The sequence below is a fragment of the Tauraco erythrolophus genome, chromosome 9 (genome assembly GCF_009769465.1).
Source record: "Tauraco erythrolophus isolate bTauEry1 chromosome 9, bTauEry1.pri, whole genome shotgun sequence".
NCBI lineage: Eukaryota > Metazoa > Chordata > Aves > Musophagiformes > Musophagidae > Tauraco > Tauraco erythrolophus.
The window spans coordinates 11,981,839-12,124,542 of NC_141473.1; the positions used below are offsets into that span (position 1 = coordinate 11,981,839).

Consider the following 142,704-nt stretch of genomic DNA (forward strand, 5'->3'; position numbering starts at 1 on the left):
ATACAGCCCATTAAGGGCCTGCTTTCTTTGTTTGCGTTCTTTTACTTTGTTTAACCTTTGAGCTCACTCTGAAGTTTTATTGTCAAATTTTTCTCCGCAAGGCCATGGGGGAGCTGCTTCTCAGACAAAAGTGAAAGGATCGAGTCCAGCCCCATGGACCCACAGAAAGGGAGATGGGGTGAACGGGGGTGAGCTGCCAGCACAGCCCCGCTGCCCACGCTGTCAGCACGGCTGCCACTGCCTGGGCACGTCGCCAAAGCATTGCTCACCATGTAGGAGATCCCCAGACCTTTTATCAGCAGCTTGTGGCCGCATGCTGCCCTCGGTACGGCATGGCATGGCAAGGGGAGCGTGGCCCGGGGGTGCAGAGGTTGAGTGTTCGCAGTGCTGCTGCCAAATCCACGCTTGTGGAAGAAGGAAAAATATCCACCCGTCCTTTTGTGATCAGGCCAGGTAAGAGGCAGGATTGCTGGAGTGCTTTTGTTTTGCAGTGCTCCATAACACAGCAAGTGTGGGTTTAGGTGCAAAGCTGCCCGGCGGTGTGGGTCGCCATGAGAAACCCAGGGGTTACAGAGTGAGCATCCTGCTCCGCTCTGCGGTGGGTATCTCGTGCCCATGTTGTGCCCTCGTTGGGCTGAACAGTGAAAAACGCAGCCACCGCTCCGAGCACCAATGGTGGGACCCCTTCGGTGGGTGTGTTTTGACATTGTTCTGGTGGTATCACGCACTCACAGCAGCTATTTCTCCACACTGCAGGTGTTATCTCTTCAGTTTGTTCCAGTGGCAGCACCACTGTAAATCACTCCCTGGACAGACCTGGCAGGGTTTGGAGAGGGTTTGAAAGGGTGGGGGCCAGGACAACCCTATGTTTTGGTCTGCTAAGTCTCCTGGAGGCACCTGCTCTCTCTCCTTTCTGGCTAATCCCATTGTAATCCTTTTATAAAATTTCACCTGCCTTTAAAAAGTCTGCTGCTGCCCTTTTGGAAGGACGAACCTGTTTTCCGAGCGATAATTGCACTGCCCATCTGCCAAGGGCAGGCATTTCTCACTGCACAAGAGTGATAGCAAGATATTAAAAAATTGTTTGGAGGGCTATCGCATTTTTTTTTTTTAGGGACACAGTTGTTGTTGTGGTGTCGGGCTAGAGCTGGTCTGGAGCAGTTCTACACTGGAGGGAGAGCAGATCTCTGATGGATCCAGGGTGACTCCTAAAGGCTCGACTTTACTGTTGAACCTGGGAAGTTTATGAGCTCAGGCTCAAACCAGGAAGCTGCTGACGCTGCTTCTACCAGGATGGTTGTCCCAGCAGCGCTGGTGGGCACCGTTAGCCCTCGCGGTCCCTTTGGGTGCCCATATGGGGATGCCCAGCAGTGCCCCAGTAACTGCTCTGTGTGGGCTGGGGTCTTCCCACACCACCACCTTCCCTAGGACACTGTGGGTTGCAGCAGGGAAGCAGAAAGCCTCTGTCCGTGCTGAGACACATGACTATGAGGATCAGCATTTTGGTTTTCAGCATTTCTTTCCCCAACTCTGATACCAGCCTCTCTGCTTCCAAATACCCAAATGCTCATGTTTTCATTTGCAACCTGGTTTGCAAAAGAAATCAGCCCCTGGACTTGGCACTCAGCGGTGCGTCAGGCCGTAGGGGCTTGCTTTGCAGATGAGCTCCATCCCAGGAGATGTGTTATTAGCATTGCTATTTGTGGTCAGGCCAGTGGTCCCAGCCCGACGATGAGTGCAGGTACAGCCTGGCTCCTCACCCAGGTGCCCAGGTGCGATTTCATCAGGGTTCAGAAATCTGCCAGCACAGAGCGATGCACACAGGTCAGTGACATCCTGTATTTCCTTTTTATTTTGTTGTTTCCCATCTTTGTAAGAGCCAGTTCATGGTTCTGCTAAAGCCAGAGCTGAAAGTCCTCTCCGTCATCAGAGATCCGAAGCATGGCCTCCACTGGGTAGCCAAAACCAGCCCTGGAGTCTGGCTGCCCCAGATGCTGGGGACCTAGCCAGCTCTCAGACACTTCCCAGTGCTCCCTTTTTCCCCTCATTCTGTCGTGGGTTATTTATGGGAAAGAATCCAGCATTATTGATCAAATATTTCCCTTGTTCTAAGAAAAAAAGGAAAAAGCTCATGGCAAGAAAAAAAACTTGAGGAGAGGTTTAAAGAAGACATTCTATATTTCTTCGTGTTCCAACCAGACTTTTTTCCACTTTTTAAAAGCACAGATAAAGCTCACGGGCCATCAAACACCTATCCTCATTTTGAAGAGGAAGGGCAGAAGAGGAGGAATATTGCTATTTTCATTTCGTCTGTGATATTCATCTGATTTGTTTCAAGCTTTTAGATAAAAGTTTCCAATTCAGCCCACGGATTTTGCAAGGAGACAGCCGGGAAGTTTTGTGGGCAATGTTTTAATGGCCTGGGAGTATCTCTGCTCCTGAGCATCCTTCACTAGTCAGTAATTAATAAAGCTGACTCTCCCCAGCACTGGCTACAGGTTCTGCCGTCAGGCCCTTGGCTACCGCCTGCTATTGCCGCCTGTCGTCCCTGATCCCAAGGTGTGACGTGGGATCAGGATTTGCAGCAGGGCCACATGTCCTTCTGTGAAGCCGGCAGATGTTTGCAGCCAAGGATTGTGTCTCTCCTTAGAGATGCTGCCGAAGTCTGAGTCTCACTCAGTCAGACCTGGAGTGGGGGGGATGAGTCCAGCCCCCTGTTACGAAGCCATCATTACAACGACCTTTCACTTCCACATTGCTCCCTAAATTTAAACAGGAGATCAGGATGACTTAAAGGTGCCCCAGGAGAATGGCACCTGTCAGCGTTTCGGGTGCCTGCTCCAGCAGCCCTTACACATGGGGTTGATCCTTAGGCTTGTCAACGGTCCTGACGGCTCTTTGCTGGGGAAGCACCGTGGTTTCGCTGAGTGGATCTCGTCCTGCCTGGCGCTGCTGTGGGCACCGCCGGCAGCGAGGAGGGTGCACCGCCTTTGCGATCTGTCATTTGATGCTCTTTTTTTCGGGTGTGCTAGAAATAACTAAGCTAGAAATGGCATTGATGTTCCCTCTTGCCTGCTCCTGCCTTGCCCAGCTGTACTGTTTATCTCAGATCCAGTTTCATCCTTCTAGTACCTCTAAAGCTTCTAATTCATTTCCTTTGAAATCCCTCCGTGCAAGCTACCTGCGTGGTGCCTCCTGATCTCCTCCGGCATTCATTCAGCAAACCTGAGTTATAATTTGTCCTTTTACAATAAGCATTTTTGTTATTTCCCTCCCAGCCCTCTTCACTCTCCATCTTTGCAAATTCTAAGTTTTTTGTCTCGGAGGCTGTGAGCTGGCATAAGTTTTTCTTGGCTCTTCCTAGTTTTTTGCCGTTCATGCTTGGCCTTTCACAGTACTTGCTACGCAGTACTGATATAAAAATAATAAAGAATTTTTTCTTGCCCACCCTTAAGGGAAAGCACACATATGGTCTAGAATTGTGTTGTGCCAGCAGAAAAAAGCACATCTCTTGGTGGGTGGATTCACTGCTGAATATTCCCAGTGGGTCTGGGTGGTTCTATAAGGGATGGGATCTGCTGAGGGGGGTGGGAGGATGGACGTGGCAAAAGGCCGGAGAGCATGTCCCTGGTGAAATGGGCCAAATGGAGGATCTAGTTCTCCATCTGCTGAACTGAAAACTTTACACCACTCCTAGGAATACACCGATTGATCCTCCAGTCTAGGCTGGCGGATAAAGAGAAGGTCATTTGACATTGCTCCAGGCAGGAAGAACTTGTAATACTCGCAGTGTGCAATTTTGCGTGCTCTGGCTCTGAGTTTTTATGTTCAACTCAATATCTGTGACATCCAACACATCACTGAGATTTGTGCTTTCTGGGCCGGGGCCAAGGGGCCGTTAGGACAAGCTCCCCAGGATGCACTGGAGGATGGAAAGAGGGACCCACGCCTCCCAGTGGATGGTAGTTTGAGCCTCGTCTTGCTTTCGGATACCTTGTGTCCCTCCCCCCACCTGGCCTTTAACTGATTCCATAGCAAGTAACTGCCCAATCCCCCTGTGTGTTGATGTGTTATCTCAGGATGGGCTTCCCCAGGTGCTGACAGCTATGAAACCCAGCATCCCTGGCACCATGCACAAATTTTAACTGCTCAGGTGCCTCATTTTTCCCTTTCACCCTGCTGGGTCTTGTGTCTCAGTGAGCTGGCTGTGGAAAATAAAGCCTAGAGGAAGAGAAAGGCAACAGGTTTACCAGGAGAAACGTCCTGGAGGCTTCCAGCCATTCTGCTGCGAGACGATGGCACATGTGGAAATGATGCACAGGGGTTCGGAGTGATGGGGGCTCGGTTTCGCCGTCCCCAGGGCTGTCCCTTCAGCAATACCATGTTTCTGCTTTGCCAAAGGTTGGACTCATCACACAATCTGTACAAAGAGGAGATCCCAGCTTTTGCACAGACAAATTGGTTCCTTTGGATTTCGTGGGTAAATCGGGCTTTGCAATAGCTGGGGCTGGCACTAAGGTGAAGAAATCCATCAGGGCACAGACAATACTTGACACCAGTAACGGTAGCAACAAAAAAATAGTGAAAAATTCCCTGCTGCCCTTCAAAGGGCTCCCTGGTTATTCTGAATAAAAGGATGGGTAAAGGTTTAATTAAAAAAAAAAAATAATTCAAAGAAATGTCATGTGCAAAAGAGATCATGCCCAGACCTGGTGTTACTGTTCATTTGCAGCCAGGAGAAGGAGTCAGTGCCCAGGGAAGGACTGCAGGAGCTTGATGGGCACAGGCTGCTGGGGTGGATTTGGGGGCCAGGAGGACACAAGGATGCTGCTCTTGGCCCTGCTGCTAGGCCACGGTGGGTAGGGAAAAGCAGCCCCTGCAATGGTGCCAGCAATGACAGAGACCAGCTGGGGAAGGGAGCATGTGGCTAGGAGGTGACCGCTTTTGGGAGGAGCTCTGCTTCGGGAGGAGCCTCGGGAACAGCCAGTGCCACCAGCCACGGGCTCTGCTGGGTTAGTGTGGGAGCAACGCATCGAGAGACAATTTGTGAGTCTCACAGTGTAATTACTGTTGCCTAATCAGTGCCTTTATTTCTCACCAGCATCTCCCTCCAAAACCTCCGTGGCCTGCAGCCCGGCTCGCTCTGCCTCTGTGGGGACTGGCAGGCAAGGTTTGACCCCAGGAGCTGATCCAGGAGGGTTTCCTGGCACATCCCAAGAACCAAAAAAAAAGCACAGCAGCATCTGGGTGCAGTTTTGCTTATCGTTACTTGCTTGACATCATAATCTTCAAACACAAATAGACCGGCCCTGCTGCTACTCAGAGCCCCTGGTGTCGTAAGGGGAGGGCAAAACCAAAGGGGGTCTGCTGGGTCATTTGGTCCAACTCCTGCTATTCTGAGCAGCCACGTCATATAATCCCCATCACAAATTTCCCAGCCTCCTGGCAGCCCCGAGCAGTTAATACCCATTTGTCCGTGTGCCAACGTTATCTGCGGTTTTAAAGCTATTCCCTCTCTCCGGTACTCCCCTGGGGCTTCCCCGTCTCACCGTAACTAAGGAGAAGGATGGGACATCCTCCCAGGCTGATCTCGCCCAGCGTCCCCACCTTCGCCCCAGACATGACTGACCATCGCACCGGCACCGCTGGCAAGTCACGGCGTCTCGGCTCCGGGTTTGCCGCCCACAGCCATGCCCCATGGATGGCTTCAGATTTCTTTCCAATTGACAGAGATCCCCGCATCTTGCGCCCACCGTTATCACAGCAAAACTCACTGCTGCTGGTCCCAAGTCATGGCTCGGCCGAGCAGGGGGTGACATCCCTGGCCCCTCGCTCCCCTTGGCCAGCACCTCATCCACTTTGCAGCCCATTTACTAATCCTCACTTGCTCCGGTTTCACTAATAACTTCTCACAAGGCACTGTCAGATACGTGTCTGAAGAAGAGATTTGATCTATTGCATCATTGCTTGGCCTAGAAAAATCGTGGGCTGTAAAGGCAAAAAGTCAGCATGATCTGTTCATCACACTTTTAACCCTTTCCCCATCCTCTCCAGGCCTCTGACTGTTGTTTCCTCCAGGACCCCAGATGCTGTAGGATCCTCCAAAGAGCAAACTGCTTGTAGAGTAAAACTAAATAAAATGCTTTGCGATGCCCAGGCTGACCCCAAGCCGATGTGCAGGATGGGAGGGAGTGATGGCGGGTCCCTGGCCGGACTGGCCAGGCAGCAATTTCAGCAGGAACATGTTTGTTCCGTGTTATTGACTCCCTGCCCTGTGTTAGGTGTTGCCCTTCCCAGGCACTCCTACGGCCACCCTTCGTTCAGGGCTTGCAAAACACTCTACAAACCTGCAGATGTTGACTCTCAGAAGCAATGGGAAGGAATACAAATTATCTACTCTATGTTTCAGACTGCTGAACTTGGTCCATGCCAGCCAGTTCAAATCCGTGGCTGCAATGAGACTCTGATGCTGATTTTCTCACTGCCTGCTCCAGCTGCCGGACTGCTTTGCTACGAGCAAAGATCTTTGGTGGTGCTCAAAGATGTTGTTTCCAAAGGTACCCCTCTAAATCTGCCCAGAAAGGCTCTCAGCACCTGCAGGAGGCTGATCTCAGAGATCCTGGTTCAAACCTACTTGCATTTATTTGTCTAACACTGAGGAAACACTCTGTCCCACAGCGAAACGGCCCCATTCCTCAGAGCACTCACAGCCTCCAGGGAATGGAAAAATGAGGGTTTATTGGGGTATCTGGGATTAACAACAGGATTCATGGTCTTCAAAACAGTTGGTGCATTCAATGTGGGAGGCTGAGGGAGGGAGACATGAACATGCTGTGGGTTGTGGCTGGCGAAGTGGGATGAGGACAGCAAATCCCTGGGGATGGCGTGGGAGGTTGGCGGTGGGACGACATCGGCACAAGCTCAGTGCCAGGAGCTGGGGCATATGGGTGCTGAAGAAGATGCCATAGGAAACCAGGGTTGGTTTGACAGGCAGCCGAGACGAAGCACTAAATCCTACTGGGGGTGTACAGGACGTGGCCACCAGTGCTGCTGGCAGCAGGAACAGCCCGCGGGGCTGCAGCCACTGGAGGGAGAGCAGCTGGAGAAAGGCAGAGACGGGGGCTGCAGGGAGAATTCAGAGTCCTGTGGCTGCTGGCGAGCTGATGCAGCACCGCACAGGATGGGCATTGCCAGCCATTTGGGCTGAATCCAAACCAGTGAAAACTCACGGGATCCAGGTGTCCTCCCTGCCCGCTGCCCGCCAAGCCCTGCCCTGCGCCGGGTTCACCCGGCCGGGCAGCCAGATGCGGCGCAGGTTACAGCAAAGACATAAATAAAAAGGTTAATGTTTTCCACCCGTCTCTCCCAGCTGCCATGCGGATTGCAGCTGTTTCTCCCCAGTCACGTTGGCCGCAGTACTCGTTGGGTTGGTATTTAATTGCCTCTCCCTAACGACGCGTCAGGCAGGGTGTCGTTTGCCAGCGCTGGTCAAACAATACAGATAAACCCGGGCCGCACACAAAGGCAGCGGAGCGGGGAGACTTCGCCGTCTGATCCTGCTCCCCTTTGGAGCTGGTGGCTCCAGACGTGGGCGGGATGTGAAGCGACAGACGTCTGGGGAGGAGGAAGGAAAATGTCAAATAACAGGAGACACCCTCTTGCGCTGCGGTGAGCTGGGGTGAAGCTGTAAGTGTCCCCCGTGTCACCAGGGCTGGGCTGCCGTGTGCCAGCTCAGGGGCCTGCTACGTGTTGGTACAGCTCAGCACGTCCCTTTTCTTGGGCTTTCTTTTTCCTGAATTTCAGGTGTAAAGCCATTTTGAGATCTTTATCTTAGCTATTTTTTAACCTTAGTGGTATGAGCACATATATGGGAGATGGCAACTTTGCTCTCGCTTGGGAATCACCCAGCTGGAGATTAAAAACCCAAAAGGTCTTTAATTTAGGAGGCAGAAGGGCTGCCATAACACCAACGTGGGCCCTCAGCGTTTCTTGGCGTTTACCTTCAGGAAAAGCAGGTAAAAAAGGAAGAAAAAAGGGAAAGCTTCATCCCACAGCCGTAACTTCTCATCTCGGCTCTGCGGCACCGTTGTGCTCAGAGCGTCTCTGCCCTTCCTGGCTGCCCCCACACCCCAGGCTCCGTAGGGGAGAGAGATTTCACCCTGGTGCTAGAAATTAATGAGAAGGAGAGAGTTAAAAATTAGCCTGGCTCTGCAAGGCGAGCGCTGAAAAAGCAAAACACACCCTTCCTTGTACTGGCCCAGGGCACAGACGTGCGTTTATGACCATGTCTAATAATGCCATGCATTATAAAAAAGATAGAAACGGGCAATCCCCAATATTGATACAGAGAGAAGGGCAGTTACACAGATCGGGGGTGGATTTTAGTCTGCCTTAAATATTTACACAAACTACTCTGTTAGTCAGAATCACTTTTAAAGGACTGCAAATTTCCAGCACGCATGCACTGATCTCTAAAGTGCTCAGAAATGAAGTATTGCCATTAAAATTAATTGAGGAATCACTTGGTTTTGGACATGCTGAGTATTTTTAGGATGGTGGGTGCGTGATCCCACCTGCCCAGCAGGGACTCTGAGTCACCCACTTCATGCATGTGGGTCTGCAGGACCCCGACTGCTCTGCCTCACCCTGTGGAGAGGGAAGACCTGTTTGGGGTGGCACCAGGCTCCTGCATCCCATCCCTGGACCACTCAGCATCCTCCTCCTGTCACCAATACGCCACACGCACCCGATGAAACCGGCTGCTTCGTCACCAAGTTGCACATTAACGCCCACACCTGCAGCGCGGGTTAGTTTATGGGAAACTGTAGATAACCCCGTCCTGGCGCCTGGCATCCTGGCACCCGGCATCCTGGCACCCGGCACCCTGGCACCTGGCATCCCAGCACCTGGGGTGCACCGGGCACGGGGGACACCACTGCCGCCTGTTCGGACCCAAGCTGGGAGGAAGCAAATAAACAGCAACAAAAAAAGGGGCCACTTGTTTGAAGCTCTCTGGAACAGGAGGAAATCAAGGGTGCGTCAAAATGGAAAAGCACAAAGCCAGCAGGGAAACGGGGTTTATTTATAAACTTCTAGAGGTCGGTCACGAACAATGGGCTGGGCGTTTTTTATTCAGAGCAGGCGATGCAGCATCAAACCTTGCTGCTGCTGATCGGGTGTCCGGGAGCTGTTTGTAACTTACTGCATGTCCTCGTTTCCAAAGGCCCAGAGGCCTCTCACCTCTCTGCACATCCCTGGAATATTTTAAAGCAAGCCCAGGAGCCGCAGCCAGCTGCCCCGGGTCGCAGCATGCTGTCCTGTGCAAAGTTGAAGCCTTAATGGATGGTAAATTAGAGAGCGCCCCATCAAGCCTCAGTGAACGAATTTTATGATCATCTCAGTCCTGTCTCATCCTTTCCTCTCTAGTCAGAAGGAACATCAATATCTTTCTCAATCAAAACATTTTCGGAAAAGCACCCTTCCTAACTATTCAAGCTGGGGTTGTCCCTCCCCATCCCCCTCGCTGCCGCTCAGCCCTCGGACAGGAGCCAAAGCAGGCGCCAAACCGGAGCCCTCTGCCCATGGGTGGGCGGTGCTGGGTCTGGTCCTGATCAAGCGTTCAAGTGGTCCCTGAGGGGTGGCAGACTGGGCTGTGGGCATCAGATGGGCACGGCTGAAACCTGGGTGTTTATGGCCACGTGGGTGAAGCCAAGTGTGCAGGTAAGAGCCCTGCAGAGCGAGGCCCAAACAAAGAAAGTTTGTGACCGCAGCTCCCTCCTGCCCTGGGCGATTTTATACACGTATGAAAATTAAATCTATGTAACGGAAAATCTTCTACAGACTCTTCTTGCTTTAAAAATGTTCTTTCATTATTTTAAATGACATCTGCACATGTTTTACCCCAGCAGAGATGGCTGAGGAAGGCAGAAATCCTGGAAAAGGTTAAATGAATAATGGAAGCAAAGATGTTTTTGCTGAGAACTTTAGATGCTTCAACGCATACATACAGGTCTCTGCATATACGTGTATTCACCTACCCCCATAACCCTACATTCCCATTTTTCCTATCCACATTAAATGCACTCTCTGATGACGCAGCTGCCTGTAGTTAAGGAGACCGGCAAGGTAACTCTCTGAGACAGAAAATAGAGACAGTGCCAAGGGTAGAGCCATGGAATGAAAGGAGCCATCAGGAACTCAACATTAGTCCTGCCACCCAACAAGCACAGCACTTGGCATTGCAGCACCCCAGCTCTGGATCCCGGCTCTCCACGAGGCAGCTGGCCAGCGAGGAGGAGCATCCTTCCCACATCCTTCCCGGCCGCTGGAGCTGGAGTCCAGGAGTGACCGTCCCAGCCCCTGGCTGCAGCCCTGGCAGCACTTTAGCTAACACAGGAGCTGAGAGGTGCTGACGTTCCTTTAGGACCAGGAGAGTTACAACGTCTAATCCTCAAATCAATTTGTAATCACATCTATCAAATTAGAAGCAGCTGTCAAAAATGGCACATATGTGTGCGCATTCCTCAAAGAGCCCGGCTGGCTTCGCACAGCAAAAGCTATTTAATCCATGTGCTGGGCACAGGCTGATACGGGGGAACGCTCCCTGCATGCCAGACCTTCTCCTTATGGGAATATGCCTCATTTAATCTGAATTTTCCAGATACTAAACCATTTGTGGGCTACAGCAACTTGGGCATCAGGGCAGGCAGAGCAGCCTTTGTGGTTCATCTGGTGGGTGAAAAGGTTGTTGCTGACCCACAGATCTGGAGAATTTGCCCTTTTAAAACCCATCTAAAAATGGGTCAGTTCTGGCTGCCTCCCCCTGCCCCTGCCCTGGAGCAGCTTGGAACGGAGGGCAACATGCCCAGCGCTCCTCCCGCAGTGGCTAAACTTTGGCTTCGGAGTCCATACCAGCCAAGAGATGACGATGATGGGACCTGGGCACAAGCATCTCCTGCTCTAATGCTTTTCTAGCCTCTTCAGCCGTCCCACTGCAGCCCCAGAGAGACCAGGACCGTGCCACGCTCATGCGGTGCCCAGGCAGTGATCGAAGGTGTATGAGGCTCAGCTGTCCCTGACAGCTCTAGTGCACATCTTGGACTTCTGTTCAAAGTTATTTAATTACGATAAGAACCACTTCTCCTCTCTCAAAGCTTGCTGGAGCTGGGATCATCATGCAGGGATAATTTGCAGCCTCTCCTTCAAGCACCTGCTTGGGCACGGAGAGGCTCCTGGGGAGCAGCACCAGTTCCCTGCACAGCCGAGCAGGAGGAGGGCTCGGAGCCGCCTCTCGCAGCATCCCCTCCTTTCATTAGGAACGAAACTCGAAGCACTAAAGATGCTCAAGATCACAAGTTCGTGTTAAAACATAACATTTGTGGCATTTCATGATCTTGTGACTGCCAAGAGCCACGGAATTGACTGTCCCACGGAGGCGGGATTGTGTGAGTGTGTCCTCCGCAGGCTTGGCTGCCTTTGCGTTGCGTACACGGGATGCATTTCTCTACCAGCCTCCGCTGAGGTCTAGGTCTAGCAGGTGCTGCTTTCCGTGGGGTGCAGGTGGTGTTTTTACGGATGCTGAGGGAGTGTAGCACCGCGCTCCCATCCGCCCAGACGCCACTTTGGTTCCTTCTTGTAATATCGATTTCTTTGAGTAAATGGTTTTTCTGAGTGTGCGGTAAGTCAGCAGTATTGGCAGCCTTGATTAGATCTAAATGAGAGCAGGGACTGTATTTTGGGGTCATCCTGCTTCGGGCAGCAGGGACGCTGTTATTTCTTGAAGTGTTTGTAAAAGGCTCAGCAGCCCCCAAGGGTGGCTGGTACCCCCGGTAGCCCTGCCAGACCAGCAGGCATGAGGGTGCTGGCAGGGTGGTCCAGTGAACACTGACGCGGCACCTTCATCCTCATCCTGAGAAGGCATTTGGGGCATCTCTAGTGCCATAAAGCAACTGAAGAGGCAGAAATTAAGCTGAATGGAGTAAGTGATTCCATAACATCTGGTTATAAGAAAAATCACTCCAATACCCAAATATTCTCCCGTTACGCAGACCATGGCAGAGCAAAGTCTGCCCAACGTGCCTCTTCCAGGTCATTTGTGAAGTTGGTCCCATTAAATAAATCCAGGAAGGACCAGCTGCTCCAGCTGAAGGTGAATGATCGCATTTGGGTGACATGCCAGCAAGGAGATCAATGCTTACATGGATGCGATTACTTAGCGGAGGTAAACACTGTTGAATAAATCTAAATAAACTCTAATTATTTATACAGTGCATTCCTAAGGCTGGTTGAATGTTGACTCTTATCAACTTTAAAAAAGAACTGAAGCCAGGAGGGTAAATGAATTAATGCCTCTGTAGATATAATTATCATGTGTAGTACGTATATACAAATAGAAATAATATATGTAATTATAAGTATTGGCGTTTGAGAAAGTTGTCTAGCCAATGGAAAGAGTGAGTACTGACAACACTTTGCTACTTCCCGCTAGAGAGGGAAGGATGTTTAAAGCCACTGGAATAAGAAACTGGTGGTTGATGTTTGAGGAAGGGAGTTATTGCTCACGTTCCCTTTCTGCTGAGTGGATCTGATAGCCAACTTCTCTGTCTTGTCCATCCACCTAAAGAAGAATCGGGGCTGAACAGGACTGACATCCAAGGACAAAGCACCATGTATAAGCCACAGCAGCTGCAATGTATTCACACCATCTTCTGTACGTCATTTTTGGCACCCAGCAAAGACGTAACTCAGAAGATGATGAGGCTTTGGTCCTCTGGAGCATCTCCAAGGCCCCAGAGCGGCACCTGCCTGACTACACGTCCGCACCCCCTACCCAGGTGATAAAGCAGAGTCTGGGCTCCGTTCATCCTCCCAGCTCTGCTGGGATCCTGCTTGGCCCACACATCCCTCTGCATGGGTTGCTGGTACTGCCTGCTCTTCTCCATCCCAAACAGCTGGCAGGTGGCACACAAGGAGAGGCAAGGTAAACGTCCCCTGTTTCATGTCCCGTCTGGGCTTCAGGCCATAGTGTGGGCAAGGCAGGAATTAGTCCTTGTGCCTGGTCTTGCTGACGGGGAGATAACACACCGTTGCTTGTGTGGCTGATGCACGTGCAACTGCGCGTATCAAATGCATTTATTTTCCAGTTTTCTCAAGGCACTGGCTGTAATTTCTCGTTCCTCAAGTTTGATGTTTGAGCTTTGGTGTCCAAGGGAGCAGGGTTTCATGCCCAAGAATTCGGCCGGCAGACGGCACCTCAGCAGGCGGAGGGGCACGGTGATGGCACTGGCACGCAGGCACCGGTGCAGCAGCGAGGCAAGTCTGTCCCACCACCTCAGGTTAAAGCTAAATTTCTTTATAAAAAGTATTTTAAAAGCAAGCTACTTTCACAGGCCAGCACAGCTTGGGACTGAGTTTATACAAGTTTAATGAAGTTTTTAAAGTTTGCAGAACCTCTGTTATTCAGCTGTTACGACAGAGGGAACAGGAACAAGGTGATGTCCCACCAGCTGCTTTACCGCACCGCATGGCCATCGGTGCCAGGACTCGAAGCGTCCCCAAACCTCAGTGCCGTTGTGCCAAGCGCCAGCTTGTGAGACATGCTCTGTCATTAATGCTTGGAGATCCTTAACGTGAAGGCATGTTCATTAAGGGTCAATTAGCTGCTCTTGGCACTTTGGATACAGAAAACCAGCCATCTGCAGCATCCTCCCCTTCCCCATCCCCACAGGGGCACAGAGGAGAAGGAAAGGGCTGGGCTACCAGGACCTTCATGGCAAATTTCATCCTCACGAGGTCCTCAAGCATGACAGTGGGTTGCCATGCTGCTGGGTTTTGGGGGCTGCGTTCCCCTTCCAGCTCAGGGGTTATTTGGCTCTTGATGCGTCAAGCCGAGGGCTGAACAAGCACCTTCCTCTTCTGTGGCTCTCCCGGCATCAGCGAACATGCTCAGCCCTTTGAGAAAACTCAGGCTGCTAATTCAAGCACCTCATCTGAGGCAATGTTCGAACTTTCTGTACCTCTGGGAGGAGGGGGATGAGTGCCCTGGGAAGGGCCTTCGGTGGCCCCTGGCTCCTCTGGCTGGGGGAGGCGAGGGGCCGGGCAGCTCCGGCACAGCTGGGGTGAAAACTTTCAAATAAATCACTCCCTGCATCCCTCTGGCATCCCGCCTGGGATGGACATGAAACACTCCCTCCAGATGCGGGGAGACAAGGACACAAAGCCGGGAGGGGACGTCTCCTTCCCTGCGCCGCACAGGAAATATTTCCAGGCGAGGCGCCTCGCTCGTCCCCGGCACGCACAGCCGACCCAGACACGTCCACCTTCCCCACTCCCGAAGCCCTCCGAAACCAAACCTCCCCCAGGAGTTTGGCAGAACATCGCTCAGTGCAGACCACGGCCATTTCCACAGTGAAATTTAAACGCGAGAGTAGGTTGGAGCTCCTGAAAAATGAGACCAAAGAAAGAGCTTCACGGGGCAGCGAAGCCCAAGCTTCGGCCAGGCTCCGGTGGGCTGGGGGAGGATGTTCGGGATCTGGCCCTGAGTGCTGGCCCTTGACTGCAACGCCGGTGTTTGAATCACAACCCCCTCCCGCAGAAACTCCGGCAGCATCTTAGTGATGAAAAAACGCAGCAGAATCGTTGTGAAGAGACACCTGGGGGGAAGCGCCGACCCCGCGCAGCTGCGGTGGGAAGCTTTGGTGTAGGTGCCAGGAGCCAATCCAGCCCCTCGCTGAATTTTTTCCCCCTTTCACATTGCTGATCTTCAGCCATTCCATGAAGGATGAGGCACTTTTCGTTTAACTTCTTCGATCAGAGAAGACAAGAGGGATCAAAATAAAAATCAAACAGTGGAGAGCAGCCCCGCAGCTCCAGTGCTGGGAGGGCCCTGCGGCCAGGCGGGTGCCCCCCAGCCCTGGGAGCAGGATTTGGCCCGAGTTTCCATCGCTCTGAACCACAGGGATGCCATCGGAGCTGACACGCATCTCCCGGAGCCCGGGCAGCCCAGCACGGCTGGCGGAGCAGGGTGGGCAGCAGGCAGCAGGGTGGGCAGTGAACCTCTGCCCCATGTTTGCTGGCTGCCAGACTTTATTCTTTCCCATTTCATTTAATATATCCAATCTTAAAATAAAGCACCAGCCAGGAGCTGCCAGCAGCAAAGGGATATGTGTGGTGAGGAGTGACGTTGGCTTCAGAGCTGAGCAGTGGCCACCGAGGCCCCTTTGGGCACACGCGGGGCTCAGCAGCCCCTGGGGTGGCCAAACAGATGCAACACCAAGAGGGGCACAGCCTCCATGCACCTGGGCTGGAGCCCCGGAGCAGCGTTCCCTTGCACCGGCCAGAGCTTCGGCAGGAGGGAGAGGAGCAGAACCACACATGAGGGGAAACAGATATCCTGTTTGCCACAAAGACGAAGGGAAGACCTCGGAGAAAAGCATAAAAACAGGGTGAGCATGCAGCGATGCTTCCCAAGACCTTGTGCTCAGCCTCCAACAATGCACAGTTCAGAGACTGAGACCAAGAGCGAGGTGCCAAGTGTGCCCTTGGCAGAATTTATCTGCTGGAGAGCAGACAGACACAAATGGGTTGGCAGCAGCAAAGCACATCCCTCCCTTTTAGAGAGTTATGAAAATCCAGTACAACTCTCCAAACTGGTGGTGTTGAACTTCCAAAGCAGCAGGTTTTTCTAATACTTTTAAATGTTTCTCTTCATTGTAGACCTTCCCACAGACACGGTGGCCACGACTTCTGGTTCTCTCACATGCCCGCAGCTCACCCAAGATCAGCAAGGTTCTGCCCTGACCCCAAAACATCCGAATCTCTGCAGGTTCTCAGCCCTGTCCCCCCTACACACCTTCCACCGGTGTCAGGGGTCTCCTGTCACTTCTGCCCCAATCATCCAGAAACGATGAGAGCCCTCTGGCAGGTGGATAAGGTTGCCAGAAAGAAAATATTGAACATAAGGATATTTTTCTGCTCAGTGAAGTCAGTTTACAAGTGCAAAAAAGGGGGGAAAAAAAAAGAAATCATCTTAGCTAGTTGCGAAAGCGTGAGAGGATGGAGGGGAGCAGAGGAGTCGCGTCTCCCGGACAAAGCCTGCTCCATCGCTGGATTTTGAAATGAATCAATAACGAAAATGAGTCCGACAGCCAGATGTCTGCTTTCATCTTGCTGCGCTGCAACTGGAAGAAAGCCCACAAAACCTCCACCAGAATACTTTCTTTGAAAGCTCTTTGTGAATGGCTTTCCTATTGCAGGGAAGGAAGCCAGCAAACGTGAAAGTCTGATGCCATCTAAAGGCCGCTGGAATTTTCTCCTTTCAAAGGCTGAGTTTGACTTGGGGACTCTCAACTATGATTTCAGACGGTGAACCCTTGAATTTACACTGCTCCCTGCAGATGCAGAAAGAAAGGTGCAACCAGTTGTAAAGGGACTTTGAGAATGCATCCAAGGACATATTTTCTCCCCCCGGCTCAGCACAATTTCCCTGTGTAACTCCTACTGCTGTAGAAGTAGTAGCATGTTAAAAGGATTAAATATCTACCTGGGTAATACCAGAGCTGGGCTGCACAAACGGAGCTGGAAGCATAAGCTGCAACCAGCTTTGCCCTCCAGCTCTCACCGTCAGGCTTTGTTTTGTTGGCTCACAAGTTGGTCACACTTGACTGAAACTCCCCATGCTGCGTGCTGGTCCAAGAGAAAACTGCTCGGGTGTGTTTGTGTCACTGCTGGCACGCATAAAACATAAAGCTACTGTCAGCGAACGCTTCTGAAGAACAAGGCTGTAGAAAAAGACAAGTTTCTCCACATTAGCTTCTGGCAATCTTTCCTCTTAGAAACCTAAACTGCTGCTGGCCTCGCAGCTGAGATTAAAAGTTATGGCAAAGGGCTGAGCCTTTAGGGATGGGCCCATTAGGGATGGGCTTTCTGCTCTCCTCCTAAGTGTCTGTGCAAGTTTGGCCAATCTGCAAGTCTCTAAAAACAGGAGTTTATACAGGCTCCGGGACAGCAAAAAGGCCAGAAGCGCCCATCTCCATCACACACTCTCCCAGCCTTCCCCCCCGGCTGCTCGCGCTGTTTGGGGGATGCCCACAGACAGGCTGCCTGCGCGCGCACCGCCAGGCGGTACCTAATCAGTGCTTTTCAGTGAGTCCTCCACCTCGTTTAATATACTGGATCACCAATAGCTTCCGAAAGAGTAAAGGCCAATCCATGCAACAACCCCGCGGGTGAGGGGATGTGTTTCCCCACCAGTTTGCACGAAGGGAGGGGAAGAACATCAGTGCTCACATCAGAAGTTTCCATCAGACCTGTGTGCCCAGTCTGGGACATGGTGGCCCTTTCTACTAGGTAGGCCCTTGGCTACTTAGTGGTGCGTTGTATTTGAGAAGTTTCCATAGGCTGAAACAGTGAAAACTCAACAGTTTTGCAAACTGGGCATCCAGAAAACAGAAAATTCCCAACTACTGAGCATCAGGGAAAGCAGCAATTTATGCTACATGCTTAGGAGTGTACAACTTGACTGGGAAGGCAGGAAAACATTGGTCCAAAACACCTGTTACAGCCTTCACCATGACATCATCCTGTCTCCTTGCAGCGCCTAAAGCCAGATCTGAAGTACACATCGTTCCGCAATTTTTGCAAATCAAGTGAAATCTGTTTTGCCATGTACCACTCGTGCCCAGAATGGGTGAGAGTCGGTCAACAGAAGCTGGTGAACGATCACCCGGATCACAGTGCAGATTTCAGTATGGCCATATGTAGACAAAAGCGCAGTAGAGAGATGCACAACTTCAAAAATTCTGTTTTCTTTTGTAAGGTTCTTAGGTAGTACCTTGGATGTAATTCCTCACAGCACACTCTGCTGCTTCTCTTTATCACTCTTTCTTGGGTTAAGCAACCTAATGGTAATAATTATTTCCTGTTGTGCCAGTGATCCGTTTTGAAGCTTGTCTTACCAAGGGCTCCTCCTGTTACCTGCCTGTTATGAATATCTACTTTATTTCCACACTTTGGCTTGTAGAATCTCAGATCCTTCTTGTAACACTGTGAAAGAGTAAGATCTAAATGAAAACAAAGGCTCTGCTGTGGATTGTAGACTCTGGGCAATAAAGAGAGTTCAAAGAAGAAAACTATAGGTGCATGCAGGCCTGCAGCACAGGCTTCTCCATGCTGGTACAGTGCCTACTTCCACGTTAGTGCAGCACTACGCAGACTGTAGATGCTCCTGGAGACGAGCAACAGTAAGAAAAGTACGTGAATCTTGGTTAAGATTTACTTAAAATGCTGAACCAAAATTATCCTCCCACACAGGGACTGAGTTCATGAAACTGTCACTGGACTTGGAGGGCCTGGATTTTGACCTTCTTGTAAACAGGAACAAAAGGCTGATTTGTGGAAAGAAAATAAACATTTGCTGAAGCCCTTAAAGACATCTCACAGAGCCGATACAGTTATAAAAACATAACGCTGCAACTTCTGCAGGCTCAGAGACTCTGAGGCACTCCATATGCTGGCAGGGCATGACACAGATGGCTTCAAACATCTTTGCATTAAAAGCCTTCCCTACAAAAACTTGTTTTCATTAATAATATGATAAAATCCAGTAATTTCCACAAGCTATTTCCCTGCTCTGTACTCACACAGCACTTAAACTACCCGAGTCCTACATCTCAGGCTGTCATATGTAAACTCATGCTGCAGAGCAGAAGATGCAGACCAAGGAGATGGAGAAGCACGTCCCAGGAGAGGAACCCCTGCAGCACAAACTCGACCGGACTCAAACCTGACAAAGCTGCATGTTTTACCACAGGCCCGTCCCCTTTCATCTCCAGGATCTGTGACAGAGAAAACAACTGCTCTTCAACAAGATCAGACCATTCTCTTGCACAGCTTTCAGAATAAGCACAAGCAAGAAGCCATCTTCAGAATAAATTCTTGAGAAGTAACGTGCGTAATTGAAGCATCTTTTCTACAAGCAAGAGACGCAAGAGCGCTGTATAAACAAAAAGCTGCTATACAAAAGTCATCTATTTAAAATACTGTTTATTTGTGATTTAACATTAATTAGCATTACATCTATGAGCAATTTCAGATAACATTTATATATTTTCCACAGGACACAAGAGTTGGCTGGCTCATTCTTTATGCCAAAGCAAGTAAATAGAGGCATTAGCAAAAGGTGCAAATAGTTCACGGTTGCATTTTAAAAAATATTTATGCACATTGCATTCATTTAGATATATTTTTAAAAAAGTTATGAAAAGCGTAGTTCACAGGTTACTGTTTCTACATATGTTGTAATACAACACAAATAATGTAGAACATAAAAACCAAAGTAAGCAACTGAAAGTTTCCACTATGATTAAAACCACTGATTCCAGTATTTAGTGATAGCTAGAAAATTGTTTCCAGGATCCATTCCAACATTGCATTATCACACTTACACGGTCAAAGCTAACCAGCCCCCAAACATGCTATAATCAACATTTTTGCATGCCAAACCACTCTCCAGCCATATTTAACAATTATATATTGTATAATATTTCAACCGGCAATTTGGGAATCACATGGATCTTTAAAATGTACTTCCTACTGCGATGACTGATTTACAGACAATTTGACACAGCGAAGAAAACCCTATGTTAATTTCTATGTTTAGTTTGTATTTACAATACAGTAAAAGTACTAAAATGACAATACCAGTAAAAATGAGTAAGCGGCAGTAACCACCCTTACCCATGGCACTAGGCTCTGATTTGCTCTGGGTTCATCCAAAGGACAACACAGATTCACGAGACCCTTTTACAACTCAAATGAAAGTGAAGAAAAACCCAAAGTGTTGCACTCTGTATGAATCCATACAAATTATTTAAAACATCTAATATGGAAATGCCACTTTGCTGATTTAATAAAAATATTCCACAATCCATATCATATATTTAAAAAAAATAATCACCGAACTTTTACTTTCTTTGTCTCCTCCTATTTTCTTACTATTTCACTTTCCCTTTTAACAGTTTTGTTTCCTTCATTTGGTTATGTTAAGAGATTATTTTTCTTCATTCGTTAGCAATACCATGAGAGAGAGAAAAAAAAACAACCCACAAGTAATTTTTAAACATGAATCCAGTTCAATTTTATATGCTTTTACTCTTTGATTTCTAAGTCCCTGGATTCCTGAATTATATTTAAGTATACTCTAAACCAAGCATTCTTAAATACACTCTACTAATAAATGCTCGGTTCACATGCTTATAATACCTTTATACTGAATGGTATACAAACATTTGAACATATAAAATCTTCTTTTTGTTTTGCCAGTTAAACTAAATTATCAATGTTAAGTGTATAAAATCCCCCTTCTTGAAAAATAAGGGTTCTCCCCTCCCCCAACTGATAGAATAAAAAAGAAGTCTTCAAAAATTATATTTCACTAAAATGAAATATTTGGCAAAAAAGTTATTGAAGAATGGAATTCTTTAGACATTTCGTATAATTCCAAATAAACTTTCTCTTACACAGTTTTTCCCCTAATATTATGTGCCAGTGTATAATATTTCTATATGATCTAATCTTAAAAAAGATTTAAAGGTGTGCTGTTAATATGCACCCACTCAAACAGGGGTACAGAAAAATAAAATATGTGGTCAAAATCACAATACAAAAATGTATGATCTGGTTACCAAATGAGACAGCAGTTTTAAAAACTTGTATGATCACTCTAATAAAGACTTTAACTGTACTGAAAAATTTAAGGTCTGCAAAATACTCCAAGCAGAACTTGCTGCTGCATACTGTGATGGTATTCGACCTTGCTATGACGGTAACTGAGCACCTGCCAGTGTAGTTCTACATGAAACTAACGAACGTTTCCAACCCTCATAGCAATTTTGGACACAGTCAAGTGAGAGATGAATTAATTTTCAATTAACGTGAAAGTTTTTTTTGTTGTTTGTTTGGTTGGTTGGTTTTTTAAAGCAAAATCTCTTCCAGTTCCTTTTTGTTTAGGTTAAAAGTCCAGTTACTGCACACCCCTACCACTACGCTGCTAATGGTCAACTTAAATGTTTAAAATGTGCAATGTCTCCTCACAACAGAACTGCACTTATGCTTCTACTTTCTCCTTCTTTTTACTCTTCTTCAGGAAAGATGGGGTGCGGAATTTCTTCTTCTTCTTTGATGGTGATTTGGAAGGTGACCCTTCAGGGGACAGGGTCTCTTCTATCTTTTCAGAGCTTTTAATCGTAATCTCTACGCTCTCCACAGTACTAGTGGTTAACTGACTGACCCTCTTGGTGAGATCTTCTTCCACATCATGTGCGTCTTCCTTGCCGTTCACCACCACAACCGGCAACTCCACAGATATCAGGTTTGCATTCTGGGTATAGAGATCTTCGTGATTTTCTGAAAGAACAGACAATTTTGCCATTATTTATGCACGATATCATGCAAAAACCCAGTATCAAAACAAAGTCTGTGAGTCTGGACCGTGGATCCAAAGAATGAAACCCCAAGCACTTAGAGGTGGGTTTTTTTTCCCTTTATCTACTTCTTACTTGTTGTAACCAGACAATACTGTGAAAATGTCACTAAAGGAAAATGGGCTGAGGTATCCATACAGCTCAAGCTGTGTTCAGTATATACGAATACAATCTACACAGCATATATGTATGCAGTCTTAAGCACACTTAGAATTACGCTTTACTGCAAGAGACACTGTTTATTGTCTACTTATTATTATTTATTATTTATTTATTAGTGTTTATTTATGAAACCGTGTCCATTTCATACAGAAGTCTCTGGAGAACTAGCCTTTCAAAATGCCTTCTTAGACTTTGCTGGAAAAGTCTTAGGCAAAAGCCCTAATCTTAACACTTTCAGTAAAATAAAGATATAATATTTATTTTCTCCACTTTACTAATACCTAAGTTTCTGTATGCCCTACATTATTTTCTGTTTGTGAGAATTATGTATTAGAAAAAATTGGGAAAAACTTTTCTGGACAGAATCACACCCAGACTTGGTACAAAAGGGCTCTTTTTGGCTCAGTCGACTTCACGCAAGTGTAAGAACGCAGCAGCAGGGTGGAGGACTCGCGTTATCAGAGCCATTGGCGCTGTACAGAAATTGCATGGAATACCTTCTAACTTTCCTGGGACATTTTGCGGGGATTGAGTTTGTGACTGAATTTGTGACACAGATGAACCGTCATCTGAGAATAATTCCTGTTCAGCATCTGCAGGACAAGATTTGAATTAGTAGCCATGCAAAGGTAAAAACCAAGCGAGAACGTCGGCGCTAGTGTTACAAGATTTACAGCTCTGCTAGCATCGCGTTGCTCATGCTGACAACACCAAGAAGTTACAATACACAGTTCAAACTCTACAGAATTATGCATTTACACATTTTATCTGCTAACAATCATTATGTATTAGTTACAGAAAGCATGAAAAAGGGCGGCACGGTTGCATTCCAAGTAGCATATCCCATGGTTTTATCTAGCCATAAGTCACACAGTTTGCTGTTACAGTAAGCTATTATGCTATGCCCTGAAAGCAATACTAGAAAAATAGTTTTATTACACAATATTAGTGAAGATGAATGCATAGTAAATGTTATTGTTAAAAAAAAAAATTAAAAAAAAATATATATAAACTCTGAATTAGTAATTCCCTATGGAGTAGTAGCATTGGAAGAAGATGTAAAAAGTGAAAGTAGATGAGTCTTGCACATTGGGAGAATAAAAGAAAAATTACAGAAGCCAAGACCAAACTTCTCAGTAAACTTTTGCTCAGCTGGTCACAGACCTGAGCAACTTGACCTAACTTTGAGGAGTAGGTTGGACTAAGGCAACCTTCACGGGCTCTTCCAACCTAAGTTATTCTATGATTCTGACAAAAAAGCCATTATGTTAAAGTGTGTTTACATTTCTGTGTAAACATTTAATTGCTTTAATTTTAGCACTAGCCAAAGTGAAAAAAAACACAAACACCCCCCTCCTCCCCCCTAAAATTCCACCATCTCAAGGAATTGTAAGTTCTAAAGTAGTTGCCAACAGTATATGCTAATAAATAACATGAATGCATTTTTTACAGTAGATATTTTGAAACCGAAAATGAACTCACTATTAAAATGCAAACCCTAACATTCAAAAACACACCACTGACCTTCCAACCCTTGCTGCTTGCGCTCAATTGTCTTCTTGTACTCTTCCAGTTCCTTTTCTGTGAGATGGCTGAAGGGGTTGGGTGGTGCCGGTGGTGCGTGCTCATCATCTTCAAATTGCATTGGCTGGAAAAGAGAAAACCACAAAATTTAACACTTAAAAAGAGAGAAATAAGCAAGCAAGCTGTACATGGTTAATGTCTCTTTTTTTGTTCAAAGTTTGGTGACACCAGATTGACAAGGAATACAGAAGAAAAACACAGATGCATCCTTACAAAAATTACCCCATTTAATAGGCATTCACATAGTAACAAATACTGACTACTGAGCTGTAAATCACCATCCTTTTGCAGCAGCACAATCATTATTTGAGTTTTTTTTTTTTTGTATTAAGGGAGATAGCTTCAGAATAGAAACTTGCCTCAACAGCTTACACTTCAGGGACTAACATAATCTTCGGAGAAGTGAAAGTCCTTTAACAACAAGGATTCAAAAATAAGGTTTCCCATATTTTCTGCAAATGCCCCAAGTTCTAAGAACATTTTTGTAGGAAAGCGACTGTGCTCTAAACAGTTTAGGAATCTAACTGGAAAAGCTCTTCTGAGATGAATCTTACAATGACAAAATTAAAATTATTCTCATGTTGAAAGAAAACTCATTTGGAAAATATTCTTTTTTGCCTGAAATAAATATGCAAACTAGGGTTATCTCAAAAGAATATCTGAAACCAAAATGAAGAAATAGATGTACTAACCCATGGCTGGTTGGAAACTCTCAGAACTATAGAATTCCAATTACAATTTATCACAGTTTGTTAGGTAACCTTATTAGGGATATCTGTACTTCTGTACTGTTTGGAAGTAAGTATATTCTATTCAAGAAAAGATTAGTGTGGACAGGTAACAAACTGGAAACCCTCCCTCCCTCTCTCCCAATAGTTTCTAATGAAAGCTGCCTTCTACATAGTCCCATCCTACCTTTTAAACTCAGTTATTTCTGAGCCTCAATCATTTCCTTTAGCAGCAGTTCCACAGACTAATGAAAAGATTATTTTTGGCACCATGCATTGCAAAGTTCATCACTCTTTAGCTTAAATGGTTTTAGATAGGGGTCCTACTTCATTAAAATTAATGGTGGGCAAACTTACCATGCCTATCTCCATTCAAAACTAACATTCTAAACCTCTGAAATGAAATGTGAATAAAATGTATCACACATCCAAAATTTGCATATATAAGCAAAGCATTTAGAAAGAAAATGGCACAAACTGATGTTTGAAAGACAGGCAGCCAAACAATCCAAATATTTGTAAATCAATCAATTATGTCCTACTCACTGGACTTGGCTTTTTATCCACAACAATCCCAGCAAGCAGCTGAGACTGTGGTCCCGCTGTCTTTAGGTCATACCGGTTTTGCTCCCTTATCTACATAGAGAAAATACACCAGGTTAGAAACAGATATTTCTCTTTAACAAATCCTATGCCCATCAGCTCTGCAAAGCCAGTAACACAGGCTGCAGGGAATGGCAGCAGGGAATGGCTGGAGGATCAAGCTATATGCTGCTGCACCTAAAAATTAAGAACTCTCCTTCCGCCTCTGAAAGCGCTGCATATCTTGTGTAGCCCTTCGAGTACCCCTGGGATTCGAGTACTCCCAGCTTCTGCTCTTCATGCAAGCCAGTATTCAGAAATGAGCTCCAACGTCTCTGAATGTGTCCTCTCCATCCCATAAATGACCCCTATTAAGCTGCTGGAGAGAGCTCTGCAGTCACAAAGGTTGGTAAAGTTTTTCTTCTGTGAATAGTTCACTGTTTTCCCCAAACCAACAGCCCTAGCTTCACATTTTCAGTGCTTAAGAGACTGACAGATCAGATATAAACACAAATACAGATCATATAAAAAAAATTATACTGTAGAAAAATAGGAATAAACTATCTAATGAGACAGTGACATGCATGACTTTAAAAACCAATGTCTAGGGCTTGAATGATTAATCTCTAGATGATTAGAGGGTGCCGTTCCATTCTGAGGAAGGGAGTTGCTCCTTCTAACTCCAGTTCAGTCCCCATGGATACTGATATGGTACTTTCCAAGAAAGAAAGAAAAAAAATGTCATCAAATGGAAAGCATCCTGAATATCTGCTAATGCAGTTTTGCCTAGGGTGGAGTACTTGCTCAGCCTGACAGTCAGCGTCTTACGTGCTGGAAGGGAAAGGCAGCGAGATACTTGTGTTTACAGAGAGGTCGAACAATAATCTCTCATTTTCTTTTTTTACTGCCATTAGGAAGCGGCCTGGACCGTACAAACTTCAGTTTAAAAAATGCTAAGCAAATGAATACAGAACAGAGTGGGATTACAGTCTGAGATTGAATCATGCTGTAGATGACACACAAATTCGGTTCATGTTGACACCTAATTATCCACTAAATATAATGCTAAATAACAGGGATTACCATTTCCAGTCTATCATTTCCAGAGGTAATACTCATCCTTCATCAAACTATTGCATTCAAAATTTATATATATATTTCATATGTATCTACAGACTTCATAGGTATCATACATTTAAATACATGCTGTTTAGCACCAAAAATTACATATGATGTAAGAAACTTCTTAGTAAAATCAGAACATTTGAAAATGTTATTCTACTGCTGTGTTGAATCATTACTTGAACATATAATTTTATTTGGAAATGTTACGATTTTCATTTCATTACACTTCTTTTACCTTATTTCTCTTTTCCAACACTTCACTTGGGTTTGTGTTTAGAGGAACAAATTGGTTTGGATCTTCAATTTTGATTGGTGTTCCTCCACTAGTCTTGGAGGAGTCATCAGCTTTCATCCACTTCAAGAAAAAAAAAAAAAAAGCAAGCTAGAAAATCCAGCATGATGGAGAGAAACAATTCTTAGTGTTGTCTTACTGTTAAAGTAGAGATATAAAGAAAGGGCTTTCTGACTTTATTCTCAATGCTGCGTGACACCCACAAAATAATCCCAACTCCTTACAGGTTTGTGTGTTTGCCCAAGAGGATTTAAGTTGCCTTGAACATGTATCATCAAGATTACTTTCTGTAAACACTGAACTACACTCCTGAAAAATGCAGTACTGCGTACTAATGACACCATATTTAGAAATTATCACGCTTCCTAGTAACTGGCACATAGATCCACCAGCTCCAGAGCCCTTGTTCACGTAATTGACTTCCACCACTGCTAATCACACATTTTGACTGTAGTTTCTTCCTTTGTAAGCAGGGATTTAAATCAGTTGCTGAGGGTGTTTCTCCCGAACTTGAGAAACCTCGCTAGCCTGCCAGCAGGAGGAGCTGATGCTTTTATAGTTGTACTGTGCAACTGGGAGTAGCCTGAAAGCAATAAACACTCTTCGTAGACCCAGGAGAACCACCTCTCTCCAGGCTGGAAACACAGTGGAAGCATCTTGGTGAGCTGAAGGAAGAGGAAAAAACTCGATCATCATTAAGAGTAGCAGCGTGAACAGACTCTTCAAAGTCTGTTTTCACTAGGCTCATGAACAGGAAAGGGGCAATTAGAGATTAATCACAGCTTGTGTTTCCCTTGTGTAGAGAAGAGAGCAATACATGGGTGATCTAAAACTTTACTATGTTTGGTGGATAATTAATAGCACAAAAAGATATGGTAGAAAAACTGTTTTCTACTTCAGGAATCAGAAGAGCTAGTAACAAATGGGAAATAATCGTTAAATTTTATCATAAACTGTTATTCTTCCAAACAGTTAAACCCCTCTTCCCCAAACAGAGGTGGCCCTTAGTACTGATGTCATTAAGTCTCCTCCTGTCAAAAATTTCTTCATATAAACTGTGGGTAATTTACTTTCAAGTAGCACAAAAACCAAGCGACTGTCTAAAATATCTTCCTACCGTGATCTTAGTCCTGGGACTGGTTTCCCCATTCCAGGACTCCTCAGGCACGTTAACTTTCAAGTATGTGTTCGGAGAGTTCAGCCATCTTGTCTTTTCTCTCTGTTGCCTCTGCGCCAGGAATTTCAGGGGGGAAAGTGGTACTGTATCATCTTCAAAGGAAAAGGCAGTCACAGTGGCTGGGATCTCGACGTCACTCTTATGTCTGGGTTTTTCTCTGACCAATGGTTGCCTATAGGCATAGCCAGTTCTGTATCCCTATGGAAGAGGAAAAAAAAAAAAATTCAAAATAAAAAAATTAAATAAATTCAGAAAAAGGTATCCGCAGAAGTCATGGAAGTTTTATGCTGCCCTACATGCATTAAACAGGTCTACTGGGCTATTCATAGAAGGGGCTCGTGATGTCATCCCTCAATCATTCACACTACTAACATTCGAGAGACCCATTTAAAATAGAGTACCGTAGCAGCTGGACAGGACTCCACTCACACTTCACCTCCCTCCCACCTTTGTGGACGTTGAAGGCCGCTCTGGTTTTGATTGGGACAGAGTTTTTCTTTTTGGCAGCTAGAAGAGCTCTGTGTTTTGGATTTGTGCTGGAACCAGTGTTGATAACACAGAGGTGCTTTCCTTATTGCTGAGCAGTGCTTACACAGAGTCCAGGCCTTTTCTGCTCCTCACTTCACCCCACCAGCGAGCAGGCTGGAATTGCACAAGAAGCTGTGAGGTGACACAGCTGGGACAGTTGATCCCAACTGATGGAAGGGATATTCCGCATCATATGACGTCATGCTCAGCATATGAAGCAGGAGGAAGAAGAAAGAAGGGGATGATGTTCTGAGCGATGGCATTTTTCTTCCCAAGTGAGTGTTACACGTCATGGATCCCTGCTTTCCTGAAGATGACTTAACACCTGACTGCCAATGGGAAGCAGTGACTGAATTCCTTATTTTGCTTCCCTTGTGTGTGCTGCTTTTGCTTTATCTATTAAACTGTCTTTATCTCAGCTCATGAGTTTTCTCACTTTTACCCTTCTGAGTCTCTCCCCCATCTCACTGAGGGCGAGTGGGCTCAGTTGTCGGCTGGGGTTAAACCATGACAATGACACTCCCCCATTCCTCGCCCTATTTATATTAAAAGCTATTCCAGAATTTATAGTGCAGTGAAACGGGCATTTCAAATACATAATAAATTATCATCTTATTCTTATTTCCTGACAGCATAGAGAGAAACTGCTATATCTATTTACTACATGGCACTTAAAATATATTTTACTACTAAGCTACTACAAAGATCAAACATGTTTGTGAGATGGGCTGGACAAAATTTAAGCTCAAAACATTATAAATTCTTATCAAGACAGAATACTACTCTCAGATACAGTGACATCATAAAAACTAAACCAAGGAGAAGAGATTCCATATACAATAAAAGTTACTCCATCTTTATTTTCAAACTCACAAAGAAACCAGAAGAAATCGTTTGCTTTACAGAAGCTAATCCTACACGTAAAAGATTACAGAAACTCGATGGACAATGCCACCAACGTGCTCTCACCAGGTTGTCCAGCATCCGCATGAGCGCTTCAAATTCTTGCTCCCCAACTTTCCATTTTTGTTGCGAAGCCATATTAACTCCACCTCCTCCAGTTGCTGCCACACCGTGTGTGGAAGGCTTGAACTTCTGCAGGTCCAGTAGTAGGAGATTGTCTATCCCACCTGCTCCAGCTAATGCATGAACCTAGAGACATCAACGAGTGTATTTCGTTTGTGGAAAAGCTTTTGGATTCTCTGCTTTTCTGAATTCACAGGAGAAACATACTTAAACACATGCTGCAGTTATTTCTCAGGCTAGTTTTCTGCTGTGCAAAAATATATTAAAATATATAGCAAGTGATTCTTATAGAAAGGATAATAATATCTCCTAATAATTGCATTTTAAAAGAAGCAGCCAAACACTAGCTTTCAGAGTACTTTAAAAAGGTCCTTCTGCATCACAAGACTAAAAATTTTTCATTTTTATATCCGTTTCAAAACGAATGAGTGATTGAACTCAAAATGAATGACAGGGCAAGGGAGGAAAGGCAAGGAGTGGGTGACTGCCATTTGCACCCCCAAACACCTACTTGGGAGGACAGGATCACAGGAGAAGTAAGAGCAAAATGATGAAGTTTCTGGGGACGGGCTTAAGATTTATGGAAGGTGAGGACACTTTCAGTGGTCCCTCTCCACAGGTTATAGATATTATCTAGATACCAAACTAGGTATTTAAAGTTAGACAAAACAGAAACAACCAATTTTGGGACTCAAGTTATTTTTAAACACGCTAGTGTCTACCATTGCTCCAAAGACCTTTTGTTTATTTGGTTTTACAAATCTTTGTGATCATAGGGAGAAGTTTCTTTTCTTGTCACAACATTCAACTTTGATAAAGGAGCTAGATGTCGAGAGAGCTTAAGTCGCACTTCCACATGCAGCGAGTACCACTGAATCTAATATCCAACAGATTCTCTGCATGAAGCTCACTCTCCACAGCATGGAACAAAACCTGTACCCTTCAGAGTGTAACAACACTGATATTCATTTTAGGAAGAGTGATACAGTATTTGTGCTGTCCCTTCTATGTTCTCCTGATTATTCCAATATCTCTGACTATGACCTGGCATATGATTACCAGATTCCACAACCCCAAATATTTTGTAATATTAGAGATCTTCCCATTTGGGATGTAATTTATAACTCAGCTGCATAAGTGTTTGAAAGGAAATACAGATAACTTGTCTCTCACCTGTGTTTCGCAGGCCAGTTGCACATTGAAAATATAGTGGAATGCTTCTTCCAGTGTCTCTCCTAGTGCTACCACACCATGGTTTCTCAAGACTAACACCTAGTAAATGAAGACACTAATGTTTAATGGTAGAAACTGGCGCAGTACATGAAAATTGTTTATGAAGAGCCTGAATGAGGTTGAATACCTTGCAACTGGGTCCAAGAACTTTCTGAAGCTGAATTCTCTCTTCCTGCTCATCAAGAGATCCCTGGTAGTTGTAATAAGCAACATCTCCCAGAATCAAAGCCTCTTGTGATATGGGAAGGATGCCACACTTCATAGATGAAACCTGTTTCAAGAAAGTGAAGTACTGATAATTGGGAAAAAAAGGAAACTCTTAAAACCCGCATCTCAACTGCCCAAGCCTTGGCAGGATGTACTTTGTATCTTTGCTAGAACAGAGACAAACTCTCCATAGTGAAAGCTTAGAAACAATACCTTCCCCCCTCCTCCCCCAGTCTAATTTGCAATAGGGTGACAGAGTTGCTGCTACCCAACCTAGGGACAGATTCATTACAGGAAAAGACAAACTATCCCAACTAAGTTCATTTTTGTGAATTATATCCACGTTTAACTCTCAGCATAAGCTTACTTAATGTTTCTTCCTTCTTTCCAACATTTATAACTTCAAAAAGCTAGTACAAAAGAAATTATCCATTCCTTTTTTGTCTCTAGTCAAGGAATGCACATATATGCATTTATATATATAACAATATGAATTTATCTATTTATCTGAAATCAATTCTTTCAAGTCTCCTTACACTTTAATCGGCGTTGTACAGACCATTTTTAACTTATACGTTAACTGCGATTTTTTAGTAGTGAGGTAAATCCAAACTGAACATAACTACTAATTAAGCCACTTAAAAACAGAGTTGAATAATGCAAATGATGATGTATACAGCACATTATATGGTCTAAGATGCTATAAATGAAGCCTGTGTACACTATATATTTTACAGACTCCTCAACCTGAGTACCATCATATTTGAACATCACTTTATTCCTACCCATTTCACTGCAGTGGCCCAGTCCTCTTTGTCTGTATTGGTATTTAATAACCTCACACCTTTCCTTACCAGTGTAGAGTCAATGTTAAGAACAAAACTAAAACCGCCACAAGCAGTGATTCAGATTCAGAAATGTGCTCTAAGTTCATAAGGCAAATTTGTTTTCTTTTACACTTTATGCTAGAAGGAAGACTTACAGCTGCTGTTGCAGGAGTGTGTATGTGTATTACACATCTGACATCAGGGCGCATGGAGTAGATGGCCACGTGTGGACTGAATCCTGCATTGTCAATACTTAGAGTTGTACTTCCCTGGTCAACTACATCTCCTAGAATGTTTACTTTAACCTGGAAAAGTCAAACAAAGGAAAAATATTCAAAAAGTTTGTGACAACTGCCATTATCTACAAACTACCATCCCTTTCTTACTTGGTGCCAAATTTCCCCCTGCACATTTAGGGTTCGGAGTACGAAAAAGAGTAGGAAAGCAGCCATGAAGCTGTGTGTCAGTAAACCATCTTGCTGTCCAAGCCCTTGACACTTGTTGAAAGTTCAGCCATGGAAGAAGTAGAGATAAGACTGATACAACATACATTCTTCTTTGGTCTAGCTGAGCTTTCCTTGTTTCTGACTTTCAAAACTCAGTTTCGTTATCATTTCCTACATTTTAAATATGAAGAAAATTCAGTCTCTAAGAAATTTCCAAGAATAAAGTTAAATGCACAGGGAATTTTCAATTTCATGTGAATATTAAAATAATAATTCCGGGACCAACAAAAAACAACAGTGAGGTGGTATCAGGTCTTGTTCTCATGTTCGTATTTTGGTTCTGTGTTTGCTGGTGTAATGCTACCAATCTCAATTTGCTCCCCCTTTCAACTGGAGGTAGTTTCTTTACAGATACATACTGGCATGAAGAACAGACGGCAGGTTCTGCACCAAAAGATGCGTGATATAGCAGCTACCATTGCCGAAATGCCAATCTGTAACTTCACCCAGTTCCTTTGTTGGGCCTGCAGAAGATGATTCAACTTCATTTCCCTACTTATAAAGATAAGAGCTGATTCTACTAACACTACTCCTACAGAGTCATTTCATATGTATTACCATATTGTCAGGTTATAAAAGGTTGCTGTTACACTGAGGCTATTTGATGAGCTTCATCAGACAGGGAAACAAAACTTTTCTGCTCCACATTGAAGCTGAAGACAAAGCAACAGAAAGCAAAGCTAAACCCAAAAAGAATTGCTGAGAAAAAAGGATGTTAGTATCTAAATAGTTAACCAGCTTTTCATCTGGTGGGTAAACATTAAAAAACAAATAACAGCATGATTATAGTTTAGAAGTCCATTTTAACAGCCACAGAAGTATTTTAGAAAACAGGTTGGGCCTTGCTGGTTATTACAGCAGGTGAATCACGTACCAAATTAGAAGCTGAAGCTTCAGAAAAGGACAGACCTCTTGGAATGATTAGAATATGGTCATGTTCTTTGCTTACTCTTACCTGCAAAGGAGGAAGAAAACAGATTAGTGATCTATTTTTGAATTTATACTATTCAGCAGGAAAACTAATTTGAATGAATAGGTAAGATTCCAAATAAAAAATTTTATTCTGTAAAATACTTACTGTGATATAGGCGTTTGGCAAATGTGCCCACCCAAACAAGTCAGCCAATCTATATAAACTGGCTAACTTGCAACGAGTAAGTTTTTCTCCCTTAACAAACGAGGAGGTATCGATCCCAGGTAGATCATTGATGGGTGTAATCATTCCATGGCCTGAAAAACAGATAAAAAAAGATGATGGTCAGTCAGACAAATAAATAACTTCTGGCTATGTCATGATCTTCCAGAAGCAGCGTGTTTAAATTGTTAGCATAGCAGTACCAGCAATTATTAAACTGGAACTGCACTGCTGGGATTTCTAAGGTCTTTACTGAAACCTCTGTTACTTTAAGACAGTAGGAGCCACACCCCAAATTTACGTCTTCATCTCCCTTTCAAACACGAGAGAGGTGAAATAAAGGTTTCCTTTGAGGTACCACTTGAATTCAATCCTGACTCAAGATATTATATAGGACTAGAACTGTGCTCTAAGACATTTGCCACTAATGAAGTATTTTCACATGTTACTTTGAAAATTACAGGAGAACACATTCCTGCTGGACTTCTGACACCAGTATAACTAATTTGAAGAGATGTCTCAGTCTTAGCACTTTAATTTAGTCCTAATGAAGAAATTATGATTACTGCAAGAGTTCTCAAACCCTTAGACAGAAGAGATCACCTCTTAACAGAGAAATCACAAAGATCAATTTATCTCTTTGACTTGCGACTACACCAACATACCCTTCTCTCCTTCACAAATGTGTGATACCCCTTTGAGAGATACAGCCTCTGCTTACAGGGAAAGTCACAACCAGAAGAGGTAAAAATCGTTTTGGTTTTCAACAAAAAGAGTATGCACTTGAGATTAGTTGCCCTGTCCGAGTCCCTGTGCAAACGCAGCAGAGACAAGTCAGACCCACAGTCTCACTAACCAACCAGAGACTCGGAGATGAGATTATTTGAGCTCTCTGTTGTTCTCTTCCACTTATTTTATTAAATGAACTCTGAAGTGCCATTTTGGGACCAATTCTCAAAGATGCTGAATGCTGACAGCTGTCACGGTACTTCAGGCTTGTAAGCTCCCATATGATGTCCACCCACAGCATTTAAATAGACTTTAACGTTTCAGTGCTTCATGACTTGGAAGGAAGAACTTGGGTGTTAAATGAAAGATCACAGCCACATCTTTATAACTAGAGTGCATACTACAAGCTGTTTTTAACCGTGGGAGCTGTTTCTGCAATGATTCAGTTTGCCAGGCTATTCTCTCCCCTCTTTTTTTTTAATAACAATTTATATGCAAGAGCAGAAAAATAAACAATCTAAATGGCTAAGTATTTCACATTTCAGCTTATGCTCGAGTTAAACTGCTAATAGTAACAGTGTATAGCATTTTGTTCCCTACCTCAGTTACACTTTTATTAGCAAATTCTAGAATAACTGAGTGTGAGGACTCCAAACATTTTGGATATCATTATACAAATCAAAGAATTTGAGAGAAAGAAGTTTAAAAAGGAAAGTTAAGGCCACCATCTGTACTACTACACAGCTGAAGCAAGCTCTGACAGAACTTTTATTCAAAGAAAGAGGAGACCTCAGCATTGCTGAGCCCTAGTGATAATAAAAACCAGGTTGCTCAGAGAAGTTGTAGATGCCCCATCCCTGGAAGTGTTCAAGGCCAGGTTGGATGAGGCTTTGGGCAACCTGGTGTAGTGGAGGGTTTCCCTGCCCATGACAGGGGAGTTGGAACTAGATGATGGTTGAGCTCCCTTCCAACCCTAACCATTCTATGATTCTATAAAAAAAGAGAGAGAAAAAGTGCAATTATATGTAAAATTCACTTACTGAGTGAAGATGAGGAAAAACCTGCGAAAGAGCTTGCTGTAATGTATTCAGCAATCTGCTGTAACGCAAGCAGTCCAGTGGGGTTATTGCCCTTCTTCATCTGTTCCTGAATAAGGCATTCCAGATCTTCTCTAAAAGCCTGTAGAAACATTTGAGAATCATCAAGGAAATCTGGCTTTGATAGAAATAAGATTATTATAGGTGTGGCTGGTAGCTTTGCCTGTTATTAATGCTACATGAAACTTCCCCTTAGACCTTGTTTTTAGCTGCTTGTAACTTTCCTAAACTTTAACCATCTGACCTAAACTTTGTATGCTAAGTATTGGCAATCTGGGGGGCAGGAGGAAGCAGTTTGGTCACAGAGGGTTAACTACTTCCCAGAACAAGACAAGATAAAATGTATTTTTGTAAATGATAACAAAACCTCCATTTTTATCAATAATAAAGAGTTCTCCATATTTTGGAAGAGGTACTTGAAATTTGATCAGCATGTGTTGCTTTTAATTCTGTAATCCCTACGAAAATCCATCCAAATTTGATAAAGTTATAAACAACTGGAAAACTGGAGCACATCCATGCTCAAGTAGTATCACAGACATGCAAAAGCTAGAAGGAACGTCAGGATGTCATCTCCTCTCTATTTCTTTCCTTCTCCCGAAGGAAAAAAACCCTTCCCTCTTCTCCTGCATAAAATGTTCGCAACCCTAAGAAATAAACTCTTGCAGAACATAGCATGAAAACGGTTTTCACAGTATCAGATTTAATATACTACGCACCGTGGACAAAGCCTGTTCCTTCTGGATGATAGGCAGATTAACCACTATCCACACCAAATGCCTGCCCTAGGGCTCCTTCAGTCCTGACATTTCTAGACTAAGTAAATTCTGTTCCTTCGAACTTTCCTCATAGGTTGTATTTTCTAACTCGCTCATTATTTCTTGGCAGCATCTTCCAGCTTTTGTCTGAACCAGCAGTATGCAAAGCTGCACACAACATGAGCTGAGGTGTATTGCAAATGCTCTTGCTGGTTCATTCCAGAAAGACATTTGGTGTCTTTACCATGCAGCTGACTCCTATTATAACTCCAGGCTATTCCCTGCATGTAATTGCTCCTTTCAATTTGCCTTCGTTAGTGGAGTACTTGCTCTAAATTAAAAAAGAAAGTAATTCTGTATGGGAAATGTAATTTTGTCACTGAATTTTAATGCAGTTCTCCAAAACACCCACTTTGTTAGGTAAAATCCACCAATCTCATGACATAGTCTGTTCATCGACAGGTTTTGACTCTAAAAGAGTGCTACCAGACCCTCAAAAAACATCCTCAAGACTCTACTTGATATGGCCTCTCAAGTTGAACAGCTGAGCATCCATAACCACACTTTAATTTCCAAGTTTTCAGACACCCATGCTCTTCTTTAGAGTAATTTTGTCAGGATCGTGTGTACCTGAGACTCATCAGATTTCCACAAGTAAAGCCTTTAAAAATTCACGTGGACTGACTAGCCAGCGATCTGTTACACAGATCTCTTTCTGTAGACCAGACTACACACGCAGCATCCCCCAAACAGCTGAGCAACCTCTTGCTAGCCTGAAGATACACAGGCAGCCAGATTTTTCTCTTTAGTGGCTGCTGTAGGCAAGATCTATGCAGCAGGGGAAGGGAGTACATGGGGGAAAGGAAAGAATAAACAGGGAATCGAGTGAGGAAAGGAACCTAACTGGGACTGGGAGAAAAGAAGTAAAGGTATGGGAGGTGCATCTGCACTGGGAGCCCATAAGGGAAACTGATAGGAGGTAATTATGGGGAGGTAATTGCCAGAAAGACAAACAAGGATTTGTGGAAAACAGCAACTGGTTGGAGAAAACATCCTGACTTTCATCCTTCATCTATCAGCAGATGATTGTGAAACCCACTCCCTTCAAACTGATTCAGCTCTGAGGATGGCCATCATCATCATGATTCCATGTGTTCCAATGGCAATGTGGGTGCCACCCTTACTGACAAAAGAACGAGTACTGTCCCCAGCCTAGAATCCAAATGTGGCCACAAGCCTGGACTGCTGGGACATGCAGAGGATGATTCTTTGCCCCTCTTGCACATGGATAATAATAATCTTTAAGCATACCACAGTCGTCTTGTCCCCATGCCTCATTTGGCACACAGTGGCTAGCTCTCACTAGAAAGGAAATACAGTATTTTTAGTTCTTCTCATAGTTCAGCACATGGCCATGTGCCTTTTTTGCATGCTACTCATAGGCTGTTGAGATGACAATTATTATTTATCTGACAAGATTTTCTCTAGGCAGATAATTACTGTAAATCCAAATGCTTCACAAGCATTAACTTCCTAATCCCTGAAACATGCCTTTAAGGTGCAGCAGGGCTTGTCATCATTTCCACAGAAGGGCAGCGAGGAGGTCGAGGTCAGATGCTTCCACCAATTTGGGACATTCATTTTGAGAGGCCCAGAGCCCCATCTGCAGAGCACTAGGCAGTAAGGAGCTTCTTGCATACTTAAAGCACAACTCTCAGTGAAAATCCACGCACAGCACTGAGTGTTTAATGCGCTGCTGTACCTCAGGGTAACGAAGGGGATATGCAGAAAAATTACATCTGAAAAACCTGGAAATTTATCATTAAGCATCGCCCATGACAGCCCAGTTTAAATCCTTGAGGTTGGTTAGTACCTGGATCTGAGCATCTCTCACTACAACCCAAGTGGTTCTGAATGAAATTCAGATGCATATTATTTATACAATCCCCTATAGAAGGCATAAGGATTTTTCACATAACTAGAAGAAAGCATTTTGGTGGTCAAACAGCTCACGGTGCTTGGAAAAAGGAGCCAAGATCCAACCTTTATGTTCTACCAAGCTGCTTGAAAGTGCAAAAACCATAAAACAACAACAGAGGTACTTCCTTGGCCCTCTGCACATCATATCCCTCACATTACAGAAGGCTTTTTCTCCCCCTCTAAAAACGTCTCAAACACATAAAACAAACTTTCAAGTACGAGTCATCCCAGTACCAGCTCGCTTTTCTGCTAATGGTTCACCATGAGGCTATGGTTTTATAGCACTTTGTCCTTCTGTTACTGTGATCTATTAAGATTGTGGAGACAACGACTGGCCAATATATTTCATCAACAAGTTATACTAACACTTATTCTCAAATTCTGTCATTCCAAGATATTCTATTACTTCCTGAAAGAGGCCCCCTGTGAGAAGGCTCTGCCATTTCCCACTCTGCAAGGCTGAAATGCTCTTTCACTCTTGTTTACAATCCATATATAAGGAAACTGCACATTTGTAGTCTCTGAGGGACCATGTGGAAGACAGAACTCACGAAATTTATGGAAGTGTTTGCTTGGAAGGAGATGGTGAAAAACAGTTATCTGTATTGTATTAAATCACTCTTACTTCAATTCAACAAGGACTATAAAAAGGATCTGCAAAAACATTCACAATAAACTCTTATTAGTCATATTCAGACTTGTTTTTTTTTAAAACCTGTAAGAGTAATGTTGCTTCCATAGCAGAAAAAAGGTAGCATAATGTATTTTTGGCAATTTTTGACAGACAGATTTTTTTTGTTTGTTTATTTCTTACTGTACTTTTAAATCTTCTGCTTTCTGATCAAGCTATTTTCATTCTTCTGAACTTAGTTTTGCTCTCTGATAATAACAGTAGTATATAATACACTTGCTGAGGCTACTACAAATGAGGATTTAGTGTTATATCAACAATTTTGTTAAACTGAACAAGCAGCTTTCCTTAAAAACAATTTTAGAAGCAACAGAGGATAGGTAAGAGCCAGGACAAGCAGCATATAGGGAGGTTTGGGATGAGCAGTAAAACAGAGGTGAGGATATGGATGAAATGCATAAAATAAAGTACGCAATTTATCCACATCCGGTGCGCAACAATGTTTTCCAGCAGACTGCAGCCTTCTGTGTGTCACACACGACTCACGCACATTCCTCCATGCATATTTATGAATATTTCAATACCTTTCATTTGCTGCTACAGACCTTTAAAACTTGGATCCGTATGTCCTTAGGTAACCATCCCACATGTGCTAACACAATCTTCCTCCATTTCTGATAATTCCCGATGTGCTTATATGAAGGGCATCACCTTCTTCTGGACAACAATTTACCTTAAATATCAGCCATTAAATGAATAATATTTATTGGAGCTTTCACTGCACAGCACTGATTTCTGTAAAACCACTACTGTGCAGGGCTCTAATTTTGGGATTTGACCTACTCAGCGACAGGAATATGCTTCTGAAAACCTAACTGCAGCCTGGAGACCAAGCGGTTTGGTTTTGCTTTAATTCACGAGACTGTAATATTTATGTGGCATTACACTGCAACTGCCCACAAGAGATCAAGTAATAGTCATGCTTGAGAGAGAGATGTTTTCAAAAAGACAACAAACACTCTGGTCTGGCACAAAGCAGATATTTTTCAAGCAGAAAGTCACTAGTAATTTCACATTTAGTATTCGACAAGAAAATGCTGACAAAGGAAAAACTGTAATGCCAGATGAATGAAAAGTTATGTTACTTGGTTGTATGTTCAGCATTGCTCAATAAAGAGAAAGTTTCAGCTCTGGGATTTAAATAGCTCTTTGGGTACACGCAAGGTTTTTTTTTGTGTTGGTTTGTTTTTTGTTTTTGTTCTAAACCACTAAAACTTTAGACATAAGATGATAGAACAGGAACAGTCATGTTTTTACAGTGGGGTACCGAGGCCCAAAGCGAGAAGCAGAGCACCTTGTGGCTGCCCACACTGCCTGTCAACATGTCCCCCCATCAACACCGCTGCACCACCTCTGGGCTCAGCCAACCTGCCTCTGCCTGCACTGGTGCTACAGCAAGGCTGCCGCCTGGACAACCCACCCTGCCGTAGCTGAGAATTGTTTCCTGTTTGCACAAGCATCCTTCCATCTTCAGTGAGCTCACCTGCCCAGCCAAGCACCACTGTTCCCCCTTGTTTGTGCTGTAACAGCACTTCAGGCGTCCTCCTGAAAGTTTGCATAAAAAGCATCCTGAGATATGGAAACTGGTCCCTTGACAGCTATTGGGAAGAAGGTAAAGCAACACTTCAGACAAGATGCACAGCCAGGAGGATGCCGAGTAGAGCTTTTATTCACCTGGCAGCAGACAGCCACCTAAGTGAATAGCTTGACCTTGGTACGCGACACGCTGCGAAGTCCCCTTCCACTACTGCCATCTGAGGCTCTTCTCTTCAAAACTGCAGTGAGCTGAACTACACTAAGCTACGCCAGAGGAAAACCTATGCCATAAACCAAAGCATCCCCTGTACAGTCAAGCCTGTCAGCTGCTGACCTGACTGCCCTCAGCTGGCAGCGCCCAGCTGCTCTGCTTCCATCTCACCCACCTTCTGAATGCCACGCCATTGCCTTGCACTGAGATGTGAATTCCCCTGTGACTGACCAGTAAAAATCCACAGGGCAGCTCAGCCTGTTCCTAAAACTGTTTCTAGAACTCCAGTATCTAAACTTTCTAACTGTTTCTAAAACTCCAGCCAGCTCTTTTACAATCAGCTTAGACAGCCTTACACAGTACTGCAGCCTGTAGAAGAGATACAGCTTGTCTTGATAGAGTCATTCATTAGTTGCAGGACTAAGTCAAGGTCTTTCTAACATCATAAAATTACTTCTCCAGAAACATTCGCAATCATCTTCCAAATACACATCATAAACTCAAGCAGTTTAGATGCAAAACTCTTTCAACTTAGACCTGCAAGGACTCTGAAACTCAAGAATGACATTACACGCCTCGGTTCCGACTCATTTACTTCCATTTTCTTTCAGAAGGACAGTCTAAGTGTGAGCTGACAGTGTAAATTAAGGCTTTTAAGAATGAAAGCAACATTTGCATGTACCAGTTGACAACGTATTTTTCAGTCAACATAGGCAGAAAAACTAGAATAACCAACTTGCTAGAATAACCTATTTTACATGTATATACATCTATATATAGCAGAGAATAATAGTGTTGCTAGAAAATTTTAGTACTAATCTCTTCATCTTGGTAGGCAGCTCTCTGAGGATGTTAAGTATGTAGACTCATAAGTATTTTGACTTCATTTCTATGCTGTTTCTTGTTTGTTGACCATTGATTTCTCCATGTAGTCCTTATCCACTCAACAGAAGTAGAAATAAAATAATAAGAAAAAAAATTTCCCTCTAAATAGAGAAAACAATGGCGTATAGGTCATCTACAAATACTCCACACCATCTCAAACCTTTAAGAGAAAAAAGTGTGCTCACATCAGGACTACTTACAGCAAGGTCCAAACAGTTTGGTACGGCAGTCTACAGGAAAGTAGCTAGAAAAGATACGTGAGGCCCCTACACTGAATAACAGCACTACTGTTAGACCAAAAGCTGCAGAATAATGCAAGAAACCCCATCACCCATTTTCACTTTTGCCCATTTTTTGACTGAAGTTTATATAGCTTAAATCCATTTTTAAAAAGGGTCTAATTCAACTTATCTACATATAAACATGCCCACATGGAGTCTCGAAGCCAAATCGCCACCACTGAAGAAAAGTTTCAAAACTTAACTGGTATTTCGCTCTCAAGAGTGAAGAGACGTTAATTTTAGCTCCTGTGCTGTAAACGCAGCTGCCTGCCGAGAGGAAGACCTTCACCGAAAGGGCCGATACGGCTCTGTCACAGGCTGTTTCAAGACTAGAGTTTAGATTCAAACCACCAGTGCCCTAAGTGGAAAAGGGTGGAGCTGGCCGCGAAAAAACCGCCAGTGAGTTAAGGCTGGCGAGGAGAAGATAAGAGTCACAAAAAGTGTTTGTAAAAGCTACAAGGGAAAAAAAACAAAGGTGGAGGCTTCTGTGTTAAGACAGAATGAAACAGGCTCAGTAATAAATATGGGGAATTAGGGAATTAGGTAAAGTTATAATAACCTCCTCGTTTGCAGTGAAGTGTGTGGGTACCTGGGCTACATCCAGCGACTCAATCGACAGCAAGCTGGTCCCCGTACGGAGCTCAGCCTGCACTGGTTTTTCCGGCTCCTCTAACCTGGTACACACTACCTCTCCTCCGCGAGCTGAAGCAGTGTGTTTACTCCTGCGATAAGCAGCCTAGAGATACCCTATGATTAAAGCAAAACCTGAAGCACTTGAACTCCTTTGCAAAGCCCATCTTCAGCACACCCAGCTCCCAAAGTCCCAGCGCCAGCAATCCCCACGCTCACACAACTGCTGCCATGAATGGGGCGTCTGGGTCCCTCCCTCGTCTTTTCTTGTGGATTAAAGCCACGCTATGCATCTTGCCAGATGGAATATAACCACCAAAATTTAAAATGCTAGAAGAAATCAAATTTCAACTTGTTGGGGAGGTGGGGTGAGGGTGGGTCTTACATGTTTCTGAGGATAATTAACTGTTTTTTCAGTAAGCACAGGAGTAGGCAGAGTAGGAGCATACGTGGTCTTGATACACCAGGACAGATGATGGGCAGAGCTCTCACAGGGTGTTCTAGTTGCAGCCAGGGAGGAAAGTCACCAGTCATGACTTTCCAGGATTCTTCAGGCACTGTTAAGAGCTGGTACTAAACCAAAGGATTATTTAACAGTCAAAAAAAAAAAAAAAAAAAAAAGACGACTTGAAAATGAATACAGCTAAGTCCTTTTAACTGTTACTCAGTGAAAACCCCTCTTCCTGCTCTCACCAGACGAACATGATGCCTTTATTGGACAGAATTTACAAGACCAGTGAATGAAAGGTTTTTGTTCCAATGCATTTTATATCTCCTTATCATTTATCTAGAGAAGTAATTCAGATCAGAGTGTTATGTACAATTAATAACTTCAAATACACAGAAGGCCACAGGAAAGTAGCCAGGCAAAGGAGGATCTGATTGTTTAATGACTTGAATAATGTAAAGAACGTGATACCAAAAGTTCAACAGGATCTGCAGCCACCCTTTAAGACAACGAAAACCCAAACCCAAGCAGTTAATAACCAGCAGGAAGACTAGAAATATGGATGAAAAAAAAATCTGATTTGGAAACTGTTGGTATATATATATATCTAACAAAACCCACAGTTAAAACTAAATGGAAAACAGCAATATGGAAATAAGAGAGGAGTGAAAGGTAACTCAATTTAATGTAAAGAAGCAGGGAAAAACTCACAATTGCAGTTGTGGTGCAGGACATGGGTATGAATCGATCTTGCACCGTCACAGCTACAGAAATGGAATCTGGGCAATGGAATTTCTTGGTTTCTCACACAGATCTAGTGGATGGCCTCAATTTAAAGACAGTATTACTCTGAGCACAAATTCCCTCTCACTTAGAATGCTGAACTTGCCCAGCCCCCTAGTCTGCCCCAGGATCAGTGGGATATTGTCATGGCTCAGAGGGGATCTTTAAGGGACATTTTCTGGCATGTCTTAAATGATATGCCAAGTTGAGCTCATCTCCCCCAGTGAACAAAATGCTGCACTGGTCGTATGATGAAAGCATGCAATTAAATTAGTTTATTGTGATGAGAGAAGAGTCACGACTTCCCAGTAGGAAGTTAGGAAAATGCCAGAGAAGACCGCAGCCTGGGGAGGGAGCTGCAATGCAAGAGGTCTGCCCAGCAAGGAGGTCCCCAGGGGATGCAGAAGATTGTGAGCCCTTCGTGGCCAAAGGGCGACTCTCCTGAAGCATCTGAAAGGCTTTTGAACTTGTGACGAAAGAGCAGTGGAAGCTGAAACATTTGAGGAACTGAAAGGACTTTGATATTTTAAGAAAATAAACTGCCTCAAAAGGGAGTGGTGTTGCAAAAATACTGGATGTTCACTCGATACAAAATAAAGTAAGCTAAACAACTGCAAAAGCTGGGGAAAAAAATAAATCAGACCTTTTTCCTTCATTTCTTTTTTGATGGTTTGAAAATAACACAGCCAGGAAAAAAAATCCAAGTGTGGGTGGGTTTGCTTGTTTTTGAGGAGAAAAATCAGCCTGCATGCTGCATGCTAAGGCAGACCTCTGAATACATGAGTTGCTAAGCTGGACTGTTACCTCCCCAGTTTTTTAGGCAAGACCAGCTGGCGTGGGAGGCAAGGGGGGTGTGTGCACATACAAGGCAGGAAGGAAGAGAAGCATGGGAGAGAAGCACATTTTTATCCTTAACACAGAGCCCCCCGATGTTGCAATCCAGATGGCTAGACCTGAACCTGTGCCCTCATGCAACGGCAGCACCAAGCCAGAACTATCCCAAACACCCTGCAGAGCATGCTGGATTGGTAGGTGCTCTCTACATCCAACATGAATTAAAAGCAAAGCATGATGAGATCCTGCCAGCAAAGTGCTCAACTTAAAACTAAACAAGCTCCAAATAACTACGTTTCATATGCAAAAATAGCAAGTGCACATTCAATGGGTCTCAACAAGACCAACAAAACTTTCACTGGTAAATTCAAAACATAAATCAGGCATTTAAATTCCATTTACTGGGCATTTTTATGTTTACATATTTCAGCTGTTCAATTCATCACTTTATACACAAATTTGACTCCTCCAACTTTTTCTTACATCAGTAAAAATAATGAAATATATCTCACATAACAGTATATCTTATGTATAAGAATGCATCCTCTTCCATTTCCATTCCAACCTGTAGCTTTTCTGCAAACACAGTGACATAAAGCAGATGTAAGGTACTCCTCCATGCAGTTTAAGGAGCAATCCTAACTTCCCATCAGGTTACAGATACAGCCCTGTTAGCCAAAGCCATTAGTTAGCTTTCCTGCTGGCTAGGTAACCGTTCCACATGGTCTCACTTCACCGGAAGCAGCGTGGCATTGCTGCCTGCTTGCAGAAACACCCGACGCCTTCCCCGGCCGCTCTGGGAGGGCTGTGGACAGTCTCTCCCTTCTCTATGTTCATGTAGCTCCTTGATGCTGAACTGGCTGTTTGGTCTTCATGCACCGTAACTGCACAACCATTGATTTTAGGTTTTTTTAAGTGTTTTTGAAGCTTTCAGTTGCCATGGTGAGGGCACTAGAGAAATGCCAGAAGGAAATGAAGGCCAGGAGGACTTGCATATCATAACTGCAATAAGGGGGTTGATGATACAGCAAATAAATGTTTACTCTTTGAAAGAGGTAGTTACTTTATGTAACAAGCAACACGTTTGTTTAGCATATAAAAAGACAAAACTCTCTTTAATTTCAGAGTTAAGTTGGAAAACCTAAAAAACCCCTCACAATCTTTTCAAATTTTGGATATATTATAGGTCAAGTATCTCAGACCCAATGTAAAGCAATAAAATTAGTCCACTGCATAAATGTAGTGCCTTTCCTTTAAAAATAATGACACAGCACCTGAACCTTCTGAACTTGCAGACATTACTGAAATAAACTTAAATGGTTTTATGTTAAAGATTGGCCAGCAGTACCTCTGGATGCTATCAGGCTGCCCAGACCTAGCTCATTTTATCTTCTTTCCACCTTTCTAACAGACACAGAACAACAAATAGGTGGGTCCTATCAGATTTTCCAGGCCATCATGGGTTACATGCAGTATTGAGCAAGCATGTCTCAGAATTCACTGATAATGTCAGGACATTCTTCCTAGGCAGTGGTCATAAAACTCCTATAATTTGTTTAAGACTTATTACGAACAGACTCTAAGACATTAGCAAACATCAGAGGTAATAGCAATAGCTTTTCAGTAGCTTCTAAATTATTTAATTTAGGAAAGGGAAATTGCACATCAGAGAGGAGCAGTCAGATTGCACATCAATATGTGCATCAAACAGAACATCAGAAAGATGCAGCAGTTTGATGTCTGAAGATGTCTGGTCAGGGCTGTAGCTCTTAAAATAACATGCACTGCACAAAATATACCGTGGTTGCTGAAATATATTCTCTAATTTATTTTCTTGCTAAAGGATTTAGATTTTCCTACTTTAAAGAATGAGAAAAGCTTGTTAATAAAGCTGATTAAATCAGTACCTAACTTCCTAGTATATGACAGTGATTAACCCTTTAGTTTTACACCATAATCCTTTGCTCAGAGACAGTGCATGTTCAAACAAGCTCACCTCAAGTCCATACACGCTTGTGTATTTTTAAGAAAGGTATTATCCTTGCTACGTACACTTCATACCTACTAATACTTGCCAGAAGAGGAGTCAACGACTATTTCTCTGATCTAAAAATGCATATATCAAGACTGGGTGAAGATATACCACCGAGTAAGCTCTTCTTTAAAATCTGTCTGATAACCTCTCTTCCTCTTCTTCCAAACACCTTCAAACTATTTTCTCCTTGTCAACTGGAATAAACCAGAGAAGCAACAAAGCTTTATGCAAACTTCTAATGCAAGGTAATTCTGCAGCTATAGAACAAAAATATTATGCACAATACTCATTAATTCAATCCTAAACCTGTGTTATGCAGACTGGTAACAGGAAAAATGCTTTCTGGCTCTTTTGTGACAAATATTATATTCAGGAGGAGAAAAGGTAATTGTTTTCAGTTCTGACTCTCAAGAACACCATGACATATCACAGCTGGAACCTGGAAGAAATAATGCAGTTTCTATGCCCAAATCACTTATGAAATTTGCTTGGTGGACATTAAGTCACAGATACTGTATTAAAAATGCTTTTATTTCTTCATGCAAGAAATCATAGCAGAGTTCCTCTAAATTTTTTATTTCAAAAAAAGAGACAATAAAAAGAGACACTTAAGTGAGGGGAACTGGTAGCTCAGACACCTCCTCTTCGTGCCTGATCACACACTCGGCTCCCACTTTCCTGTTTCTCCCTGGCAGATGCCAGGAGCTGAGCAGGTGGCAGGCCCCTGGCTTATTTGGACAACTGTTCCCTTACACAACAAAAACTTGCAACTTATTGGCAGCTCCAAACAGTCACTTTCCAAAAAGTGCTGGGCTCAGCGTCTCTTGCAGCAGAACACTAACAGCAGCCTGGCAGCTCTTCATCCTCTAACCTTCTATTAAAACAGCTACCTAGACTCAGGGGTTGCTCCTCTTCTTCCCCCCTTCCTAAAATCACAGAGGCTGCAGCAAAGGGACATTTATTATGTTTGGCAGACTTGGCAAAAGGTCCCCCAAAACGTTAAGGAAATAGCTATGCTGATTGGATTCAATACTGCCATCGAAAGGACCAAAAAATAACACGCATACAAACCCAAAGAAGGTCTCTGTAACTTATTTTTATCTGTTAGGCTAAAGATCTAGTCTTTGCTGTGAGTCCTGGCTACTCATAAGGTGAATATTTTCACAGGAAGGAGCAAACTCCTATTGCATTTTACAATCGAGTGTTTAACATAAAATTATCATGATTAAAGCATTACGCAATACCTCCTTAGAGTATTTTCTTTAGAAAAGAGCTTGGCTGCAAAACCAAGCTTGCACAAATTTGACTTGAAAGTAATAAATTCCTTAGTCAACAGGTTCACATTATACTCAGAGCAACACACAGATCCAAGAAGCACTCCAGGACAACACTTTAGCAAACAATCCTGTTATTCATGGATGACTATAATAGGGTGATTACTAACAGCTGTTTGCAATCTCATTACACATGGAAAAGCTTCAAAAAAAATTACAGAAGAAGCACCCCAACTTACAGAGGAACTGAAGAGGGAAGGATCTGTAAAACTGCTTAACCCCTTCCCAGTCCCGTTATCCTCATCACTCACATTACACCCCAACACCCCCAAAGGCTCACCCTCACACAGTCCTTACTCACCCCCTATGGCTTCAAAATACGCAAGGAAATGGTAATACTTTTCAATGTATTGATCAGGCTAAACTCAAAGAATGCGTGTATTAAAATATAAACTAAAACTAATCTGAGGGTGGTTCAATAGATTTACAGTTTTATATGTGGCCTACACAAGTACTGAACTTACACAGCCAGTAGACGAGTGCCAATATGGCCGAGTAGGGGTATAATCACCCCCAAGGACACGAAAACAACACACAGTCTAGCTTTTAAACAAACTTGAGCCAATTCAAAATGTTAATTAAAGCATTCCTGATGCAAACGATAGGTTAATATTCAAACCCAGAAACCAGAACACCATGTAATGCCCTAATTTGTTCCTATTTGACCGGTGACTCCTTCACTCTCTTCCCTGCCCCTAAGTTTTAATTAAGTACCCTGCAGACAGCCAGATCTTTTTGTAATACTGCAATGAAGCATGAGAACATAAAAGCATCAGAAGAAAAAGCAACACAATAAAGGCTGCTTGTTCATAAGGAAACACTATGCAAACAAAAATGCTGGATAATCTGTTTAGTGACTCTTCCTTAGAAGATGGTCCAGAGTTATTCTAGCTAGCTGTGACGTAGATTTCTTTTTATAGGTCTCAAAAAGTTATCAGGAATCTCAGAAAATAACACTCTTTTGTTCTCATCCCCACTTAATTCCACTCACAGGGCTCTGCAGTATCTGCGTGACCCTCTTCCTTTGCTCCATCATATTGAAGTCCTGTCTCAGGTCAGGAGACATGTTTCTCTCCCGAATATACTCTGGGTCATTCTCGTTGATGCGATCGAAGTACCGCTCTTTGTGAGGCATCGTGGCTGAGGGAGGAGTAGTGATCACCACCTGGCTGGCATCAGTACTCATGCTTCAACACTGAGATGGTAGGCTTCACCTGGAACAAATAAAGAGTGAAGAATGATTAACCATTAAAAGGAAGGCGATGAATATAACTACCAAGTCTGGAGACAAAAAATGTTCTTTTTCATCTCTGCAGAAAACATCTAAAATGAAATGAGAACAAGTGAATAATTATCGTAATCAGAAAACTATGGAAAAAATTCTAGTCAAGTGTTTAAAAACCATTAATGACTTCTCTGATAGCGCATAACTATCTCTAGAAAAGTTCAAATAAAAACCCAACAGCATACAATTAAAAATTATGACATTTGAAATGATCATAATATATTTTATGACAAGCTTTTCTGGACCATTTTACATTGCATTCATCACATACACAGCTCCCCTTCCTGACATGTTCAACCAAACACACTCAGAAGACAAGGCCTCTGTTTAACATCCGCTCAGAGTTCATCTCCCAGCTCAAATGAAGACATTCCTCAATTACACCACTTCCGAAGCATCTCACAACCTCAGCTTAAAGACGAGGCGCTGGGCTACTCCAAGACTGCCAAGGGATCTTCACAGAGCACTGGGCTGGTGCCTGCGCTTCCAGGAGACGCTCGGAGACACTGAGGGAACTGCGGAAAGGGTCGTATGCTCAGTTGCACAGGACTGCAGCTGCAGCCATGGCAAATAGCTGAGTTTTAGCTTTTCTCCTCTCATGTGCAATTGTACACAGAGATTCTCAATGAAGCTCATTACATTAGGAAAAAAAACCCCACAAACCAAAAAACTTTCATGTCTTAGTAGAAAGCTAAGCTTAAAACTTCATTTAAAAAAACTGATAAGCATTTGTAAACACAAACAGATCTGGATCAAAAACAGACAGCTGAATTTTCATACAAAAAAACAGGCTCAGAAGCACACTCAGGAACACTGTTCCTCAAAAGGGTACTGGAGAGGGACACTTTCTCAGGTTTGAAGAACAAAGAGAAGCAAGGTTTGTAGGACAAGATAGTGTATTATGAAAATACATTTTAACATGCAAATCTCTACATTCAATAATGTATTTAATATAAAAATATTTGCATGTAAATGTATTTGGTATGTAAATAATTCATCTCTTCGGCGGAAAAAAAGCCAAACATGAAACAATGAAAGTTGTTGAGCAGTATTAAACAGAGTGGTTTGACATCACGGTATCAGTGGTTTACAGTGTTCCTGCTGCATGGCACAGCTCACCCATCCCTCGTTTGGGTCAGTGCAACTACTGTTTGGGATATTCTGTGAACAGTGGACTGACTGGCGTATTTTCCAGATGAAACATTTGGGGAGATGACTGTTGAAGCCAGCTTCAGTAACCCAAGCCCTCCTCCCGCCTGCCATGAACCCTTTCGGTCCTTGTGCTGCACCTCTGTGGCGCAGCCACGCCATGAACTGGCTGGCAGGAGGATGCAAATTGCCTTTCAGCCAGTGTCCCACACCGATGCCCAAGCATCCTCGCTGGCACACTGCAAGGGACAGCGCCACGATGAAATCCTGTGGCACTGCAGCCCTGTTACCAAATATGAAACCCCAGACAGAAAACAAGACAAATGTCACCTACAGAGCTGGGAAAGCATTAGCAGATAAGGTACAAGAAACACCACATTTATGGTTTTCATGTGTATTACAAATCATGATAAAATTTGGGACTGCGATGAAATATAACCAACACTTCTGAAAAACAATCACTACAGATTGTAATTGGGTTTATTCTTTATGCCTTTTTTTTTTTTTTTTTTTTTTTGAGGGAGAAAACATGTTCTGGGATGCAACATTATCCAGCTGCACGCTCAGAGCTTCCAGGAGGTACCTGGCATGCTAGATGAATGCACCACATTCCGGGATGTATAATTCACATCCTGGAGGCAAGCTCCATGAACTCTGATGGCTTCATTCCGGAGGCTGTGGAAGCATACCAGTGAGTTTTGCATTTGCTGCTTGGGTGCAGGCTGAGTTCATTCAGCATTTGCTAACTGACCACAGGGAAGCCTGCTACGTGTGATCAATTTGAGGATGCTGGGGAGAAGACAAGGGGTTGCTTCAAGGAAATGGGGGTTTGGGAAAAATCTAGAAGTATAAAAGGAGTTTAAGTTTTTCTAAAGAATAAGCTAGTGTTTTTTCCAGCTGGGAGCACTGAAGCAGAAGGATAAACCTCTTGGGACAGTGTTTGGGGATATGATCACAGCTCAGCTTCCCTTTATTCAGGTTAGAAGAGATACCCTTATAAATGTAATCACGTACTAGGTCTCCCCTCCCGCTCCTAGGAAAAACGGCAGGCTTTAAGAAGCAAAAGAAAAAAGCATCATGAAAAGACACGAGACCATGAGCTCACTCTCCAAATGCCACAAGGTATGAAGACCTCTCAACCTACACTGTTCTCCATCTGCGTCGGGATGAATACCTCTGTCTGGGTCGGAACAGACACCTTCCAGCACCTGCTGGTAACTAAACACAGTGTAGAAATGCAGATGGCAAGAACCTTCCTTGAACTGGTGACCAGTTGCGACTCCTGCTTTTCAGTTTCTTCTTCCCAGAAGCTGCTTTATCCAACTATTTTTCCTAAAATGCTCCTGAATCCCATTAACCTCGAGTGGCAAACTTGCTCAACTGCCGATCCACTCAGTTGGCTGGACCAACTACACGCATGTCTGAACTTCAAAAAACTTTTATTGTTATTATTATAGGTTTACAGGATATAATTAGTTCAAGTCCGTTACTTTACAATTCATTCTTACAGTGACAGAAAAGCCCATTCATCTGTAAAAAGACACAAATGTGGCTGGCAATACCTAAAATGCACAAAAGAGATTTTTCTAATTGCTTTGGACTTCATTTTTTCCTCTTCCCTTTCAGATTGGTTTGTTACCTCTAGCCATTAAGATTACAACATTAAAGTTCTTGTACTACAAAAAAACCCTCCGTTACTGAACATAATATGAGTACTGGGTCCAGTTATTAGGTCTGGTTCAATGCCCGCTCTGTTGGGCCCAGGCTCACATTCATATAACCCCTACTGTTCGGCTGGAAAATTTTCAAACAAATCAGCCATTCTTTCATTATTTATTTGCATCTTGCACTGATTTTTTTTTTTTTTTTTTTTTAAAAAAAAGACACTTGTTAAAAATGTGCCCAACTGTTGGAGATCTAAAAGTCTGTACCACGTCCTCAGCACAGCACTGGCAATGACATAGAAGTAAGTATTTACAGAAAATCCAGATCTCAAAAACTATGAATTGTGATAGAAGATTCTCTCCCCCTCCCCACTTTTTGGTGAGATTCTTTCGCCTAAAAGAAAAATCAGCTTTGCTGCAAGGCTACTTTTGGCTTCCACTCCTTTCAATGATGTTCATGAGTTACAGAAAGTAAGCAATCATCTTCCTGAGCGGTCCTAGCTAAAGTTTCTTACGCATAAGTGTATACTGCATAAGTGTAAGTGGTTCTACAGACTGAGGCACAGTGGGAATGAGAGGCCATATGCCCCTATAGCAACAAGACACTACCTCTAGACTGGTCAGAAAGGACAAACACACACAGAGAATTCAAACAAACTAGGATGTGATTTTGTCCTGGTGAGAGTCATCACTCTTGCTTAGCTGAGACACACATTTTAGCCCACATTTTGGCCTAATATGCCTATGCTAGGCCTATAAAAAGAGATTCAAACTATACAGAACACCAGTTTTCCCACGTATGGTTCAACTACTCCAATGGGGGGGCAAAAGAAACTTAAGAAAAGCAAGGCAGCATGTGTTAAGTTGTGGGGTTTTTTGTGGTTTTTTTTTTTTTTTTTTTTCTACAGAATCACGATTTCTGCGGAAAATACTTTCAAGGACCTGTGAAACAAAGTAAGTCAAAAGCTCTTGCTACAAGGTAACTTGTTAATCTAACTCTGCTTCCCCCTGTCTCCTTATGCCCTTCTGGTTCATGCTGAACCGAACTCTGATAGTGCTACAAAAGAAAACAGGTCATGTGCTCCCGTGCTTTGATGCCTTATATAGCTCATGAGTTTGGCCTCCATATCTGCTCCACGTTGTATACCTGTAACTGGGCTACAGAGGGAAAGTAGAGCATTCCATCTTTGCCAGGAGGATATGCTTTTCTCTACTTAGAAGTAAGTTTTATTTAACAAAAGCTTCCAATTTATTGCAGGAACTTGGAACTGTTGATTTTAGGCCGCAACATTAAATCCTGAATATCCCCATCTGACACTTTGTAAAGTCTAAGCAACATGCTGTGCTGCTTTTGTCGGAGTAACTGTTTTCAATGTCAAATCACAAAAGCAGCTGAAAATTAATAATGAGGTCAGAGAAAGGAGGAGTACTGAATGAAAAAAAAACGAAGAGCATGAGACCAAATGCAGGAAGAATTTATCTCGCCAAAGAACACCTCAGAAAGCACTGATTTGATGTATTTATATCTTTCATAATGTACATAATGTATATAAAAATAAATACCACCATAAGAGAAAGACACAGCAACAGAAAAGAGCTCAAATCATTAGATCACCTAGCAACGAATCATTAACCTACCTTTTATGCTGATTTTTTACGGCTGGTTTCAGACATTCCCATTTTCTCTATGCAGTGCAATCCATCTGTTTGAGAGCTCCCACCACCGCAAACCAGCGGCGCGCGCACCACGTCGGTAACCAGTACGACTGATTTCAGGCCGGAGCACTTGAGCTAGACTCTACCACATCGGAGCGTTTCTTTTTTAAGGAGCACGCTGCTCCTTAAAAAGGAGTTATTCTGCTCTTGCTATTTCTTGCCTCCTTGTTTTTAAGGAACAGTCTGCTCGCTCTTCCCCCCCACCAGTATCTTGTCTGCCAGGAGACTTGTTGGAAGCAAACTGGGTGTCTCTTGATCTCATTTCCAGCCTCCCTGTGAAACAGGCAGGTTCCAGTCTGAATCAGACTGTCAGCTTTAGCCAACACTGTCAGCTACATAAGTAAGCTGGCAGGAAGAAATAGGGAATGGTTAAGAGGGGCAGGAAAATATGCAGGAGAATATGGACACAGACGAGGGTCACCGTTGCTGTCTTCTGACATTGGAAAGTCATCCATTGGAAAGTCCATCCGCCCTCCTATAAATTTTAATAATGGCTTATGACTGAGTCATTGCATCTGTTCCAAGGCAAAACAATAATTGGGATTAACATCTCAAAATTAAACTATTTTTTTTTTATTCTTCTGATCAGGACATCAAATACCATAAGTATCAGACAACGTGTTGATAGGGTTTTTTTAATTTTTTTTTAACATTACAACAGGTTTGGGTTTCGTTTATCAGTCTCACCTTACACACTGGTAACACGAGTAAGATGTATGTCCAAACAGTAGCATTTTCTAAATGCAATTTTCAGAAGTGAAAATACTTCTCCTACACTAGACAGCGTTTGTTCAAAATTACATTAACTGATTTTACTAAGATTCAGTGATTCTATACACTAGCAAGTCAAACTGTCAAATTGACACAAGGTACTACGTGCCATTAAAAACCAAAGCAGTCACACCTTCTCCCAACCTTCTCAGCCATCCAGTCTTTCTCCCTGTGTCACCTCTTCAGGTTCATGACAGCAGATGTTTATAAGGTCAGATGGTGGAATGGGCAGGAGAAACTACTCTTTGGCTGAGTTTACATTTTTGCTTTGTTTTAAATTCTGGGTTTTAAAAAAGGATTTATTTTCAGCTGTATCAGTTCCCCCAGTCAGTTAACCACACATCTACACAAATGTTTGTTCCGAAACAAAGACGGTAAGGAGACGGTAAGACACATGCAGGAGTGTCTAATACCACTTTTTCCAATGCAGGCATAAACAATTTGTCACACTACAGCCCAAACTGGTTACAAATCAAATATTCTAATCCAGTGCTGCGTATTTAATTTAAGAGTAAGCTAATGAAATAATCATCATCTCCTTTTAGACACTACATTAAAGAGACTATGTGGCGGCAGTATATATTTTTCCTAAGAAATCAGAACTTGAGTGTATTTGAACCTTGTTTTTGTGTCTCTGTGTTAAATCTAAAGCATTATTTTTGCTCAATTATGTAGTGCAATATTAAAGTCAACATAAATATTCAAGCTCTGCAACTCACACTTCACTCAGTGTAAACTGGAACTGAGCCAGCTACTCTTTACTGTCAAAAAGTGCCAGCAGTCACCCAAAATATGAGGGCTACACCTTTACCTTAAACTGAAGATGTGACATTTTTCCTCTGTTAAGGAAGGCTCCTTATAATGCACCAAGCCTGCAGCAGGTGCAGTCTGCAGTTCCACATTTGCAGGCCAGCCTGCCAACATTTTGCAGCACAAGCAGCGTAGGGAAAAAAACCCTAAGCCTATACCGATGGTTTGATATATCCAATATGCTCTACCACATGGTCATAAATGCGATTTGCATGTGTTAAATCTCATAAATGAACTTGTAGGCTTAACCCTGTAGACCCAAACTACTTTAATCATTCACATTTTGGTATTTCTTCACCGCTGTGTGACAGTTTTAAATGATACAGAGAACTTGATGAGCGAGTTATCCAGGTACTATCATCCAGTGACAGGATGACAGAAGACAAAGTCTCAAAAGGATGTCTAGTTCAGATCCAAGGTCCACCTTGCCCAGTATCTGACCTCCTGTGCTGAGGAAAGGCTGTACATAACCGGGCTGTTTCCTGTAAGCAGTCAGCAGCGTAAAAACTTCCTTGCTTCACTCCATAAAATGATGTTTCCTTGTTTTACTAGCAAATTGTTAAGGTTGTGCAGACAATAAGAACATACCGAGATAATACTGTTCTTTACACAAAACATTCAAGTCAGAACAAACCCAGTCACAAAAGCAAACTGGTTCCAGAGAAGTTAACTGAGGAGGAATTGAGTTTGTTGGTGAAATGATGCACACAGGTGCTCCGGCATTGCACCAGGAAAGGGGTGGCTGCACTGTGAGAAGCACCAGAAAGTACTGAGGTGTCAGAACAGGAAAGGGGGGTTCGTGTCAAATGTTGATTATTCACTATAAATCCTTTTTTACTGCTGCACAGTTTGCCGGAAGCAAATGTGAACTATTAGTTTGTAACTTTAAAGAGACACAACAGATTATGTCACTAAAATCTTGCTTCAGAAGGAGGTCAGCCACCCACAGATATCACATTGGTTTGTTTTTCCCTTTTCCCTAATCTTGTTTCTTTGCAGTAGTTGTATTTCCTCCTTTTATTTACTTGTTATTTTTAACAAGTACCCAACTCACTGCAATTTACCAGAAACAGTTTTAAAGCCGAGTTATGTTTTGCCTATATGTAAGTTTTATTTACATATGTAGGTGTATGCGTATATTTTGAAATAACATTAAGCTGCACTTTTCAGTGCCAGTAGTTGTCACCTCTGCTCGGGTACACAGGGTCAGTGGTCCTACGAAATGGCATGGAGCCCGTGGATGGGGACTATTTCCAAGGCAATTTTATAAAATTGAGTAAAAACACCAGAACAACTAACAAATTAAATTATTTGGTAAACTGTAAATAGCTTCTGTACTTATTAGACTTGGAAAGCATGTCAGTCCAACCTCACACCCACTTTTCCTCTGTTTTTCTTTCATCTTCTATGTTATACGGAAGTTCACGAAAAAGCACAGTAAAAATGAGCTCTATGACAAGAACGTAAGTTTCTCTTTGTTTAAGCTGGTTTTCTATAGCAGCATTAAATTAAAATTTCACACACAGGATATGAGATCACTCAAAAAATCTGAACACCAAACTTAAATAACGTGCCTCTATCCAAAGGCAAGACTGCTGTCTGGGAAGAACATCCTCACTGTAGCAGAAGGCTAAGGAGACGTTCAGGGAAAAGAAAACCTCTCCCTATGGCATATACACAAAGCTGCTCTCACACAAAGCTCAGATGCATTAAACAACAACAATGGAAACAAAGTTAATTCCCTCCTTTAAAACTTTTCTGCTCATTCCCACTTTGCTCCAGGGTAAAAATTCGCCTGCCGATTGCAGGAAACCCCCTCCCACCTCCACTGCTTCAAAGGATTTGGTAAGGAGCAGAGTGGCATGAATTGCTGCAGATTTTCAAGCTGCAAGCTTTCTGAAGCTGTGTTCCCATACAGCATTTAGGACTTCTACACAGGAGAAGGGTTTGAATGCAGAAAACCTCCGGCAGAGGAGCCAGCCAGCACAGCGAGGGCAGCGGTGCCACCGCTTTGGTGCAGGATTTGCTGGTCACCACCCTCAGCCCGCTCATGGGCAGCAGGAGCACTCGACCTGCGAGAATTCAATCAAGTCTCCTCTGGAAGTGGTTTCTTTTAGCAAATCCAAACACAAATAAAAGCAGTGGCTCTCTCCCAATGCCACCTCGAAGCTTAGACATTATAGAGAATAAACCATGCATCTAAATTTAATCACTTTTAAAAGTATATTAAGAATATACCTACTAAAATAATCTCTGAACAGCAGTTCTAGATGATGAAAGCACACAAACACGTGCGTAACTCCAGCGTGCCAGCAGGCCACGCCACCACGGGAAGGTCCTGGCACTCCAGAGCAGCTCCCAGCAGCACAGCCCACTTCCCAGAGCCGGCTCGTGGGCCAGCGCAGCCCTAAGGGGCTCTCCTGGACTGGCAGTGCATTCTGTCTCTCACCCTTCTGTTACCCCTCTTTTACAGATGACAGTGTTTACCCACCCATGTCAAACCCCTTTGGATACTTGGAATGAAAGTCATAAATATTATTAGCCAATATTTACATATTTAAAAAAATTCATCAGTGATCTCAGCACTCACTGCGTATTAATGTCCTGTCTTTATCCCTTCCTGATGCTAACTGATACCCTGTAGAGTTAGGATCAATATGGGATACAAGTAAACTATACTTGCAGAGAAAAAAAAATCAGATTATTTGTGTTTGACCTTATCTAAGTCAGGGAACCACTCAAAATAATGTCAGGGAGTTTTAACCCCAAACGCGTATTCCAGTTTTATTTTAAAACCAGAAATGAAGACATAAGATGTAAATACCAGTTTTCAATAGGAGTAACTGCTTTCTAGTTTTAAGGATTCTGATGAAATGCAAAAGCTGCAGCACCAAAGCAGCTTCAACTTTTGGTTTTCACAACCCCGCTGTTATTCATGCTACAAAGAGACAGTAGAACTCAAATGGAGGTGGGGGTGAAGGACAGTATTTTGAATTGACCTAGTGTCAGAGATATCTGGGATGTTGGTAATGAAAAAGTAAGGCAGTATTTTCCAAAGTATTGCAACTTTACGACAATAAAAAGCTTTTCATTTATTTTTTTTTTAAAGACTTATCTCTGCTTATCTACATAATCACTTGTGGCTAAGTTACCTAAAAATATTTCACGAGTCAGTAGACAACAGACAGCTAAATTAAAAGATTACACTCTGTTAGTACTTATCCGCACTAAGCTGTGGCAGTACGCAAACACAACCCCCCCATACACAAGCAATGGCTGAAACATCTCCCTAAATCCTTTGAGAAAGACGAAACCCGGGTTCCTCTATAATGGATACTAAGAACTTACCTGTGAGAAAAACCACGTAACTAGAAAAGCTGATTGCAGCCGAAACCTCTCACATTTTGCAACACTTCCTATCCCTCTCTTGCAATGCGAAGCCTTCAACCTCCTCTGGTGACTTTTCTCATGGGCTTCTTCTAAACTGCACGGATGCATGGGGAAAGAATTTCACTCTTCATACAGATATATGCAGAGTTATGGAGTAGAAGAAGCAAGTTTGTTTTGTAAATAATTGTTTAAAAATCCCATTGATTTACATCAACCTGGAAAACACCATTTGTAGTAACGAGGGCTACTCTCAGCTGTCTGCAAGAGCCCTCCTCGGTCACTGGTACAACATGCAACATCAGATAGCAGGGAAAAGTCTTACTGATCCCAGGTTACATCAAAAGCCTTCTTGATTTATGGCAGTTTGATTATCCTGAGAAACGTCACGGCCAAAGCAGCTGCCTCCTGAGTTTTGACGGAGGGTCAGAGGCTGCGATGGTGGGCAGCCCAGATGATAGACACGAGGCAACTGCTGGATTTTACAAATGTTTACACGAACAACCAATCTCATGTATGGCAGTACACAGCCAAACCTTTTTATAGCCCAAACCCCTGGAGTTCCTCCTCTCCACATCAAATCCTGACCTTTACCACCACTGACAGCTCAGTGTAGACCCCGTTTAAGACCACTGCCACGCACTGACCATACAGAATTGCAGCTCAACGCCCTCCATAACTCGTAAGCGAGGAATGGAAAACCCAGCCAACAGCTAATCTCTGTGGGGACGTTTGTAACTGGAGACTTGAAGAAAAGATGAAATTGCGCCAGGACTTCGATCATAAAGTCTTCAGGACAAATTGTATCTTCGTTTATATTAGACACCACACCCTGCACGATTCCTCCCAGTTCATCTTGGGATCTCTGAATCACTCTACCACAAATTTTAAATAAGGAGTAGTAACACAAGTCACACTATTACACCAGTATCAGCTTGACCATGTCAAAATAAATCAGCTAGCTTCTCAAAAAAGGAATTTTAACATTTTACTGACCTGTACATACGTCCTCACATTAAACCGAAAACAACAGCTTTTCAAAAAAGCTGTTTTATGACAGTTATAGTCAAAAACTAAGAATGTTTTAGATAAAACAGCACAATTGCATAGACTGATTTCACATATGAAGAACAGGTGTCATGGGAAGTTATGGTTGTCTTCAGGTTTTTAACTGTAATTTAAAAATAGTAATTTTAGGGATCAATGAAGATGTGAGACAAATGACGCCAGCCAAGTCCAGGCCTAACTGTGCAGCAGGCACATTGCCACTGACTGGCCATGAGAGGCACGGAAAAAATCTAGGCATCTCGAGAGAAAAGCTACCCGTTCACTCCAGTAAATGCTCCAAAAGAGCAGAGCAAGCTACTACTTGAGGTGTAGAGGGAAGGCTCTGTTGGTAGGACTTTAACAGCTTATAACAGCCATGAAATAGCATGGGGGACAAAAACCTCTAGATCACTGTTCCCACATTCTTCTGACAGCATCTTTTCTCACCTCATTCAGTCTCTAAAGGCTCTTGCTTTTTTTTTTCTCCATTACCAGAATTAGTTTTGCCTTAATATAAGGGACAATTTTCCCCCTATTTGGTCCATTTGCAAACATAAATATTAATGCATGCTAAAATATAACATGAAAAAAAGTTAACAAACATGCAGAATTTGACTGAGGTCATGGTCGCAAGCCTAATATGTTCAAAATGATCATCTTTAGGGGACTTCAGTTAAGCCCACCCTATCCTACAGTTTTTCATGTCTTCCTGGCTGGCTTGAGGCAATCCTGCCTCTCCCGGCTCGAGTGTTTCAGCTCCCCACATCTCAAAATCTCCATCCCCTAGCGGTGCCAGCACACCTCTCCACAAAGCTAGGGTCTGAACTGGATACACAAAGAGATCAGGGTTAAAAACAACTGGGGGAGGAGGGCAGAGGAAAGTATGCAGCAGAGAAGGGCAACATAGAAGTTCAGGGGGCAGTCAGGCCCTCAGGCCCTCCCTCTAGAATGTTTAAAAGGCAGCTACTTAATTAGCTGTGTTCAAAGCATGTTGCTTTAATTATCCTTCCCTGGGAAAGCCCTAGGATTTATGGTGGCACAGCAACACTTTTTCTGTGTTTACCCACATTGCTAACATTGTCTTCAGCTTGCTTCAAAATAATTTCAAAAACCTCAAGCAGCTACTTAACTAGTAAATAAAAAAATTTTCATTTGCAGTGGAAGTTTAACCTATATAAATATGCACATTAATCTCAATTGACTTGGCCTGCATTTGACCTGCTTCTTGTCTCTGTCACCTTTTGCTCATGGTACTAGAAAAGCAAATTGAATTCAGCGAGCCAAAGGTCTCCTACACCTTCAGGAATGGAAAATTACCCCACTGAATTTCAAGCAAGCCAGTCTGAAGTCACAGGGTCATTTTGGACTTACCCACAGCACTACACGGAGAAGCAGATGTGCCCAGAGCAGTAGCCAGGGCATCCCTGAACAAGTGCTGCAGATTTACTAACAAGAGCTTTGGTAGGACACACAGTGAGGAGTATGGCGAGTCAGCATTAAGCACAGTAGAAAGAATAGTATTTTTGAAAGTCCAAAGCAGAATATATAAATATTTCATAATCAGGTTACTATTATTTTCCAGTGCAAGCAAGCGATTACCTACTTTTATCTCATAATGCTCCTTTTCCATCACCACTCATAAGCACTGAAAGTCTGGATAAAATAAAAACCACTCCACATCAGACTACTCCAGCATCACGGAGCATGGATGCATCCTGGCATGCTACAGAAAATCCTGGGGACTTGCGAGCATCTGTGATGGTTGTTTCTAGAATGCAAAACCAGCCTGACATGGAACACTTCTCAAGATTTAAACTGTCCTCTCTTTTGTCCTAAGCAGTTGCACGAAGCATGAATAAAACTGGCAGATTTTCATGTCTAAAGAGGAGCCGGTCCAATATACTGGGGACTGAACTCCCTGGCAGCCAAGGCGGCACAAGGCATTGTCATGCAAGTGAAGAAGAAAAGCTCCTTCGCAGTTTCTCTGGAAGGACAAACAAACCAGTCACTTCAACGAGCTGCAGCACCCTCGACTCAGAAGTCCAACTGCGAAGACTTCGGTTACAGTTTTGAGGGCACGTGCAGCCTTTGATCAGTCACACAGAGATTTTCCCTCCAGTCCTGCCCCAAACAATTCATCCAGTTTTGACTTCTACTGCTTTTTTGTTTGTAATTTCAAGGATATTCCGAAGCCAACAAATATATTAGATGGATCTGTCTCTTAGATAAAAGGATTTCAATATAACGTATTATGACAAAAATTCATGAAATAACATAAAAGTTGTTTTATTTGAATTTCCAAAGCTCATTTGTAAACTTGGCCTGAAAATGGTATTTGTCTGTTTGCAATTAAACCTGCTTATGTTTATTATTGCAAGCAAGTCTCAGACATGTTACCCATGGGCTGCAGTTCAGAGTCTGAGTGCAGAGAGATGTGGGGGTAATTTTTTATCTCAATCATATCATTAGGAATCAAACCCAACCAATAAAAATCAATTAACACTTGCTGTAAAAATGACATTGTGCTCTGAGCTTTGGTGATGCTTACTTTTGAATATTTGGCTAACTCATGGAAATAATCCTAGGTAAACATGGTATTTCAGTTTATACCATAAGAAAATAACAGATGATACAAAAAATATCTGAGGCTATATAGATTACATCTGCTTGAGGAGTAAAAGTAAATCACATCTTTTCTATGGCTTTCAGTTGTCTTGTTCACTCATGTGTTAGTTTTTTTTAAAAACATCTGTAGAAACCTAACACTGTTTAAGGAATTAATGATCTTTGTATTAATGTAATAACATGCCAAAAAATACCACAAAGCTTGATTAATAAAGTGCTGAATAATAGTTGATCAGACTCCTGCCAAAGGCTCATTCGTGACAGCTTCCACAGACGTGCTGGAATGCTGCGGAGGATGACACTGACCCAGGGCGGCCAGAGCTCTGCATTAGCCACAGTGGGGAGGCGGCTGCATCGCATCTCTTTTGGACCCCATTTCCTAATCCAAAAAGGAAAAAAGGAATCTGCAGGACAAATCCGTTCTCAGGAGTCTAGTCTCAAAAGTTGCTGGAGAAGTAGCAGTGGATGCTGTTTTTAGAGCTGGGCAGTATGTAGATTATTTTTTTTAAATTGTTTTCTTAAGATGCATTGTTCTAACTTGCAAATTTATTGCATTATTTTGGGCAGGGAGATAGCTTCCATTTTTTAAATCTTAATTATTGAGTGGTGCTTCCAGCATGCACTGGAACAAGCACTTAAGATGCCATTTGTGAGCTGCTGTGGGTTTGTTGTTTTGTTCTTTTTAATTATCTGGCAAATTGCTATGGGATTTTGATTTCTGCCTGCCTCATCAGTATTATGTTCTCTCTCTGTGATAAATTATCAAAACTGATCAGAGTTTGCACTGCAAAGCAGTCAGGAAGAAGTGATGAAAAGCATGCAAAGCTTTGTGCTATAGGAACAGACTTTTTCCTGAGACTTCTGGCTTCAAATTCAGAAAGTTGGAATTCATAATGAAAAACACTCCTACCTGGTGCGCAGCTCCCATCCCTCACAGAGTGCAATTATCCAACTGTGCCATACGAAACTTGAAGGTAGGTTTTCATTATGTCTATCCTGTGTTCATTTTCACGTTATATTCAAAGTATTGTTTGTAATCGGGTGATATTGGACTAGAAGACCAGTGGTTTCCAGAAGACTAGAATGGACAGAGCTATTCCAACTGGTTTATTTTTTTGAAGGTATTTTTAACTGTCATATTAATGAGGCACTGGATAGAAAGCTTATAATAATTATACATGCAATATATAAATAACAAACCATGAGAGAGAGAAAGATAAATAAGTAAACAAACCAACCCATCCCTGCCTGACCCCTCCTGGCATGGTGCCGCAGGTTACCGGCACGCCAAGCTGCCCAAAAGTAAGTCAACAACTATGCTGAGCTAATGGCACATTTCACCTTTCCATTCTGCATTAGAAACTGTTGCCCACAACATTAAGCACTCCAAGTCAGCTGTTTCATCCTTGTAGGAGACATACACAAAAGGTAATTACCAAGTGATGCTCCGTGTACTGGGGCAGCAACTGTGAATGCTTTCAAAACTATGTTGTTTGGAAATGCAATTAATGCCTCTAGGTTACTTGTCTATATTATATGAGAATATTTTACACACCTAAGAGGTTTTTGTACTTTTTGCAGCAAAGTACAAAACACTTTTAAATTGCGAATTTAAATTGACTCTTGGTTCTGCAAACTTGATCACAGGTTCAATGAATTACGTACACTTACACCGAACTTTTTTTTTTTTTAAAGTCATTGCCCAATGATCAGATGGAATGAGCAACTTGTATGTCTCTTCAACCTCAGCATCAAAATCCCACATCTTTCTCTTCTAACCAGGTAGCAGCTTTTGTAATGTGTGAGTGAATTTTATCTTTGAATAAAGATAAACTTTTAATTTTTATCTGTGAATTTTATCTTTGTTCCGAGTTTCGCTTAAAGTAAGCAACAGATTCACAAGTCCAGAAGTGGACACGTGCACGGTGCGATCAGGTGAGATCTCATTGTCACAGAGCAGCAGGCCAAAGACAAGCAGGTACCTGGACCTCTCGTAGGACCTGGACACGCAGCACGAGTACGGACACAAGTGCACAACCGAGTTCGGTCATTTAAAAGACCCTCCCACTATAAACAAGCCGAACCTATGAACAAGCACAATTTTGCAAGTACAGACAGTCAAACGGGAACTCGCATAACCATATGGTAGAGCGAGTAATTTCCTTTCTTGTAATAATAAGTAACGTTTGTGCCCATGGTGGTAGTACTTCCGAAACATGAACAAACAAAGCAATAGATGTTTGTAAATTTAAATTTGTAGTATAAATTTAAAACCAGCATGAACTCTCAAAGTACATTAAAGGCTAGCCAGTGTTAAAACTGGTACCTATAAATAGCATAGGCTTATACTTTCAAGAGGACACAAGCATTCAAAATTCCTCAACAAGCTTTAGTGAACAATGACCTGAAAGAGTCAGTTTTACCTGAGCAGTAAAAACATTCAACAGAATTGAGAATTGTACTAGTATGGGTAGAACAGCTTGAAATTTTTTCTTTCATGCCCTGTTCTTCCATTTCCAATTGCATCATCACCACTACAAGAAAAGAAAATTCAATTTAAATCACAACATTCAAGTGATTCTATGTAAAAAAAAAAAAAAAAGAAAACCACATTTCCATTGTTATTTTTGCAGATCATCTGACCTCCTCAGCACAACCATGACAAATGCTTGGTTAAAAAAAAAAAAAAAAGCCCAAACCAAAACAAAAATCTGAATGAATTGTTACATAGGCTCAGAGTATCAGTTAAGAAATATAGCTGCTCTACAACATTTAAAGAGAATACAAAAGGGCCTCTACAACAGTATAACCTTTGCCTCTATCTGCTAGCATCACAGTTTACACGGTTTCCATGGAAACCCTCTGCAAACATATGAATGTTCTTGTTGCGTTAGATGTTGAACAGAAAATCCTTTGTGGCAACTCTGGAGGTCCATGGCCAGTGCCAACCCCCCAGCGGAATAATGCCCTTCACTATGCCTTGCCCAGCGGGCTCATGACACACTTGCTCACATGGCACAGCTGCTGCCGTCGCTTGTTTTTTCTCAAATGAAAAAAAAGAAGAGGGAAAAAAAAAAAAAAGAGGTTCACATCCTAACTTTTAAATATTTCTTCCCTCATGGAGAGCCTATTTTGTCCCCTGTCAATCTGATGGCAAAGCCTCCAGTACAGGACCCTTGGATGCAACACGAGCTGCAGAGTGAGGGCACTGACTGGGAGGCTTCCAGCAGACTTCCAGTCAGGGTGCTGGGGAATACATTTACATACTGAGCAGACAGCTGCCCAGAAAGGGAATGCCACAACTTTTCATTATTACATATTTTGAGAAAAAATACATAAAAAAAACCCAGCAAACAACCCATAAAACTCTCAGGATGCAACAGGTACACTAGCCCAGAAGACAAAACTAGGTTCGTTATCTTGTTTCTCATCATGGAAAGATCAATTGATCTACAAATAACTCATGTACTGAATGGGCCCCTCCTCCAGCCACAGAGGCAGGAAGACTCTAACCAAGACAGTCTGAAATGTCATCAGTAGGGCTGGTTTCTTTTTTTGTTGTTAAGGGTATGTGTGTAACTGAAAACTGAGGACACCAAGAAACTTGTTTCTGTTTTACAAAGGAGCAGCTACTGGCAAACATCTGAATGTGGTGGCCCATCTGACTTTCCTCAAAATGTATGTCCACTCTGTAGCTCTACGTGTTTTACCAGCATTGAAATCAGAGTGCTTCTAATAAAAGTGCACCTTTAAGACTAATGGCACACATAGCTGGAGCATACCTTGTTTGTAGATTAAAGCATTCTCCTATATCCTTATTCCTCTGAAGTAACAAATTCCTAGCACATCAAGTTCGACTCTAATGTCTTAGATATCAACGGCATAATTTATCTAATTGTTTACAGATGTGCACAGTCTTGGGAAGGACGACAGCTCCAAAGGCTGCATTCAAGATAAAATCAGGTCTGTGGACTCTGCATGAAAGGTGAAAGCCTGCCTATCCCGTTCCATGTAGAACTGGAGAGGCTGGTACCTTTCTGCTTATAACTGGACACTTCACCTGCAATTCAGCCATTTCCAGCCACTCTTGCAGTCACAGTGACAAAAACTAATGATGTAATAGTTTTGTCTTAAAAGCTGCAGAACAAAGGAAGCAGATTTTTGTTTTTTTTCCACCAGGAAGAAAAAAAAAAACAACAAACCCACAAACATTCACTTTGCCAACACTGTTTCTCGGTTTATTTTTGCCCTTTTCACAGAAGGCAGCCCCGAGGGAAAGCCCTCCAGGTTCCCTCATAGCCACCCTCACCTCATACCCACGCGCAGCCCAGGCCCCCCGCCCCCGGGTCACCAAATGATCTCTGAGGGTGGCCAAACTCTCCTTTTAGCCTTGCCTGCACAACGAACTGAAGTAAGGAGGAGGTCAGTGGCAGCCCACGTTGTTCTAATGCTCTAATAGCCTATTGTTCTCTTGCAGTTGCCTCAGAAAGATAAAACACCAAAAGCCGGTGTTTCCTGAGCGGAAGTGAATTCCCGTCGTGCGTCGCAGGACGCCAGCCAAGGGCTCAGCTTCACGGGGGGCCAGCCCGCCCCACAGCTTGGCGGGAGACGGCGGTCTGCTGTCGTTCGCAGGAACATCTGCTCAGCGAAGCGGTGGTGTGGCTCTCGCCCATCACCACCCGCAGGCCCTTCCCCGCACATCTGTGCAAAACCACGTTTGCTCCCGCCGCGTGTGGCTGTTGCTATGAAGACACTACATTGACAGCCCCATGGTTAAAATCTGGGTCCTACTTGGTCAGTGTTTATGATCTGCTCCCTGCCTTGAATTGTAGGAGGTCTGAAAATACAACAGTTGCTACTGAGCCGCAGTTAATGTCCAGGGAGAGGGAAGCCACGACGTGGGCTCCAGGTAGAGCGGCCTGAGAGCGGGGCTGGAGAACCCCCAGCATCCCAGCATCACATCCACCAGGTTACAGGTAATAACATTTAAGTACTGGGATAGGAGACAGGACGCAATAGACAGAAATTAATCCAATGGCACAGGAAATGAGAAGATCGAGAAGTCACTCATTTTATATTTTCAGCGCATCCTCTTGTCCAATAAAGAAGTGCACTGAACATCATTAGCGTCCCGCTAATGAGACATCCAGCTGCCCAGAACACAGCAATAATGAACGTGAGCACTGTTTCCACCAAATCTACCAGAAAGATTTCCACGGGTCTGCTTTCCCACTGACACAAACACATGACTCCCATTAGCCTCAATAAGGGATGAGCGCATCCACTGGGAAAGAAATTTCCCAAGGTTGCGTAACGGAACTGTGGCAGGCTGAAGGCACCGTACAGACTGCTGAGAGAAATTAGCCATCCCAAAACGACACTGATAGGCCAAATTCTTTAATAATTTTCTCATTAATTTGTTCAACTTTTATTGTAGTTAGAACATACTCACTTTAGGCCAGCGAAAATATTCAGAACTTCTCCTCACGTCAAAATGATGGAAAAGCAAATCAGACAGTGGGATGCTGGGCTCCTATTTTCAGGCTGAAAACATAACTTTAAATATGCACTTTCTTTTTTATCTTAAGGCATTGTCCTTGAATACTGTTCTTGACTCCATGGTATATAAATTCTCGCTTCTGTAACAATGCAAATTTGTTGACAGGATGATAGGTTAAAGTTTATCTTTCAGGCTGCTTCCCTTGCACCAGTCAGAAAAATCTAGTTCTGTCAATTCTTGTCCCTTTCAGTGCTCAGCGAGGCAAGGAAACAGAGTGGAGTGCCAGAATGTGGAAACAATGCAAAAAAACCTAATGCCAACACTGAGTATCTGACTCCTAGGCTAAGCTCTGTGTGCCCTCACAAAACTTTGAGATTAATATTGCATATCTCAAAACTGCACTGAAGAAAAACCTTAATTCCAGATGTTGAAAGCATGATTAATCTACTAAAAGTTAGAAGCTTTTTCTTCATCTTTTCTCCCTAGGTCAAGTTTATATGTTTTAAAATACCTGGGTGCTTTGCCTTTTTTTTTTTTTTTTTTGGACACCATAAAGTTGAATTTCATAGGCAATTTAAAAATAGGTGGTCATGTGTTTATCATAAGAAATCTATTTGATGTAATCTAAGACATTCAATGCTATTACGTTATACATTAATGAAGGTTGCTCCGTGCATTCTGTTAGAGCTTTAAATGAGAACAGACTTCTCTATTATCTCCCACTGCAACGACTCATACAGGGGAATATCTAGTCTGCTACTACTTACACACATGATAAAAGTCCATCAGCACACGTACTCACAGAAGTTGAACTACTTTGACACAATAAACTGAGATAGGGAACTACAATGAATGCAACAATTGCTGTAACTGTGTGACCAGTGCTGTGCTGTATTTTAGAGCCATGGGTTAAAAACGTATTTTCCAAATTAAATCAAGATTACCTACCTATTTCTGCTCAGCTGTTAAAGAAAAAAACCAACGACCAACAACAAGAATCAACCACAAAACAAAACCAAACATATTTGATTTGTTTTATTTCACAGAGTTAAAATTAAAACCTCGAAGGCCAGTACAGCAAATCACGGTACTGCACCACAGTAGATCAGCCCTGTGCCCGATGTGGTTGTGCTCACTTTAGCTGCCAGCACATACTCAAAACTCTGAGCCCGGTCCTACGGAGGCTGGTGTTCTCCTTGAATTAAGTGGCAACAAAAGCAGATCACATATTCCTCAGAAAAACGCAATATTCAGAACAACAGAGGCAAACGGAGTAACAGATTTATGGATTACACGGATACTAACTACACTGGAAAACCCCATTCAAACACAGAAATTGTAACTCACCAGTCATGTCACGACATTGATGATAAAAATCATGCAAGTCTGAAATAGAAGGCAATCAAACTACAAGACAACTTTCTGCAGCATCCATCCCCAACCATTCTGCCAAATACACAACAGCAATAGCACAAAGCATCTTTATGACAGGAATAAAAGGCTCTTTAAATGCTCCTTTTATTTTTTTATTGAATGAACCCACTCTTACACAAAGTTCATGCAACGATGTCTCGAGCTTTTGTACTGCCAAATCGTGTATTTGATTAGTCAACTAAGGCCTGTAAGTCACACGCAGAACAATTTGAAATATTTATTAATTCCATCTAATTACTTTATGTAGCAATTCAGGTGGCCGATTAAGACACTAAACTTTTTGGTATGTTGAGATATGTAGCTGTCAGGAAGACTGGAATCTTTTCAATGTTTCACCATAACTGCCCAAACACTCCTCTGCTCCAAGTCACTGGCAAAACCAAAGGGAGTTAAGAACCAAAGCCACAGGCTCCTCCCAGCTACAGTATTAGTATTTTGTGCAGTTGACTCTTCTCACAGAATTAGTAATCTTTGCTCACAGGGTTCCTCCCTCCAAGGAAGCACATTGCACCACACCTCCCAATTGTTTTAGAAGTACATATATACAAAGACAACAGTTGAAAAAGATACCATCAGATGTGGCAAGTCCGGAGAAATCTTGTCCTAAATGTTTTTCAAGTTTATTCATGAGAAAAGGGTGGAGAAAGAAACCACAGCTACAAGATTTGCAAACATAAACTCATTTACAGGTTTGCAAAGCAAATCATGCCACCAACCTGTCATGTAACTCACAGGAAAATGCAGCTGCAGACTCTCTGGATCAAGATATTAACTGCTGAATGAAATTAAAATTGGCCAGCTACTCTATCAGTTCTTAAAAACTGGTTGGGTTTTTTGCCACTTTTAACCTTACTCAGACAGGCACTAGATTAAAGTGAATTAGGAAATAAAGCCAGAGCAGAAAGCAACCAGTTTCTGAATTTTAACAACTTCTTGCACTACGAGGCAGTTCAGAGCACTGTTCTCATACGTTGTTTAGTGCCTTGAAATGGACACAGTTGGTTATTGGCCATAAAAACAACTGCAGCTCTATAATTTCTCAAATGTTTACTAATAAATTACACCAGAGTACAAAAAACTCAGAACTGTATTGCTGATATTCAGACCCTCCTGTCAAGACACAAATTGACAAAAGAGACCTTCTGGTAAAAACACTCCAGAAAGCTTTTACGCTTTGGTTTTAAAGTACAGATCTGCCTTTTTTTGCCCTCTCCCAAGCGCCACCCACTCTTCTAAACAAATAAGTAATCCAGTATTGCACAGGAATTTTAATTGTTTCCATAACTTCTGTTACCTGCCAAAAAAGTACTTAGCGTGACATACAGGACAGGGTGTCTATGATACATTTATATTTAAAATAAAATATGAACATACATATATATATGTATATACACTCACATATACATATGTATAACGTACGACTTATGTAACAGTTAAATTTTGTATAGCTATAAAAACTGGAAGTCTTTGAAAGAGGCAGCCTTTATCCTTTGAAATAGCAGTCACAGTATGAGAATTCTTGACTCTGGCTCAGATTTACAATCGAGTTACTACAGCTGAACTTCCCGCATGCCACGTGAGCCAGGCTCGGTTTGGTGTCCCCCTCTGCGCTGTTTGCCATGACAGATGCAAGTTCACGGCGGAAATCCCTCGCATGAAAGGCTAAGCTAGGACGCACTGCTTTGTGTTTGCTGCAAGTGCCGTCACACAGATCTCTGCAGCCGTCTCTGCAAAAGTTTGGCCGATGCAGGTGCTGTGACTGAAAGCCTGCCTCCTTTCCACAGCTGTGTAACTTCAAAAAATAAAATTAAAAAAAAAAAATAAAGATCTTGGTCTGTCAACCCTTCCTCACTGTGCACAGTATTTCTTACCACAAATAATGGCCCTGGTTTCAGTGGGACCTTTGAAACACTCATCTTGTGGTAGAAGTAGTTGCACAATACAAGCTGGTGGGAACATTTTCAGCATATTTGTACAACTTCATTTATTTACTTATTAGGATCAGGTCTTAAAACAACAAGAACTTTCTCTAGCATCTGTTTAAATAAAAAATCCATTCTACATATCAGACTATTTATAAATATACAATATGCAATTACTGTGTATCGGTAAAATCCCTCGGACAGTTGTAGTTGTTTTGACAAAACAAGCTTATAGATGTTCCCCTGGGGAACAAACAAGGGGAAAAATATCTGTGAGACTTACAGGGTGGAAACTAACAAAATATTATTTTCAACAATAGACACTGCACGTTTTTCCACTGATTTTACAACTAAACCCAGCATGCTACAGCTTCTGACACCACTAGTGCTCAGAATCTACTTTGACAGCATTTTTTGATTGGTGATGGGTGGTTTGTTTTTGCATTGTTATGGGCTGGGTGAAGCCTCGAGGCAGACATGCAGCCCTGTTGATAACACGCGTATTTTCCAAACCCCGTGATAAATTTCCCGTAACTACTGGCCTGGAACATGACTTTCAGCAACTTGACTGCTCCACATTTGGCTGAAGTACCATCAGTCCATTTGCTATAATGGCTCCAACACCATGGACGGAAGACAACCATTTTCAGAACAGATTACTTTCAACACTCAACTTCAGACTCCTATTTTCAGAAAATACTGACTGTTGCTTTCAAAAAGGCAAATCTCCCCTAACAGATTTTTTTCAAGCTGGAAATCTAGAGTCAGAAACTACTTTTGGAAGGTGCAGCTGGAATTTGAATACGGACATCAACAGTGCTGGTTGTTACAGTTTAGGAGAGGTTTTGTTTTGTATGCAAATCCTGATAAACGTACATATTCCAGTACTTTTGCATTGCTACCACTGAGGTCTGTGCTGTTTTCAAAGCCTAAAAAACTTGCCTCTTGCAGCTGCAAAGGAAATGACAAGAGAAGAAAAACACAGCCAGTGTATATCAGCAATTAATTCCATCCACAACTGCCCAGCTGTTTGCGCACAGAGGAACCGTCCTGTTTCCTCTCCGAGCTTTTGCCACTGAAAGCTGATACGGTGCTCTCGGAGACACGGACTGTTGGTAACGTGTTAGGAATGCGCGCGAGATCGCACAGAGCTGGAGAAGAAGAAATGAAATCCAGACGAGCGTGCTGCGTATCTGTGTTATGAGGATAAAGTCCTGTGGGGAGAGGGTGGCAGGAGTCGGGGACAGGGATGGGGAGCTGCCGGCAAAGCCAGGCTCAGCATGCAGGATGGACATGACTGTCACTTACTGGCAGAAACAAGGTGGGATGGTCTCAGGAACCCATGTGTCTGTGTCAGCTCTGCCAAGATGTTTTTGTGTTGGTTGATGCCCCTAGGTGTCTTTGGGGGCACTCCACAAAAGCCCTACTTTTACTTGGGAGCAGTGCTTTTACAATGATGCTGCTGGAGACTTGGCTCCATCTATACTAGCGTAAGACTTATTGGAAAGTAATTAATTACTTATTGGTAAGTAATCTTCCCAACACTCACAGCCCTGAATCTCCAGACTTTAAAGCAGAATTCAGCCCTTCAGAGTGTTTTCTATTAATATAATCCCTTCATGCCACCCTTGGGATTTCAGGAAAGGCATAGAGTATATAAAAGGAGGATGCTATCCATAACATCTACAAATCCCACCCCACCAAGAGCCTGGAAATTTCATTCCACTCTGGAATAAACTCACCGGGCTATATGCACAGCTCATCTTTTTCCTCTAACATACTTAAAAAACAAAAACAACATGTGTTTTTTCTTCCCTTAACCCAAGCCAGCCCCCATATAAAAATTCCAAGTTATCCATATGGATTCCTTTTTGCTGGGTAAAGCCACACACAGTAAGACTCTTCTAATACATACAAATGACATTTTTTCTTCAGCTCCACTACCACCAGTTAAAAAGAGTTCCTTTGATCTTTAGTAATAGCAGGTCACTTTTGATTTGCTGGACCACTCAACTCGAGGCAGCCTCTCAAACTGCACCAGTGTTCAGAAGAACAACTCTGATAAGAAAATATTTGCACCTGACAATTTTCAAGACCAGTACCTAAGGCAAGAAGTAACTATCGAAGGGCTATTCCCTTTACCAAAAGGCATGCTGAAGTAGCAGCTTGTGTATTTTGCTGAATAAATTGGGTTTGCTAAAACTACAGGCTTGTGTATCAGTGTGTGGAAACAAAAACATTCTGCAGAAATAAGACTGTGCTATTGTGTTCATACAGCAATGAAACAAATAAAAGAACAATTTTCTTTTACCAAACAAGATTGATGAAATATTTAGATGTTGTCTTTTTAAATATGGATCTCTAAAGTTTAGACCTATGCTTCAGGAAGATTGGTATCATCTCTGCAACACCTACACAAGCACACAGTGTTATCGCTGGGAAAACAGAAAAGTAGAATACTTTCAGTAATCTAGTTTTCCAAGGAAAGTAAATTCAAATCCTATGGTTGACTGGAAAGTATGAATTTGTACGAATGCCTTAAAATACCTTCTCTTTTTACTCCCTTGGAACCAATGACTCAGTAATAAGCAAACAGAAGCAGCACATTTTTTTAAAATCAGAAGTATAGCACACTTTAGACTGCAAGTAACCTCACTACATTGTCACAGGAATAGTTCCACTGCTGCTTGAAAACACGAACAGTACTCATTGTTCTTCTCAAAATTTCACTTTTAGCTGCTCAACATTGGGCAAATCTATTGGGGGATGATTTCTTATATTGCTTACTGTCTGCCACAGCAAAACCTACTTTCTCATATATTAGAAACACACAGAGAAAGTTTCTGTATGTGATCAGTCCAGTGTTACACTGGGGAAGGCACAGAGAGTGGGAGGTGGAAGCAAGGGCACACAGCAGCAGTTGCACTCAGCAATCTCATGACCTCCAAGCTACCTAGACCAGCTCTCCAAGACTGTTAGTTCCTGTCACATGAAGTGCTGCGATACAAACAATAATAACATCTTCCTTATACATTACTTAATATATTATTTATCCTAAATATTGGGCAATACAAGGCAAAACTATATTTAAACAGCAAAACAATGTGACCTTTTTAATTTAAAAATCCCAGAGGGATTAAAGGCTTTTTTAGACCTACCTCAAAAGATATTTCAGCCAACTAAGGGATGGTGACAGTGCCAGAGCAACCTCTCAAGAAATTACATAGCTTAGAAATGACTCCCACTCCACTCAGTTATCAGAATGAGTACTAAATAAATAGCTATCGATTTCAAAATTGTTTCTCAGGCTCAGTTTTCAGTACTATTTTGATAAAAGGCTGTGAAAATATTGACAGATGTTAAAAGTGACAACAGAGTAAGTTTCACTGCATCAGCGAAGCTCAGCTGGAGCACTACAAACAGAAGTCATTCAAGTGGATCTCGCAGGTGCGTGTATGCCAACCAGCTAGCTAAACACAACTGTTCGCTGACTAGTCCCTTCTCTTTCTACTCTTTCTTCTCCAAAGCAAAATTCTTTCTTGTGCGGCAAACTTATCCAGATCCGTGCATCACTTAAAAGCATGGAAGATGTGTCCCAGAATTAAACACCACAATTCTTCTGCTCTTAAGGATTTAAATTCAGGCATGATGCTTCAAGCTGGAGATAAATTAAAGTGACTAAGGCTAAGATTCGGATGCAGAGAAGGCTCCAAGCCAGCATACTGCTTACATCCCAAAACAGACTTCCAGGTGAGTAGTAGTGAGATTTTTAAGTGGTGCATGGCTCTCAGATTTGCTACACAGCAAAGAATTTCACACTAAAAGCAAACGAAGGATTTTTCTAAACTTCTTTTGTATTCACATTCAACTGCAGCACGAGGAAGTTGTATTTACTCATGCTGAGAAATTGCCCACGTGAATGAACAGGCAAAATGTATCACATACGTTGGAATAATCACTGAAATATGGAAGGTGCTTGATAGTGTCTACTCACATTACATAATGGTTAAGGATAAATTGCATCCACCTGAACTCGCGAGAGGAGTTCAGTGTGTGAAGTACCACATTTCATACTTTACCATTAAATAATTTGTGAGTCACTTGGGATGATTTAAGTTTTTCTCTCTCTGGAATTTTAATCAGGAACAAACTTGCCCAATGTCTAAAAGTTCCCAGTTTGAAAGGAAAATTCCTAAGTCCTAAAGTAATAGTTTTCATTTACCGTTCATACTATGTATGAACTACTGAAACTTAACATCTTCACGTTCAACATTCGTGTTCATGAATTCATTAGGTCCTGGAGCATGATTCTTTTTGCCTGACTTTAGACATTTACATAACATTTAAAGTTATTGTCTGATTAAAGTCTTTCTCCAGGAATGAGCGAGTCATTTTCTAGACTTCATTGGCTGCACTCTAAACTTGCAGTGATTGCAACAGAGGCACATATCTCACAAGTTGACATCCATATTGCACACATCTCGAGTTATGCAAGACACACGTCACTCTAAAACACTAGCAAGCTACACACAAGACCAAGAAAACAAGTAATAAGAACAGAACTCTTCGTTATTTTAAATACCAAGGTTGGGGGGCGGGGAGGTGGGGAGGGAAATGGCAAATGGTGGATTTAAAAACAAGAGCCTACTCATTAAATTCTTGCAATTCACACAGCACGCCAGGTAGTACATTTTGCCATGTGTTTTTTCTATGCATCTCACTAACTTGAGAGGCAAAGGGGTCTTTCACATTGCTCCAGTCAACAAGCCATACTACATACTCATCTTCTGCAGCACAGCATAAAACGAGTACCTAGCAAATACCGAGATCCGGCAACAGCAGTGTGAATGCAGACTAAAAGATGCCATGAGAAAATGTCACCAGGCACAAAAAAGATTTTAGAACACTAAGTGCAGGAACTGCTAACATAACAAATGTTAAATGAAAATACAGGATGGATTCCTTAAAAAAATACAAATTAAAAAAATGTCAACATGCAGGGAAGAGAGCAGGAGGAAAGGTGAGGGGAGGAGGAATGGGGAAATGTAGAAGATTTAAATTTAATTTGGTTTGTGATCAAACTACAGATTTACTTGATTAAGAAAACATACATCCATGGAGACTACTATAAAGCAAATGAGTTTAAGAGGAAATGGTGTTTAACGAGTTCCCTAAAAGATTTTTAAAGAAACGATAATGCTTTCCCCTCCTGGTCCCAGTAAATGCTTGATGCTAATGTACATTTCAAAGACTGTCTTTGGTATTTTATTATTGCTGTCAAGAAACAAAAGTGAGCAAAAGAGTTAGCAAACACATTACACAACTCTCACTTCTGGACCTCAACGTGGTACTAAAGTCTTTACACTTCAGTGTTAGTGTGACACGTAAATAAGCAAAGTACTCCCTTATGCCAGAAATTCTTTAACAGTTCATGTTGAAAGTTGAGTTAAAAACCCAACAAATCCCTTGTATCCATCAGCTCATTAGAAGCATCTTTCTATACTCACTCGAATACAGAGTTTACAGCTGATCTGAAATTTATTTGGTAAAGGCTAATTTAAACTCACCTCCATATACCACAGCTAGATCTTCTGGGGCATGACTCATGGCAAACATGTGACATTATAAGTTATGGTGAAGATGAAAGGATTTTTGAATACTTTTCAAAATCATGCAAGCTTATCAGTACCCACCTACAAACATATGTTTTCTTCCATATGACACAATGTGTGCAAAATAACAATGGTGCAAATTTGATTGTTTATGCTTTAAAGAGAAGAGCATAAATTTATCTACAATGTATCTCTGCAAAGCCTGAAGGGCAAATTAGGTCAAAGAAAACGTTTCAGTGGAAGTAATCCAATCTCTCTGGTAACCTTTCCTCATTTTATGATTCTTTTATACAAATCTGGTATGTAGCTGACAGATGCAGGAGAGGGCCTTTCAGCAGGTCTAGTAAATCTATTTCACTTCAAAGCTATCTAACAATCGTTAAGGTATTAAAACTTTTTTACATGGATCAGCATTGGGGCTTTTTTCCCCAGCTTCTTATCTTTTCAAACACAGGTCATCAGCAACTTTATATACAATTGGTGAAATGCAACTTCTTCTTGCTTAGGAAAGCAGCTGAAAAGAATCCTCACAGCACACAGCCTTATTGCCTCGTGCAACAGCTTACTCCTCCAAGGGAGACATCACTGAAACAAGTGTATCAAATACTTTTTTTCTCTTAATCAGGTCTTCTTTTTCGTAGAAAATTTTTTCTCTTTTGTAAAAAAATAAGTTCATAAAATGCTCATTTCCTCCTTCAGTTCATAGATTCGTACAGCTATGATGAACTTTTGAGGAGAAAAACCTGATGTTTAATTTCAAGGTAAACTTTTTACACCAAAGAAACTGAAAATGTATTTGATCCATACACAAAGTTAGACACCTTAAAGAGGCTGCCCTTACGCAATAACTCACACGAAGCCACTATCAGTTCAAAGAATCTTTTTTCCTGAATGTTTGTATCTGATACCAGGAAGACACTATACCTTATTCATTTTGTATCCTCTTATCAAGAGGTGTGTGCCATCAGCAATGTAAAAAAAGCCAGGTGCATTCAGTTCTGACACATGCCAATCACTTACGAAGACAGGAGAAAATTGAGACTTGGCAGATTTCATAGGAGTCCACTTAAAAACCATGCCGCGTTCACCACAAACTGAGCTTTACCTACGTCTTGCGGTCAGAACCTGACCAAAACTGAACAAACATCCACATCTAAATTAATACACGTCAGCACTCACAGATTTTGACTACGTACAGGTCATTTAGTGGGCTTGACACAACGCAGTTAATTCCAGGCCACTATTTCTTATGATCTAATTGCTTATTGACATCCATCTAATTTAACAAAAACATTGCAGTATAGCATACTGTTTCTGATTTTTAACTATATTCTTCACAAAGTTACAGGATTACAGAACAAATAATTGCATTGTGGCATTTTCAATTTGATTACATTTCATGTCTGTTCCAACTCCGCAATCGGAAGGGGAGGAAAGAAGAGACCCAATTAACTGCACATTCACTATAAGGGTAACGACCACCTATTTGAAATAAACACGTGCACTTTTCTCAAAACATGAGGTAAACAATATAGGTACGTACGTTTAACAATCCTGTGGCTTTTATTTATTTCAAATCACACATACCAACTTGCCTGTACAGACCTGCTGGTCTGTGGTACCCTGACTATTTCTGGAATGCCTTTAATATCGAAATTGTGTTTGCCTATTTTCCTGCCTCTGATCCTGAGTAATAGATCACAGTTGCCAGATCAGTGCTGTCACATGCAGTTACCTTAAGATCTCTCAGGCAAACATTATCTACTCCTGGAAATCTGGTAGGTTTTGGGTTTGTGGGAGGTTTTTTTGGAGGTTCTAAAAAAAAAAAAAAAAAAAAAAAATCAATAGGGAAAAAAAAAATCTCCTCTACCAACATTTCAATTTCAGAGTAATTCTCAAAATATCACCTGCGGAGTGAAGTTTCTGCATGAAAATCTCTCAGGAGAGTCCACTTGGATACAAAAGACTTTACTTTCATTTTTCACCTTATCTTCTCTGAGCACTTCTTTTACACTTCAGTCATCCATCAGCTCTCCAGTCTGTCTGGCAGTACTTCCATTTCTGATGTACTTGAAATGATTCAATTTAAATGATTTATTGTAGGCTCTCATATCTGTAGCAAATTGTTTCTCAGAATATCTTTTGGCCAGACTTCTTATACTTTAAAATTTAATTTGCAAGACTTTTTTTTTTTCTCCTTTCTATTTTCTTTGGACACAACTTTAACTTTTGAAATATGTCTCCTTATTTCTAAGAGATTCCTTAACTCTGCTATAAAATTCTCCTTGCCTCTTAAAAAGTAGCAACAAAACAAATTGTAAGTCTTTGATAGGTGGTATATATTTTATCCAACTTTTAATTCAGATTATGAAGAATTGCTTTGCTACCTGCAAACTTCAACTTCCGTATAACAATCATTCTCACTTTTATGACCGGCAAAGGCAAACGCTGGCATAGGAACTGCAGTGATCAGTTCCCTGGTTCGGATGTTACCACTGAAATTTCCATTCAACCATGTAAACATAATCACAATTTAAGCTTCCACTTATTGGGAGCCAGGTAAGAACCAGCTTTGCTATCCCAGACCCTGTATGCCAATGTACTGAAAGTGACACTGATGCTTTCTGAAGACACTGCCTTCTACAGGCTCGAGACCAATATCAACAGGCTTCCTCCTTTGAAAACATTCATGATGTTTTCATCATGAAATGTATCCTCCTTCTGTATATTCACAGTAGCAGGTTAGTGCTCCAAACATCAAGGTAATTTGTTCAATGTATCATAATCAAGATCAGAACTCTTGTGAGTTTATAATATGCTTCATAATACCTTGTGTTTCTTTCTTAAGGAACACATTCAAAGACTGCAAACAGAAAGCAAACAAATGGTTTTGTTTTGTTGTTGTTAAATTGTAATATTTGGAGGCTTGACTGCTTTAGCTTATTAGAAGAAGTTACAGCCTATGTCAAGTACAAATGGCCTACTGCCATCCTTACAATTCAAGATGGTTAGCTGAGAATAAACAGACTTGAATAAGCAATGATCAGCCACTGGTTTGTGTACTTGTACTACTGTTAATCCAGAAAGATGGATAAATTGAACTTAAGAGAACTAATTACAGGTACTTCAATTACTTATATAGACAAGCTTCAAAGTGAACCATCTGATGTGAAACCTGACATCTCCCTCTATGTTGAGGTGCAGACAGTGGGCAACAGCAGCAACTGTTCACCACTGAAAACTGCTCCCTAAGGCAGACAGAGCATAAAGAAACCAGACTCACATGCCGTGCTAGAGATCCCCTTCTCGACCAAGACGCCTCTCAGCCTGAAGACAACACAACACAAATCACGTTTCCCAGCTGATAACCAGCAGACTGTAGTGTTGGAAAGTCTCACTTAACAGCACAAGCCCTTTAGAAGGAACAGAATTAAGAGGGCGTCAGCTGCAAATAACTCGACTGACATTGGTTCAACCTGACATGCCAAGGTACACAACTAAGCCAGATCTGAAAACTAGTTCCATGTTTAACAGAGTCTTTTCTTTGACAAGCCAGTAGTCATTAGCAGACAGAGAAAACCCTCATGTTATTATAACCTGAACTGTTAAGAAGTAAATCCAGCTTCAGCAGAGAGGAAACAAAAAGCTGCATGTTTATTAAACTGACTTTCTAAATATCAACATTTGCTAAGGAGGTCATGATTACTGAATACAGTTCCATGAGTGAAGGGGAAAAAGAATAATCCTAAAACCACAGGCTGTTGTTGAAATTATTAAATCAATATTGAGTGGAAGAGACTTTTAAGACTTATAACAACTTTGGAAAAAGTTCAATTTTTAAACACTTATTCTTCATTCACTCCACTCGGCTTATGAATAAAGCCAAACCAGACCAGGCCAGATAAAACCCCAACAATCTCCACTGTAAAGTCATACTGATGAGCTGATAAACATCTAGTTACATTTTTCATGCTCACTTAAATGCTTATTCAGCAATTTTAAGCCATCAAACATGGACTTTCTCCTAAGCTAAGAAGGAATTAAAAAAATTAAGTACAATGTGGTAGAGATAGGGTGACACATTTAAACCCATTTTTTAATAGTTATAATGCCAGCAAAATAGAATGATTTTGCATTTGGAAATAATATTTAATTTCCAGCTAGATCTGTTCTCTTGTTGCTATAAGCTTATTGATTTAAAAGATGCCAGTCTGCGATTTGAGTCAGCATTTTCAGCCTTAACTCCAGCATCACATAGAAAGAGCTGAAAATCAGATGACCATGTCACAAGCTACTGAATAATTATATTGATTCTTTTTTCCAGAGCTGCTCTTCATTAAATCATAATTAATAGGATTTGATAACACAGTCTGCTCTACTAACTTGTAACAGTCAGCTCGTGTCAACTGAAAAAGGACTAGTCTTTTCTTTGGTGAACTCCAGAGCTCCAGCACTTCTCTTCCATGCTCGGCAGCACCCACTCCTTACAATTCCTTCTGTAGATGCCTGCCAAGCTCCTCTGACCTCTGCTGCAATCAGAGACTTCACATGAATGCTGTCCTCTTCCTCCTCCTGCTTCACATGAAACTGCTTTATCACACAGACTGAGGAATTTGACAGGGAACGAGATATAGAAACTTATCTGCTGCCAGCAAACTGCTTCCATGATAGGGGCATCGGAAAGTGAAAACGGCGAAGAATAATCCCACACTCTTCAACATGTTCCAGGCACTTGTGGGAGAGGAAAAAGGGAAAAAAAAAAAGCAACCAAAAAACAGAGCAGCACCAACAAGTCAGGATTTTAACATAATGAAAATAATGCCTTCAAAAGATACGCTGGTTGGGAAAGCCTGAATGGCTTTTTCTTAAACCAAACCCAGAGTTATTATCTACAGAAATTCTGCACAAACCCAAGGATCAGCAGGATGCCTGAAGAACCAGGATCTTCGCTTCAAGCGTCCTATTCACATTTTAAAAGGCTGCATGAGTTTGGATAAGCCTTCCTTACTGCTGTGGATCACAGAAGTAGCAGCAATTCTGAAAGTATCCTAGGGTAATGTTTTCCCCTCTTTACTTTCAAAGCTTCCTGATCCTCCACTACTAAGCTCTCCCCTTACAGCTTTCCATCACAGTGAGAGAAGCAGTGCAAGTGCTCAAGCTTAGTCTGATCATGCCAGAGAAACTTTGGGTTTAGCTCTTTTGAGACAAAACAGTCATCGCCTTGGTGCTGAGGATACAGAGAGCCAGGTTCTATTTTGTAATGGCAATCTATACTGAAAATTACAGAGTTTTTAAAATAATAATTAAAACCAAAACACAATAAACGACCACACAAGCCTTTCACATGGATAATAAAGCAACAGGAGCTACACATGATGCAAATGCTTTTTCAGGAGAAAGGCAACAACTGTAGAAACATTGAACAGGATCTCCTTTTGTCTTTTTTTGTATTTTCTTTGATTACTTTAGCTTGCACAATATATATTCCACATTGTATTTCATTTGTTTATGAGTATCTGGGCAGAGCTCCAGTGGTTTGATGCAACTGGCCACAGTGAACAGCTCAGTCCAGCACGAGCACCACCACCAGCAGGGAAAGCTGGAGAGGTGGAAGAGAGAGAGCACCACTGTCACAGCTGGTACAGGACAGGATTGAGACCCACCAAACAAACAGGAACTGAGTTCCAGAAACTTTCTTCACCTCAACAGGAAAGAAAAAGTCCAACAAATGAAGGACTCCAGAAAAATGTAATCACCTTCATGATTAACGTAGTTATCTTTTTCCAATCTGAATGGGAAAAATGAAGAGCGCAAATGCAGTATGCACAAATACTACCATCTGCAGCTAGAAATACTTAGCAGGAAGATTAAGTCAAAGACTCAGACTTTTCTGCGTTGAACCTTCCCGTGCTAGGAACATAAAAAGCTTCAAACTGCTCCACTGCAGAGAACGAAGTAACAGATCATATGATTTTATTAAATGTGCACAAGTCCAACTGTGTGTTTAATTTTGTTTTTGTCATCAGACTGCAAGACCAACTTCTTTTTACAAATATTTACTTGAAATGGGCATTTAAGGCAGAAACACACTTGTATCACATTCTTCTTCATCATTCATTCAGACAGGATTACGTAGAGTCACTGACATTTGAAGAGCCTCACTTGGGCAAATTAAATGGCACCAATTTAAAAACTGACCAAAATAAGAAAGTTCACCCTAACCCTGGGGCTCAGAGGGTACAAAGTCACATTTAACAGGAGGATCCCAGGCCTTTAGGATGCTAAAGTATGGTTCCGTCAGGGCTGGTAACTCACAGAAGACAGAGAATATAATTTTTCCACGTTTGTATGAAATGCTATATATCCAGGAGTAAACACTTATTAAACAGTTTCCATTGCTCAAGCCTAGGAAGAGTGTTCCTAAATTGATTTCATATCAGAGAAAGGCATTAAAAAGAACATTTTTAAAAAAATCAACTTTACAAACTTGCTGAATCTTAAAATAGATTTTTGTGAGATGGTTTCAGAAAATGGCCCCAACAAGCCCCTTGAATGTTTTAACAGTTCAAGGTCTGAGCCCTCCTCACATGAACCATGTGGGACGACAGAAGCTGAAGGGAGTGCAGCTTGCCCAACAACTAAGAGCCAACACTGAATTTTATTTAACCAGCTTAAATGGTTGGGAGTAATGCTGCCAGTCTCTCTGCATTTCAGGGAGAGTTTCAGGGTTTTATTACTATTTTTTAAGAAAAATCAATTCAGGTGATAAATTTGAACACAGATTCAGATTAATCTTCCATCTTGCTGTATTATTGTAGCATTTTCTTTTAGACTGTTCCTTAGGCAGAGCAGGAAGTAAAAAGGCAGTCGTTTTACCATGTTGTCCCATCGTTATAACACGATGCACCAGATTGGAGTTATTGAATAAGCTCATAAACCCCCAGGTTACATTCTTCATCTGCAGCCTTGCCTTTCAAGTGAGCTCCACTCTTATTAAAAGGACCAGAAGCTGTCCTCAGGCATACCCTGTCTTTGAAGATGAAGCCCCAGTAACATTTTATGGAAAACACCTCTCAGTTTGTACCTTCGCCAAACTGTGCAGCACGTTTAAGTAATTATGCAAGACAATGGATTTTGATTCCAGGCTCCCCTTACTCAGTCTCAAATTTTAAAGATAATATTTTTCTTTCTGCTAAGGCACTCCTGAAATAAATGTTCCAAACAGTGATGATCCAAAGGCATTAAAGCAAAAAGTTACAGCTTAAACAGCGTGACACAGATTATGAGTCAAAAAACTCTTTCCATATGGAAAAAAAAAATCTAAATTTTGACATTTCTTTTAAATATGCGTTAATAAGAAAGACAGTAGTGGATTTTGACTGCTTCAGACAGAAGAGAATCAAAATTCTTGGGATATATTAGACAAAAGAGTAATTGCAAAGAAGGAAGAACAATCCTACAGTTTTTTAAAGCTTAACGATTAACAGTGTTTTCTCAAATGGCTGGGAAAGTTTGCAGTTCAGAGCCAGCCACATGTTACTTATCAATGCTTCAAATGCAGGGTGAGTAAGAAAGACCATGTCTGGTTCCTTTTGCAATAGGGAAAAATCTCTTTTGAAGTCTCTCTGAGGGGAAGAAAAGTGTCAGGAAAAGGATCTGACAGGTTTTGCACAGTGAGGGGCAAAAAGACGTCTGGAGTAAAATCTCTTGTCTAAATTGGGCAAAGAGATAGAAACCTCTCCTTCAGCACTGGAGACGCCAGATAAAAAGTCTGAAACTCCCCTTGTATCTTTTTTCCAGCCACACATGAATTCCTTTTTACGCTTTTTGCCAGCTTCTCATTTTACCAGGAGCCTGCAGGAGAGGCCAGTCCAGCATGGAAGGGAACATAACCACACTGGGGCTCCACATGCAGCAGAGAGTCTCCCAAATTTCTAGGAAAACAATTTGCATTTTAAATACCCCAAACATCACATAAGACCTCAATTTAAAGGTGGTAGTGATCACCTGAACAATCTTAAAGCAAAGTCAAAAGACTACGAAATTACTCTGTTTCTTGAAATGAAAGCCACTATCGATGAATGTTTCATCACTGCCAATACTGTTGCTTTGCACTGGGACAGAATTTCTCTCCTGTATTTTCAATTCTGTGCAAAAATATAACCTGAGAATTTCTGCACTGCTTGTATTGTAAGCATAATCATCCACCAGCAGGTCAAGAACTAGACAGATTTCATTTTTACCAGCACTGTTAAGTTGCTCTGCCCTTTCTTTTAAATTTCCACGCTTTTCAAGACACCAATCAAAAAGAAAACATCCATTACTTTTTTCCTCAGTCACAAAGATAATACAAATGCATGACATAACTGGTTTCTAAAAGCTATATTAAAAGGAGAAATTTGAGATTACTTCTATATAAACTGTACTCTTATCTGGAGCAAACTGCTTTTGCATGCGTTGCATGAGCAACCTGCACAGCTAAACATATGCAAACTTCACATTAACTTCTCAGCAGAGCAGAAAGCTCCAGAGTTCACCACGTCATCACTCACAAGTAACAATTTCACGCACTCTTAGTGGAAGAAGGCAGCTCAGCACCATTCAATTTGAAGTGTACAGAAGTATGCAGTAAGCTTTTGTTAACAAAAGCCATTGTCTTCACATTCTTATAAAGCGACAACGCTTTGACTCCCTCCTTGCTTCTGCCTCATAACGTTGCAATTACAAGGTATGCGTAGCATTTCACAGATAATATTTCACAGCAAATAAAGAACGAAAACTTTCTCCAGCTCAGAAAAATTCCCCAAAAAGAATCCTAGCCAGGTGTTAGCAACAGGATTCTTTTAATACAGTGTTTTTAGTTACATAACAGGCATGAAAATGTAAGTTGTAACGTAAAGTAACATCCACCCCACTGTGGCTGGAACTTGTGGGACACCTCAGTATCCTCACACATAAGAAGTCCTATTTATTATGCAGTATTGTTCAGACTCTTGCACACATACCAAAGCTCAGGTACAATTTCATCCCATAAAAGTATTTTGCACAACATTAATCATAGAATCATAGAATGGTTAGGGTTGGAAGGGACCTTAAAGATCATCTAGTTCCAACCCCCCTGCCATGGGCAGAGAAATCCTCCACTTCATCAAGTTGCCCAAAGCCTCATCCAACCTGGCCTTGAACATTTTGAGATTAAAGTTATTGTGGGGGTTTTTGTCTGTGCTTTTTAATAAAATCCCTTTAAAGTGGTAGTTTGCTGATTCAGTCCCCCTCCTGCCCCTTATGTCACTACACTAAATGACGAGCAAGAACACAGCCAAGAATTCAGAGAATAAACTGTTTTAGGTACCTTGATTTTTTCCACAGCTCTCCTTGCTCTAGTAACGTAGATGACCTGTAAAACAGAAGAAAAGATTACTGACTCTTGGTACGCTCTCCAGTATTACTGGAATATACTGTACACTTAAGAAAGCATTAACACAACGTTTAGTTTCTTCAACTCTTTTTCAGAATATTTCATTGAATTACATTTTGCTATCACATAACGTGTTTTTCAAACTAAAAAAATCTCAAAGGGAAGTCTCATTTAAGAGTGCCTAGTTGGGAATCTGGCCATTTTGCTTCATGCACACTGGGTTACAAACCAGAAAGTAAAATCCAGCCTACCTGCTGCATTTTTAAAATAAAGCATAACAGCCACAATCCACAATTGCTTTTCCAGTCCAGCAGAAGCTAAACTCCAGAGCAGCCACTACGCTGCCAAGTGGGCAGGCTCTAGTTGGCTGTGGAGCCAGGGAAAGGAACACAATACCACTCTTTGAGGGCTGACAACTGCTGGTATACAAAGTTCATAAGGAAACAACCGCCTTGCTCTGACCCTTTCCCACCACGGAGCAGCTATGGGTTTTCCTCTTGCCTTCATCTTCTAACATGAAAGTAAAATGAGTTACTAAAATAGCAATTGTTTATTTCTATCATCTTTTGTCTTCTCAGTCTTTGAGCACAAATTATCTTCAATCAAACCTGACAAATCTGCTTCCACCATCTTCCCTTTTCCCTTAACCACTCCTTCAAGGAAAAGCAGTTATTTCCTGGGAGATGGGGGCCAGACTCCTTGATTTCATATATGCACATAAAACATATGCTACATTTTCTCTTTTAAGATCTATACATTGCAAATTAGACATTTTATGCATTGTGAAAACACTAAGCTCAGCCTACCATCAGGCACAGGCAGTACTTCTCACCAACCTGTTACCTATTTTTATTCATCAGGTTGTAAGAGTCTTTTTGATCCATCACCAGCTTTTCCTTGCTACTCTTTCACAACTTCAATATGGTATCCTCAAGCATTACTGTTAAGGTCTTCTCCGTATATTGTACTACAAATACTTCACCAGTTTCAATATTTCAGCATGCTGGCTATCCCACTCCCCAGCATCATTGAAGGTTGGATTATTCAATGCAATGTTCTCTACGATTTTCGGCAGTAAAGAACTGACTAGCAAAAATACAGCGTGCACAAAAAGGCGGCAAGCAGAATTATACAAAATTAATATAAGACATTATTGTCAGAAGATACTGTGAAGCAAAGCCAAAACTTTCAAGAGAACCATGGTTAAAACAAGATGTTATTGCATGTATGCTCAAATCGCGTATTTTCCCTCAATTACTTTGTTACAGAAAGTCAGTTCCTTGCTCACTTGTAAAAATAAATGTTGCCATAAATATGGCATTATTTTCAGCAAGTTTGTAGTTAGGAATGGACAATGTACTTATACTCCGTATTAATACAGGTAAACAGCCACAAAACTATTTCATCTACTTTTAGTCCTGACAGGAATACAGATTTAGGGGACAGAATCAATTCTAGTCAGGTGCTCTGCATGGGGCTTGGACATATTTGCTCATTTTGCTGTCCTGCCAACTGCCCCCTGGAAGAGCACGCAAAGCGATGGCAGTGACCAGGGAGAGACAAGGAAGAGTATTGGCATCAAAATGTCATGTTAAAGCAAGAGGCCTCCAGAGCGTCAGGAATGTGAACACTTTAACGTGACTGTTTATTCCTGGCACGAGTACGGTTTATTTTTCATCTACTTCACACTGCTAGTGATAAGGGAATGCTATTCCTATGCAAGTTCCTGATATGTTATTTTAAGCGCAGCACTCACCCGCAGGAAGAGATCCCATCTTGCGGGCTAGCAGCTACTGTTTCTAGAGGGCATTGATGGACCACTCTGACACGAAAATTTATTCTTCTTCCCAATTTAGCCAGCTCTCGGTCCAACAGCACTGGTTGGCAGAAGGCAGAGGTGCCCATTTACAATGGTGTTTAAGGCTGCCTTAGCCCCCCAAGTTGCACAGCACCCCTCCCTTTGATGAAAGCCAGCGTAGCCCCAGGTAAGCGATGGCCAGCTTGCTTCAGCTCTCAGCTAAGGAGGCAGCGGGGGAAACAGACGAAGCCAGGAACCGTGACACTTCCAACATCATAGTCTGTTGAGCAGATTTTCTTCTGACCTTTGTCACAAGCTCTTTGCTACAATCCCTTTATTCTTTACGTTCCCTCTCGCTATCACTCAATGCACTTTGACAAGCTCTTCCTCCCTCTCCGATTTAAAACTCTCATTATTAAGAAAACCCCAAACAAAACACACAACAAAAACCCCTCGACAATTGTAAAACTACTATGATATTTGGTGCCCTGACCTAAATCACTTTGCTTAATCTGTTGGGGGTCTTTTCATCCCATGCTACCCACTCTTTGAGTACGGGCAAGAAACTTTCACATAGGCCCTGGACAGCAGTTGCCATCACTGCGCTTAGCACTGTTCAGGCCATGTTCTCAGCTCTCGTTCATTACCTGAATGCCTTTACAGCCAATATAAAATTATACATCCAGTAACGATGATGTAGATCATATCAAGAATGGAAAAAAAGAAAATCTGAAAAGGAATAACAGTCACATAGTAAAGAACCAACTCAAAGCCAGCTATCAGATCAGGGAAAACAATAACTGAGACATTCTTGGATGAACAAATTAGGAAGAGAGACGGATTTTAACTCAAGATATGACAGCAGTAAAACAAACATTGAATATGAGCAGCTTCAAAAAAATTTGGAATAAATCTGAATTCATGCATATGTCAGAAATCAGACATATTACACAAATCCTAACAGGATATTGAAAATGCAAGTACAAATTAAATGTTAAATGAGGACTTCAGCCCGTAGGACAAAGGGATTTGTGTGTCAGATACCATTTCTCTTCTTGGGAATTGGTTATTTCAGAGCTATCCCTCCCATGCTCAGAGAAGCAACATTTTAGCGCTGCATCCAGAAACTATGAGTAATCACAATGATGGATAGTCAAGGAACTGATGGGATATCCCAAAGAAACACTCCCTGGGATGAGAATATAATCATCTTTAACTACTTGTATTATAATGGCTGATCAGTATATATAAGGAAAACACACTTCTGGTTTGAATCCAAACCTCGAGTATAAAAAGCAAAGCCCTAGTAAATATTTGAGAGAATTTTGAGTTCGAAACTGAAGAGCTGGCAACTAATTTCTTTCTTTAACAAACAAAACCATCAAAAGATTGCGCAACTCTAAGAGCCCTTAAGGAAACAATTGGGAATTTTTCATAACATGGTATTTCCTTATACCACTGACCACAGGAATGCAAACAGTTCCACCAAACGGAGATTTCTTCATTGGAAACAACTGACAATCTAACCATATTTCCATCTTTTCCACTCTCTGCGCTCAGCATACAAAATAGATGATATAATAGGACACAGAAGCGTCATACCAGGGCCACAAGGTGTATTTACTACAACTCAGCATCTGAGACACTTATTACTCACGGTCTACCAGCCTTCAGACCTGCATGAGGAGACCAAGTATGAGAGATGTCCCAAGGGAAGGCAAGACAAGCCTTACAAAGGGACTTAATTTTCTTGACAGCTAATTAACAAGTCACTATCATGGAGAAAGCAATTTACACCCTGTGCCGAGCTTCATGCTGCAAAGAGAGAAAAAGAGAAGGAATGAACATAAGCAACAGTAAAACCAGAGAGTATCATCAGAATTCAGGAAGGCACCAGGGATGCTAAAAAGTACTAATCATCGGCACCCTGACAAATATCTGTCATTGCAAATTTGCAACTCAATTAAGCCAAGATTTTAATCAGGGCTACAACTGTACTTAATTCTTTCCATTGCAGCTGAAGGAAAGCAAGGGGAACAGGTCATAAAAACAGAAGAACACTGAAATGTGCTACAAAGAGACCAAATTGTTTTCAGAAGAAAAAACAAACAAAACAAAACAAACAAAACCCATGAAAGGCAAAGCTTTATGGAGTTAGTGTGCCAAATAAGTCCAGAATTTTGGAGGGCAGAGAAGACAGACAACATCTTAACTTCAGATAGAGACGTTAAAAGACTTTGCTTATGTGGGAGGGTGTTTAAAATCTATGGCAGAAGGATTATTACCCTGGTAGTCAAGGAAACCACTCTTACAATTACAAGACTTCAAATGTTGGAATTCCCCTTTTAGGAGAGAACATGGAAAAATCCTCCATGCTCTTCAAAAAGAAAAATGGGATATGGTTCTGGTGTCACATGTGCGGACTAACAGGGCCACAAAGCTTTGACAACAAACTCATCGCAACGGCACCACGGAAGAAGAGGTCGTCATAAACAAAATGTGTCTATACTGTACTTTAATCTTCTGAGATGATAAATGATAAAGTAGCCATTGCAAGTCTCCCATAATATTTTCACATCCAAAACCATTTACCAGAAGTTACTGGACAGGAAGCTGAAGAATTCCAGCCAGGCTTTATTTGAACTATTGCATCTCTGTATCTTCTTTCGAAAAGATGCACACTGAACTGTCAAGGTGTTGAGCTTTCATCACAGCACACTCTTGGTCTTGAAGAATTTAACTTTTCTAAAGTTACAAACATATGAACCCTTCTCCTTTTCAGATGATGCTGAAGATTTAAACATAAAGTATACAAAGAAGCAGCTTGGTTTAATTACAAACAGTACAGCAAAAATTATTTTTCCAGTTATTATCTTAACTAGACAACCAAAAAAACATATCAGCTGATATGCCAAAGTCTGTGCTCAGATTTAGAAGATGACTCAAAAACTATTTTTTAATTTTTATCACTGTCAGTGTCCTATAGTAAAACATCCACCAAAAGCTTTTCAATTTAATCTTACTGGTGATGCTACAGAGAACCACCCAAGCTCTGCAGACTGTAAGGCAAGGCAGCACTTAGAGCACACCACACGTTTCCACAGTTAGAACATCGTAAGATCAAGCTCTGCAAGAAACAATTTGCTGGTTTTCATTAAAACATACAGTCCATTTTTATCTTTTCCTACAGTCGCTGCACCAAGACGCATGTTCAGAATGGCAAGAAACTACTCCACAGGTGAAGCCTACGTAACATTCATAGTCAAGCTGAATTGGCACTACAATCAGTGCAAGTTGGTGTTGATAAGAAAGCAGAGCTTGATTTCAGAAAAATGTTACAGATCAAAGCTATTGAAGACTACCTGAAAAGCTTTAATTAGTACTTCTGGCTAAACTAAATACATATGAAAATGAAAATGCTAATTCACACAATTTATAATAATAATTGTTTTTCTGTTTTACCGTTGTCATCTGATAAATCTCGCTGTTAAAGGCTCAATGCTCAATAATTCAGTGTTGTAAAGAATACAGCTGCTGTCTGGTATCTGCTCTAATTACTAACCGTTTCTGAGCAAGACTGTAAAAATAGTTTCAGATGGAGCATTTTAAGTAATGCATTATTAAATTTTCACATAAACACAGTCCCAGTAGTGGGAAATGGCCTGTCCTGGTTTTGACTGGGACAGAGTTAGTTTTCTTTTTTAGCAGCTAGAAGAGTTCTGTGTTTTGGATTAAGTATGGGATTTGTTACCAGAAGAATGTTGATAGCGCATTGATGTTTATAGCTGGTACCGAGACATCAAGGACCTTTCAGCTTCCCGTGTTTTGCCAGTGTACAGGAGCACAACAGGCTGGGGGGGAGCATGGCTGGGAGAAAGGGCCCACAGCTCCTTTTACTATTTGAACTTAGACTCAAGATTGAGGGCCAAATCAAATGCAAGAAAATAATTTCAGCATTACATACTTCTGCTCCCCTTGCTCCCTTAAAATGAGGTGACATCCCTAGTGAGATCAGCATTAGTCAAGCTGTATTCATTCATATTTGTTAATATATTGCATCTCTTCCAGTGACAGTACTTCAAGCCAGACAAAATACAAGTGCTGACTGTGGCTTCAGAAAGCCTATCAAGGGGAGGTGGACAGTGCTCCTTTAGCTTTCATTATGAAAATGGAAAAGCATATGTTAAAGCTACACAATACATTTTAACAAAATAATTTTCAAGCTATGTCCAAGGTTTGGGTAATTGTGAACAAAAATATACCTAGCATTTTCCAGCTGCTATTTAATGCCCCTGAACTTGCATCCTAATCTTTTTTTCACCTTGACTTTTTTTGATGCACTCCACATATATTCTGGCATTCATACTCTTCAGAATTCAAACTGAAAGAAAAAAAAAAAAAATGTATCTTACATTCCTTTTTAAAAATAAAAGGAAACATGAAAGCCTTTCATGAGTCCTTTCTCACCTTTTGTTAGAACAGGCTTCCTGCTTTCTTCTTGTCCCTGAGACAAAAATCTCTTTCTCATTTTCTACCAGTCTTTCAGCGTCAACTCCAAATCATTCGCTTTTGCTGCAATCTCATTATTGTCATCAGGTTTCACCTACTAATGTGTCACACTCACTCCACATTTCAAAAGTTGCTCTCAGCTTGTCACTGGAAGCCATCCACTCCAACCAATCTTTCCTTGTGGTTGGCAGGATCCCACTCTCACCAATACATACCCATTCCAAAATGTCAAGACTGCCAACGGCTGTAAGAAATCCCACCTTCCACTCCATGCAGCTCCCTCCTTTCATGCGTCGCTCCTATTTCTGTGTTCAGTTTTCAGCACCATCCCCTGCACTTACAACACTTAATCTTTGGCCTGCTCCTCCTCCTCCATTGCCACGTGTGCTCTTGGTATGAGAACTGCCCACAAGCACTGCTTTGGCTACCCTCCTATAAATCATAAATAGACTAGTTTACCACTAGGAAATAGCTTTGCACCTATCTAGCCCTAGAGAATGTTTTTACATTTTTCATTGCCTCAAATTCGCAATTGGAAGCAACTTCTCAGTGCAGTTTGCAGACTGTCTATCTCCTACTCCACCCAAGACACCCACTATGGCATCAAAGCTTCAAGAAAGGAACGGGTACTTCAGGGAGCAAGACTTCTGCTCCCTGGAACTCCATCTTTCACACAAGGAAACAAGACCAACTTCCTAACTCACTCAGGTATGTGTATTTGATACATCATTCTCACTAGACTTTCATATAAAAAAAATAAACATTTGCAGTTATAGTGCTGGTATAGCGATAGAATCACAGAATCGTCTGGTTGGAAGAGACCTTCAAGATCATCGAGTCCAACCATTCACCCTGCACTGTCAGGGTCCCTAAACCATGTTGCTCAACACCAAATCCACACGATACTAGTCTAAGGATAAAAAGTAAGTCAAGTTTCATACGGAATGTTTTCATATTTTTTCATATAAAGTAACAATAAGATCTAGCCCGTCCTCACACTACATTTCAACTCAGAGCATGGTTTTTGCAAACTTTGTCACTCCACTCCTAAAAAATGTCCATTCAGCAAATTTTTACTAAGTGATGCTTGCTAACTTAATGCTTTGACTGCCTGAGCAGTCACTGATTCTTTTCCAACCTCATCCTTTCCCTTAATACTATGTTGTTTTTATTCCTACGCCATCAAATCTACAGCACCTATACACCTGCACTAGCATGCAGTTTTGCCTTTCAGCTACGAAGCTGAAGTGTTATTCCTATTCTACTTCAGCAACATTACTTCTGAGCACTTCCAGCAAGGTTACCAGCACTCTGCATCTCTTTCTAAGACTGTAAACTTGTCTCACAAAGTGCCTGAACATGAGAAGACAAGACAGAAACAAGGAGGAAGCCCTGCAGCTGAAGTTTTGAGGGGCTGAAGAAGATTTTTCCCACATTCCCAATAGCGATTGAGGCAATCAGCCCAGTCACATCAAGGCATGGCACAACCTCCCATGAGGAATCTCTGTGCCTGACAACAGATGATCAGAATGCTTTTCACAACATAAACTTCAAATGTATAGTACTATTTTCTTTGTTATTTATTTATGGGTAATGACACGGCTGGATTCAAGACGCTACTACTGCTGCAAAAGTAATAAAGATCAGTAAACATATAGATCTTTAAACATCTTTCATCAGCTACAAAGTACCACGCCCCTTCTTTACTAAAACAAGTTGTATTTTAACTTCATTGGTGAAAGAAAAACAGGATTTTATCAGTATTCTTCCTACTTTATTCTGATATTATAAACGGAAACTTTGCTTCTTCATATTCTTTAATTTAATCACTATCATCAAAGGCTCAATCCAGCTCTCAAATCTGAGAAAGAATAGAAACCAACTACACTTTTTTTTTAAAAAAAAAAACACACTCTGTATCTCACTTGTTCACTTTTGACTTCTACAAAAGCTTAATTCATCCAACCTCCACCCTAACCCCTGGGAGCATCTTGTACTTTCCAGCCATCTGGACTGTATTTACTTTACTGAGAAGAAAGTTAAATTTGTTCATGAACAAAGAAAATCTCCTTGCTATCTTCCTGTCTTGTCTGCACAGTTATTTGCTAAGTTCTTGTTTTCTTAAAAAAAATTATTGTGCCCTCTGGGGAGCGCTCAGTCTTCCTTGTGACCTTTACTAAGGTCATACAGCTTCTTCACTTACCATTTTCTAGTGCTGCCTTTTTTCTTTTTAAAAAAGTGAAAACTGAGGGGAAAAATAGTAATTTCACCTCTTCACAAAAGCCCTTAAAAACAGCATGAAAGTTCATGTATGATGGAGTCGGACAGTAGCAATTGTACCAAAGTGTTTATTTAGACAGCAAAAGTGGCAGTTTTGCAAATAAAATGAACTATTGCCAAACTAAGATCAGAGACAAATTTCAAAAGGAACATAGACAAATGTTTATTTTTGAAGTCAAACTCATTTTGATGGTGTCCCTCCCTCCTCTTTGTAGCTCACTGCTAGTTCAGAACTGCTGCACCTCTATTCCATCAAAACATCCGTGCTGTGACTTCCTTCCCAACACCTCAGACACAAGTGTGCTCAGGAAGACGTGCAGAAAAAGTGCAAACTGCAAAAGACAAGCAACTACCTCAAACTGGTTTTTAGTTTCAACCACATGTTCTTAAAACCCACCTGGTTTTATCTGAGCTGATGTATAACGTTTCCCTTTTAGTGCACTTTACAACCCTGTTTTCCAAGGCACACTATCTCTTTCGATCAAAGGTAATCAACGATAGCTTATCATTAAAAGCTATTTTGCAGCTTTACTCTGCTCCACTTGACACGCACCAGACACCTGCATCGAGTTTCAATGAAAGTCAGATTGACCCCTTGTTGCAGAGAAAATTAACGAAAGAGATGAGCAACACACAACATGCAGCTAACTTTTTAATAAGGAATTGAAGGTTCCCGATGCTTTGTGATGCTTGACCCAAACATCTGATCAATTCCAAAATTTAATTCAGTATAAGGAGCTAATTTAATACCTGTGATAAGGAGAAAATGCTAATGTAGAACTATACTGTAACATAGATCAGAAAACATGTACTAGAAGAAAATACCTTTCTAGAGGGATGGTTGCTTACAGAGGACTACCTGCTGTTGTTTATTTTGAAGTTGAACTCTGCATTTAATTCAAAGAAGTGACCCTTCAGAGGTGTAATGATTTTTGATGATCACATCAAGTATCTTCTTGACTCTTCAGTGGCTCTTCTGGAATTCCAAGGAGCAGAAGTCCAATTACAGACATGCAGGAGGCTGCACGCCACCACCTCAGTAAATTCATTAAAGCAGGAAATGCACAGTGTAGAGGTAGTAATGAATTAAAAATGTAATTGAACATGCCCATGTGAAAAATAAATACCATCACGTACAAAATAACGCAAAAGAGAGAGTTAAAGCTTTGCATAAAGCTCTGTGGCCACACAAATGCCTGGACCAGCATAGTTAAGAGAACAAACCCAGGGCAGAAACACTTCCCTTGACAACTTTTACCTCTTCTGCGTTTACATAATGAGGACTTGATGACACATTAACAAAATCAAACGTTCTTCTTGCTTGATTTCATAGTTGCCAGTTTCTAGACTGATTCAACATTATCCCTTCCTAGTTTTTCCTCCTCATCTCCAAAACCCACAAAGGACCATCGGTATGAACAAACACAGTTTGGCATCACAATTAGCTGAAGCATAGTAAAGACGCAACACATCACTGCTTTAGGGAAGCATTGCCAAATTATTTATCAGAAACAAAACCCCAGGAGATCTGTTAGCAGTTGAGCAATACCTTCACTAACAAGGACTTTTTCCCCCCTTTTATGTCATTTCAAGCTGTTGAAATTTGCCTTAGAATTTGTAATTTTTTTTTCTCTTAGAAGTGAAGGCATGGACAATAATCAATTAGGCAACTGAACTTCCTTTTCTTGAGACATAAGCTGAACGTTTCGTGCAAGTTACTAAAAATAAGTTTTACTTCCAGCAATGACAACTCTTTGCAGCTTAATCAAAGGAAGAGCAATCACAGCCTAATGGGCTCTGTTCTCTGAAGCATCTGAGTTGGAAACTGATCAGTAAGAGAAGATTCACTGCAGAGAAGAGAAGAATCTGCAAAGAAGTGAGGGACCAATATATTTGCACTTAGTGTGCATCAATTTGATTTTACATGTTTTTAACAGAGAGAACATGGATCAACTCGATTCTCTGTCTTGCAGCTATGGTATGAAATTAGTTTCTAAGGAAACAGGGCAGAATCAGAGGGAACAAAATTCCTGGGTTTGTGCTGCTTCTATAGCAAACACAGCACCAGCTGCAGAAGGTGCATGAAGCAAAATCCCTCCAAACTGATTCAGTTCCTTAATCTTGAGCATCCTGAACTACCAATTTAACTAGCAACCTCACTGGTGAGGCACACCCTTCCATTTGAGGAGGGAGAGCACAGAGGTGTAAGCAGGATGCACACCCGCTCCCCACCAGCACCAGCCTACTCCTCTCAACAACAGCGCAGGAAGAGACACTAAAAATAACCTCTAATACAGTTGGCACTTTTATATAGTCTGTTCGTTCATGCGTGCTGCAGTTCTTCTATGACTTCTTGAAAAAAAAAAAAAAAATCTGACTGCTCACATCTCGTGGTTCCTCTTACAGAGGGAAAACAAATTTTTAACCAGTGAGGCAGCAAGTATTTCTTTCCAAGAACTCAAAGGGAGTCAGGCAAAAGGTGCTGCTTTTCAGGAGGGGCTTCCACACCATGAAGCCCAAGCAGGTTTCCCTGCTCTGATGAGTACTGGACTTTGGGGTGGATCCCCCCAAGCCTCCCCACCAGCCGTGCTGATGGCACAGGGCTGCTTCAGATGCTCCTTTCCAAGCTGGTGCTATACCACACATGCAGGGATCACACTCAGGACGCGGACAGGCCCAAAGGGCAGCTACACTACGAGTTCCACACGATGAGGTCCTCCGGGCCAAAATAATGAGAATTCTTTGGAGAAATTAAAACTTCAGAGGTACGTGGTACACTTCTGAAACTCTGAAATTAAACATTCCTTCTACCAACCAGCCACACAACCCCCTGCTTAGCAATGGAGGTTGCATATGTGTGTGTCTGTAAGAGGCAAAACAAGTCTTGTTATCCATCATTCTCATGACACAGCGAGACAGTTTCTCTCTGAGTATACACAGGGTTTTAAAGGAAGAAAAGTTATCTTGAATTCACTTTTCAAAACATACCCAGGTCTTCCTTACATTCAATAAAATCTGGATTGTGAATTGAAAATAAAAATCTTTCTAAAGCACTTTCAATACAGGTGTTCAAGTGAGGCTAATTTCAGCTCCAGAGAGAACAGTCCTTGGTTTGCATAAGTGCTGCATCGGTTTAGGCAGGGACAATTCTTTTTGCACAACTGTCTACTTTTTGAAAGGAAAATGCCGATGTACATTGAAACATCAGTGTTAAGAATCTACTTCCGAAAGCATTTGCCTGAAGGCCAGCAGCCCAGAGATAACAGCCCAAGCTTGAAATCCCAAATACGTTACTGCAGGCCAGAATATTATTTCACTATGCTATTCCACTGCAGACTGTATGTCAATAACCATCTCTGTCTATAAATCAATGGAACCTATTTTTAGGCACACAGGCTTCAAAATAAATCTTTCTGACCAATCTCTCAAATTAATTATGCAAATGCTATATGAAAGCACATAGAACATTATTACTTCAAGTTTTTAAAACCCTTGCAGAAATACTCTGAAAGGAAAAGAAAGTAAATGCCTGATTATACACATTGAATAATCCAGATAATGGCCTGTCACATGCATCACTCTGAATGCAAACCAGAACGATGGTTTTAGCTGTAAACATAATGTGGAAACGTCAAATAACTTTGATCTCGTCTTTGACAAGAACACACTTCTTTAAGATACCATTCTGTATTCAATGGGATATATACATATTTAGCATTTCTTTCCTGTTGAGTTTCAAAGCCTTTCCTTACAAAACATATCCTATAAGACATTCCAATCCAGATGAATAATCCTATTTCCCCAAAGAAAAGAACACTGCTGCTTATTGCCTTGCTAAGAAACACTAGAAGTAACAATACTTTGTTTACCACATTATTGTCGTTCAAGCAAAGTGTGATTGATTTTGTATTCAAAATGTTCATAAACGAAGGCTGCACTCAGAAATTCCTGTGTTGAGGGGCAATTAGCGCTTCAGAGAGAGGAAGGCATGCCTGTAACTAACCTCCTAACGCCTGCTGTGGAAACGAGTCCCTAACATGCACTCCAGGCACGTTTAGCAGATAGGATTTTCTTCATTTCAGACTATATCTTTCTTGCAGAACAAGCAAACCATGCAGAAATCAAGAGACATATGAAAGGAAGGTCTAAAACTGAATAAGTAGAAGCAGATGAGAATGCCCAGGTGAGACATGCCATGTCTCTGTGCCTGGTACTAGAGAAACTCCTTACACCACTGCCCATGCTATAAAGCCAAATTTCAGCGTACGTGAAAACACGTTTCAAGACAATGTTATTAAGGGCAGATTAGGCTTCTAATGAGACAGTTCCACAACTTGAGAAATTCTGGCTATCAGTTGGAAAAGAACAAATAGAGAGTTTCAGTGGCTACATAATGAAAGTAGCTATTTCAGGTATAAATGCAACAAGAATGTCTACCTACCTATGCTGTCTTTGCTTCCCTCTTGCCCAGCTTTGATTTCTAAGACCTTGTGTCACTTACAGGTAAAACACAAGACACTAAATTTCACTTTGAGATTATACTAGTTTTAAGATATGAAGAAATTCTATAAAAATACCAATACAGGAAAACAAATGCACAACTTCTTAAATGGTAGATAACTGGAATAGATCTACCGGTCAGTCCAATGAAAATACTGCTGCTGCACAGTTTTGCCTGGTTGGATCGCCAGGTTGAGACAAAAGACAGATCCTGTCAGTTTTTGCTGCAATAGCTAGTATAACAGTTTACTGATGCAATCCTGGTTTGTCATTGACCACAGGGATTCTGGTTTTCCAAAGAGGAAACAAAAAAAAACCCAAACAAACAGGACCATTAAAATCGATACATAAGTGTTACAGTCAGTTTACAGACAATGTAAACAAGAACATACCCAAATTTACTTACATTCAGAAGACGAACCCCTACTTTGATTAATGCCTGGACTGTGCAAAGCTTTAGAAGATTGCTCAAATAGTTTAACTTATTTTGCCACCAAAAGTAAAAGGAAGTTCTTACGTTTCGACTCTAGAAGAGACTTCTGTTTCACAATACACAGGTCAAGTTTTCTAGAAAACAGAAGTTAGAGTGTAAGAATGTGGCTAGTTAACCTTTCTTTCCCCTTCAGAAATCAAGGGTTTTTTTCTTTTTTCTCAGTTGAGATGGAACATTACTTGCAACTTAGTCAAATTGACTCACTCCCACAGGCTCCTCCAGCACACTTCTAGCAAAGTCCTTTTGGGAAGAGACTGTTTTTCCTCCTTGAAAACCGTAAGTTGAAATGATCCTCAAGCGTACAGTTCCAATGGTACGAATGTAAAGTACTGCTATACAAAAAGGATGCTATTTAGTTTTATACGTTCCTCCCTCAAGAAAGGAAGGATGAGACCTCATTTGGTTTTGATTCCCCGCTTCCAGCTCTTACAAAGTTAGATCAAACCATGTCATCCCTCTCCTCACCTCTCAGTAGCTGCCTTTCTAACAAGATCCTCAACTTTGGCTAACAGCATTTCTTTTACACGCTTTGATCCCTTAAAAAAAAAAAAACAAACTTAAAAAAGGGAAGAAAACATGCACTGATCAAAGAAAGTGCTACATAAAGTGGTGATGGAAGACTGCACGAAATATATGTCAAAGGCCAGCAGAATTAATCCAAGTCCAGGTCTAAAATAAAACAGTTTTACAGAAATGTAAGATTTCCTGAGTACGTGCATCTCAGTCAATTTACACAAGCCCTTACTGATCTTTGCAACTTAATTGCTTCTACTGCTAAAACTGCTAAACTCAAGAAACAAAATAAATAGTAATTTTTACATGCTGCTTCTACAGCACTGCAACGTTGAGAACTTGCACATCAAATTCCACTAGAAAAGAGAGCAAAATAGGATAGAATTAACTGACATCATCTACTTAAGTCCAACTGTTGAATGTTTCAATGATTTAAGTCTAACCTAAGCTTTTCTTTTTACTTTTTTATAGTAATATTTATCTATTCAGATTGGGTTTGGCAATGTAAACCGAGACTTGCTACCTAGTTAAACAGAAATCCTATCCAGTGTAACGTTTTATTAGGTCAAGACGCTACGTAACACACTGTCAGTATTCTCCCCTCACTGTCTTCCTGGCCATCCGCTCCTTCCCCATTTGCTGTTCCATCCAACAAGCTCTTGTTGCTTGTTTCATTTCTGCTTGCCAAAACGCGCAAGTTTGGCACTGTAACTGCTTGACAAACACCTTAGGAATTGCAAGTTCTACTATCGTAACATCTCAACAACTTTCTCCTGAGCTTGCATCAATCTATAGGCTTACTAGCAAAGCGAGTCATGTACTCAAGTTTCCTGCTTTAATAATCCCTCTCCTCATTTTTACAGCACGACTATTCTCGTCCTTAGAAACAGGAAGTCATTAAGTTCAAAATGTTTATACTAAATGAAAACATACATATTGCCATGACTGCTAGTCAGTGACTATTGGGTGGTCTCAATGTGAATCCCCTTTCTCACCAGCTTCCCTTGCAGAGATTATCAAAGCACAGTCTTAGAGACCAAGGATTGAAAAGGTATAAACAATCAGCTATTATAATTACAGTTTAGGATTTTTTAATTATTTTTTTAAAGACTTCAACATACCCACAAAAGTCTCCCAAACATATGTTTTCAGTAAGTATTTAAATAAATGTTTTCCCCAAATTGTATCAGAAATTGGCCAGTGCTGTACGTTTCTTGGGATAAGGTCAGCAATGTGCACTGGTGCAGTGCCTTTGTTGCAGTAATTAGCATGTTTATTTATGCCAGAGTGTATCCTCTGCTGATAACCTTCCGAACACTGTCTGCAACTGCCTGTGATCAGTGTCTCCAATATGCCAACTTCTGGTCATACTGTTCTTATTCATCAACTCCTAAACTATTCCAAGTTTCCTCTTAAATTTGACAAGCATTAAAAAAAATAATCTTCAATTTAGTACTTTTATAATAAATACATCAATGAGTGGCCCACAAAGACTTCCCATACACAGAATATCTGACTATAAGTCTCCCCAGACTACGAGAAAAATCTGTCATTCATGATTCAAGTTTATTGTCATACTACTACTCTCAATTTACTACGGCTCATCTTTTGCAGATATAAATTAGATTTCAGGAGAAATCAAACTCCTGTCCATCAGCACGAATTTTCAATTGCTTTTTCAACACCATCTGTCCTTATTACAGGAAAACGTACTTCCTCCCAACCTCAAGATTTTAATTATTAAATAATATTTGGAAGAAAAACTCTCTTCTGATAAGAGAGTTGCAAAGCAGTTCCTCAGTAATCATGAGCACTTTCAGGAAACTTGAATGCTCCTCCAGCACGCCCACTTGCTTCCCGTGAACAAGCAGTGTTCAGAATTATCTGGAGAGGTCTTCCAAAGTGCTGAGAACATGATTTCTGTGCATTTTGATGCTCTATGAATCACCGAGAACAGAACATGAAGCCAAGAAACAGTAAAACACACACGTGTACAAACAACAAATAAGAGCTGCTAAGACTATTGTTAGACCTACCAAAATATACCCTGAACATATCAGGAAGAGATCAACACTTACACATTATGCCACTTCCACATGAAACCCTCTACTTTTGTTTGGACCCACAGATCAATATGAATGTCAGGAATTAATAAAGCTAGCAGTACAGACCAGTTCTCCAGAGACCAGCCACATCTGTTCAGCAATGCCAAGCTGCCAGCTGGATAGAGTCCCAAAAGCTTTTAAAGGGTCATCATACTCAGCAGAAGCTTGTACTCGGCTAAAAACCTTTTAGCCTAGCAACTAAAAAGGTAATAGGTATTCTGTTAATTACATTAAGTAATTAAGTCATGTTTAGCTCTGTTAATTAGGATGTCTAATTTTAAAAAGTCTAACAGTCACAGTATTTAAATTCCTGTTCTGTTCTGGTATTGCAGCAAAAATTTATTCTAAACCACTGCCATTCTCATGACTAAGTCAAAAAAAAAAAGTTATGCTGTTAACACATAAGCCGATCAGTTGAAATGGAAAGAGTCGGAAAAAAGTATTACTTGTTGAATACTGCAATTCTAAGCAACTTTGATATATGAATAATCAATTAAAAAATCCAAAATGAAAGACACCCTGGATCTCAAATGAGACTGATGACCCCACCAGGTTATTTTATCTAGGTACAAATTGTTAAAACATCCTTTCCTTGTGCATGTTTGATCAGAGCTTGATAAGAGAAGAAATAAACCCTACAGCAGATGACATTTGCCTCCCTCCCTAGTACATCCCTCACTGGCACACAGGGTCTTGCAGGGCATAAAAGCTCCCATCAAGTTTTTGACACAAGAAGCTATTTCTGAAATAACTGTCTGCTGGCCCACATGGAAATCCCTCCTTCCAAATATCTCAAAATCAGGAGCACAGTACTATACATGCTCAGTTAAACATTGCTTCATCTACAGCTTTTTCCACAGCTGAAGGTGGTCCAACTTCCATGTGGGAAAGACACGGCTGACACCCTTAAATATGTTGGTAGGCACATGCTGAAGAGATCCGTTGTCTAGGATTACAACAGCCAAAACCCCACTGCATAGCTCCTCCTGCTCCAAGTGCATCGCAGCCCAACACTCTTTATTACAGGAAATTATGTCTCTAATGGTCACAAGGTATTTCCAATTCTTTCAGCTGTTTCCCAAGTTGAACCCAAAGGCTGAACCGAGGCTGGACCTTTCACAAGCCCCAGACAGAGCTTGTTTTGTTAGTGAAGCAGCCACTTTTAAGAGCATAATTAAGATCAATCTGCTGAAAATTATTCTGAACAATCAATGCAAACAACTACTGTGCAGTCTATTTTAATAAAAGTAAATCATGGCTCCCAAATTTTACTCACAGCAGTGAGCAGTACCAAGGGTTTGCTATCGGTCCTAAAAGGCATGGTGTCTGTGAAGGTTTGTCACTGCACTGTATTGCTCTTCCTGAACCCATGCAATGCTTCAGGAGTGCTACCAGCATTGCGGGGCCACTGCAGGATGTAGGACATGACCCATGAAGGCACCTGGAATTATTAGCCCCCATTCAACTAGAAATTCAGCTACTAATTTTATGTCCCTTTAAGCAGGGCTTATTAACCACGTTACACAGTACCCTAGGCCGGCCATCTGGAAATGCAGATGTCATCTGCTTACCTTTGTAATCTGCTGTAAGGTTTTTCAGATGAAGATGTATTTCATCTTGTGGTGTTATATAAATAAACAAAGTATTATAAACAATCATTTTTATCTGACTGGGGTTATGTCATATGGTTTGCTTTCTCTGTGAAAGAAAACACGTACATAAAGTGCAACCAGATGCTCTTGGCAGAGAATCGATTTAATATGGACTCATTTCTAAAAACATGATTACAGATGTGGCCTACATCTTGAACCCAATGTTTAAGGAAAAATTCTCTCTATGTATAATCATTTCACTCATCTTCTATATTTTCTCTAAATCTCTTAATACAAAAAACATTTCCTAAAACTGGAAAAGTTACACACCCTCCTCTTTCACACATTCATCACAAAAACAATTCAAGCACACCCTTATCAAAGAAAAGCTGAACACGTTACTGAGGAAACACTGCTTTGTAGCAGCTCATTGCTGTACCAGCTGCAAGGAGGCAACATTGCAGGTTAGAACTAAGTCTAGACTGAGCTGCTTTACTACAAACAATGCTTACCTAGGACTGCACCTGGCTTGTAATTTGATTTTTCAAAATACAAAATCAGTTACTACAACTCTGCTTGCAGGACTGGAGAAACTTAAGACACTTAATAAATTATTTTTAGTGTTTTAAGTGAAACAAACACCCCACAAACCCCCAACTGATACATACTCAAGTTATTAGTGATAACATCCTTAAAATCTCTTACTAATTTATAGAGCTCTCAGTAAGGCAACTCAAATATACAATAAAGATTTAATTGGTGTGCTCTAGCATTGCTTAGAGCACAAAATTTAATTCTGCTAAAACCCCAATCAAACAACAAAATTAATAGAAACGAGTAAGTTTTGAATTCAAAATAAGTGAAGTCTGAATAAGAATCTCGATCTTTCTGATTTATAAAATCCTATCAACTTACCTCAAGAAAGCTTGAGTAAAACTCAAACTCTTTTCAAAACAGGACAGAAACAGCACAAAAAGACTAACTGCATCATTCCACATCTAAACCCGGAAGATTTTCACCATATTTGTTATCCAGGTATTGTAGTATCTAAGAACAGTCCTTTTAACAAGCACACTGCTGAATTAGATCAGACAAGTTCATATTCATATGAACAGAGAATACAATGTTTAAGAAAAATCCTCTCTATACACAATCATTTTACTCTCACTTTACATTCATGCTTATATAAAATCAACCAGTAAAAACCCCAAATGGTTCACGCTTACCAAGGTTATTGCCTTGGCAATGTATTTATTGAAGGAGTTAGAGTACTTCAAGCTAGGTTAAGTTAACTACCAGTGACATCACTTAAAATCAACATTTGAAAAGAAAACAAGCCCCTTCCCCAAATTATCTTTTGATTGGACCTTTGAAAAATTAAACTAAAGTAACTCTTTCAGAGGACATCGCCACTTATGAGCACCTACGTTTATCGGTAAAGCTCAGGTATTTGACTAATCTAGATTATCTTTTCCAAGCAAGGTATTAAAGAGGTCATATGAAAAAGTTAAAGAATAAAAATCAAAGCAGGGAAAAGACCTATTTTTGCCCAAGAAATACAGCATCAGATGATGTGAATAGAGCTTCAATTTCAAAATCCTCTCACAACCAGACAATTTCTGACAGGTACGCAACTGCTTCTGGAGGCAGGAAAATCGGTCAACTGGATATCTTCACAACTATTTAAAGTGTCCCAAGCAACCTTTAACAAGAACTTTGAACATCTATTGCATCTGAATTGAGCATAATTTTCAACAGGATTAAAAATACATAGCTGTACAAACATTGTCCTTAGTGGTGGAATCAGACTGATTCAAAGTGCGGTTAGACCTAACGGCTTGTTCAGAGAGAAGCTTTGGTGAGGATGAGTAACAGAAGGCAACCTGAGCCCAGAAGTGAGCAGAGCACTTGTTTCTGCTCCATGAGGAAAAGGTTATTTCAGCGGGAGAGGCTGTTGGAGCGTTCGAGTGCCAGGGCTCAGCTACGCTCTCACCCAAGCGTTTCCAGCTACTTTGGTGAGGGTGGGTGACGCAGATGAGCAGCTCTGCCCACAGGCAGTCTATCTCTGCGGTGCCTAAAAATTACTTCCAAACTTTAACTGCCACAGCCTCACTTAAAAAGAAGAGCCCAGGTGGGCAGGTGCACTTACCTGCTATTTATAACAGAAGCCTTGCTAGCAAAGTTCTTTCTTCAAACACAAAAGAAACCCTAATTTGAGAATATTTTGATTTGACTGACTCTGAAGCCTACCTACGGATGGTGGGTAGGAGAAACAAATGAGGATGCGCGTGCATTTGTTTATTTTCTTAAGATGGAAGGCAGACAAATTGAACTGCTTGAGAACCCAAAACACACAGGTGGTTTCTGGACACATTAATAAATCAATGCCAAAACCTTCATTCATTTACTACGTGCCAACCATTTCATACAAAGGGCTTCACTGTCCCCAGAAAGGGTGAACACCAACAGCTCTCCTATCAGTAAGGGACAAAACATCTTAAAAGGAGAAAGATAACATACTGCAGCATCTACACTGTGTGTATTAAAAAGTTTTTTTAAAAAATAATAATCTCACAGCCCAAGTCTTTCTAGAGGTTAAGCCACTATGCAGATAGAATGTTTAAATACGACTGCAATCTGAACAGTGAGCTGAGAACTAAACAGAGAATTGTTATCTGGGTGTTATTTGCACAGCGCTGAGAAGACCCACATGCCCAGCCCCACCGCACAAAGAATTTGCATGCAGGCGTAATCACCTAAGTTTGCTATTCACTGCTCTACTGGGGCACCACAATTAGTCAGCCAAGCTCGAGTTGGGTTTGCCTTGTTTTAAGGCTTCCGGCATCCATACAGAGTTCTCCAAAAAGCAACTCACAGCAGGAATGTGATTAAGGGGAAAGCCTCAGCTGGCTGAGCTGAGTGGTGTGAATACCTCCTGCCTTTCCGGTCCCTTAAGGACCGAGCCAAAGAAAGATGCTGTGGCTCAAGAGAAACTCTTGGCAGCTGTGGATCAAAGTCCAGTGCAAACTCCCCTCCATGAGTCGCTACAAGGAAATCCCTGTATCTCACAACCAAGATAGTTCTATTTCTTTTCTTTTATAACCCCCCAATCCATCAAATACACTGAAGAGAGCACTCTAATTAGAAAGCTGCACAATTGCAGTTTTGGTCAAGTTTGTGCTAGTTTGGTTTGTCACAAAGAACAAACAACTAGAAGACCAGATCCTCTTACACTAAATACTGTCACTCACACCTCTCAGGAAACTTAATTTCACACAACTGCAAGATAAACAAATAATTTGAAGATATCATCTGTAACCTCTTACATTTTTCACACTGAGTTACATGACCTCACAACCCTCCAAGTCCACAGGCTCCTGTAGGTGACTATGATTTTATAATGCATCCATACTTTCTCTCCTCTGGTCAGAAGTGGACATTGCAATAAATTTCTAGACAGACAAGTCCTACTTTTACAAATGCTTTAATAGTTTAGGCACCTCAGGGCAAACTTTTTTTCTTTCTTACGCAATACCCATTGCTGTAATCCACAGAAATATTTCCAAAAGTTTATCCTTGGGGCACAATTTAGTTTTACTCCTTCTATCTGCTTTCTTTTTTCACCAAGCAGAATCCTATTGTAACACACGCATATTAGGGTACAAAAAAAGACTAAAACCACTGTGTTCGTTAAGTTTGATCGTAATGCACAGTGCTAATCTCAAATCACATACAAGCTTTTGCTCCATGAGGAATCCAGTTTTCATCTTCCAAAGTGCTACATGATCAGCCACTAGAAGGGCTTTCATTTTTACCAGAGTGGCTTCTAACATGGGTAAGAAAGACATAAGAATAGAAAAGGAGTTAAAGTTATGCAGCTGAATGTGAATAAGAGAAAGAGCATTAGGAAAGTTTACATTTCTATGAACAAAGAAGTGCATAAGGTATGTTGAAGAGCATGTACAGAAATAGATGGGGAAAGGAAACGGTTTTCTGTATAGAGTATGATTCAATTGTTGCACCCAATTTCACCAATGCACAACGACACAGAAGTTATTGAGAATAACAAGGGAGAAAAATACCCCCAAAACATTACAAAATAATTAAGAGGACATTAAAATGATGGCTACAGTTTTGATTTCGGCAGCTGTACTGTAGTATCTATTAGTTTGTAAACGCCAAAGCTACTACTACGTTTTTATCTCCTCTCTCCTTGAGAAGTACCTGCAGAAAATTGCAGTACTGCACACTCTCTACCCTGGAAGACCAATGTTCTGGCACAGCAGAGGCAGTGAGAAATGGATTCAGCATCATTCCTCTTCTGGAAGTACTCAACACCAGAAAGAGTGAAAACCACGGGCATATTCTCCCTTCTTGCTTCACGCTGTACTTTTGGCTGAGAGGCACAGCCATTTGTTTACAGAATCTATCAGCAAACTTGCTTGGATCCTGAAGCACATTTTGATGATTCTATCCCTATTTTAGCAGACTACAATTAATAATATTTTATAACCATAGTAGAAGGCAAAAGATACCATTAACAGCTAGCAGACAGTTGCAGCAAGTCAGAGGCAACAGCAACAAAGGTCAGGTACTCACTGTGCCAGAAAGCAGCACTGCTTCTCACCGAGCACGAGCTGAATGCTTGGAACAAGGCTTCAGGAACCTCAGGCACAGCCAGGTCTATTATACTGGCTTCACTTATAGTCCTTTCAATGAACCTGGATGTCTCCCATTGAATTTACTGCTCTAATGGCATTCAAATCAAGTGGACTTCCTGAGTAAGCCAGAATTCAGGATAAATGCAAGAACATAGGATACAGCGATTAAAAGTATTGCCCGAATCGTCTGCTATTGGTCTTTGAGTTACTTCAGGCACCCAAGCTCCTCAGTTTTAAACTCTGCTTAAAGCAAAATGAACAACTGCCAATTAAAAAAAAAAAAGATGGAAAATCCAACATTAGCCAAATCTGGCATTGTTTGTTTCAGTTATATAGAATCATTATGTCCGGTCCTTGGATCCTCTTTATTATACCCTCATTTCCCCTGACTGAAGAAACCTCTGTAACAGAAAACCCTCAGGAGCCATAATTTAACAAAGACAGCATCCAAACTTGATACAACGACCATGTGAATGAAGCCAGTAATCTGGGTATGGTTAGAGTTTAAAAAAAATAAAATTCCAATGGACAAAATGAAAAACTGCATTTGATAATAAATCTTCTTTTTATGAGTAAGCTTAATACCCTTCCTCTTGGTACAAGAATGTAAAACTGTCTTCCTTGCCAAGAAACAAAAAAGGACAGAAAACCCCCACAGAACAAGAACTGTAAGAAACAGAATAAACATCAGATACACATAGTATTTTGAAAAAGTTTTACCTTTTTTTTTTTTTTTGCATATGGCCTATATCTACCAAGACTTTTTAAGAATACCAGTGCTTGAAATGAGTCTTCAGAAAGGCAGCAGAAGTCAGAGCCAAACCAGGGCTGGGGTGAGATGAGACAATTGAATGGGAGTCACTAACGAGCTCCTCCACACACTTTACTGTCACGAGCAAGCAACAGCCTACGCGTGTGCAAACATGGCAGTCACAGGCAGACAGACCCCGGGCTGGCAGAGTACACACGCCACCTTTTTTCTACAGAAATCAAATGGCAGAGAACCCCAAACTACAGAGCCTAGACGAGGACGATGTCTGCACCGAAACCCAGACACCACTGTTTTGACCACCTGAACAAGAGCAGAAGCACTGCTACTCCTGTTGATGCATTTAGAAGGTGCCCAGTACAACAAGCCCTCTCTGCAGCCGTTTGGCTAATTACATTCAAAATTCGGGGGCCCCGTTTTGGTTCATCTAACACCGAAATGCTACCAGCAGAAAACAAGTTCACACTGGGGGCAACACGTGCAACAGCCAAAGTAATTTTCAGAAGCTCATTCTGTTGAAGTCAGTATCAGGTCGTCCAATGCGCTGCCACAGACAGAGCCGTTATTTTTAAACACAGTCACAGTCTATTTAACTAAAGCATCTTTACTCTGACTGAGCCAGTATTACTTTGATAAGACTCCTTAAGTATCTACGCTGAAGCCTGCATATCACATCAAACAAAGAAAACACAAAATTTTGAAGAAGATGCTTCACTGCAGCTAGGAAGAGAGAAAAAAAGAAAGAGAGAGGTCCAGGAAAAAGCTTGGAGGACCCACCACCGAAGACCATAAAGTCCTATCTGCAGGACAGTTATTCACACTGTGAATTTGTATCGTTCACCACCTGCACAGAGACTAACTGGAACAATTTCAGTCAACTTAAACAGCAAACAGCTTTCTGCTATTGGAAACTCAGCATTACACTTCTAAAACAAATTCTTCTGCCAAATTTGTTGGTAACAACACTAAGTTTTCTTACACATCATTTAACCGATGAGAACGTGGATGGAAGGACAAGAGAGGTAATATCATTTTCAAAGGCATGTAAGAGCCTGTAAGTTACAGTTACACAACATTTTGGGACACAGGTTGAGCTATGCTAAACAACTTATTTGTGTACGTTTTCCTCAATGTAATTCTTACTTCTTTACATATGAAATTGTCTTGTAAATATATGCATAAATTTGTTACTAGAATCAAGCGCAACCCCATCCTTTCCTCTCACGAAAGAAATAATTTGTTCTATACGTTCCTGAGTACATCCACACTGTATGAAGTTTTCCTATGGCAATATTTAGCCTCCATTTCTTATACATAACTACAAAATAGAACCAAAAAAATAAGAACAATGGTATACACTGTTCAATAGTGAAAATCTTTTTATTTTACAACAGAAAATTTAGTTGCACACATACACTGCAGGCTCTGGAGACAAGGGAAGGCTCTTACAGAAAGCAATCCCAAGCACCTAACACCTCCACACCACCCAGGACTGTCACTCACCGGCAGCCTCCTGGAGCTGGGATATCGGACATGTCAGCCAAAGAGCAGCTCAGCTCAGCATGCTGAGATTATTTTAATTAAAATAATTTCAAAGTCTACATAGTTACTCCAAAATGTTGCATTTATTCCAAAGAGTCTCCCTTTGACTGTTCCCTCTCTGATTTTGAGAATACTGGGAGGGTAGAGGGAACCTCATAACCTAGTGGCTGCCAAAGTGTGTCTCAAAGCCTAGAGAAACAGCTTTTTCATTTGTACTTTCCTACAAACAAGTCCCCTTGCAGAAGGCTCAACTCACAAACACCTTCCACTTACATTTTCGCATTGCCTCCCAGTTCTGTGAGCAGGACCCCACAGAGCTGTCACCACCGAAGGATTAAGGGGCTGGAGTCAACCCGAAGTTCAGTGCCGATCTCCCTGTTCCCCCCACTCCCTGCAGGTTCTCACCACTGCCGTCGACATGTCGCACCCACTCCAGTGCTCACTCAACCCTCTCTTGAGCCAACTTCTTAAAGAGAGTTGAAGCAGACAGCGGGGAAAGGAGGTATTCTGCTGCAGTTCACGGTGAATTGCCCAAGTTCAGTGAGCAGCGGGGCTTACACAAGACAGGATGAGGCAAGATTCCATGGCCAGGGAGGAAGAGCAGGACGTCACCTTTAGCTTGGTAGTAACACACAACCCAAATGTTTTAATCAGATGGAAACTGGAGTCTCAGAGAGGAGTGTCTGTATTAAAGAGGTGATTATATTTATTGGAACAGCAACATGCAGACTTCTGATTTGACAGGGTTCTTAAATAGGATTACAGGGCTTTAATTTGTTTCTTTAAAATTGGTTTTGGAGAGAGAGAGAAACCCAAGAAAACTTTAAAGAAAGAGTGGAATAACCTTGGAAGGAGTACACTACAGTATGTCATGTCAACCATAATAGTTGGCCCAGCACAAATATATGCTAGTACACATTCTTCAAGTTAACTAATAAACAGAAGAGTCATAAAAAAGAATTACACTACACATTTGCACATTGTAACTGGTAATTCTGTAGTTTTAAGTTCATCTTTGAACTATCAGTTATATTGACAAGTAACAGTGGCAGCAGTTTACACTACAAAAGGAGTAAACAAATGACCTTTATCTAACTTTCATAAAGTAATAAAGGGCAGACTTTTTTTTCCTTTTTTAACTTTCTTCAAAGAGAGTTTTATAGCTAACTACCAGCAGGGTGTGGACTGAAGCTAAAAACTTTGAAATAGGTCCCTGTGAAATCTGAAACCAAAATACAGCAAAGGTCACCTCTCTGTGAAGAACCGTCTTGCCTGTATGCATACTATAAGCAAAACTCTGCTGGCTCAGCCTCAGTAATAATGTAATTCAACGCACCCTCCGGGAACAGCAACACCACCAGGTTTCTACTACAAAGATAAATTTACCGCACACAGTACCTGTTACTATACGTTTGCAGCACGTTTGATGGTAGCCAGACTAGTAACTAGTGTTACATGGTATATACCTCAAGCTATTTTTTCTCGTTAAAGGCTAACCCAGGTTATAAATATGACACTGTTTATTTTTACTCCCACTATTAGCCAATTCTTTGTAGTCAACATTTCATACAGAGTCCTATGCAACATACTAGCCAATATTAATAGGAAAGGAAGCAATGCATGAGTTTTTATCATTTGAACTATTTTTCCCCCTAAAGGAGAGGATTTCAACCCTTTTCAACACAGAAACAAATGTTTTTTACAAGGGCATGTAGCGATAGGACAAGGGGCAATGGCTTTAAACTGAAAGAGGAGAGATTTAGATTAGATATAAGGAAGAAATTCTTCACTCTGAGGGCGGTGAGGCACTGGAACAGGTTGCCCAGAGAAGTTGTAGCTGCCCCATCCCTGGAAAGCGTTCAAGGCCAGGCGGGATGAGGCTTTGGGCAACCTGGTGTAGTGGAGGGTTTCCCTGCCGATGGCAGAGGGGTTGGAACTAGATGATCTTTGAGGTCCCTTCCAACCCTAACCATTCTATGATTCCAGTGGAGAGACAGGATCTCCTAACACAAGTACTGGGACAACAAGACTACTACACTTTGTTCTGTCTTGTGGGCTCCTGTGAAACAGTTCCCAGATGCAAGCTTAGAGACGGCTGCCATATAGCAATTTCTTGAAAAGGTTTGCCTATATGCACACTGCTCTGCGGATACATATGGGCTAGGCACTCTGTTTTTCCAGCTATAGGAAAAGACCAGGCAACCAAAGCTGCTGGCACTGGAACTGCTGGGTGAGCCTGGGCTGCTGCTTGCCTTGCCGACGGACGGAGCAGAGCGCTCCCACCTCCTGCGTCTCCACTCAGAGCTCTCTCCCTTCTGCTTTGATTTAACGTCATATGCGTTTACCAGCTGAGGAGAGATCTGGCAATCTTCGCACCTAACTAAAGACTTCACAAAGCATAGGACTGAAATGTTGACCACCCTTGCTGGACGACACTTCTCCAGTATAGAAGACATCCCACCGCACTTAACGGTCTCCATTAGCCCACTTTGCGTCCATCGCTGAGAAGACAGTGTCTTGATCCAGGCAATTGGAGACTTTCAGACTTAAGGTATTTTGAAGGACACAGGATCCCATCCAGCAATACGTTAACAGTCACTTGATTTGTTTAGAAGCACTGACATGCATTAACACACTCATGTTAGGAACGGCAAGATAGAGAACATTTTCTGCTGACCAGACAGCAAAAGTTTCCATTTGAATGGTGCGGTGATTGAGAATAACTAAGCAGTCTTCAAAATCTAGCCCTTAACCAGGAGTTGTTTTGGGGCATGTAAAATTGGAGACTGCTGCTTAAAAACATCTAAGCTTGAGCAAATGCACACAAAGAGTGTAACGTGTACGCAACAACCATTTAAAGAGGAAGCAGTATTTCAGTTTTTCTGCAAGTGCTTGGCTCATAGGAAAACATCTGATGTAAGAAGGGAACCCACACTGCCCCTCTGCCACCTAAGGGCAAATTATCCAGGCACCTATAAAAAAACCCTCCTGATGTTTTACAGCTTAAACGTTTTATATGGCTAAACTGACTTGTCTTGAGTTCACATGCTTTATGTTATTCGATACGGTTTAACTAGGAAGCTACCTAAATTCGTTTCAATTTTTTTTTTTTTAAACTAACCTGTTTTTTGAGTACAGACTCACTCATGCCAGCACTATACAGATGTATTCAATCTCTTTGCATGCTGCAAAACTATTTAAACAAAGTTTGAAACAGTAAAAAAGGAGCAGGGAACCTGACTGACAGACCACTGGGTCTGGTTTCTGGTTGGGTTTTATTTACTTATTTATTTTGAAAACCCACATATTTCAATGTATTTGCAAGTTCTTCTGCGCATTTCTTCTTTTTTGCTCAATACCAGATCCATGATTTTGATCAAGCTGATAAGGAACAAGTAAAACATACAAAGACAGCTTTGCTGGTTACAGGCATGCTTTGCTTTACAAAACATCGTACGAGCCAGTACTAAAGCATGTATTATGACTTCATTTTTCTTCCTCAGCTGCTCAGGATTAAATCTTTGCAATAAAAATATTTATGAAAATTTGACTGAGTGATCTACTGTGGACACTTTGTTGTAGAAGATGGAGTTTTTTGTTCCAAATCATGTACACGCAGAGGTATCCGCCAAGCTCTCCAACTGTGTCACTCCAGTCCTTAAGCCATTTAACACAGAACATGCACGTGTCCTTTGAATGCCAAGTCAGCTATGCGTCAAAGAGGAATAGCTCTGGATAGTCAATCCATAACAATCAGCACATCAGTAAGAAATCTAATTTGTATTCAGTATCGTGTCCATCGATGGGAATAGAAAAAGAAAAAAAAGAAAGAAAAAAATCATCACATACCCACAGGTTCTTTCACAACCTCAATAATTTTAGGAATAAAAATTACACAGCCTTTGGCGTGAAAATACACAGTTTGCCCTATGAGAAAACAGCTTCTATTTAGTAAATGAATTAAAGACCATGAACATCTTTGCTTTCTGCTTTTTACTCTGACAGCTGCTCAAAAAAAAAATAAAAAAAGAAATTGAGCCACCAGAAGAGTTTTGTCTTTGCATATAGACAAATAGTCATTTAAAGACAGCTGCCACTGAAAACCAGAAAATGTACAGATTAACTGTGACCATTACAAAGACAATTACTCCTTAACTGTGTATTTAGTACAATGCTTCATACGCAATCAAGACCTGAAACAGGGTGATAGGCTTGTTGCGGGCACTATCACAATTTAATCATGATAAAAGAAATACAAATTTGACTAGTTATTCATTTATCATGGCAGTAATACTACATCAGAAAGGCTAATGTTGTATTCAGTTAACATGAGTGCCAGGTATTAATTTTATACGCAGCTTCCTGCACCCTAAATTTCAGCACCACCACAGAAATGTCAGATACTACAGCTGAAAACAATCATAACAGAATACTCCCCTTACACTCCACAGACTGCTATATCATGCAATCTCCAGATAAAGTTTGTATGTCCTAAGAATTAAGTTTTTGGGTTTGGTTTTGGTGGTTTAGGATGCACAGCAAATACGATAGGTTGTCTGGCATGTAGCCATAACTGGTATATTAAAAAGAGAACTGGCTTAAATCATGTTTTATCCTGTTTTAGCATTGACCAGGAGCCTGGAGAAATTGATAAGCAATTCATTAGCACTCCTAAAAATGGTTGGCTATCTGAGCTAGGAAAACACAGAGGTACTTGCGAGGTCACTACTTCTGTGTCATTGTATTCAATTCTAGACAGAGCTGGATGCACTGCCTAGTATTGTCCACTGTTTCCGTCCCAAAATCCTATTTTCGATTGCACCTCATTTTTCTTACGTTAAGCTGAAGGTTGCCTCTGCTAAGCATCTGCTAGATCTGAAGCATCTGAGCCAAAACGCTTCTATTCTTCCAACCCAAACCATTCTATGATTCTATGATTCCTGACACAAAGGCTCACACGTATACTTTCCAATGCTATAGTTTAATTTTCATTTTTAAATCCAGGATATTTTCTTTGGAAAGCACTACCCAGGTTTCAAATACTTGACTTTGTGGCCTTACTGATGCTCTTTATAAATACAGAGTTTTTTGTATATAAATCTGTAAAGACTAAAATGTCACATGGATTGCTAAGGAAGTACTGGGATACTGGACTACATCGAAACAACTTAGGTTAATATCAGCAATCTCTCTGAACCCAGCCAACTTATAATTTTCATTGATCAAGAAATGATTTATTTGAATCTCACAACAAACAACTTTAGTACCAAATCACTTCCACAGCATTCTGTCAAGACTTTCAGAGCTGTCAAAAAAAGCATTTCTCCACCAAAAGCCAGTCTACATTTGGAGGGAAAAACAAAAATATGTATTACAAGTTCTATCTTTCCTTTCTTGTTTTTACTGTATTAGAACAAGTAAAACAAGCTTTATCCAATAAGTAAGCTTTTCTATTTTGCACTATTTATCATTCAGAATGCATGCACAGGAACGCTTGGTTGTGTGGCAAGCACCCTGCTTCCAGAACTGACATTTACTGCGCATCTGCAAACACAAGATGCAGATCCAGCTGGCCTCTAAACTATGTTGTATTTAGTGCAATAGCTATGGATGATACACATAGGAATGCTTGTTTTCTACAAAAAAAAGCACACATCATGCAACAATGAAAAAAATCCAATTTTCCCAGGTATTAATGAAGACAACAGCAGAGATTTTCAAAGCAATTCAACAGAATCCTCTAATTTGGCCAACTCAGCAGAGAGTTGAGCTCTTGGCTGAAGTGCCAGCTACCATTAACACCAACACAGTGCTACATACTCGTTCAGCGCAGCAGCAAGCTGCCACCAACTCTACAATATTCAAGATTGCTATATACTTCAGCTAGGGAAATAACTTCAGGAGGTACCGACTGCGCAAGGGAAAAGGGATTTACCAGCTGTTAGCTGCTGCGGGTCAACAAAATACACCACAAAAAGCTACAAAGCGAGCTGGAGCTCTCACACCAGTTTGCAATTTACTCATCCTCACCTCAACCTGCTAACTCCCATGAATACTACCTGCTGCTTTTTGTTTAATATGTTAAAATCCTAGTGACATCAATAAAAGGCAAAAAAAATAGTTTCTTCCTAGCCAAGACCAGAAAAGTTTAAGAGACTGGAACAACAGATGAAGCTATTATAATATTTCCCTAATTAGCACTTTGCACCAGCTGACTGCATCCTTGTCAAGCAGAACTGACATTACTACCATAAGACATCATATGTTTAACATGCTCCCAGAGTCCTAACTAAATAGACACCTATATCACATCTAACAAACTATGAAGACCCAGGGCAGGGAACAACCAGGAGCCATCACCCTCAAAACTGAGGTTTGAAGTTCTCAAGCCTCCTTTCACTGTCTAACATTTCAATGAATCTGAAGAAAATACCAACTTTTTAGTAGTAAACATTTTTCATTTTACTGATGATTTTGAAGTGATATCCTCCTCTAGATTAAGAGCATGCCATAACTAAAGATACTTTCTTATCTAACCAAATTTATTAAAATTTGATTGTCTTGACTAATAATCCTGACCACCAATCATCCACAAGACAGCCATGTACTTGCTAGGACATCTTTAAAAGAAATACCTCAAAAATCTCATTTGCAATGATGTACAATGACTTGTGTTATCTTGAATACAGAAAAGAAACAGAAGCGTTTCCCCATATGCCAAGCGACTCAAAGTTAATATAGGAAGCAGAGTACATTTTGCAGCAAACAGATCCAACATTAACACACAATAAGTAAGTTACTGCTTATCCCCTAAGGGTCAAGCAGCTTTTATTAATCTTCATCTGCCAAAAAATGGTACATAAAAGACAACTGCCCCTCAAGAACTCTACCAGAAGCCACACCACCATCTCTCATGTGGCAACCAGTATTTCAAAACACTGCTTGAAGAAAAGCCTGTGATGTAACGGGAAGCAATGTTGTTAAATAATATAGATTGCATTCTTCTAAGTCAATACCAAAACAATGACTGACTCAGGTTTTGACACAGCAGCACTACGAAAATGCAAAATTGATTTACAAGGGAAATAATAGACAGAGGTTGCTATGGCTGCTAAAGTTAAAGGACTTTTTAAAGAAACAAAATTTTTTTATCCAGTTTAAAAAAGCTAACAGAGGCAATTTTAGGCACCAGCTCAAAGTCACACAATTTATCCTCCTAAATTAAAATTGTTTTTTTTAAGCATTATCATTCCAACACCATCCAGCATGGAAGAGATTTGTTGCAGTTTTAACTATCAATAATGATTTAACGAGGGAAAAACTAGCAGCCTTCTGCCTTCTTTCATTTCAGTTTTTGATCTGCAAAACATTCCATTTACAAAAGGACAAACTAGCATTTGCCTGTCTTGAAATATTGTTCATTTTTTGTCTCTTACATGTCAGTTTCTGATAATTTCATTGCAAATGTTGTCATTTGGCCTGTAACAAGTTGAGCTGAACAAAAGCAGGCAGCTCCACGTGCAATGTCACCTCTAACATCACATGCAACAGGGACAGTTCCAGCACAGTTACGCTGAACCCTGCTCAGTTCATCCAGCCCTGTCGAACAACCGACACTCATTTCATAACCAGCAAGGGCTCGACAGAAGAGCTGCAGTACACCTCGCTGACTGACAGTGAAACATCTCCATTCACCCAGATCGCTTGAGTCCACCCTCTCTACAAGCAATGCAAAGTCCTGGACCCTCCTCTTTGGGTTAGGTGATCATGGCGTACACGACAGCCTAACCACACCACCCTAAAATCATCATCTCCTTAAATAAAAATGTCAGCTGCCTCAATCCTCAGGCAAGAGTCAAGGATAATGGCTGGTTTAACCAAGAGACCATTAAATCTCCAGATATCCTAAAGCGTAGCAGCACTCCATCTATTGGTCAAGGATTAAGGATGCGCTTAATCATCATCATCATGCTCTAACCTCGATCATTAAACACTCAGCCCCTAGATAGCCCACCCCTTCCTCCCTGCTTAGGGCTTCATATTTTCCCAGTAAAAACTAAACACAAGTAATAACGTCTCCTGAAAAATAATGTGAGAATCACTAAAAGTGAAAACGTTAAAATTTCTGAAGTTAAAACTGGTACATGCTACTAATCACAGAGTTTTCTTTCACTGAGGAGCACGTGCACTCCTTATTTAAAGGAGCATCGAGGAGCTTGTCTGATAACGGCATTCCCAGAGTTCACACCTTCTTTCCCTGTGAGCAGTGAGTGCCACTAAGGAGGCTCGAACAGGGAGTTTACACGCTGTCTTCAGCCAGGCTGCTTACATGATGGGGTGCACAGACCAGAGAACTCCCTGGTACAAGAGATGTGCCAGCAAACCCTGGCAGGGAGGCGAAAGGGAGCCTTTCACAGCAGATCTGCTGCCAAAGCAGCCACGCGCAGAAGTGCCCTGGCTCACAGCGCTCCCTCCTGAAGACAACGCTGTCCCTTCCCAGCAGATCACATACAGGCATGTCTGCCACACCTGTGCTTTATTCCAGTCACTAGCAACTGGTGAGGAGGCAGGTGAGACAGCCTGAAGCTGCCCCAGGCAGGCCAAGGCCCCTTTTTAAAGGCTGAGGTCTCATTTATCAGCTTCATTTCCCTGCTACCAAAGCTGATTTAGGCAACGACTTCTCCCACACAAATAGTAATTCAGCAATTTTATACAGTCGTGCTTTTATAACCCTTCGCCAATTCTTTTTTGCCCAGATATTCATTGCCATTGGTTTTATCTATTTGTTTTAAAACTTAACTCCTCCAGATAGTGGCACCACACAGATGAGGCATAATCCTACACGTTTTTCCTCTGCTTGGTATCACATCACTACCCTCCAGACACGAGTCCAGGACCCGTGGACGAAAACCAGCAGATTTAGCACCAACCTGCCTGTCATGTAGCAGTGCTGAGAAGACCAAAGCAGAAGCGACCCGTCTCCATGACCAGCTGCAGCGGTGGCTGCTCCTGAGGCGTGCTCTACCCTCCTTACTGAGATGGCCCAAAGCTTCCCTGCTAAAATCACGTTGTTCAGCCACGCAGACTCTGCCTGCCTGTCTTCAAGTCCGGGATGAACACTGCTTGATAAATCCACTCTGAATTCCTAAATCAGCTTTTTAACGCAAGATGAAAACTGTCTGGGGGCGAAACCAAAACTGAGCAACAAACTCCCAAAAGGCCCCTCGTAATCCTCATTTCTGGAGCCTGAAGCCCAAGGCACCGATCTCAGAACTGCGTCCTCCCTGATCTAAACACGCAATGAAAACAATTCCACACTGTTAGGAGAACACGGCGCGGCGTGAGCACCGCAAACCCCCCAGCAGCGAGCGGCGCCGGGCTGATGCTCCCCACGCCGGCAGGTACCCACCGCCGTGACCGGAATACGGCTGCCCGCGCTTGGGAATCGCATTCCTGCGCTCCCCGCACCATTATCGACGGCAAAGGTGGAGCCGAGAGCGATTAAACACAGAAAAAAAAAAAAAAACACAAACACCAAAACCTAGAGAATACACATTTTAAGAAGTTTTCTGAGATTCACAGAGAGGCCGGAGCTTTGCGGTGGACCAAGGACAGTCCGTAATTACAATAATTACTCGCAAGGTTTTATTTGATTAGCAGAGTTTCCGAGCAGAGGCGCATTATTTAAAGCCCTGTCCTTTTCGCCTCAGCGCTGAGGCAGAAATACGGCACTGCAGCATCTCCTCCGGCCGGAGAGCTGGCGCACACCCACGGAGAAGTTCCCCCTCAGCCCCACGGCGACCGCAGCCCCTCCGCACCGCCTCAGCCCGCTGGCAGCCGCGGCCCCGCGCTACCCTCGCAGCCGTGAGGCGGATGAAGAAACCGGGGAGAGCGCTCCAGGCCTCCAGCCGCCCCTTCCCCCTGAGCAGCAACGGTTCCGCCACAGCCCCGCAACGGCCGTTGCCGCCCGCGTTCGGCGGGAAAGAAGTTCCCCCACGCACACACATTCCCCCCGCCATCCTCCTCCTCTCCCCCACACCGCGGGAGCGTTACCTCAGCGGGCCCGCGCCTTTGTGCTTCAGTCCATCCCTCCTCGCCGGCGGCGGGAGCCCCAGCACCACCGCGGCGAGCGAGCGGGCGGGCGGGGAAAGGGGCGGCGCACTATGTGGCAGGAAGGGACACCTGAGCTCCTCCTCCCGCGCCCGCCCGCCCGCCGTGGCTCACTATCTGGCAGCGAGCGGGGACTCGCCTGCCGCCCTTCCCCCGGCGCCCCTCGGCCAAGTTTGAAGCCGGGGGAGGGTGAGGGGGGGCGGCGGCCGCCGCTCACCCTCCCCCGGCTTCAAACTTGGCCGAGGGGCTGGTGGCACCGCCAACGTCCTCCGCCCCGGCCGTCCTCCATTGTTGTCCCCGGCCCAAGCGCCCGCGGCTGTACCTGCAGTGCGGGGTGGGCGAAGCCACTCGTCTCCGCCGCAGCATCCTCCGGGAAGCGTTTATCCCTGGAGGGCCATGGCGAGCGGGGTCTGATGCGAGGAGATGGACTCCGCAACGCCCGAGGCACAGTTGAGGGGAGGGGTGGTGGTGTATGTGGGAACAAGGAATTTAAAAAAAAAAAAAAAAAACCAAACAACACAAAACCCACCAAAAAACTACAAAAGACCTGTTCTGAGGCGAAATTTTGAGAGATTTAAACAGTCTTCGGGGTTGAAAGGCAGCAGAAGGCTTCTCCAGATGGCTTGTGCTGCTGAGGAGAAGGATCTTGCGCCATCCACGGGGAGAAAGCGGCCCTGGCTAAAAAAAGCTGCACGAAATGCAAATCGCGTTTTGGCAAAAGCTGTCCTTTCTTTCTCTCTCTTTTTTTTTTTTGGCTTTCTGTAATTGTTCTGCTTTGCAGCTGAAATCATCTCTGTCTTGGTTCCCCACCCAAACTTACTGGTTTCTTAGTTTTGGGGCTGGTTTTCTTACATCAGAGCGGTTCTGACCAGCTGTTTGAAGTTACAGAAGCGCTGGGTGATAGTTGGCCTTTATATGTAAAAAAGTCTGCATTTTAATTATATTTTTAATCATTTCTAAAACTCAAAAGTTGCTTAAAATACGCTTGAAAAGCTTAAAAGTCCGCTTTGAAACCAGCAATATTGCTTACAGGTGTGAAATTGCTCACACAACTACCTTCACGCAGGTTCCTGGACAAAACCTTTTAATTTTGCGTACTGCTCACTTTTAAAGAGCCCCTTGGTGACTATGATCATGGGGAAATGAGCAGGGCTGGAGCAAGGGCAGGATGAAGACACAGTCTGCCCGGAGCTCTCTTCTGATGGAGTCACCAAAGAGGCTCCAGACCTGCTGGCTGCTGCCACCACATCAGTATCAGGAGCTGCATGTCCATGATAGAAAGGCAAGGCAGGCCCCTTGGGAGCTAGAGAGGTCCTCAGAGGAAAAAAGTGCTTGAGGCACCAAGCTATCCAGCCATAGGGTATTTGATTTGGATAGGGAGAGGATGCAGAACATGTTTTAACTTTGCAAATATAACCGGTGCTGAGATGGCTCCACCTGACCGGACCAGCGCTATGGAAAGGCACCGGCCACTAATAATGGGATGAGGTGGTACAGCATCTGTTATTTAACGCAAGACCTCTAACTATCTTCTGGTTGTAGGAAATTAAAACTTACCTTGGGCACAGAAGGAATATATACCTACATGCAGAGTGTGCTATAAAGGTTGAAGCAATTGGCTTTCTCCAATTTGCGTATTTGTTCAGTATAACACTCGTGGAATCAGTAGGGCTGTTCCTTGCATGTTCATCCCCTCTTTTTTATTTCCTTTTAGAAAAAGAATTACAGCTGTATTGCATTTTAATAAACTTTCAATCTGAAAAGGCCAAGAAATTACAAAGTTTAGGTATGGTTTTGAAAGTGAGGTTGATGTTGAAAGTGAATGAAATTGGCGGATCGGGAATTCTGCACTCTGGTCCAGGCAACTGCTTGGCTAGAGATGGTGCTGGCACAAGAGCAATTGGGTATAAACTGTCCACACACAAATTTAAAATGGAAATTAGAGGAGGATTATTAACCATTACAGCAATCAAATTCCACCTTTTCCAGAGGTATTGGGAATGGAAAAACTTCACTGCTTTTGAGAAGAAGTTTATTAAAGTTATTATTCAATGCATTGTCTGCAACAGCAGGGGACAGACTCAATGTCTCAGGAGCTTGATTTGAGTGCTAAGGTGCTGCGTGACATTTATCACACACCTTGAGATTTGAATTTCAGAGGCAGCAGTTGCTTATCCCAGCAGAATGCTTTCAGGTATGTAAAGATGCCTTTTGTTTTTACTGTAGGGTGAGTTTCCTTCTCCTGGGCATGTGGATGAGTTTTACTTTAGTCCTGGAAAGATTACGGAGAAGGCAAGCCCTCATGTTGCAGCCATAAATGGATTACGACCAAGATCATGAAGAAACTTTCCTGCATGGGAGATACTTTTCCCAATAGTTCTGAAGATTTTGTTTCCTCCTTCAAAACAACTGCCGGTTGCTGCTGGAGAGTCACTGGCCTTGGCCAGTTCTAGTTAGGCAGGTCTCTGTGCTGCAGCTCCTGCGGATGGTGCAGCAAATGGAGACCTCTGCCTGCGCTGCCTGCCTGTGGGCTCCTGCTGTGCCTGGGGGCTGCTGTGTAGACACCCTTCTGCGGAGTAGGAGAGGTAACTTCTAGAGCAGGGAGGGCAGATAATAGCCAAGGCTGTTCTTTTGGGGTCAAACTGTAGCTCAGTATTAAAAAAAAAAACCACTAGACGAGTGAAGCCCAGCCCATAGTAAGCCAACACAGAATCGCATTTTTGGAGAGTGGCTCCTCAGACACACATCTGGCTCTGTTGCACTCTCTGGTCCTCACAGGGTTGCTCCCTGTCAGCCATGTCAATGAAACCCTCTCTCTGTACATTTCCTGCTAAATAGATTGCAAAAAATCCACACAACAGGTAAAGTGTTTCTTTTTGGGGGACTCGATCTGGCAGAAATACTTTGCCAATTTACACGGTACTGCAGCCTTTTCACCCTCGGTAAAGCCATGTGTCTAATCAGTGAACCTAGCTGAGCTACTCATTAGAAACTTGGCCAAACCACAAACATTTGTTTCCTTGCTTTATGCCAAACTCTGAGAAAGGAGGAGGGAGTGGCATGGAGCTCATGTTAATGAGTTCTTCATTCCCCACAGAGAGATAATCAGAGCACTGCTCAGAGATTAATCAACATTTTTTTATTAGCACTTTAATGACCTACATGTTGTGTTTTTTTTTTTTAAGGAGTTACTTCAGCTAAGAGCTAGATAATTCCTCATGCAGCTGTGGTTTAGGAAGCAGCTCAGGGGACGTGCATGCCAAATTACTTTAGCTCTAGTTAAAAAAAATATATGTACCACAAGGTTTCCTGGGTGCCTCCTTTTTCAATCAAGGGCATTATGTCCTCAATCCGTCTCTTCTGGGTTAGGGGCCGGGGCGGGGGGGGGTTGGTTCTTTTTGCAATCTCTGCAGCTTCGTGGGCCACACAGCAAAACACCAAATACTGGTGGTACTGCATGTTCCCCACGAACAAAGGACCGTAACAGCTCCCTGACCTTGGTCACTTCGGGAGGCAGGCTCCCTTGGGAGTGATGAAAGGCATTTCCAGGGACCAGCATGGATTCCACAGACCACTTCAGGTTCAGCTGGCTGTATGAGGAACAAGATTTCTAAATGCTTAGGGCTGGAGCCTTTTCCATGCTGCTGCAAGATGAACCTCTAGCCCAGGGATTCCCCAGTGCCTGCTGAGGAGTCTGTGGCCCCGCATACATCATGGGAGACCTTGCCACAGCCATTATGGTGAGAGCTGATGGTGAGAGTGCTCTCACGGGCTTGGCAGATGCTGCTCAGAAATTACCCGAAGTTCGGTATTTGCAGCTCTCCTCCCGCGAGGAACTGCCACGGTGGCAGTCAGGAATGGCAGCTGCTCCAGAGTCCCTTTGGTTTAAAAAGGAGAGAGCCACTGGACTTTCGCTGTCACTTAGGAGGGCTGTTGGCTGGAAATTGCCACATGATCTCTTCCCATGCCTCCCCCGCTCCCCAGTGGCCAGATTTCCTTCTGGTCTTCTGGAGAGAGCTGTGAGAATGTATACATTAAAGACAGGGATGTAGTCAAATACTGCAGGATAATCGGGCTTACGAGACTGTTATAAAGAAATACTATTTACTTTTTCCTGAATCGAACCCCAAGTGTTTCCTGTCAGACCTCGGCACAATGGGACACAAACGTACAATCCATTACGTTCACATTTCCTCCAAACCGCTGTCTCTTTCCTCCGAACGCAGAGGACAGGAAAGGATGCTTTCTGCCCCCACTCGCGTCTCTCAGCTGACTGTACCTCATCCGAAAAGGGATTTGAGACATTCGACATTCGCTGTCTTCAGTAGGTTGCCTCCCTTCTAATGCCTACTGCTTCAGGATGGGAGAGGTTGCAAATACGGAGGAGTTCCTTCAAAATCAAAGAGAGCTTCACTTGGGTAACTTCAGCATGAATGGAAGCAAAATGAGGTCCATGGGGAATAAAATGCTAAGGCTGGGGAAAAAAAAAGTCAAGATTCACAGCACTAGTCCAGAAGAATAGTAGCTCATATCATATAAAAAACCCATAGTTCTCATTTCCTCCTTATCCCTTCAGGACAGGAAAGAACATCCTGCTCTTCTAGTATGAACAAAATACAAGTTATTTTTGGAAGCAAAAACTCATGTTCAGAGCACATTTTTAAAAAGACATCTCTAATCTGTGATTCTGATGATGCATTTGGAGCACAGCACATCCTTTTGCATCAAGAAACCCCCGTTTGTCAGCTCAGCACCATCTACACTCAGGCAAAAGGTTTATATTGGTTGAACAACAAGGCAAGGATTCTTTGTTGGCACCTCAACTGTGACTTGAAGCTAAATTGTCAGCTCTGACGGAGGTGTGTTGTCCCAGACCCACGCCTGGTGGGAAGCCCAGTACAACTGCCTGGGGGAGAGGAGCATGGAAGTATGGGAATGTTAAGGTCATGGGCTACAGGATGTTAGTGTTGATTCAATAGCTGTGAAAAAAGGTTTCTGTACCTATCCTGGACTCCAGGGTAAGCGTCCATTTTCTTCTTCATTATCGCGAGACAGATTGGACATAAGACAAAGCCAGAGTCACCCCCCACCCTTAGTGGTGATGTATCTTTGCACCCTGTGCTTGTTGTTCTAACTCTGGACCCGCAGAGGAGCATGTGGTGTAATTTCCTTGACGAAAGTTTTGAAGTTGAGAGCATCAAGACAAATTCAGGGCATTTCGAGCAAACTGTTGCTTTTCATATTTGATGGGTCACTTGAAAGCACAGCCCAGAGATGAAATCAGCCTCAAATTTGTTAATAGGCATAAACAATATTAATTCATGAACAATGTTTGATTTTGGATTCTGCATAGGTAACTGTTACTCCCAAAGCCTCTTTTGAAACAAATAAGATCGAAGCACATATGTTAGCACAATCTTCAATGATACGGATAAACAAATTGTAGAGGAGTTAATCATTTACCGATTCAAGATTAACAAACGGCTAATGTACTATAAAAACAGTTCCACTTTCCCTTTAAAAACCATTCATAGAGTATAAGATTTTTGCTCCACTCAGTATCAAGGGCCCCAAATACCTAAGCAGACTCTTGGGAATGACCTCATCTGTAGTTTCTGAGTGTATTCCCAGGGATGTGTAATGCTAGGAATGGCCAGATCGAAAGCCGGGGGGCAGGAACTCACTGCCCCAGTGCAGCAGGACTCCCCAAAGTGCTGGGGGGACTTGTGGAGCTCCCTGGCACTCGCTGCAGTGTGCAAGAGCGTGCTCAGCACAACGTCCTTCTGTCGCTGCAGCCATCGAGAGCACGCCTAAAAAATCCATCCAGAGATATTCCTATGAAGTCAGTGGATTACTCACATACTTAAAGTACTGATTTCCCTGGCGGGACAAACTGTGTTCAGTGGTTTCCATACTAAAGGATGTGAGATTGCTTCTGCTGACTGTCTCGGTTTGTTCTCAGACAGGAAGTGGAGAAGGGCAGCGGGACGATGATCCAGTCTGTGCAAACAGACACTGGAAACTCAAAACAAAACAGTCACAGAGGTATGTGGATAGTGTGCGAGAGAAAAACCTTTGCTCGGCTTTGCCCGGCAAATCCTGGTAATTCTTCAGAATGTGTTTTAACCAGCTCCAGGTCTGCCTCTTTCCCTGCTGATGACTTACCCTAAATTGCAAAGTCAGTGGTTTTAACTGGGGTATCTGAACTCTCTGGGACTTTGCAGGGGAAAGATAAATGAATCTACACAGCAGACTTCAGTGCCACAGCCGTTTTGCTAAGGGAGGTAAGGAAACTGTGGAAGAGTAAAAGCACAAATTCCCTTTAACAACAGTAATGTATAATTCTACGTACGATCACTTATATACTGGAAAATAATACACAGATCCACTATGTAAGTAGAGTTTGGAATGTGTGTAAGTGTTATACAGCAGAAGCTGCTGCTCAAACTACTGTGCAGAGAACAGACCTTGAATTGTCTAAAGATAGATGGTGAAAAGATATCAAACATAACAGAGTTCCCTAGGCACCACCAGAGTGAGAGATACATCAGTACAAATTGAGTCTCTGGCCCCCTGTAGCTCTGCAAATCATCAAGACAGACATTAATGTCATTAGCAAAACCAACAAACGTGCCTATACTTATTACTTGTTTGTAATAAGATTTGGCTAGCATATAATTAGCAGGCTGCAGAAGTCTTTTACGACCTCTGAGAACAGTCTCTCTGTCATGCTGAGGTTCACCAGAAAATTCCCATTCTTTCTATGTAGTTACAACTTCCCCATCAGTTTCTACCCCTTCAGATGGACTGACATTAGCATATGCAACGTCGTATAAATCCGTGTGAACTCTCTGTATACACACACGTACACACGCATGAGTTTGGTTTGATTATTTATTCTACAAGGATAGCCTTTGATCAGGAATGCTGGTTTCCCAAAGGCAATAACGCTCTTCTGCCAAGTAGGACAGTGAGTAATGTTGTGGATTTGTGGTACGTACACACAGGATTACCCATTAGCTGGCTCGAACACATCTCATTGTGCATGGTTGATGGAGCTGGTTCTCTATCCTTCTGCTGGAATACTTTTTCTCAAGGCTTAAGCTCGGCTGTAGTGAGTTATTTAAATATGTGCCTAACTAAGGACATGCATAGCCTGAGGGAGGCTGGAATGGGAGACGTCCTCCTGTAGCTGCTGAACTGGGGTCCTGATTTGGATCCCAGTGTCAAAAACGTGAACTGGGTGACAGCAAAGTACGGGGTTGCGATTTGTGCCACTGCTCCTCGGAAAGTTTTGTGGACTTTAGTCTTTGGTACAGGCTCAGATTGTGCCAGATGGGAAAATGGCACACAAATGTTCAGTCGACATTAAAGCAGATGAGAACAGCGGTGTTGGAGTTGGCCGTCTATCAAACCGAACTGCAGCTACAGAATCGGCATCCTGCCTGGCTTTCGGGTAGGAAACCAGCTCCAGAGTTCGTAGCTCTGCTCCGTTTTTCTACAGTTGGGGGGCTTTTCAAAGCTGTTGAACATATACATGAGAACCAGCTGTTTCACTTCCTTTTCCAACACCACAGGTGTAAAGAGGCCAGCACACAGCCGAGAAATGAGGCTGTGAGTCAGCTGGGAGCTTCTGAGCATCTCACTGATACCCTTACTCAGATGGAACACTCCGGCCACCGGGGCCGGGCCGGCTGCTGCTGGGGGCCAGCTCTCAGGTTCCTTCACAGTGTCCTCTGTGCTGTGCTCTGTCTGAAGCTCAGCTCAGTGATACGAGTGCTTCGGGCACGGATGGACCTGTCTGGTGATCCACCCTCTGTCGCTTGCACCAGTGCTGTGCCCCTCACACTTTGAGAAAGCTGCTCCTGGTTTACAAAATGTGTAACTCAGACCTTGCCTCTGTGCCCTGAGAGTGGGTACTCAGGATGGCGATGTGCTGGGGCTGCGGGAGTGGTTCCTCTCCATCGTCTCCATGGACGAACAATACGACCCCTTCACTTGTGGTGTTGTTATCAGTGACTCAAAATGAGATAGCAAAAATACTTTCCATGCTGTGTAACTAGCTTCCTAGCAGAGAGATCCAGCTGCAGATATGATACTCACGCTCTGGTGCTTTCCAGGATTATCAGTGTAATTTTGGACGCTAATGGAAAGATAACACTGAGTGTTAAAAAAATCCAAAACAACAACTGTAATAAAATATGACTATAGTTCTGTCGCTGTGATGAACTTTGTGTATGAATGTGGGCAGGTCTTCGGGAGAAAATATAAAATTTGCATCCCCACATGTAAGAGTCCAAGTTTTCAGATATCCTGACGGACAGTCTTTCAAATCCCAGTACAACAGGTGCTGCCAGAATTCATAACCTGTCTTCCCACCTGGGTGTTAATTTTCCCAACCCTTGACTGAAGTGTCCTAAGACACTGATTTCTCTAATTGGATCCGACACATTAAGCTTCTGCTTCAAAGCCTGCTAGCAGGCAGACAAGACCAGCCAGCTTTACTTGCAGAGTCCTTTTGGTTTGTAGGGAACTTTCATTTCTCTCAAACAAAGTCAAACTGGTGATTCAAGACTGATGAACTGCCGTGAATACTCTGCTTTATCAGAGGAAATAGTTGGAGGCTGAAGTCTGGGTCCCTAACAAGTCTTTGCGAGGATATTAACATGTCTTGCCAAGACCTAGTAATTCCCTTGCAGCCAATGCAACATTCCTCAGAGGCCATAAGGCAAGACTCGAAAAGGGGATCACGTGGCTCGGGCCAAGCTGAATTAGCTACTTCAGAGAAACACCCCAAGCGTGTGACTTCTTTGCAGACACAGATCTAAGGTAACAAATCCCACCAGATTTTGGTGAATTCATTCAAGACATCTATTGTCAAGATGTCTCATGTAAGAAAGAGAGGAAGAGATTTTCAAAAGGAAATTAAAAACTGCCCAAACAATACAATATTCTCAGGAAAACGAGTAGCCTTGATGATTGGGGTTAAAAAAGGGAATTGGGGAAGAGGTTATTGCGCAGCTATGACTAGATTTTGTTTGCCTACTTTCCTGTGAGAAAAGTGTCAGGAGAAAAAAAAAACAGAAAAATGCTAAACATATTCCCTGCAATGTAGCTGATTATGCAAAATACTGTCCTTCTGGGAGCTACCTACAGGAGGTTAAACCTGGCTTTCAGAAGCTGAACAGTGGGTTTTCAATTATGGCATTTGAGACCTCCAGAGTGGGGATTATGAGAAGATGGTACAAGTCCAGACAGCCCTTTTAAGACATGATTTTTATTCAGCAGCAGGACGAGCCCTCAGACTGGTACTCTTGCAAGTGCTCCAGGTACATACAGAAAAGGGCAGTACAAAGATCTGCCTAACAGGCTCCAGAAGCGGTGGTACATGGTTTGGGCTGGGGAGTGAGCAGCGCCTTGGCTCCTGGGGTGTTACCATTGCTGTGCCCCTGCTAAAATGCTATGTGACTAATCAGTTCTGGGAGTAGCCTTACTGCCTGCTAGTTTGGTTACCTCTGTGCCACACGCCATTGCTGGGCTATTCCTCCAGCCTGAAGGGCAATGGGAATTTTACCAGCAGCTTCAGTGAAAACAGGCCAGGAGGCAGTGCTTTCATCTCCTACGCTAAGGATCTTTACTTGGTTCACCACTCATTGTTCTGACAGTTGCCTCATTTATTCACTTTTTACATCAAAATCCATTCCTCTAAAGCTTGTGTTCAGCCTTAAGCTTCAGCATGTGCTAATAGTATTAATCATTCTGGAAATAGCTCTGTCTACTCTGCTATCAGTAGCTATCTTGATGGCACACTGTTCTGCCCCCACGTTCCTTCCCTGCTCTCTGGGGGCAGCTCTCGAGCAACTAAATAGGTGCACAACAGGGGAGACGGGTAGGAGGCAGAAGAAAGTGGAGGGGGATGCCCTTGGGTTGCACCTCCATGTTTTGGAGTGCGTGCCAAGGTGCACTTAGCTGCAATGCGATTCAGCTGTGGTTTCCTCTGGGGGGGTCTGAGCTTTCTCTATGCATCCCATCTGTCCTGGAGTAGACATCACACAACACACTCAGGGTGGTAAAGATGGTCTAGAAACCTTCCAAGAAGGGTCCTACTGTCACAGGTGTCAAGGGCAGATGGGACCTGCAGATAGGGGAGCCAGGTCTTGGAAATGCTCTGGGATCCCGTGGATCAAGTAAGCATCGATGTTGCTGCATGACCTGCCCATATGGTTTTTCCTTTTTACTAGCCAGACTTCTGTATGTGCATCTCTTCAGAAAAAGGAAGGATATTCTGGACGGCTTTGAAATCTTCTCCTGGATATATTAAGAAGTTACACCGTGTGTGGAATCACCAGCAGAGAAATTCAACTAACGCTAAAAATAGAGTTTGCTTTTGCTTTCATATTCAGAAAAATGCTAATTCCCAGTTGTAGGATTCCCACGTTTCTTTATCCAATGGACAGCCTTCACTTAGAACCATTCTCTTGGGCAATGTCTTGTTCCCTTCACAATTGCCTGAAGCAGGTTTTATCTTCTTTCTGATTGTGTAATATCTCACATTCTGATCATATAATATCTCACAGCTAGCTATGGCGACTGTGGAAAAATGCCAGCTGCCAGCAACTGTAGTAAGGTTGCAAGTAACACACTGCTAGCTGCTTGGAATATAATTTAGCTGCTGAAAAACAAATGATAGTTACAAGCATATGACCAGTCACCTGCCTGCTTCCTGGCCCATGGCTTCAGAACTTCAAATTAGCACAAAAATATTTCACAGTTAATTAAAAAAAAGCCTTACTTTTAAGAAGGTCAGTAGAGATGGCTCTCTGCCCATGATTGCACACAGAAAATTTCCAGTACAATTGGCAAATCACTTCCTGTGTCTTAGTTTCCCAATTTTAAATGGTACAAAGTACTTGCAGACCTGTCAACTTTTCCACAATCCACAGCAGGTGCCAGGAGAGAAAACTCCCCCATGGGGCATTTGGTAGTCTCAGGTATACTACTGTACGGTACTGCTGTACTGTAAGATGCATGTACTGAAATAGTCCTTGAGGAGGAAAATGTGAAGTCATTTTTAGCTATTGATAGTCCATGAAAATGTAGAATCCATGGAATGTAAGTAGGAGCAGATCAGAATACAGCTATGGTAATTGTTTAAGAAATATTATGCTTTTACAAACCAATAGACAAGTCGACAAGTTCATCTGGGCTCGTTGTGTATCTATTTGAGGCACTTAAGTAGTACTTGCGTTTTAGTACTCTAGTATCCCGTAGCACATGTCAAGATATTGTATTGGCAGTTGAAATTAACTTAATTACCTGACTTCTTTGGCATTGATCATCTGTTTTGACTCTTTGGTCCTTGGGGTAGTACTCTTCCTTCAACTCAAAGCATACTGTCAACACTAACAGTGAATCATAGTCAGGAGAGAATAATCAACTTGCAGACTCATCTCCTTTTCAGCTAACATTTTACCATGAAGCATGTTTAAAAAGGCTGGAAATGAACATAAAATTTAAAGTTAACTGAGCCACTTCATGGCTTTTACTACAGCAGCAACAACACCCGCCTCACAGAACAAATTTACTGAGAAAACAATTTTTGCTGTCAACACCATTGGGAAAAAGCCAAAGTTCCATTCAAGTTACAGCAGTACTACCCAAGTTAAAAAAATGCAAAAAAAATGAGAATTCTGTGGGGTTTTTTTCACTCCCTCCAAAAATATGGTGCGTGTCTTGCATTACAGGCTAAGACATCCTATTTGGCCACGTTATTTTTTATTCAAACGCTTCCCTTTACCTGTTTCTTGACATTAACCCACTGCTCCTCCTGTGGATTCTCCTCCATCTCCGTGCTCCCCTTCCCCTTCCTCTGCTGCTGCGCTGTTGAAGTTGCCATTACTTTCCAAAGTTCCCTTTTAATCAGACCGAGCCTGCTGGCACGAGCTGTCAGCAGTATTCATTTCTCTAGGCTCTTGCCTTATGTTGCATTGCCTTGGCAACGAGATTTAGCAGCGAGGCGACAGCCTTGAACTTGTCAGAGTCTGTTGCAACGCGCCGAGCATGTATTGCTCTCTGGAACCTCGGGTTGCTATAACAACTACTAACAATGAAACTCATCTCCCGGCTCTGAACACAGGAACTTTTACAGTCTCTTTCCTGGCAGGGCTGCAGCAATGTTATGGGAATCCTGGCTGTGCTTGTTTTGCTGCCTTCTTCCTTTTTGCACGATAGCAGCCTGGAGGAGCGCGGTGCCGAGGCACGGAAAGGAGCTCAGCAACGGGCAGCGCAGCCCACGGCAGCGAGCGTGGGTGCTGCCGGTGCCGAGAGCGAGAGCGGGGCTGGGCGAACAAAAGGCTGAGTGACCGCAGGGACAATGCAGGGCACAGAGCTCCAGTGGCAAACCCCAAATGCTCCAGATCGCAGGCTGTGCCCGGTGATGCTCGGCGCCTGCCCACACCAGCCTTTGGCTGCGGCATTTTGATTTTCCTCCTGCTCCGGCAAAATACACCCTGCACGACTGGTAATGGTGTCCTGGGAAGGAGACCATAGCCGTCAGAGAGGCGCTTTGGTTCTCTGTCGGCACAAGCATTTTGTTCCAGTCTTGCTACTACTCAGCTGGTGTTACTGATGAGAATGAAGGAGCGGTGCTAGTGTGCAGAGACGTGCGAGGGACCGATGGTTGTCCCCTTGCCACGCAGCCCAGCTCAGCACAGGTCGTCATGACACAAATGTCACAAATTAAGTCAGAATCGCTAGTGTTAGGAATTGAAAAAAACATCCCATCAGAGACAAGGCTTTCAGTGCCAGAGGAGCTCTTTATGAGGGATGTTTTCAGTCAATGGAAATGCAGGGTGAGGATGTAAATCGAGCCAGTGCAGCATCAGGAATCGTGGAAGTTTCCCAGCAGCTCGCCTGCTGCCGTGTCACACCTCCTTCCTGTGGCTTCATTCATGAGGACAGCACGAAGCACTCATCCTTTTCCCGTATGTCACAGCCATGAGTATCTCGTGCAGACTTAACATCATTCTCACTTTTCCATAGCACCGGTCATATTTCTTCAAAGGGACAGAATTCATAACCCGCAACTCTAACAATGGGCAGGCTTGTTTAAGAATAACTCAGGATACAGCATATTTCAAGCACGGTGAGGGATGCAAACAGGAAGAGGAAAGAAGCAGCAGATCTTTCCTCCTTTACAAGTGAAGCTCAGCTCCTGCAGCCAGGAAACACTTGCAGTGATACCGCACTTGGAGAGATGCGAGCGGAGGCAGAGCTCTACCCGAGCAAAGATCTGTTTGTTTAGACAGATTATTACAATGTAAAAATGGTGCTTTTCATTCTCTACCGTTGCTGCCAGCTGAAGGACAATGGTTGCAGGCAGCAGGAACAGGGGTTTTAAACCTGGGGTGTTTGGCTGGAGATCTGGTCTCACACTGATTTCCAGTGACTGTCACCCTGCGAACCCTTAGGGACCCTGAGCACAGAGCACTGCCCAGACCCCTGGGTCTTGCAGAGATGACCCCAAACAGGACCCACGTGGGCAATGATCTCCTGCTGATGATAACAGAATTAGTGCATGGCAGAAAAGTTGCAGGCAAGGAACATCCCTGGATATACACCATCTTTCAGCAGGAATGCTTTTCATTACTTCATTTGCTTTTTCAGGCTGCTGCTTTCTCTTGCACAGAGTTTTGAGTAAACATTCCCCATACTGAGTTGCTAAGAGCCAAGCAGCTGACCTGACAGTGACGCACCGGCCCCCAAACTTCTCTGGAGCGCCTCGTGTTTCATGTTTCATTTTGAAAAAAAATTCAGCCCAGTGTTTCTGACTCCCAGAGTGTCGGTTTTGTGGATAAAACCAACTAATCAAACATAATGAGCCTTTGTTTTAAGGAAAAATAGCTCATTTGAAAAGCCCAGGGCTCAGTTCTGCAGTCAGATCTCAGGACAGCAGTGCCCAGAGACCTGAAATATTATAGAGGGGGTCCCAGATGTTCCCAAACTTCTCATGGGCATGTGCCACAGATCACCCTCCCTTGGGCATGGGAGTTGAAAAATGCGGCCAGGCACTGAAACAGCCTCAGAGTTCGGTGTGATGTGCAGGGCACACGCCAGCACCCAGGTTTGTGCGCTGAGTGCTGATGGCAGCCTGGGACTGCCGCACGGTGAGCGCAGGGTTTGCTCCCGTAAGGCCGGTTACAGGACCTGGGCCACGCTTTTAAGCTTTACAGTTTCTACGTGGGACACATGTAGAATGTTTAATCCCAACGTTTCTGCTTTGTCCCGTTATCTGAGGCAGACAGTAACCCAATACTTTGTGTCTGGACTCCTGCACCCACTGGAATAAGCATCTGTTTCTTGTACTGTGATTCGTTTAATATATTGCACAGTGCGGGACGCCAAATTGTTTCAACACGTTCGAGCCCAAGGGATTGTTCAGCAGGTGAGTGGGTCTCGCTCACAAAGGCAGCAACATCGGGTGGGACTTGGGGCTTGTAAAACATGGCCGTTAGTAGATATATTTACAAATAAATCTCTACTATACTGCAAATGTTAATTAGAAACAAAATTCATGTCTGGTCCCTCACTGGCAATCATAGATGCATCTCAAAGGTGTGGCAACGCAAAACAAAATAGGTGCCTAAGGAAATGAGGTTGTGTGCATTGCCCATATCCATTTGTCCATCACCACTTCCACAGAGACTCCTGAGTCCCGATAGTGAAGAGAGACTCAGGTCAGCGTTGCCCGGAGGAGACGTGCTACTAACACAAGCCCTGCCTGGCAGGAGCTCGCAGGAGGGCTCCTGCTTATCCCCCCGAGTGGATGGGGAGAGGAGTGGGACCTGGAAGCGTTACGGAAAGTGGAGGCACTGGATCTAGGCCATGGGTGTGAAGACACCTGGCTCCATTAGTTTTATTGCTGGAGCAGATAAGGAAACCTTGTGTGATAAAAATGCTTCCCAGGTGTCAGGCCAAAACACAGGCAGGTCACTGCACCCTGTTAATGTTTATGCTAGTGAAGACTTTGAGGAAGAACGGCATCGTATGAAATGAACAAAAGCCTTTGTTGTGCAATGAGCATGATTTTCATACATAAACATGGACTATATCCATAAATGTATCCAATTCATCAGGATATACTTCCTTAGCAGCATGGAGTTTTACGCAAGCTGAACAAATGATCTCCTAAAGCACTTATCAGGACACCACTGACCACCGTGGTCTCTTTCGCATGCATTAGATCTAGCTTTTCCCACATTTTTTCCTGCTAGAGCAGACAAGGGAAAACTAAGAGGCCTTGGAAATTGCTGCGAGGCTCACGTTTCACTTGCAAGCAGGCGAGTGCAGGTGAGCAGGGATGTGTGTGCATCGTCTGGTGTGGAAACAGAGCCAGGCCGAGAGCTCAGCAAACATTTCATTTTCATCCTCATCGTTAAAGGTTTACAAGTGAAGTCCTAACATCTGGTATTTAACTGAAAAGAGCAGACGTGGAAGTACTCGGATATCTACCTGGCCTGCTGCTGCCTCCTTTTCCTTTCCAAATGCGGCAGCTGGGAACCACCCAACCATGATTTACTTCCAGTGCTGGCTGGATAAATTGTCCTCCCAAGAAAAACTAAGATAAGATCTCTAGCTGTGCTTGTTTCTTCTCTCCCTGCTATCTTTTCCCCCAAACACACCATTTGTTGTTGCAGTTTCTAGTTTCACTGTTTCCAAACAAACAAAATTTATTTTAAATGTGATCCAAAAGGACTTGTGCCACATGTTTGAAACCTCCATTTAACTCAGAGCTGAGAGCTTAAAATAAAAGCAATTTTCTTCTTAACAGTTCTCAGGCCCTTCCTTGCCTTAGCACGTTACAGCGTTGCTATTATATACTACCAAAACACTGACATTAATTGTTGATAGATAATTTTCTGGGGTGGAAATAGGAAGAAGACCATACTTAAAATACTTGCTGTCTCCCGCGTGGACACAGGTGTGCCTCTGGGCTGGAAGGACGTGAGTTTGCCGAGGCCGAGCCAGTGCAGAGTCGTGACTGTGACCATATTCACTGTGCAGCTTTTGTGAGTAAAACAATTGGCACATGATGGTTTGCAGGACAGCCCCGGCGAAACACAAACACAACTGGGTCAGTTATTGTCCGGGCAATCCCAGGGTTGTCACGCGGATGGAAAGGGCTGTTTGGCCATGTGTGCAACCTTGTAAAAGTGTGGGTTTCCCCTGCTCCAGGGAAAGTGATCCCTGTTCCTGCCTCTAACCCCCCCATCCCACCTCACCCCCTGTCTCCTAAGATATTCCATGGCTTCCAAGCGGTGGTAGGACTGCTGCAAGACCACGACAATGGGAGAACCCAAATGTGTTGGCAGCCCCCAGTCCCTGCAGTGGGAAAGCAGGACTGAGAGCATCCTTTTGCCTGGCTGGTGTCCAGGAGATGTCCCAAGCCACTGGTGACATGCTGTGATCCAAAAGCCAGGCTGACAGCATGAGCTGAGCCGTAGCATTCCCTGCCCTTGGTGAGAGCTGTGCAATGCTCAGCCCTCTGCTACAAATCCCCATTTCCTCTTGCTGTCTTCCACAGCACCCTGTATCGCAGCTGGCACTTTGAGGGGAAAAGAGATGTGTCCTGGTTGCAGACTGGTCACTGGGTTGGCCTCCAACGCTGTGGTCTCACCAAGGTGGGCAAACAGCTCCTGCCATGAAAAGGCTGCGGGCTTGCCTTGTGGGCAGGAGGCATCTCGGGAGATTAGATTGCAAAACAGAGGAATCTGAATTTCACAGGCGCTCAACAGGAGAAGGTGAATGAAATGGAAGTTACAACCGTAATAAAAGTATCATGGGTATAGGAGGGTCGATAAGATAATGAGTGTTCTTTTATGGCTTATTTCCTGGCCTTGATCACTCGATGCAGATCAAGATTGCAACAGAGTTAATGGCTCTGTCGCTTGGTAAGGTTGGTCTCTTGGTACTTGTCAGGTCTTTCTCCCTCACCCCTCTTTTGTAATCTGATGCAAATACAGCACTGTAAAAACATAAAAGTTAGCCCAATTAGGACAATTTAATTAAAAGCAAGGTATACTGAATGTTTTCATAAAACATCTTCGCAAAAGAACTTGCATCATTTTAGTCGAGATCAAACAGCTGTTTAGAAAGGACAGTTTCATCTCTTCAAGCATTTCAGATTATATATCATAGACAGCACTGCCTGATAAATTAATTATTAAAGTATTTTACATTATCTACATTGGCAAGTTCATTAGGGCCACTTCAAAGCTTCCTAGTGACTCAAAATGCCCAGGAAACAAGCATCAAACATTTTGGCTTAACCGGAAAGCTCACTGCACTTTCTCTTATTTAACTTATTATTCATGTATTATTTGAACAAAATAAATAGTGCTGCCTCCCGCGCTCATCCGGGCAAAGCCTTTAGCAGCAATCCTCCGCTGGCTCGTTGTGCCTGGGCATCCACCAGCCTCCACACGGGCCACGTCTCAGCACCAGTCCCCCATGCACCCCAGAACCCCTCAGTGCTCATCCATGTGCTTAACACCGGTCCTGCTGGGTTAGGCCACCGGTGTTACTGGGATGCTTGTGGTGTTCGGACCTAGGTCTCTGCAGACAGGCAGGACACCAGCCCACATGCCACAGTCATGCCTCCACTAGCTGTTTACTACAGAGGACTCGTCATGAGCATAATCAGGAGATGTCTGCAAAAGGCTTTCTGACCTGAATGTATCTCTCATTACAAGGTCATTCTTCTTCCAGAATGAGATTCCTATGCAGAACACCCATCAGTTTGTCATTATTAATTCTGCCACGAAGGGAAAGAAATTAGTCTAAATTTTAGTGCTCAATGAGTCAAAACCACTTAGAAGTCACCTCTGGGTACAGAAGCCTTCACAACACGGCTCTGCAATACCAGGAGCTTAATAGCAACTAAGAAGCTCTTGCAGACACCAATATTTTCCCTTCTATTTTCTGCTTCCTTTAGCACATTTTTGGGAGATGAGAATACAGACTTTTTTTTCACCTTTATTAAATCAAGATCTTGATTGGGAAGACAGAATGGGGCCACATTTTTGTCACCAAACAATGTAGTAAGGTGTTTTCAATGGTTCCTTAATTTACTTCACTTTAAATTACGGAGAGACATCAATATCATATTGATAGTCTGTCCACAGTAGTGCTTGTTATTTCTATCCTGAGCTGGGACAAAAGCAGCGGAAGCTAATCACATTCAATCCTCCTGGTTTGCTTCCCTCTTGCTCCAGCGCTGTAGGGTAGCTAGAGGAGGCAGGACAGATCTGCTCTCACGCTGTAGCTGCTCTCCTTGGACTGGCTCCTGACAGGCAGGATAGCATCTCCAGATCTGAAGGAATCAGTGAGACAAGATCGATAGAGGTGCTGAGCTTTCTCCTGCCCTGTCCTTCCCCTGATATGCTGGGCTCTGTGAGCAGCCTGGTTATTTCATGCTGTGGGCACTCCCCAAGTCATACTCCCACACAGGAGATGTATTTTCTTTCCTCCCTGTATTTGATTGCTTCTGCTCCCACGGTCCCTCAGGTAACCCAAACAGATTCAATAATGATTCACTGGCAAAAAATAACCAACCAATTTCACTGGCACAGGTGTTAAGATTACCTTGTGTTTAAACCACTGTCTTAAATTCAGCCAAACTGAAAGCTCTGCAGAGCAGGAAGGGAAGAGGTCAAATACCCTTAGCTCTGTCTTGCCAATGTGGAGCACATGGACCAGGCCAAGGGTGGGTGGGTGGGGGGGTGTCAGAATCTCCTGTTCCCTTGGTATGATGCACACAAGCAGGGAAGCACGGGGGAGGAGAAGGCATCTCAGTGGTGCAGCACTACTTGGTAAACTGGAAAGGCATGTGATGAACATTTCAAGTGTTTTGGACTCCTCTGTCCCCCTTCCCTGGGCTGGTGCTGAGCTCTGGCAGGTGCAGCTCTCCACAACCCTCTATTAAGAGCCACAGTCAAATGCAAAATCTAACCCCAAATTATTATTATGGGTCAGAAAGGCTGAAAGGACCATTTTACAACCTTGCTTGCACTCAGCTGCAGAGTTTGCCATTGGCAAATGATCTCCATGATTGTTGGACCAATGTTGCAGTGCTTTTAAAACACCCTGATGTGTGCTTTAGTATGAGCATTGCTGGATCCTGGCTGGTTTCCAAGAAATGAATCTTCTCAGCAAATATTCTGCAGGGTGAGCATAATGTGGTCTGTAACATGAATACAAAACATGGCTGTAGTTTACCCTGAGGGGGACACTGATGTGATGATCTAAATGGGCCTTTCCAGCCCAGACTGCCAGGATTGTATAGGTCCCCTGTGGGCAGGGCTGGAAGATGGGGTGGCAATAACTGAGAAACAGCAATTAGCTTCACCCAAGGAGATTAACAAGGAAAGAAAACTCTTCCTGCTGTAACAGTCACGGTGAGCAGCCTCCCCCTCCCCTCTCTCCCATCCCTCCTCAGGGATGGCCTGCAGCTCCATACAACGACCCTTCCCATTGCTGGGATACTGGTTGCAGGACAGACCTTCTATTCTCTTCTGACAGATTACAAGTTTTACTGTGCTGCTTTATGCCCTAAATTTTACTCCAGAAATGTATGAGACAGAGCTTCACAACATGGAGAAAGACATGCAGAGGGCAGCGGTTGCTGGCCGGGAGTGGCTGCAGCATTCAGGGTTGCAGAGGAGCTGGAATTGCTCAGCCTGGACAATGGTCAGAGAGAAGAGGGAGCCAGACCCCTTCCAGACGTGCACAGTGAAAGGGCAAGGAGCAAGCTGCAATGAGGAAACTCTGCTTGGATATCAGGAACAAACATTTTTGCTCCAGGCTGGTCAGCACTAGCGCGGGCTGCCCAGGGAGGCTGTTCTTCTTTCTTGGCGATACTCAGAGCCCAGCAAGACAGTCCCTAAGCAACCTGCTCGAGCTTTGAAGCTGGTCAAGCTTTTAGCAGGGGATTGGACTAGAGACCTCCAAAAGCCTCTTCCCCTCTGAATTATTCTACATTTCTCTCATCCTATTTTTGCTTCATGCTTCCCCTGGCAATACATAAATAGTCAGGGAAACCCAGGTGGTTTAGTAACAGCCTGGCTTGTGTCAGCTCGCAGGATGCAGCAGCAAACATTTGGCAGTTTTTGGGTCACACTCTTTGGGCTACAGCATTGGTGTGGACTGAGGGAGAGGAAGGAGGAAGGGCAGAGTAGCTGCTGGCTGCACTTTTTCCCCTCCGGAAAAAATACAGACTGAGGCCCAGGAACCAGTTTCATGAACCGGCCATGTACCCACAGAGTTCTCCCTCACCAGCGGGATGCCGGACATAGCACTCAGCCTGTGCATCTTCAAGGGCCTGGTTCTGAGCACCATGCAGCCAACTGAGCATTTCTTCTCCTACTGAGTCCCCAGGATACACAGGAGCCCCTTAACTAACATGGGTTCCACTGAGCACCACATTGTCCTCCTCTCTTCATCCTCCGTGGAGTCATGGTTACACTGGGTGCAGTGATGAACCCCATGGAAGAGGGATGGCTGCAGCACAGTCACAGTGTGGGGGCTGGAGAGCCCCCAGGGTACTGACTGCTGCAAACAAACACTGCAGCCTGGATGCAGCTACAAAGCAGGTTCTTTGCTTTTGTTGTAGCCTTTCTTAGTGGTGACCTTCTCATTTCTGCACTTCTGTAAGTCCCCTGTTTTTGTCAATAGGGTTGACTTACAGCCCACCTGTAAAAAACTGCCAGGGGCAGAGGAGAGTGGTGGAAGGTGTTTTCATCGGGGAGCACGCATGGCAAACGGCCGGGTTTTACAACAGTGGCACTCACTGCTGTCACAAATACGACCCTGCTCCCTTCCAAGCGGAAAACTGACACTAATTTATCTTGAAAAATGCATGGTACCTTTGCTGTTAAGGCTTTAAGCGAAACAACAGAACGCCAGCATTCTCCTGGAGCTGTGCTCAGCACCAGGCAGCAAGCCGTGGGGCACCCACAGCCCGTCGGTTCGGTGCTGGCGAGCCGGTGCGAGCCCCCAGCACCTCCGCCCTGCCCTGGCCCCTTCTCCCCCACCCCAGGCGCTCTGAAACACCGGCGGCCCCGAGGCCGGCTGAGCGGCACGGCGTGCGCCGGGAGAGGAGCCGGCCGCGTTCACCGGCCGGCCGCAAATCCCGCCTCGAGACAGTATTTCTGGGAGCCGAAGAGCGCAGCGGCGCAAAGCGGCGAGCGCGGGCCGAGGTTCCCGGGACAGGGTGCCGAGGCGCTGCCGGGCCATCCGCTCCGCTCTGGTTTTGCTCCCGGGGGAGGCACCGGCAGCCGCCAAACGCCGACGCTTCCCCTCGGTTGCAACACGCTCGGCCTGCCCCGGCTTCCACACCGGCCTCTGGCTCGCCTCCCCCGCGGATCCCTGTCCGGCCTCCCCCGTGGGGACCGCGCCGAGCACCGGGCTGCGGTCGCCGGGGCGGGAGGACGAGTCGCCCCGGGGCACGGCGCGGCACGGGGCGGGCGATCCCCGCAGGGCTCCGGCGAACGGCCGCGGCTGGCGCGGGGTGCCGGGGCGCGGTGCCCGCCGGAGCGGGGCGAGCGGTCCCGGTCCCGGTCCTCGCTCCGCTCCGCGGACCCTCGACCTCGCGCCGCCGGCTCCGCCGTGACGTCGGCCGCGACGTCAGCGGCGGGTGGCCGCCGCGGCCCACGTGGGCGCTGACGTCGCGGCGGCGGAAGGAGGGCGGGCGGCGGCAGGTGAGGAGCGGCGGGGCGGGGGCCGGCCCGGGTGGGTGTTTCGGGGTTAACGGCGGAGAAGGTTCAATACACGCGGGGGCGCGGCCGTGGGGGCCTCGGCGCGGGCTGGGCCCGGCCTCCCCTGGCAGCCGCGCCCTGTCCGGGCGGCCGGGCCCGAGCGGCCCTGTCAGCCCTGCGTGGGGCCGGGGCAGGGTTCCGGTTTCGGCTGAGGGGGCAGGCCGGGCTGGGGGGCTTGGGGTGCGGGTGGGTACCGGGGAGCACGCGGCGGGGTTTGTGCCGCGGTGCGTGGCTGCGAGCGCTTGGGCTGCCCTGCGCGCGGCCAGCCCCGGTCAGAGAGGCCTGGCTTTGAGGTGGTGCTGCTGGTTGCTGACAATGCAAGCTTACGTGCTTGTTTTGAACAAGTTTTTTCGTAAAAGAGAAAACGAAGAGGAAATTTATCAGAAGGGTGAGTGTGTCCGAAGCAAACAGGACATAAAGGCTCGGGGTGGTCTGTCAGAGCAGGCAGAGGCAGGCCCAGGTGTAGCCTGACCTCCTGGCCTCGCCCCCCTTCCCCACCACCGCACTGACGCACACCCTGACACAGCAGCAGGCCTGGCGTCCCCAGCCCTCACCATCGCTGGTGCCTGGAGCTGCAGCAGCTCATCGCTCTGTGTGCATGTGGGAGGCAGGAGGAGGTGTCTGGTTCCTCCGTTTTCATGGTCGCTCTTTGCCCTGTGTGTCTGATGGAGATGCTGTCTGGGCAGGATGTGGTCCGCGCTCTCGGAGGGCCGACTCCTGTGGTCTGAGTGAGGAGTAGGTAATGCCTGTCTAGACAGTGACGGATTCTGGGATCTGACTCTGACTGCCACCATGCTGCAGTGGTACTTTGTGTGTTATTTCTGCTCTGCCTTAGTTTCCCTGTCTGTGAAATGGGG

At 42.8% G+C, this 142,704-nt stretch overlaps 1 protein-coding gene across 2 annotated transcripts; it reads right to left on the reverse strand.

Annotated features, from left to right (window-relative positions):
* Positions 1-19,049: 19,049 nt before the first annotated feature.
* Positions 19,050-85,125, reverse strand: ADD3 (adducin 3). Of its 2 annotated transcripts, XM_086617032.1 has the most exons (15): positions 85,098-85,125; positions 47,815-48,037; positions 34,361-34,499; positions 32,535-32,686; positions 32,331-32,411; positions 31,106-31,255; positions 30,044-30,187; positions 29,857-29,955; positions 28,627-28,809; positions 27,070-27,327; positions 25,896-26,015; positions 24,500-24,589; positions 23,166-23,289; positions 22,139-22,234; positions 19,050-21,402 (listed from the first exon to the last, which is right to left on the reverse strand). In XM_086617032.1, the coding sequence occupies exons 2-15, from the start codon at positions 48,007-48,009 to the stop codon at positions 21,104-21,106; spliced, it is 2,130 nt and encodes a 709-aa protein (XP_086473158.1). In that variant the 5' UTR covers positions 48,010-48,037; positions 85,098-85,125; the 3' UTR covers positions 19,050-21,103. The 2 variants fall into 2 exon arrangements, with proteins under 2 accessions (XP_086473158.1, XP_086473159.1); XM_086617033.1 differs by lacking the exons at positions 47,815-48,037; positions 85,098-85,125 and adding an exon at positions 40,963-40,986.
* Between the last annotated feature and the right edge of the window lie 57,579 nt (positions 85,126-142,704).

What these genes read in the sequence shown, in the direction of transcription:
- ADD3 (XM_086617032.1), bottom strand. Translation starts at nt 48,009, where the DNA reads ATGAGTACTGATGCCAGCCAGGTGGTGATCACTACTCCTCCCTCAGCC. An exon ending in TTTTTCCTCATCTTCACTCA is followed by an intron (nt 32,687 to 34,360) that starts GTAAGTGAATTT and finishes TCTGTTTTTCAG; the next exon opens with GCCATGGAATGATTACACCC. An exon ending in TGTTGGAAAAGAGAAATAAG is followed by an intron (nt 24,590 to 25,895) that starts GTAAAAGAAGTG and finishes TTCTCTATGTAG; the next exon opens with ATAAGGGAGCAAAACCGGTA.